General features: G+C 41.7%; 3 protein-coding genes across 9 annotated transcripts in view; 2 read left to right on the forward strand and 1 right to left on the reverse strand.

Annotated features, from left to right (window-relative positions):
- The first annotated feature begins 7,655 nt into the window (after positions 1-7,655).
- Positions 7,656-98,671, forward strand: fbxl16 (F-box and leucine-rich repeat protein 16). 6 transcript variants are annotated; one of them, XR_013801393.1, is made up of 8 exons: positions 7,656-8,073; positions 67,753-68,461; positions 70,935-71,177; positions 72,588-72,853; positions 73,947-74,031; positions 74,389-74,452; positions 79,461-80,045; positions 97,666-98,671. XR_013801393.1 is itself a non-coding variant. In XM_079643397.1 (7 exons), the coding sequence occupies exons 2-7, from the start codon at positions 67,760-67,762 to the stop codon at positions 79,607-79,609; spliced, it is 1,509 nt and encodes a 502-aa protein (XP_079499523.1). In that variant the 5' UTR covers positions 7,656-8,073; positions 67,753-67,759; the 3' UTR covers positions 79,610-83,799. The 6 variants fall into 6 exon arrangements, 5 of the variants coding, with proteins under 5 accessions (XP_079499523.1, XP_079499526.1, XP_079499524.1 ...); XM_079643397.1 differs by lacking the exon at positions 97,666-98,671 and having other exon boundaries at positions 79,461-83,799; XM_079643400.1 differs by lacking the exons at positions 7,656-8,073; positions 97,666-98,671 and adding an exon at positions 34,384-36,160 and having other exon boundaries at positions 79,461-83,799.
- On the forward strand, positions 39,236-44,678 carry LOC307015042 (uncharacterized protein). The gene is made up of 2 exons (XM_079643391.1): positions 39,236-42,032; positions 42,391-44,678. Exons 1-2 carry the CDS (start codon positions 41,636-41,638, stop codon positions 44,526-44,528), a joined length of 2,535 nt encoding a protein of 844 aa, XP_079499517.1. The 5' UTR covers positions 39,236-41,635; the 3' UTR covers positions 44,529-44,678.
- An 18,098-nt stretch (positions 98,672-116,769) lies between the features above and the next one.
- The window catches only part of LOC307017367 (uncharacterized protein), a 147,519-nt gene continuing 120,109 nt past the window's right edge, over positions 116,770-144,179 (reverse strand). For both annotated transcript variants that reach the window (XM_079646957.1, XM_079646958.1), the window contains 9 exons: positions 135,753-136,157; positions 133,320-133,448; positions 127,613-127,694; positions 126,933-127,070; positions 125,502-125,619; positions 125,253-125,348; positions 125,018-125,114; positions 121,003-121,054; positions 116,770-120,095 (listed from right to left, as the gene is read on the reverse strand). In XM_079646957.1, the coding sequence (XP_079503083.1) occupies positions 119,930-120,095; positions 121,003-121,054; positions 125,018-125,114; positions 125,253-125,348; positions 125,502-125,619; positions 126,933-127,070; positions 127,613-127,694; positions 133,320-133,448; positions 135,753-136,157 (1,283 nt within the window). In that variant the 3' untranslated portion in view covers positions 116,770-119,929. The remainder of the gene's footprint in view (positions 120,096-121,002; positions 121,055-125,017; positions 125,115-125,252; positions 125,349-125,501; positions 125,620-126,932; positions 127,071-127,612; positions 127,695-133,319; positions 133,449-135,752; positions 136,158-144,179) is intronic.

The following is a 144,179-nucleotide window of genomic DNA, read 5'->3' on the forward strand; positions in this document are numbered from 1 at the left end:
AAGCTGTCATCAAGGCAAAAGGGGCCACTCTGAAGAATATAAAATAAAAATCATATTCTGGATTTTGTAACACTTTTTTGCTAACTAGATAATTCCATATGTGTTCTTTCATAGTTTCGATGTCTTCAGTATTAATCTACAATGTATTAAACATTAAAATAAATAAAAATCTTCGAATTTGAAGGTGTGTCCAAACTTTTGACTGGTAGTGTGTATGTGTAGTATGTAGTGTTTCTGCTGTGACATGTCTCCATGCTTTCATGTTCAAAAAGCTCTTTATTGTTCTTATACTGCCTGTGCTGCAGCACCTCTTTTCACCCTCTGTCTGAGACCAGAGCCCAGTCTGCTCTGATTGGTTAGCTGGCTAGCTCTGTTGTGATTGGTCAACCACTCAGAGACAACCTGCCCCAGCCTATCAAGCACACTTTGTTGAAGTTATAGCCAATAGAAGACCAAGTGTATGAAGGTAGATATGGTGCAAAATGCGAGAGCGTGTAAAACCTGATGTGAGCACATGCAGAAAAGGAATCTGAGTTTGTGTGCATATATTTACACTTGTATAAAATATCCACGTAACTGTGAACCAAATTTGAAGTCACAGAAGAAAAAAAATAAGTTTTGTAGCTTGTAGAAAAAAATAAACTTAGTGATGAAATGTTCACTTGCAGAAAAATACATATTTTTAAAATATATTTTCCATTACAACTGCAACTTGGTTATTACAACCTCTCAAATCAGTCATTACAACTTGACGAATCTGCTCTGTGGCAGTATAAATCAACAAATCTGCGGTCTTGACTTTTGCTACACTTCTTGAGATAAATGTGTCGCAAAAGTAATTTTCACCTGTAGATGTGGGGGGAGGGAGTGGGTTTGGAGCGAAGAGGCGGAGCTATCAGAACGACGAGGCTCGACTGCGGGGCTAACGGTTTGTGTCGCTACCAGTCCGCTGACATGACGCGTCAATCAACGGTAAGCTTTGCCCATTACTTGCCCAGTATTACTTTGAGTATTCTTATTGTGATTGAGGATTAAATCCGCTTTGAAGACAACCATTTTATATCGTGCAGTTTAGCGGCAAAATAACGCCAGTGTAGCTCTTTTCACGACACAGGCACAGGTCGGTTCTTTAAAACGGGCGTTTATTTCTTTGGAGTTTTCCTCCTGTAGCCTCCCCTCTTCCGTTACGCCGTGAGAAGTACAACACCGAAATGACACGTATTCATAGCCAAACATATTAGCATATTGTGCTACACATATGAATGAAAATAAGAAAATGAAAAGATAAAACAAATATCTCGTTGGCCGCTTGTCGTGAAAGCAGATTAATTTAGTTCCTTTTCTGCATAAATTTGTCACAGACTTCTTGTGACATTAAAACTTTATAACAGACTTCAGCAGAGCTTAAAAAAAGACGTCAACCCACGTTGGGTTGTACAGTGTAACAGCAAAACACGCAGTACCAGCACATGAACAAACATTAGTTCCTAGGCACAAGAAACACATATGCTTATTGGTTTAACATGTAAAACAAACTGTAATAAATCATGCCATATTTAACGATTATAAAATAACATGAAATAAAGTATTTATTTATCTAATTCGGGGGTGCCCACACTTTTTTGGCTGGTGAGCTACTTTTGAAATGACCAGCTCACCGATGTCTGCCAACCAAAAATAAAATCCCAAATTGCAAGGGTTGCTGAATAACACGTTTTATTTATACATGGGATAACTAGGCTGCAATAAACGACTAATTTGATAATCGATTAATCTATCGATTAATGAAACGATTAATCGACTATTCGGACTATAATGCCTTGCACAATTTCTCAAACGCTCATATTTCGCCATCAACTTTTAGATTTAGCTTGAGGTGGTTTTAGGCATGTGGAAACTAACAATGAAGACAATAAAGATGAATACTTGATTAAAAAATACATATATTATTAAATTAATTAAACAAATTGTGAACAAAATTAACATTGCTTTTTATTAATTAAATAAATAATATTTCACATCCAAAGAAACAACAATGTTTTAACAAATCGTATTAAATAATGTGATGACAGAACTGTAAACAGAATAGCTGAAACTTTAAATAAAGAGTAACTCTGTTACCTCTAATCATTAACCCATGATTGTGTAATTGTGTTAACTCCGTGTCTTGCTGCTAGCATACATAATACCTGACGTGGAAACGTGAGGGATGGGGGGGCTACAGAGCTACTAGAAAGACAGTCGAACCCGATGCATTCCTCCGTTTGGATGTGGTGCACTTTTGCTAAATGTTTAGACAAATTGCAACGCCCTTACATGCTAAACACTATTGGCGACGAGCATTGTCCACCTCAAGACGGGTAACATTTAACCACACCTTGGAGCGCTTCTCTCCGCCATCCCCGCCGTGTGTTGCATGCATGTAGCAGCCGTGTGTGTGTAAACTGCCCCGCCCCCCTCGCACACAGACGGGGGAGAGAGATCTCGTCTCGATTGGAAAGATCGAAAATGCACCGACCATAGACGCATTTGTTTGTCTTTTTGCATGTTAGAAACGAGTTGGAGACACTAAGATTGCGAGATAATGTTTTTGTAGCAATAATACATGACCTTTCTCAACTCGCTACTCGGAGGGAAGTCGTTGTCATATGCCTTGTGAACACTCCGATAATGCCTCTCCACGTTACCTTTCTTTGGCAGAGCGACGCTTGCTTTACAAATAAGTCAAATAACCTTTGAATGTGACATTACAAACAAATATTCTTCCTCCCATTCTGGGTGGAAGTGGTATATTTTTAGCTTTTTGCTCGGTCCCGCACTCATTTTGTTGTTTGTGTCTTGTTTGCCTCTTAATTTGGGTTTTCCCAGCACTTGACTGATTTTGTATCGCTTTGCATTCTGGGTTAACAGACTGGAAAGCGATAGGTCGTTTTTTCTGTCAATCAAGTAAACTCCTGAATTAAGTGGCAGGGAGGCCAAGGGCATTTTAACCTATGATTTTAACGGAGCTGGATTTTTTTTTTTATGAATGACTCGCGATCTACCAGCATTGCCCCCGCGGTCGACGTGTTATTTACAATATCGGACAAGTAGATCTTTAAATTGACTTGTCCGATGGACAAGTGATGTTTTTCGCCCTTATTTATTTACAAATTATTGATAAATTCAGCTTACAAAAGGCAGAACTAATTTGTAAATTGTCCGTTTCCGCCATTGTTGTGGTTTTGCTTGTCGATTCCTAAGGAAATGCTTCTCGCCGCTTTCCCCTTTGGAGTCGACCGTCACGCCGGCGTGATCAGATCACATGACCTATTCAAGCCGGTGCCGCATAAAAACAACAGTCCGGACAACATTGCCGTGTGTTTCTGTCGAAAGTACTGGCTTGAAACTATATCCCAGTCTTTGTTTCATGCAAAAAGACCTAGTAAACACGGAGATACAATGATATAAAGTTAATAAATTTCAAAAGTATGAAAAATGGAAGCACATATTTGAATATCTTCGCCGTATTTGATCATTTTATGAAACGGATAATACTGGAAACTGTAGATCCTGTTCAACAGGATGTATATGTGTATTTCCGTCGAAAGTACTGGCTTGAAACTATATGCCAGTATTTGTTTCATGCAAAAAGACCCAGTAAACACGGAGATACGATGATATAAAGTTAATACAGATATATTTCAAAAGTATGAAAAATGGAAGCACATATTTTAATATTTTCGCCGTATTTTATCATTTTACGAAACGGAAAATACTGGAAACTGTAGATTCTGCTCAACAGGATGTATTTACCAGGGAGGGGGCGAGGTAATCAGGTAAACGGAGTGATACGAAGCGAGACGAAAAGAGACGAAGAGGGACGGCGGGAACAGAAGAGAGACGGCAGGAAATGGAGAGAGACGGCGGGAAATGGAGAGAGACGAAGATATACGAAGACAGGCGGCGGGAGACGAAGAGAGACGAAGAGAGACGAAGAGAGACGAAGAGAGACGGCGGGAGACTGCGATTTAAATAAATGGATAGACAAACATTGAGAATTTAGATATAGTTAGATAGATTTAGAGTTTTGAAGATTCAACTATGATGAAGAGAACTCTGAACGTGAGTCAAGCTATAAACTTGTTTTTTTACATGGAGGAGGAGGAGGAGCCTGTGATGTTGCCCTCTGTGTCGTAGTTGACAGAAACTGCTTTGAAGCGTGGCACAGATAAAGACAGAAAAAACTGATTTTTGTACATAATGTGTATATATATATATGTTTGTGTTATATTTATAATAACACTTTTGCCTTATCAGAATGAAATCCCATGTACATTATTTAAGCTTTTAAATGTTTTGTTGTGCCTACTGTGTTACTGTTGACAGAACTTGGATACAACTGTTATTTGTTCATAACATTTGTATATAGGTTCATGCTACCTCAATCAAACTTTCACATTATCATAGGTACGTAATGAAGGTTATTAAGCGTTTTAGCTCCTATATTGTTAATATTGACCGCCATTTCCTTTATGAATTAATTCAGCCTACCTCTCTGTGTCCTTGCGCTGTCCTCATATCCCCAGACCCCCAGACTCGGAGGAGCACAGGAATGTCTGTATTGTTTATGAAGCAGGGTATAGAAAGTACATTATTGAAATGAAAATACTATTTATTTACTTTTACAAACAGTGAGCAGCTGCAGCATGGTTATTGCAGGACATGTGTTGGACACACAGACTGTGTGGTTGGACTCTGTCTCACAGGCAGGTTGCAGTTTAACATCAGAGGAGACTGGGCCAATTGTACATTCTCAAACTGCAACACTTTGAACTAACTAAACAATTATTTTTATTAGGGCCGGGACTTTAACGCGTTAATTAAGATGAATTAATTACAAAAAAATTAACGCATTTTAATCGCACTTATTTTTGCACCGCGGGACGTTTCTCACTGGATGAGTTTCAGGGGTACCGATTATACTGGAGCACCAACTAACGTTCATGACTTCAGACAACAACAAACCACAGTGAACAATAGTCAAACATGAACGAAGAAGCTGATGAGACCGCTTTGGTTGGCCCCGTGGATGGGACATTTTGTTTTAAAAAACGGACGGATGGAAGCGTCGATAAGAGCACGGTTGTTTGCAAATTATGCAAAAAGGAATTCGCATATCACCGCAGCACATCAAGCCTCAAGTATCACCTCAATGCAAAACATATAGCAGCTAGCGTGGAAGCTAGCGTGGACGTTAGCCCGACTCGGAGTACAAGGACCCACACCCAATTCGCGTTGATCAAACAGTGGCCTATGCAACAGAGAGATTTTATTTTTCATCAGGATATTGGAAGAATAGGAGGGATTGAGGTCAATCACTGGCACTTTTTTATTTTATTTTAAATGGTACACTTTATGTTGAACTATTTATTATGTTGTTGGTGCAACTGGCACCTTATGTTGAACTGTTTATTGTTTTGGCCAAAGTTATTGAGAGAGTTGGACTGAAATTGATTAGATTTGTTAAATCAACTGTTGGTAAATCAACAAAGTCTGTTATGGCCTCTGAAGCAACAGAGAGATGTTTTCTAATAGTCAGGGTTTCCAATGTTCTGAATATACTTGAAAGTATTGTGTTTTACTTAAAAAACAAAGTGTTATAGTTTACAGAAGGTCTACCTACCTATAGCCTAGGCTATCTGAATCTCTGAAATGTACTATATTCCTAAATATGCTATTGCTACACTTTATGGCAAAAATTGCACTTTTCTGTTGGTTTTCGTTAAGTACCACCTTGAAAAAAATAAACAATGTTTTGTTGCTTAAGCTTATGTATTCAGTCATTATTCAATGGTATACTAAAATCCATGTGAAAAAAATTGCTTCTCACTGTTCTCAGGTCAAATATTTATATGTGATTAAAAATGCGATTCATTTCGATTAATTAATTACAAAACCTCTAATTAATTAGATTATTTTTTTTAATCGAGTCCCGGCCCTAATTTTTATATAATTGTATTATAACCATAACAAAATTAAACAGTATGAAGTGATTTGTAAATAGGAATACAGATTTTACTTGATGATTTCATAAATATATTTTTCTCCCAGTTTGTCATGAGACTTATTTGTATCCTCTCAACGAACAAGAATCGAGAACCGAAAAGAACCAGAATCGAAAAGCATAACCGGAGTCGTTCAAATCCAAACGATACCCATCCCTATGTCTGATGCAGTAAAATCTTACCGTAAAAACCGTGGGAAAATGTAAAATATGATGCCGATCGATTTTTCTGGACAAGTGAAAAATGTATTCGGACAAGTAAATTGCCAAACTCACTTGTCCATGGACAAGTACTCTCTAAAAACTTTTTCTTACACTGAGTCCTTGAACGCAGCGTCGTCTCTCGCTCCAGTCTCGTTGTCTTTCCCACCCGCGCTGAGCAGGCGAGTTCTCACTGTAGCTCTTTTCACGACACAGACACAGGTCGGTTCTTTAAAACGGGTGTTTATTTCTTGGGAGTTTTCATCCTGTAGCCTCCCCTCTTCCGTTACGCCGTGAGAACTACAACACTGAAATGACACGTATACGTAGCCAAACATATTAGCATATTGTGCTGCAGATATGATTGAAAATAAGAAAATGAAAACATAAAACAAATACCTCGTTGGCCGCTTGTCGTGAAAGGAGATTAATTTAGTTCCTTTTCTGCATAACTTTGTCACAGAAAAAAGACGTCAACCCACGTTTAGTTGTACAGTGTAACAGCAAAACACGCAGTACCAGCACATGAACAAACATTAGTTCCTAGGCACAAGAAACACATACGCATATCGGTTTAACATGTAAAACAAACTGTATTAAATCATGCCATATTTAACGATTATAAAATAACATGAAATAAAGTATTTATTTATCTAATTGAACTATGACAGTAATTGTGTTATTCCTTTTAATTAAGGCAACTTCGTTACGTCATTTACAGTCAGTTAGACTGATTGAAACCTACGTTTCGAGAGACTACCACGATAATTGAAGGTGAGTTAAACTATTGTATCCGTGTAATTGTAGATGTAAAGTAGAGATGTAACTGTTCATTGCCTTTATTTTTATATAAATATGATATGGTGTTAGTGCAAAAATGGTACTATAACTTAAGCTGAAGCTAACAGTAATAACTATAAGATCTATCTGAAATAAATAAGTGTACTGAAACAAATACCAATAACTGTATTGCATTGTTTTCTTATGCGCAATTACCTCATACTGTCTAGTTCTCTTTTTCGTCCTGCATTTATTGTGCCCCCCTCAGAAAATAACTGGTCCCCCAGTGGCCCCCCCAGTCAAATTGGTCTAGAACCGCCACTGTGCTTTGGCACTAACGGTTGATAACCGTTTAGGAAAATAAAAGCAATTGAACTGTACTGAAACAATGACAAGCATAATAAGGACTCGTTAAGTAATTATTCCACCACAGTAGGCCTACATATTACGAATAATAACCCCAACACACACAGTGTGTGTGTGAGAGAGAGAGAGAGAGAGAGAGAGAGAGAGAGAGAGAGAGAGAGAGAGAGAGAGAGAGAGAGAGAGAGAGAGAGAGAGAGAGAGAGAGAGAGAGAGAGAGAGACAGTGCTGCTCAGGTTACATAAGAACAGAAAGGCTGCTCGGTCCTATCTCTTTAAATGAGACAGAGCTGCTCCGCTCTGCGCGTGTGTGTGTGTGTGTGTGCGTGTGTGTGGAGGAGACATTACGAGGAAGAGAGGCCCACTGTTTTGTGGAGGAGGAACAGGCGATCGGAAACACAAACCAGAGGATATTTTGCTTCGATTTCAGCGTTTTTCTGCAGAGGATGCTGAGCGTCACTTCTCTCTGCGGCTGATTCGGAATCCGGACCCGGGGAAGCTTCGCGTGTCTGCGGGCTGGGTGGGCGCATCCCTCGCCTCCCGATAGGACACAACGGGCAGGGCTCTGATCATTATTTATTTCGCTCTCTCCGCGCCGCAACGTCGGGAAAAAGGTGACCGAGAGGCAGCGAGCACAGCCGGGCTGACCATGGATTAATGCCCGAGAGGATTTTCATCTTAGAGGTAAGGGATGCTGCGGAGGAGACGCAGGCCGGGGGAGGAGGCTGCGTCCCCGGGTGCAGAGAGTGTGTCTATGCTTGTGATGGACGGGGGCTGGGGGGGTTGGGTGACGGAGCAGCATCCACCCTGCAGAGCAGAGCGGAGCGGCGGTGAGGGTGGAGCAACTGGAGGCACTGGGTGTTCCGGTTCTTTGTGTGCATCATTCCGGGGCCTTTGAGTGCCGATCAGCCGCATAGAGCTGCGTATTATTAACAAACACCATGACGTCAGCGTCTCTCAGTGACGCAATCCGCTCCGTGCTCATTTGTGCAGATGTATTTATTGTTGAGTCTGTTTTTGGGTGCAGGTGTGTCAGGGCTGTGATGCGGCCCTGATGCTCTGTCAGCTGTTTTTAGTCTCTTTGCTCCATGACATGTGATCCATGACATTAGACTTAGCTTGATGCTCTTCACCGAACCACCTCACATATAGTTATATACCCCCCCCCCCCCCCCCCATAGCTTTAAGGATATCAAAATCATCTTAGTATTTTTGAGCTCCACTGAAAATGTAAACATGTAAATGTTGACTTTATTAAATGAATTATGTCAAAAGAGGTCACAACTGTATTAGGTTAGTTGAACATACTAATATACAACTTAATATTATTGCTTTCAGCTAACCTAATACAGTTATTATTTTTGTTAAAGTGAACGTTACTGTTTTTTCAGTGTACTTTGGGACTCCCTGTAGATTTCCTGAACATTTGAACAGTGTTTGGCTGCACAGCACAAGTTTGTGATGACTGACACTCCTGGTGGGGGTGGGGGCATGGTTGTGTGTGGGGTGCACTTACCCATGCATCTTGATAGTGTTTTTAGTAAATACCCACAAATTCAAAGCTTGTTTGTTTATAACGCTAACCTTCTGATAAATGTCTCCAAATCCAAACTGAGATTACCCTGATGACATCATATTTTATAGTGATTTATGTAAGTCTGAGTTTAGCAGACAAATTGAAACATTCAATGGAGGATTGAAAAATAGCTTTCTGAAAAGTGTTTAGAACATTGTGGTGAGCTTTTGATTTGTTGGTATTTCATAATAACTGGGAAATCACAAGGAGATGATAGACTAAAAATAGTACCAGTAGTAATAGTGTCTTTGTGTTTAGAGATAAATAAATATGTATGAATAATTTTTGGAGGGGATTTTGATGTGTTTAATAACAAAACTGGAAAAAAAACTTTTTGTCCATTGAAAATTAACCTTTTTTATACTTTACTATAATAGCTTTAAAGTTAAACTTGTTTTTTGTGATAATATTATGCACATTGGATTGTGGATTAAATTATATGAATACTAAATAACTAAATGTGGTTGTTTTATAATACAGACCATCAAAGTTTGGACATTTGGAAAAAGTTGACCGATTCTATTGTAACTGTAACAACATCAGCTGCAAACAAACATGTATGCATTCAAACCTGATCAATTTAAGAAGTCTGAACTGTGAAATAAACATGGCCGCTTCTGAAAGGTGTTCATTTGACAAGATGAACAACATAACATGAACTTTCCTCCTGATGGTTCAGGTTTGTTGTTCACATCGTAGCATTATAAGGGAAGAATGAACACATTTAATTTAATTTATTGAAACCGTGTTTCTGAGTAAAAAAACGAATTGGTCATCATTTTAAACATTTCATTTGTTTTTAGTGGGTTGAATGGTGGCTAGCAGCTAACGATGCTAACAGCACCAGCAGTGCATTGACCTGCAACAGTGCGCACAGAGCTGACAGAGCTAACCTGAGGGGAACAGATGGTGGGTGTGCTTCTCTGGCAATATCGTTACATTATCCAGAGTACAAGGATTTATTTCTTGTAATTGGGCTGAACGGGCCCTTGAGGCAAATGCATGGTGATTGTGTTATATAAATACAATGTCTGTGTTATATAACAAATGTAACAAAAATATACATATAACACACTGGTGGGTGAGCGTGGCTCGTGTCTGCTAGTGAAATTAGAATGGACCTACAGTAAATAAACATCCTCAATGACAGGATCCAAGCGTACGCTCAGTAAAGATCTGAGTTAGCACGCTGATAATGAGTTTGTTCATGTGAAGTATTGACATGCAAGAAAAAAATTGAAAAATGAACTTTAATTTGAGTGGGAGGAGTTTCATGATGTCTCAATAGTTACAATATCACCTACCTACCTACCTACCTACCAGCGCCATATAGAGAGAAGAGTTGCGACAACGGAGGTCCAAAATGCTTGATCGTCGCGTGGTTCAGGGAAAATAGCATTACAAAAATTAGAAAAATATACATAGTGTGAACAGCTATCTTACCTGTTATACATGTTAGGCTATCGTTGCCTTGGTTAAAGAGCCTGTTGTCTATTGCTTTGAATTCTTTAAAACAAATATTATCTTCTTAAACCTGTATGGTAGTCAGGAGCATCACATCCTAATGTTTATTGATATATTTAGAGTGAGGGGATGGGAACGAATCCTTCAAAATTCAGATTAGATACATTTTTACCATTTCTTTAATTCATGGTGGTTTCAGTAATCCCCTGGTAATTGAGGACACAAGTCATCTAAAGTACTAATGTAATCTTTATGACTTTCAGAAAAGACAGGAGACCCACAGGTGCCTATCAATGATTGTCAACTGACAGCACAATGAGTCGAAGGACTAGCAGCAGCAGCATGATGATGATTATGTTAAATGTGTTGTTTTAGGAACATCCATTGTAAATAAATGGAATTCAATAAACATTGAATAGCATATCATGTAGTTTGTCTGTGCCTTTTCCTCTGTGTTATCCTGGCATATCGTCTCCCCCATGGTTTGCTGTGCTGCCTGGGGATGCTCCAAGCGCTCAGAGAAAGGAGTACACATGTAAAGTTTCCCCACTGACACAGAGAGGAGAAAGAATGGCTGGCTAAAGTCAGCAGGAGCAATTTAACCATCACAAAAGACAACAACAGCAACAACATATGTGAGGTAATCATATTTTTCACAAAACGAAGACCACACCATTGGGAAGCTTAACGTCTGTTTAATAAAAATAAGGAACAGGAAGAGGCTTGCAAAACTCTGGGAGTTGAGACTCAGGTGCAGGGTGAGGGTCTCATTGCAGGTCTTCAGGCTCTGTTGAATCCCCCTGGGGTTCTTGTGCTGAGAGAAGGAGACAGGAGAAAGGGTTAAATACACCTAGCAACCTATAGGATGGGAAATTGCTGACCTATTTGAAACTTACCTTGTGTTTTCACTCTCACTTAAGTCCTTCTCCCTTTGCCATCAATCCAAAATCAGCTGAGCTGCAACATAATACAGGCAGGTAATAATCAACAGAATCACAAGGACATCATATGGCTCTGCTAAAAACACTCACCCATAAGATACGTTTTTGTTTACTGTTTGGAAGTCTCAAATATGCACTCTAAATCCATATCAATAGCGATGTACAGATGTAGCGATTCATTTCAGACAGTTTGAAACGCGAGGGCCGTGATTGGTACGTGATCTGCGCTCGCTCAAGGGAAAACCTCCAGCTTGACTTGAGACCGCCCCCGTGATAGATAAATGTAATTATAATGAAGCCAGCTGCAATGGATCATTGATCCACCAGGGGGTGCAGTGGGGTTCCACACTGGAGCTCATGTGAAATAAAGTCAGATACAGTACGCTGGATGTACAGCGGAACTTTGTTAAGATCCATATGTCACGGATATCATACTACTGTGCTAAATAAGAGACATGTAATCATTTACAAAACATCACCATGTTGTTATTTAACAAAATAATGTTGTTATTCGAAAAAAACGAACGGGAGGAAATGCAGCCCGGCTCTCGATTTTTAATCCTAATTTAATCATCATCTTCACCACGATCATTTATTTTTATGTTCGCCGAATTGACATGAAATCACTGACACATACTAATATACTGTATTTAACTTCATTAAAACGTTATTAACATGCCTAAACTCAGTAATTCACCAAAAATATGTATATTTTAATGGAGCTTCGTCGGTCAATCAGGATCCCAAAGCGTAGCGGAGGGATCCTCATCTGGATGAAGGGTGTTATTTTCCCCATAAGGAACAAGTCGCTGCAAATTATCCCGCTTATTACACGGCCACATTCTCAACAAAGTAACGACATGACTCCCAATATTAATTTAAATGCTTTTATGGATTTAGAACATGTTTTTATTGATTTAAAAAATAGTTGTATGTATTGATTTAAATTGACATGCATCCGCTAAGAAAAATAGTCCGTTGTTACCGTTTTTTAAACAGTCTGAATGAAACGGCAGCTCTCAGCTGTGTATTTACACAACTAATGGCCAATCAACCACAGCTCTCTCCCCCCCTCCCCCCTTGATCTTTCTTCTCCAGCAGCTAAATTAACTGTAGGTTACTCTGAGTGACAAGCTTACAGTTAGACACAACACTGTCATTGCAAGTGACCCTCAGTTAGTTGACTTTTATGTTCAACTGCTAAATTCATTACTGATCAAAAAAGGGCTTCTACTGTACCTAATTACCTTAACACTAGAACCGCCAGAGGTTTTTGTATAGGCCTACCTAAACCCGTCAAATCCCGCAATTAGAATGCCATTTTTAACAACATAGGGTGCTACATAACACACTTTCAGGAAAAGTCACGGACTGGGAGACTTTAATATTTTATTGAAAAAAAGTTACATTGCACACACACAACACACATCACACAAATTGACCCGATTGGCGGTTCTAGTGTTAAATAAACTCACTAATTAATTAAACCAGTTCAAGTCGCATTATTCTTATTCTTTAGTTCTTTATGAGCGCAGAAATAGTCTTAAAATCAGATCTGTTTTTTAAATGAAATCTAACGGCAGTCAGTTAGCTCTGATCACCGATGATAAATGCGCCGCACCTAATCGCTGGCCATTCAGCCAGAGACACTGTTCGAAATGGGGGGGAGCTAGGGGGAGCTTGGCTCCCCTGAAGAGGGAGGGAGCTCCCCTGAAGGCTGACTTTGAGATAAATAGGGGGAGCCCAAAACAATCTTGCATATTTGTGTCACACAGATTAGAAATGTTGAGTTTCTGTAAATAACAGTTCTTGAAATAAATAATAGTTATTGTTCATTACAGTTTCTGAATATTTGTTTTATATTTGTGAATATGTCTGGGTGTTGCCATCTGTACGTGGCGGCGCTGCATTCTTACTTATGTTGCTATGGTTATGGCGGTTATGGCGGTTATGGCGGTGATGCCGGCGCGGTATTTGAAATGTTCATATTGATATTTTTTTAACTCTGGCTTTGTAATAAAAAATATGGCAAAACGAAAACAGCCAAGCGTCACAGCTTTTGGATTCACAAGCAAAGAAGCGAAGGAGTCTAAAAAGGACAACGTGAACGGAAAACAACTTTTAGTTGGCCGGCTGTAAGCGGCGTTAGGGTCGAGCTTGACAGCTCCACACCGAGGGAGAGGCCTGCCGATGCGGAGCCTGAAGAGGCTTCAACAACGGCCACATCCGCCGGCACAGTGACACCGTCTGTATTAGTAGAAGAGTGTTTTTATAGCATCCGCGCTGCTGCGCCAGTCAACAGAGCGTGCGTGTGACATATTTAGTAGCAGGATGTGCTCTGAAAAATAGGGCTCCCCGAAAGCAAATGGGTAATTCGAACACTGACAGAGCTCCCTCTATACAAATCAAACTGTAGACGGTGTGAAAGCACCTATTGTTTTAAATAATAATAATAATTATTATTACCGTGGGACAGCACATTCTAAACTAAAATGTTCAATCAATAAAGTAACATCTTATCTTATCTTAATAATATCTTCATATTAATAATAATAATAAATCATACAGTATGTGTCCGAAAGGGAGCAGGAGGAAGCAAACACAAAAATATACAAAAAATATACTGCATATTAAAGCAAACGATTGTAAAGGTAAAAGTATGAGCATAACAAATAAAAAAGTGTAATGTAAACATTTACATTATAATTATGATTATTTAATATATAAAGACTATATATTATTGAATTACAAGATTAGATATACTTTAGTTGATCTAAAATATTGATGTGTTCAAATGCTCTTCAAAACACAACCGAAAGTCCATGAAACTTGTCCTTCTGTATTTGTGAATGAAGCGCCATCTCCTGGTTAAAACCTGAAATTGAAAATCTGGCAACGCCCTCTTGGAAAATAGTGGGAGGGCTTAACATTCCTCTATACTGGTTTTAGGCAGGTCGTAGGCAGGAAGCTGTAAGCTGGAGTCTGAAATGAAGTGCTACATCTGTATCACACAAATAGCTCTCTTCCTTATTATTGTTTAACGTGAACTATATTATACTAGCTTGAACTCTAACATGGATATCCTCATTTCACCATCTCCACCCACTACAATCACACGCCCCAATGTTATATTTAACTAATGTTTAACTCCCTCCCCCCCGGATAAAAGCACGTTAAGAAGCCCCTTTTCTCTAACTCCACAACGTTGGGTTGAAATAACATTAGGAGAACGGATTAATAGGCTGTTCGTGGTTAACGTGTGTTGCGAACTTTATCCGGAATCCTAGCCTGATCTGTTATCTGTAAACGTTCCCTAAATCTACTGATTTAGGGATAATCTTCACGGGATTGTTGGAGATTTGGAGGATGTTTAAAACCAACCTCGTCTCCGTGTGTCGTTTGATAAGCTGGGTAAATTCGTAAAAAGGAAGGGATTAAGAAACACCAGAATGCAAGTGAAACAATAATCTTGTTTTAATGATACAAGGTAACAATACAAATACCAAGGAATCACGAAGCACTCTGCAGAGTACTCCGGGCTCAGGTTCTACCACGTGTGAGACAGGTCTCAGGAACGGCCGGTCAAAAACAAGAGCGCGAACCAAAGGAAAACACAGGCTTTCATACTAAAACACAGGAGGAGGTGTGTGAATGCTTCCCCCAGAGGTCATCTTATTGGGAGAGACCAACACATGGCCTGTCGCACCCAATCAGTGCGACACAGCAGAAGAAACCCGGAAACAAAAAGTCTCTTTCAGTTTGACGAAGACCAGACACCTTTTGGTGTCTGGTACGAACTTGCTCTCAACAACAAGTTTCCTTATCTTATTTCACATCTTGCAGCCAGCACACACACATCCCCTTTATGGCCCTTTGTCCCTGTGTCCATCTTCCCGCCTCAGGCTGCCACACACAAGTTAAAAGTATGTTTTAAGATATAGTTGTTATAGTTGGCTAAATATACGTAATACATGTTAATTACTTTCATATCAATAATAACGAGGAACACATTACCTATGCTCTTAAGCAGTATTAGAGATGCTTTTCAAATAGTCAAACTTCACACAGGCCTAATATAGAGAACACACTCATTTGTCCTACCGCCTTTCCATTTGTTTGAGCTATTGTTCACATCTTTACTTCAAATAAAAGGTTTCACATTGCATATTTCCAGCTTCCTTTACACATACTGTTATTATTAATACAAAGTAATTAACCACACACATCTATTGAAAACAAGTAGATTTCCCTGATAATTGACATGCTGAAAATGCTCTCTCGTCCCTATCATAAAAGCTGCTTCCATTTCATAGAGTAATAAAACATGTTTAAGCTAATTTCTCCACAATATTTGTAGCCATTTAGTACCCACACATGAAAGAATAAGAACAGAGGTATAGTTGAACAGTAATCATGCAGCACATATATTTACTGCAATGAAAACACACACATTTGCCCCAAGCATGTGTAACGCACACTCTTCTTTTATGAGGGAAACATTCCAGAGTTTTGGAGCTATCCCCAAATTAGGATGTCCCCTGCTCCCATCCTTCTCTAAACACAAAGACTTCACCTCAATATATTGGGGAGGGAAAATTTACTGTCCCTTCAAATTTAACACACATGAATATATATAAGGTGACATTAAAATGAATATACCAGATTTAACTTTCCTGCCATAACACGTTACTTTAATACTTCAAATAATTCAAATAATCCTTCAGGATCCACTAACATCCTTTAATACACATGTTAATTTGACTCAGATGTGCTGATAATATCCGCAATATAAATCTTTGAACGTCTTCTTACATTTAAAAGTCCAACACGAGCGGTCTATTATGCTGCAACTCTACTGCGCTGCTAGCCGCAGATAGCCCCGCAAGTCAGCGTCAAGCTAACTTCCGGGGAACTATTGAGAGCTCAACGATCCGCCATTGCTGTCAAAAAAACTGGTCCATTGGAGTGAACGGAGATGTCGTAACTCTTCTATCTATATGGCGCTGTTACCTACCTACCTACCTACCTACCTACCTACCTACCTACCTACCTACCTACCTACAACTGATGCAACAGTAGCATCTACACAAACCTCTTTAGGAGTCGCCATTGTTGTTTTTAACATGTGGTCTGCTCACTGGTTGTTATGACACATATGCGTTACTTTGAAGTCTAAAAGGTGGAATACTGTAGGTCCTTTTGACATCACCAGAAACCACCTGCGCTAAATAATCAATATTGTGTCATGTTGATTTATTGTTAGTAGGTTAACAGGTTAGAAAGAGCGGGGCAGACAGTGAACCCAGCAGAAACGGTTGCTTCCATCTCCCATAATACTTTATTCTTGCTTTTCATGATGCATTTTTGCTTTGCTGACACTGGTAAGCCCTCTGAGGAAGACAGAGTCTGTCATGTCTGATCAGTTGTAGCATCAGACAGATTGATTTGACGGATGATGTTGGTCTGCTCCTTCTTTATTAGCCATGCTGTGCCTTCACTATCACAACGTGTCAGAGAGAAGCAATGACACTGCGGTTGCGGTCAAATGTTCAAAAAAATCTGATCCTATGTGCTCTTCTAACCACTATTCTTCAACCTAAGAGAAATGTGTCACGGGGTTAAGGAAAGAAGTTAAGGAGAATTCATCAGGACTCAGGAAAAGATGAATGTGATGCTAAAGATCTTCAGAGAATCTGACCTCTTTTACACTGGTCAACGTATTTATGATGGGCCAGCAGATGTTATTTCTGTGCGTATGCCGTGGGGAAACTACAATAAGGGCCACATACAGCAAAAACATACGAAGGGCTCGTAAGTTATGAGTTAGCAAAATCAATCAAATGCATCTGTGGCACTGCTATTCCCACGACTCTGAAACCAGGTCAGCTGCATTTAGATGATGCTATGGCACACGTCTGTACATCCTCCCTGTAATATGTATTCACAGCAAAACCAAATCCAATGTCACACATGTAAGCAATTTGTGTAATTGCAGCACCATTCCATGATCCATTGTCAGTAATAAATCATAAATGATTCCTAAAAAAGTCTTCACCTGTGAAACATTTTTGTAAATATATTTATTTGTATTTTATTATATATTGTAACAGGACTGGATAAAGAGGAAAGTGGTAGTGCAGCAATCACGACAGAGGCAGAGTTCAAATAAAAAAAAAAGGCTTTATTGCTATCAAACTCCAAAAATACCTTCCATTAAACAAAGGCTAACGTAGCCGGGCCGCTAACCGACTTACCAGCTTACAAAAACGTTTCCTTACACTGGGAGCCTCCTGCTCCCTCCATGTGCCACACACAACTGAGCAACTCTGTTTGCTTTGTCTCTCTTAAGGGAGTGATTAGCACCCGGTGTGAGGTCTCCACACCTGCTCCCAATACTGCTAATTGGAAGAGGGTGGAGCCACCGGTTGGGAATGTAGGTGCCTCCCACTACCCTGCCTCTCAGCCCCTTACACACACCCCCCTTCAGTTCTGGCCTAGGAGAGGCGACCTTGGTCCACAGGGCATCTCTACGGGACAGGGCATCTGCATTCCCATGCTTGGCCCCGGCTCTGTGGACGATTGTGACGAATCCTGCCTTGTTATCTCTGGTGTGTGTGTATGTTCCTTTAAGGTTTTCCCTTTGGTCTATCAGCTGGGATTGAGGACACCTGGCGGCCGGTACCAGAGGTTTAAAGGGCCTGAGTGAGACCCGCCATCTCCTCCCGCAGAGGACCTGACCTCGGAGCAGCTACGTTGCTTCGTCTTTTGTTTTTCCTTTGTGTTAGTTTTTTTGGTTTACGTTAAGCTTCTGTTGATAATGTTCTCGTCCTTCCCACGCTTTTTGTTATGGCCAAGAGCCAAGCCATGACAGATGGGGGATCGTCCACTTCTTTTATCTGTGATACAGCAACGGATAGGTAAGATTTGTGTTGGGAGTTAGTGCGCATGTATAAAGTGTTGGGAGCACATTTGCATTGCGGCCGGTTTCGTTGTTTCGGCTCGTTGTGGGAAGGACATTAGATTTCAGATTGTTGTTTGGGGACTGATTTGATTAATTTGTGAGGCTTTGATTTGTTTGGTATTATATTCCAGGAGAGTGGTTGCTAGTTGTTCTTAGCCGTGGTCAGCTGTTTGTTTAATTTTTTTCCTTTCTCTCTTGTGTGGGTTTGTTGGTGCGTTGCATGTGGAGCAGTGCGGAACGGTGCAGAGTTTTCCCTGGCAGGTTAAGCGGCGGTTCCCTTGGGATCGTTGAGTGGGGTGTGTAGTGTTGCGGAGAAAGTGGTTGAAGCTTCGGCTTGGGAGCATGGCCGTGGTCTCAGTAATGTTGCTAGCTTCCTAGTCGCTTTGCTGGACCAGCGGTCTCCAGTGCATAAATACCCACCACAAGTAACTGCATGAAGACTAGGGAGGAGATTAGTCAGTGGGATGGTGAGTTAGTGGGGAAACTCCAATCAAAAAATTAGTGTTCCACTTTGGACGCATAATAAACTGGTGGTGGTATCTGTCCGGTTTGTTTTTGTTTTTGTTTTTGTTCTCTTCTTTCGATTTAAAGGTCCAGTGTTGTGCTCCGGTGAGGGCTCGGTGTAAATTAAGATGGCTGACGTAGAGGCATTTATTGAAGCTCCGTTTCAGGAGTCTCTTGCCACTTTCTCAAGAGAGCAGCTGCTCTTAATTGCTGAGCATTTCTCTGTGTCTATTGTCGGTGATAGAAGGGTGAAAGACAACATAAAATATTCTATAGTGTCGACATTAAAGGAGACAGGAGTTTTTGCTACAAAGGAAGAGGGGGTTTTGTTAAAACCTCTTTTTCAGGCTAGTGCACTTTCTTTTGAGCAGCAGAAGGAAAGGTTGTTGTTGCAGCTGGAACATGACAGAGTGAAGTATAAGATGGGAATTGAGAAGGAAATCACAGTGGAGCGGATGCGACAAGAATCTGAGAAAGCCAAGATAGAGTTGGAGGGACATCGCCTGTCTGTTCTCAGAGATGGCGCGTTGTCCGGTGAGGGGCAGGGTGAACAGGTGCCCAGGTCTCATCGTTTTGATGTTAATAACCTGCGCTTGCTGCCTCACTTTAATGAAAGTGATCCTGACACGTTTTTTTAATTATTTGAACGTGTAGCTAGGGCTAGAGATTGGCCTGATGCGGACTGCGCTCTGATGCTTCAGTGTGTTCTCACAGGAAGAGCACGGTCTGCATATTCCTCTTTTATGTCTGGAAGATAGCTTTAGCTATAGTAAAATAAAATCGGCGGTGCTTAGAGCATATGAACTCGTGCCAGAGGCCTATCGACAGCGTTTTAGGTCCTTTGGGCAAAAACAAGATCAAACATATGTGGAGATGGCGAGGGATTTGTCTGTTCATTTTAAGCGTTGGTTAACTGCTCTTGACGTCACTACTTTTGACGATTTGTGTGAGCTCATGACTTTGGAACAGTTCAAAAATATTCTTCCTGACAATATTGCGACTTACATAACGGAACACAGGGTCACTTCTGTGGCTGAAGCTGCTGTGGCAGCTGATGAGTTTGTGTTGCTTCATAAGAGCAGGTTCGGAGGGCGCTCTGGGGCCCAGGCTGTTTTTGAGGGAAGTAGAAAGGCTGTTGATGTTGGTTCATTTGGGATGGAGCCAAGGAAATTGGGTTTGGTCAAATCTGAGGTGGATAATCATGATATTTGCCACTACTGTCTTGAAAAAGGCCATTGGAAGGCAGACTGTCCTGCTCTTAGAGCAACATCTGAGGGAGGAAGATATTTTGTTGGGCCTGTTGCGTTGGCTGCTCCTGTGAAAAGCTGCTGTGTTGCCGATGTGCTTACATCCCACTTATGTCGATCTGAGGTTTTGGCATCTTATGCTCCATTTATACAAGACGGTGTCATTGGTAGGTAGTAATGTCAGAGTTCCAATAAAAATCTTGCGAGACACAGGAGCTTTTGACTCCTATATTGTTGACTCTGTTTTGCCTCTATCTTATGAAAGTGACACTGGTGACACCGTTCTGAGTTGGAGAATGGGATTAAAAGTTCTTCCTATTCCTGTTCATAGGATGTATATTGACTGTGGTTTTGTTAAGGGTGAGGTGGCTGTTGGTGTACGTCCAGCTTTGCCAATCGAGGGGATACAGTTCATCCTGGGCAACGGTTTGGCAGGTAGCAGAGTCTTGACTGATGTTCCCCCTGTGCTTTTAGTGACTGGCGGTCCGATTGAGTCAATGTCTGAGGAGAGCTCTACAGTGTTGGCAGACGCCACGTCCTCTTGCGTGATCACTCGTGCTATGGACAAAAACATGTTTAGAAACCGGAAGACCAAGCATTTTCCCACTAGTCAAAGTGGTCGTGGTGGCGGCAGCGTTTATGGTGGTCGTGGCCGCGGCAGCAGGGGTCGAGGAAGGGGCAAGGAAATGTCCTGCTATCGGTGTGGAGACCAAGGACACATGGCTCGTGACTGTGGGCATGCCAACGACCGGAAGTGCTATTCCTGCGGTGGGCTTGGTCACATCCAGAGACGTTGCAGTAGGGTGAAATGTTACAGGTGTGGCGACATTGGCCACGTTGCGGTGCATTGCAGTAAAGCCAGTGAAACTAACTGCTGCAACTGAGGAAACATGGGCCGTGACGGTAATGTATTGTCTGTCATACTGTTTGATAAATCGTTCTCGCTCTTCCCATCCTTTTAAAATGTGCTTCTCAGGTAGCTTACCTGTGTTGCTAAAGATGTGGCTGGGTGTTGGAGGAGCGTTTGGCAGTGTGAGGGTTGTATGTTGCAATTGTTGGTTTTGTTGGAAGTGGGGTGCCTTATGTCTTGTATTTTTGTTGTTCATTACTGGTGTTTTTTTGTTTTGTCAGGGTTGGGGTTGGTGTGCCGGTGGTCCTGGGGACACCGACTTTAAGGGGGTGGGTGTGACGACCCCTGCCTTGTTATCTCTGGTGTGTGTGTATGTTCCTTTAAGGTTTTCCCTTTGGTCTATCAGCTGGGATTGAGGACACCTGGCGGCCGGTACCAGAGGGTTAAAGGGCCTGAGTGAGACCCGCAATCTCCTCCCGCAGAGGACCTGAACTCGGAGCAGCTACGTCGCTTCGTCTTTTGTTTTTCCTTTGTGTTAATGTTTTTGGTTTAGGTTAAGCTTCTGTTAATACATTTATTTTTCATATATGTTCTCGTCCTTCCCACGCTTTTTGTTATGGCCAAGAGCCAAGCCATGACACGGGCCGCTAACCGACTTACCAGCTTACAAAAACGTTTTCTTACACTGGGAGCCTCCTGCTCCCTCCATGTGCCACACACAACTGAGCAACTCTGTGTGCTTTGTCTCCCTTGAGGGAGTGATTAGCACCTGGTGTGAGGTCTCCACACCTGCTCCCAATACTACTGATTGGAAGAGGGTGGAGCCACCTGTTGGGAATGTAGGTGCCTCCCACTATCCTGCCTCTCAGCCCCTTACAAACCCCCCCCCCCCCTTCAGTTCTGGCCTAGGAAAGGCGACCTTGGTCCACAGGGCAATTCTACGGGACAGGGCATCTGCATTCCCATGCTTGGCCCCGGCTCTGTGGACGATAGAAAAGTTAAACTTTTCGTTTGCGTCTTTTTTATTTGCATCCATCCATCCAGATCAGTGGGGCATGATCAGTTACCAGAGTGAAGTGACGTCCCAAGAGGTAATACCGGAGGCGCTCAAGCGCCCATTTTATTGCTAGGCCTTCTTTCTCCACAGTAGCATACCCTTGTTCCCTTGTGTTCAGCTTCCGGCTGATGTACATGACGGGATGTTCCTCACCGTGAACCTCCTGGAATAGTACTGCTCCTATGCCCACCTCCGACGCATCCGTCTGCACAATCATCCCCTGGCTGAAGTCTGGGGTCATCAACACCGGCCGTGCACAGAGAGCCCTCTTCAGTCCCTCAGAGGCGTGTTCAGCCTCTCCTGTCCACTTGACCATTAGCGGCTGTGAGTCTCTGGTCAGGTCTGTAAGGGGAGAGGCTACTGTGGAGAAGTTTGGGATGAAACGGCAATAATAGGACGTCAGACCCAAGAATGTTTTCACCTGTTTCTTTGTTGATGGCCGTGGCCAGTCCTGGATCGCCTGAACCTTCCTTTCTTGTGGTCTAACGTTCCCAATTGTGAAGCCCAGGTATTCAGCTTCCTCCAGTCCAAGCTTGCATTTTTTTGGATTGGCTGTCAAGCCCACCCTGCGGAGAGATTCCAGCACTGCTGCAAGCCTTATGAGATGGCTATCCCATGAGTCACTGTGGATAACAACGTCATCTACATAGGCAGCTGCATACTCACGATGTGGCCTCAGGACCTTGTCCATCAGTCTCTGGAACGTGGCCGGTGCTCCATGAAGCCCGATTGGAAGCACAGTATACTGGTACAGCCCTGTGGGGGTGGCGAAGGCAATCTTCTCTCTTGAGGCTGCTTCAAGTGGGACCTGCCAATACCCTTTCGTCCAGTCCAGAGTGCTGATATACCTGGCTTCCCCAAGCCGATCAATCAGCTCATCTATCCTGGGCATAGTATACGCATCAAACTTGGAGATTTCATTCAATTTTCTGAAATCATTACAGAACCTGTTGGTTTTGTCTGGCTTAGGAACCAGAACCACAGGGCTGGTCCACTCACTGTGAGATTCTTCAATCACCCCCATAGCCAGCATTTTCTGCGCTTCTTGCTCAATGGCCGCCCGTCTTGCCTCCGGCACCCGGTAGGGCCGCATCTTTACCTTTTGGCCCGGCTCTGTGTGGATTTGATGTTCCACCATCGTTTTGCGTCCAGGTCGTAGTGAGAACAAATCCAAACTCTGCTGAACCAGTTCCTTGGTTTGCTGCAACTGAGCTTTGGATAGCCTTGGTCCGTATTCAAATTTGGCCACCTCATTGTCTACTCCTGGAACTGGTTTTAGCTCTATTTCCGTAATATTGCTGCGTGCATGCAACAGATTGGGGTCTTCCATCTGGGCGGTCCCGGACTGGCCCTTCAAATTTGGAAGCAATGAGAATTCACCCTCCTCATCCCCTGTGCTTAGGTCTCCAGGGAAAGCAACAAAAGGGTTATCATTTGCCTCATCTGCACTGGAAGATTGGTTGCCCCTCTGCTCCTCCGGCACAGCACACACAACTTTGGGGGACTGCCGAGGAGAAGTACCCTGGGTGGCAATTTGTCCTTTCCCTCGTTTTCCTTTGGCACGCTTGGGCTTTTTGGGACTCACCTCCTTCTGGTGCCGCAGGTGCTTGTATAGTGGGCAGTCTCGCCCCACCAAGACTGGGACTGGTAGGGAAGGAACCACCCCCACTTTCAGCTTACAGCTGCCTTTAACCGTGGTAAGGTGGATGAAGCATGTGGGGTATAATTTAGTTTCCCCATGGACACAGGAGACGGGCACAGTCTCTTCGGATGGCAAACGGTCGAGGAGGTGGGGTTGAATGAGGGACACCACACTTCCTGAGTCCACTAGCGCCTCTGCTTCTTTTCCATTTAATTTGACTGGTATCATTTGAGCCAGGGAGCTTTCCTGTACCCAGCAATAGTCAAGAAGATGGCAGGGTCTTGCACCAGATGAGTGGGTGGTCGGCATTAGCTCATCCTTCCCTGTGCAGTCCCAGGAAATGTGGCCAGTCCCCCTACACTGGTAGCAACGCGGTTGGCCCTCTGGCAGGTAGGACTGTCGTCGCCTTACCTCTTCTGGTTCCCGTGGCGGTTCTCGTGCCCGTCCCGTCCTTGATGCTTCCCCACTGACTTTCCGGCCCCACTCGGTGTCTGTTCTTGTGGACTTAAGCAGGTCCGCTGTGGCCACGTGGCTCTCCACTAGGCTAACCAACTCATCCAGACTGGCTGGATTATGTTGGCTTGCCATTTTCTTGATCTCATAGGGCAGAGATCTAAGGTATTTGTCCTTCATTATCCTCTCTAAAACACTCAACTTTTCAGGGTTGCATGTCAGCCAGGCTCTGGTTACCCGAGCTAGGTCAATCAATCAATCAATGTTTATTTATATAGCCCAATATCACAAATGTTACATTTGTCTCAGTGGACTTCACAGTTCACAGAATATCAGTATGACAATACGACACCCTCTGTCCTTAGACCCTCACATCGTACAAGGAAAAACTTCCAGAGAAAACCCACAGTTTAAAGGGAAAAATGGGAGAAACCTCAGGGAGAGCAACAGAGGAGGGATCCCTCTCCCAGGACGGACAGACGTGCAATAGATGCCGTGTGTAAATTGAAAAGATAATACATTTGCAACATAGGTAGTCCAAATGTTTGGAAATGCATGTGTGTCTAATAGGAAGATGAATCCATGAGGATATCCATCCAGGACTTATGATCCAGGACCACAGCCACGACTCAAGATCCAGGACTCGCGATCCATGACACAGGACCGCAGGATCATCCATGACTCCGGATCCCGGCGTATATAGACACCAAAAATAAAGAAATTTGGGTAAACTGGGTTAATCGGAACATGAGAGTACACAGGTATAGACAGAGAGAAGGAAGAAGTAAGATGTCCCCCGACAAACTAAGCCTATATCAGCAAAACTAGGGGCTGAATCTAATCAACCCTAACTATAAGCTTTATCAAAAAGGAAGGTCTTAAGCGCACTCTTAAAAACGGATAGGGTGTCTGCCATCCGAACACAAACTGGAAGCTGATTCCACAAATGTGGAGCTTGATAAGAAAAGGCTCTGGCTCCCATCGTACTTTTAGAGACTCTAGGAACAACCAACAACCCTGCATTCCTGGAACGCAATGCCCTAGTCCTTACGCCCGCATTCTCCACCAGTGTAACAGGACTGGGCAAATAAAGGGGAAAGTGGTAGTGCAGCAATCACGACAGAGGCATAGTTCAAATCCACAAAAAGGCTTTATTGCTATCAAACTCCAAAAATACCTTCCATTAAACAAAGGCTAACGTAGCCGGGCCGCTAACCGACTTACCAGCTTACAAAAACGTTTCCTTACACTGGGAGCCTCCTGCTCCCTCCATGTGCCACACACAACTGAGCAACTCTGTGTGCTTTGTCTCCCTTGAGGGAGTGATTAGCACCAGGTGTGAGGTCTCCACACCTGCTCCCAATACTGCTAATTGGAAGAGGGTGGAGCCACCTGTTGGGAATGTAGGTGCCTTCCACTACCCTTTCTCTCACCCCCTTACAATATATTGCATCGTTGGAGGAGCTCAGGTCATAAGATTTTCATTGCCATTTTTTACACTGTAGCTTATGTGCATATGACATTAAAACCTTTGAATCTTGATTTGAATCTTGAAAAATATATGTAGGTTAGGGCATTTCTAATATTGCTTTTCCTGTATTACTGTTCCGTGTCAGTTGTACTCTTGGACCACCTAACAATACTACTTAATAATGGTATTCTGATATTTCTGAGCTTTTACATTCAAAGTACTTAGAAGTCAAGATGATGGTAACATTTCTAAATCTGGACAGCTGCCTGGCTTGCTTTTGAACAAGTATAGGAAACCTGCGCAGACTGTTACATGATGCTATTATTCTTTGAGTCTCGGGCTAATGCTTTCTCTTGTTTCTGTCACGGAAAGTGGAGCAGGTGAGGACCCAATGCAGGAGACAGATAGTCTTAACAGAAAACACTTTTATTTAAGGTTCAATCCAGGCAAGAAAAGGCAGAACATTTCATATGGTTTGTGTACTGCACTAATGATAATATAATGCAATATGGAACCCTGCCATCCTTCCTGTCGTCATAACATAACCTACATAAGCGGTGTCTCTTTATTCTTTGGTTGATAGACCTGCTCTCCCATCCTCGTCTAGCATTTGAATATTTCCAACAGAACTTGACATTGATCCTCCTAAGGAGATAAAGAACTGAGCCTACACTGTATTTACCACCAATTGACAACCTTTCTTAAAATAACTTTGTCACCATTAATGTAATCTCTGCTGAGAGGGCCATCCACATTCACCTCTCCTTATCACACACTTACTACGAACATAAGCATGAATCTGTTCCCTAAAAAGAGCTAAGACACTCTTATACCATGACAACAGCCTGCCACACATGGCAAAGGTTCTTAAACATGCTGTCACACTAGAAGCAAAGCAAATCATGGTTCAGTTGGATACATTTAAACATCTAGACATTTAGGGCCAGATACTCGGTGTATTACTTTTGCCTTATTGATACTTATTATTGTATTTTGATTATTCATGTGGTTCGGCACTGACATTTCAGCCCGGGATTGTTAAGGGTTTATCATATTGTACCTTAACTGCATCTGGACAGATAAAGCTGTCCAAAAGTCCCGACCCCGGAGAAATGCTTTCTGTTGTACAATAGATGGTGCGATTCATTTTGACTCAAATACAAACATATAATTTTTGTAGATTTACCTGTGTTGTATCTGACAGCAAACATACACCAAAGTGACATCTTCGAATCTTCAGTTTCATAGACCGTAAACAACACAAAGCAACAATAAATGGGTTACCTTTGAGTACAATTTGAATAAGCAGCTCACTGATTTCTACATTCAAGTATATTGTCAACTGAGCCACGGCTCCAAATATCATCAAAAGCTTACTGTACTCAGTGTGTTCAGCAAGCTAGGACATTATTACAACCTATCTAACTAATTCATCCATGTCATTCATCTTTCTTCACCTCAGTTTAGCTCAAACTGTATCTTTTTAACAATATATATTGTGTATAAACATAATATATATGTTTTTCTCAACATAGTTCATAATAAGCTGGTAATGTGTTTTCCTGTGTGGCCTCGTGATAGAGCTTTCTTACTATTATTTCAAATAAATATTAATATTCCTTTTTTTATAGCACAAGAGTACCAGTTTGTTAAACAGGAGGGCTTGGACGACAGTTGCTCTGGAAATGAAGATGTATTCAATCCAACTAAAGGAAGAGTCATGACAATAGTTAGTTAATTTTGACAATTTCAGCTCTAAATGTGTCAATGTTGAAGATGCAGTAGCGTTCCCCAAAGAAGTCAGAAATGTTTAAAGAAATTAATTTATAAGTCTAACTATATGACTTATGCCACACCCATTCTGCTGCAAACAAGCACAGACTGTAGTTTTCCTAGCCACATTTCCAAATCCGATCCGAGCTAAATTATGCTATTAAAATATTTTGTTTGTCCAGACATAACTGTTTTAACCGAATAACTCCCACAAAGATAAACATGAAATATAACTTGGCTGACTTGGCTAGTAGTACATTCTTGAAGTGTCTAAAGCAGCGGTTTTCAAAGTGTGAGGCGTGCCTCCCCTGGGGGGCGCCAGAGAGCTTCAGGGGAGGCGCAGCGTGAGACACAAAATAACGAGAAAAAGACAAGTAAAGTGACACTTGCCCACTTGTGGCTGTCTGTGGAGACTGAGTTCCCCCACCTCGCCAAAAAGGCTGTAAAAGCTCATTCCCTTCGCCTCCACCTACCTGTGTGAGTGCAGGTTTTCCGCATTGACTTTGATCAAAAGCAAGTACCGGTCAAGGCTGCAGCCAGAGGATGATCTGCGTTTATTCCTGTGTGCATCAAAGACGCAGACTCATTGTTCGCACTAAAGTAGGGGTGAGTGTAATAAGGAGGCAAAGTGTACATTCAGTGTGTTACCGGGAGCATATAAGGATTTATCCACCATGTTGAAAATGTTAAAAAAAATATGTCTTGAGAACACGGCGTGCGGAAATATACGGGTCGTGCTGCAGCTAGATGTGCCCGTCCTCTGTAAGAAGGTGTCGGCGACTGACATGCAAGGAAGAACGGCTGTCCACAGGCTGTTCCAACTTTAACAACTGTATTAACTTCCAGGGTAGTGAATTGAACATGCAATTGTAATTGGGTGTCTGGTATATTTTCATGCACGGACACGCATGTTCCACAACAGACAAACTGAACAGCACTCAATTTTCCGATCGCTACCAGCGTCCTTGCGATCTTGTTATCGCATGCACGTTACTGATGCAATATGGTTGAGACCATTCGGGCTTATTCTAGAGGGGGGCAAGGAATAGTCCAAGTAGTGGGTGAGTTTTATACAATATGTTTAAAACATAAAAATAAAAAGGTTTAAAAAAGTTATTGTTTAATGTTTTAAGGAGGTGACGCTACTCAGCCAATCAAATCGGTGCAGTCAGCACGATAGATTCAAACACACAGAGACACGACAAGAGGAGAGAAACAGTAGGAGTAATTTCAAATGGCGGAAGGTAGACAGCGAAAACAGAGCATTTAATTACATTTTCTCTTACTGGACCTCTTTGAAATGCGATTGAATACCCCTGCATTATAGCAACAACAACAATAATTAAAACTGCGTTCGCACTTGTGCGCGCAGTGATGAGCGGGCCCTCGCGTCCGTGCGCCTGTCGGGGAGGGCGGCCGGTCGTCCCGGCGTCAAGCAAACGCGTGCGAGTCCTCGGAAATGAGCCGTTTGTCATTTCTCTAATTTCGCGTCCCAGACTCCCAGGTCCTCTGGCAGCAACCCGGAAACGGATGTCGGCGCGCAGTCTGGAAGGAAAACTAATTTCTCTGAAGGCTCGTCGAGGATCGATTATCGAGGAGGCTGTCTGGAGAAGCCGTGACCGAGGATACACTGATTTAGAGGAGAGAGGAGTGTCTCTGGAGGAGCTATAACCGGGGGTACACTGAAGTATTCTCCGGAGATGATTTCAGCCAACAGTGATGTTTAAAAGAGGCGTGATGCATGGCTGGATGTCAACGAAGCACAGCTCTGCAAACTGTTCCCGTTGTGATTATAAGTTATTCAAGATGATCAAATGTGCATCAGACTTTCTGCCCTTTACCGTTTGTTTGTTTACTCACTAATCACATCTCCCCTGGATGTTAGGTTATGCTTTCATTGTGAGGCGATGTTTACAGTGAGAACAGCTGCTGAGGTCAGTGCAGAAAGCAGAACAGTGTGTATAATATATATCGCTCAATATTATATGTAACAGGCCTACATTTCACACTTTATTTGTAGGCTTTAGGAGATATCTACCAATAAACAGTAGATATTTTTCATGAAACCATATAGTGCTTCACATAGTAAAATATACAAGGGCTGTAGCCTGATATTTAGTTATGCTTTAGGAGCTGTTTGTGTTTGTTGTACAATGTGTACGTGTGGTTGTGTGTGTGTGTGTGTGTGTGTGTGTGTGTGTGTGTGTGTGTGTGTGTGTGTGTGTGTGTGTGTGTGTGTGTGTGTGTGTGTGTGTGTGTGTGTGTGTGTGTGTGTGTGTGTGTGTGTGTGTGTGTGTGTGTGTGTGTGTGTGTGTGTGTGTGTGTGTGTGTGTGTGTGTGTGTGTGTGTGTGTGTGTGTGTGTGTGTGTGATGAGAGTTGATGGTGCAGGCAGACAGGCAGGTCTCAGTAGCTTAAGGTAGTCTGTGACATAAATGGTCAAAAATTTGTACATTCTCCATTAGCTTACGAGCTCCATGTTCAAGCGATCGACTATTCCTTCGCAATGTAGCATCACATTGGATATGCGCTTAAGTTGCCCTAGATTGGAATTATTCAGATCATTTCCCTATGACGAATTAGCACAAATGTGCTTAAAATGCATGAAAAACGCCCATTTTTCAAAATGGCAAGCTTTCTGGGGGGCGGGGCTAATGAAAAGCAATTTGAAATATGTGTGCAATCATAATAGCAATGTGTAAACAGCGTTTCGTGAATATGGAAAAACTATATGCAAACAGTTTGGAGCAATTTGCGACATGTAAATCGTCAAAAATGGTGTATTCGCTGTTAGCTTACGACCTCCACGAGTGATTTTTCAAAAATGTGCTCCGCAATTAAGTATCATATTGGATAGGGGCTGAACTTGTCCTGGATTGGAATTTTTCCGATCATTCCCCTAGGAGGAGTTGGCAAGAATGTGCTTAAAATGCATGAAAAACGCACATTTTTCAAAATGGCCGACTTTCTGGGGGGCGGGGCTAATGGAAGGCAATTTGAAATATGTGTGCAATCATAATAGTAATGTATATACAGCGTTTCGTGAATATCGGAAAAACTATATACGAGCAGTTTGGAGCAATTTGTGCCATGTAAATCGTCAAAAATTGTGTATTCGCTGTTAGCTTACGACCTCCACGAGTGATTTTTCAAAAATGTGCTCCACAATTAAGTATCATATTGGATAGGGGCTGAACTTGCCCTAGATTGGAATTATTCAGATCAATTCCCTATGACGAATTAGCACAAATGTGCTTAAAATGCATGAAAAACGCACATTTTTCAAAATGGCCAACTTTCTGGGAGGCGGGGCTAATGAAAAGCAATTTAAAATGTGTGTGCAATCATAATAGTAATGTATATACAGCGTTTCATGAATATCGGAAAAACTATATGCGAGCAGTTTGGAGCAATTTGCGGCATGTAAATCATCAAAGATGGTGTATTCGCTGTTAGCTTACGACCTCCACGAGTGATTTTTCCAAAATGTGCTCCACAATTAAGTATCATATTGGATAGGGGCTGAACTTGCCCTAGATTGGAATTATTCAGATCAATTCCCTATGACGAATTCGCAAGAATGTGCTTAAAATGCATGAAAAACGCACATTTTTCAAAATGGCCAACTTTCTGGGAGGCGGGGCTAATGAAAAGCAATTTGAAATATGTGTGCAATCATAATAGTAATGTATATACAGCGTTTCATGAATATCGGAAAAACTATATGCGAGCAGTTTGGAGCAATTTGCGGCATGTAAATCATCAAAGATGGTGTATTCGCTGTTAGCTTACGACCTCCACGAGTGATTTTTCCAAAATGTGCTCCACAATTAAGTATCATATTGGATAGGGGCTGAACTTGTCCTGGATTGGAATTTTTCCGATCATTCCCCTAGGAGGAGTTCGCAAGAATGTGCTTAAAATGCATGAAAAACGCACATTTTTCAAAATGGCCGACTTTCTGGGGGGCGGGGCTAATGGAAGGCAAATTGAAATATGTGTGCAATCATAATAGTAATGTAGATATAGCGTTTCGTGAATATTGGAACAAAGATATTTGAGTAATTTGGAGTAGTTTGGAGTCATTTGCGACATGTAAATCGTCAAAAATGTTGTATTCGCTGTTAGCTTACGACCTCCACGATTGAGCTATCAAAAATGTTCTTCTCAATTTGGCATCATATTGGATAGGGGCTGAACTTGTCCTGGACTGGAACTTTTCAGATCATTCCCCTAGGAGCAGTTTGCAAGAATGTGCTTAAAATTGCTGAAAAACGCACATATTTCAAAATGGCCGACTTTTTGGGGGGCGGGGCTAATGGAATCTCTTTACAAATATGTCCGCAATTCCATGAGGAATGTCTGTGCCAAAAATCGTGAAGTTCTAAGAAACTATATGTGACTACCACACAATAGGGGGTGCTAGTGAGCAGCTTTTTTGAAAAATTACGTATTTCTTTTATATTCTCGAAAAGGTCGTGGGCTCTGACGTGTGTCCCAAGTTTTGCGTCCGAAGCTCATTTTATGCTATCGCAATTTTAAAATAATGTATAGGCCACGCCCACATTCTGATTTTTTTGCGACACTTTAAATCTGAGTTCGTAGTCACCCTGAGAGTATGTCTAAAAAAATAATAATAATTAGTCTATCCGCTCAAGACAGTCTGAACCTATCTACCAAAACCTGTGTTGTTTGGATACATTGTTGATGAGTTAAGAGCATTTCTTTATAAGCCCCGTCTTTTTGCGAGTACGTTTTGATTAACGGCGGCAATATTTATCGTCCTAACATGCTCATTTTCTACGGTAATGTGTCTGACCGTCCACCGATGCTGGATATGAAGTTTGGTGTTGATAAACTGAAAATTGAAATTTAAGTGAATATTTAACTGTTTTGAACATTATGCTAATTTAGAAGAAAAATGTATGCGGAGCTTTGTGTTCCAAGAGGATTATTTGTAGAGCAGGTCCACCCGAATATGTGTGCAAAATTTCAGGTCATTCAGAGTTACGGTGCGACTTTGTAAATGTATTCCGAAATGGGATTTTGATAGGTGGCGCTATTGAGCACGTTGGAATATTTTAACCCATTGACTCCAGAATGTTGCAATTTGTCCCGGTCCTGGCGTCCGTGCAAAATTATACAACTTTGTCAGCATCCTAAAGGCCTCAAAAACAGGAAAGATGGTGACTAAAAATAATAATAATAATAATAATTCCACCAATAACAATAGGTTTCCTCGCACTTCGTGCTAGGATGCCGTCGGGTCCTAGCACATCCGTGCTCGGGCCCTAATAATAATACCACCAATAACAATAGGTTCCTCGCACTTCGTGCTAGGACGCCGTTGGGTCCGAGCGCTCCGTGCTCGGGCCCTAATAATTCCACCAATAACAATAGGTTTCCTCGCACTTCGTGCTAGGACGCCGTCGGGTCCTAGCACATCCGTGCTCGGGCCCTGATAATAATTCCACCAATAACAATAGGTTTCCTCGCACTTTGTGCTAGGACGCCGTTGGGTCCTAGCACATCGTGCTCGGGCCCTAATAATAATAATAATAATTCCACCAATAACAATAGGTTTCCTCGCACTTCGTGCTAGGACGCCGTTGGGTCCTAGCACATCGTGCTCGGGCCCTAATAATAATAATAATAATTCCACCAATAACAATAGGTTTCCTCGCACTTCATGCTAGGACGCCGTTGGGTCCTAGCACATCGTGCTCGGGCCCTAATAATAATAATAATAATAATAATAACAGCAATAATAATTGGGAGGGGGGGCGCGGCTGTTCTTATGTTCTCTGAGGGGAGGCTCACCAACCCACACTTTGAAAACCCCTCGTCTAAAGGTAGTGAGACGACAGTATAAACAGATTAGTGATCAATAGGGAAGGCAGCTTTCCATTCAGACACTGGGGTCGGATTTACAGTGTATTATGACAAATGGAGTAAAGAAACAAAGGGTACAATTAGGGGGTAAGCAGTTTCTAGATGATACATGATAATGATCAGAAGGTTTGCAATTCCAATACCATTAGGATGTAAAAAGGCTAGCAGTAATGATCAAGTCTGTGCCTGTTATATACAGTATATTCACAATCATGCATCATGTAATGCAATCACTTGATGTTACTGTAAAATATTGGCAGCTGAAGCCTTCCCTTGATTATTACACATTGCAAGACCCTGTCTCTGATGCATCCTGTGTGTTGTTTGCATGGGTAGTAGTTAACATTACACATCATATATATATACATATATATTCTCTGTGGTGTTTGGTAGGCTGTTACATAATACACATATGCTTGAATTATTTCTGAACCTGCAGTTGATTGTTGATTTAACACTGCATGTATTCCCCTGTGTGATTGACACTGACAGCCTCGTGCCTACACACGGTGTTTAGTTGCATCATTTTAGCTCCAGCCATTCTTCATCTCATGTCAATACTACCAGGTGCGGCGGTACAGTAGGCTAGGGAAGGCTAAGCCTTCCCAAATATTTGTGTCATTGCATCCTGGTAAAATAAAAATATAATGTATAATGTTGGTGTCATTGACATTAGCGCTGCTATGCAGCCATCTGTGCCGTGTACTACGAAGCCAGTTCAACATACCCTGGATATGTTTGAGTTATCTTAACTAAACCTAACAAACGAGATCTCGCTAAGCGGTCCTACGACGCTGGTTATCAACTCGGTAAATCAAGCCAGGGTTTCTATCTCCAGCTGAGAGCGCGTTCACGTGAAAGGGGCGGGGTTAGCTACATTTGACCAATCACAAACAGGGACAAGTGTACTGACAGCGCAGCGTCATACTTCATTAATGAAAAGTAAACTAATATTAGACAAATATGAACTTTAAACATCCATGACTTAAACATATAATGCAGCATAAAAGCCACATAGTTGAACCTGTAAGGAAAATACAGAACAACTGGTTAAAAAATAAATGAACTACAGAGTGTTTGAAAGCGTACAACAGTTTTATGATACTGCCCCATCTAAGACACGAGTGGATCTGACTTTAATTACATTTGAGTTGAGTGTTTCGTCAACTTAATGTGTTGCTTAAAATAATACTTCTGCATACAGTATTATGTGACAATGTAAGTGTTGCACGGCCAGATACGGCTCGAGAAGCTGACTCAGATAATATTGTGATATTATATGATCGATGATCGGATTGATGATGTGATTGTGTTTGATGGACAAGGAGATTCGGTTGTTGTCTTTAACCGAAACTGTGGCGTATTTATTCCTCTGCATGAAGTAAACACAATAATGCAGCAGCATTAATACACATGGACGTCTGCAACACACCAGTCTCAGTCTGCCATACAAACAACTGCGAGACTAGTACTTATAAAACATTCAGATATCAAATCTGTCACATTAGATCACAATACACTGTACAATTACAGTTACACTGGAAATGTATACACCACCGGCTAATTAGTATTTTTAGACATGTAAATAAAACAATAAAATAAACACATAGTACAAAACACAATAGACCAAAAACATGGGAGCAACAAACATACCTGCATGAAGTAAACACAATAATGCAGCAGCATTAATACACATGGACGTCTGCAACACACCAGTCTGTGGTGGGGAAAAGACGCCATTAAACATGCTGCAGGTGCTGTGTGTGAGTCCTCACAAGTGCTGCTAAACAGTACACTTAACTAAAAGCTTGCTAAAACACTCAAACTTCTGCAAAACAACTACACAGCAACACATTAGCACCATGGAATGATATTATAACCTTGTTTCACAGTTTAAGATGATATAAACACTGTAAACATCATTTAGAACAGAAATCTACAAAGAGCACATGACAAACTCTCCTCACCTCAGTCTGCCATACAAACAACTGAGTGAGAGAGGGTGCAACGCAGGTAGATGACGTCACTGCCGAAAGTGAAGACTTCAAAATAAAAGCATTAGCTCCCAAAACGGTCTTTTGTAGTAAACATACCAAAATAAAAGTGACAATAAATAATATTGGAACAATAAAATAAAACGTGAGGGATTATTGGTGGAATGCATTCCTGTATATTTATATACCTGCTACACAGTGGTTAATTTGAGCCGGATCCTGCCGGAACAGGATCCGGCACCTCTTCATTTTGGCCACCCTGTGTTCCGGCACCTATTTGGGCTGATCCGGTACCTCTCACAAAAAATAAAAATTAAAAATGGTTAAAATGAAATAAAATATGCAGATATTAATTTACAGAAAAAATCCCAAGAATTTCATGTCGTTTATTAAGATTAAGATTTGAAAGAGTCGGAGATCTGTGTTGACGCACTGAAAAGCTGGACCAACGGACAAACGTCTTTCACTTTTGAAATTCGCCACATGAGGAGCACGTCGCAGAGAGGAAGAAACGGTGATTCAATGCAAGCATGTCAAAAAGACAGTTACATTTACTGTCTTTCTTCAAAAAGAAGGAAGAGGTAATAGACACTTCAAAACGAGTCAGAAAAGCCTCCACAAGCAGCGACGAGGGCAGCTCCAGCGGTCATGTTGATGGTCAAAACCAGGAGGAGGTTAGCGCCGCAACAGCTAGCCAGCTAGCTAACCGACAGCTAGCCAAGCCCGGGCAGCGGGTCAGGTTCACCGCCAGCCGGAACAGGAGCCAGCTACCGTCAGCCAGGTGGACCACCAACAGCAAAGGGTGGGTACCCTGGCATCAACTAGCCCGGTACAACAGCCGGAGCAAGAGGCGAGCGGAACCGCGACATCAGCTGGCTTACAGCAGGAAGATTCAGTAGGAGAGGAGAGCGCATTGAGCGTAGAAGAGTGTGGGACGTCCAGCGACAGGTCAGTTTTTTCTAACTGTGGCCAAGAACTTGGAGGACCGTATGTTATCTCAAGGAGGCCGGATGCCAGATAAAACTGGATATAACAAGTTCATTGAGGAGTTGAAGGTGCTTTACGCACAATACTGGCCCGAGGACGCAGGTGCGCTGTATGGAGAGACTGAGGTTGAGTCACTGTGTCAGCGCTTCAATATTGCCAACCCGCGCGCAGTCATACGGGCCTACAGAACGTACAGAGACTCAGATGGTAAAGACACCCCCGATGAGCTGATGGAGTTACTTGTTGCTGTCAACAGCATTCCCATTGCAAGTGCTGAATGTGAGCGCGGATTTTCTCAAATGAACTTGATTTGCACTCCCAACCGTAGCTCTTCGCTCACATCTACCATGTCATCTTTACTCTTCCTAAATCTTGTTGGACCCCCCCTGGCTAAATTCAATCCAGTCCCGTACGTGAGGTCCTGGGTGGCCAAAGGACACAGAACTGCCACAGACACACGCAGTAAAAGCAGAAAAAAAGAGATAGAGGACAATCCGGACATGCTCGTGATGTGGGGTGTTTTAAACAACTAAATATGGTGAGCAAACATACTGTCTATTAATAGGCCGCCGTGCCAATCTTTGAATAGGCCTAATAAATATATTTTTTACACGTTAAACCTGTTGAGAAATTAATTGCTGGCTGTATACTGAAGTCCCACCTGTGGTGATGTGGGCCTATGTTGTGCGTACTAGCCTAACAAATTATAAATTATCGTCATAACATTTATACCATGGATACTATTTGAAATTGAGGCTTGTAAGTCCCACAGCGTTGCAAGTGGACATTTTCATGTTGTTTTCAGCACCTTTTCTGTATACGTTCCGGGACCTGTACGCGTCTCATCATCCCTGAGTTGTCATATGTACTTTGCGTTCCGGCACCTTATGATTTACAAATTAAGCACTGCTGCTACATGATATCAGTGTGATATGAATGATAAGTGCGACACGTCGGCGTCTTCCCTGTATACGGCAGTTTAAACTGTATTTCCTTTATCCTGTAATATGACTTGATAGATTTAAACTCCGCACACTGAGCTCTGATTGGTCAGCAGGCAGTGCTTTCACTGAGTTGATCTCTTTGCGTCAGGTGGAAAAAAGTTATTTAGCCTTCCCAAACCTGAGCCTCACGCGCAGCCTATGAATACTACACATATTCTAGTTTTACACATTTTACATTGTCATCTTACAAACATGCACCTTTGTGGTGTGTTATTGAAGGCTGATATATCTACAGCATCACTGTATGTATTGATGCAGATGAAGGCCAGACACCCACAGCAGCACAACACAGATCTCACTGTGTGAAGAAGATACAGAGAGGATCCCACAGCACAGTGAACCATCTCCACCTACTGCATAACGGGTCTTGTATCAAAACGATCCTATGGTCAGTCGCTGTTTGAAGGAGAATAGTTTTCACATGTTTTCTTCATTGGGTCATAGTGTTTTCATCGTCTTCACCATTTTGTTCTGTTCTATTCATAACAAGAGGCACACATTTTAATCATTATGCATTATGAACACTGAGGTGAAACTGCCTCAACGGTTGTCAGGACAAACGACTATTTGGCCCCAAACCATCATGTTAACTGTGTTAGCTAACAAAAGATGAGGGTCTTACAGTTCACAGCCAAAAGCTCCACTCAATTGACCCCATTATCAAAAAGTTACCAAAATTCATTTGTGAAATACTCTATTGTGGGTGGCACCTGATTGGTCCCTGGTTCTCTTCTCTCCCTTTAAAACTGGAATCCAACATGGCTAACTGAGCAAACATTTTCTCTTTTTCTGTCTAAACAAAAGGTATTTCTGAAAACAATGATGATAAAATGGTTAATTCCACTTCTGAATCTCTTTTTTATTTCCACGTTTTGACAGCTTTTCGCTTCAAGCTAAACTGGAAGTTGATAACTCTCAACTTTGTGCAAAGGAAGCCTGGAAACATCTTGTGTCGAAACGGTTCTTCTAGTTGGGGTTAATAGAGGCCTTTGTTCATTGAAACCTTGGAACAACATATCAAATAGTTTCTTCTTTGCCCTTTTATAAACTGGGTATAAAAAACTGCATCACAATATCTCCCGACGATAAACACAAGTTGATCCCAGCAGCTTTAACAACATGTATGCTCACAGAGAAAGTTAGAGATGTGAGAAAGTAGAGTCGCTGCTCAGCCGGCTGTGAGCGCAGAGACAGATACAGATGTTACTCTGTCCAGGGACGGATTTTTAATCCTGGCTCAGTGATTTCATAAAGATATGTTCATGATCTCATTTAGATATCTTTCTGTTTCTGTTGTCAAACAATAAAATTAGTAAGATTCCATTCCATTCCATTTCCTAAATACTACATTCAACACATTGACTGTATTAGTTCAACAGATTACACATGACTGTATTAGGTTAGTTGAAAGCAATAATATGAAGTTTGAATATAACTTAATAAAATATTAGGTTAAACTTAATGTTACTGCTTTCAACTAACCCTAATGGTTGTGTGGAATTTGTTGACATGATACATTTAATTAAAGTTTTTCAGTGCAGACTGTTACCAACACGACTAGCAACACTGCAATTTGTCTGTTGATATGAACAAAAGATTGTTATACCCGTAAATATACCTTTAAATCACGACTACTTTAGCATCCTGACTATTTTTATGGTAAATGATAAATGGACTGTACTTATATAGTGCTTTATCCAGTCTTTACAACCCCTCAAAGCGCTTTAACTACTACATGTCATCATTCACACAGAGCAGTACCACTTGCTTTAGTAAGCTAACACTCACTCACACTCCGTTGGCCATCGAGAGCACCTCAGGGTTCAGTATTTTGCCCAAGGACACATCGACATGTTGACTGTACGGGCTGGGATCGAACCTACAACCTTCTTGTTGAAAGACGACCGCACTCCCTCGCAGCCAAGTTATCGCCCAAAGCAACAACCGTAGGAATTCCAAAGAACTGGAAGCCCTGATCTTAGTGCTATGATTAATACTAAGTCAAACAGAAGTATTAATGAGTAGGCCAGAGCTGCCAACATACACGATTTTGGCGTAGCAGATACGATTTCCAGGCCCTAATTACGCCGCTACGCTTGACTTGAATATCCTACGCATTACCTAACAAATCGAAAAATGAATCGGTGAGCTGGCAGCCTCGTGCATGTGTTGACATCCAACCAGCACTAAAGCTCACATATAAGCCGTTTTATGATTCGTCCCTTGCGTTGGCAAAGAGCCAATAGGATCGGCTGTACTTCTTTTTTGTAATGCCCTCACTACTGTTACCAGGATGCTATGCTGTTTTGGCTCCCGCTGTTGATGAAGAATTCTATTCATGTAGACCAGTGCCGTGCGGTGAGGTTCGTAGCTGGCTTTCAGAGTCAGATAGGCCTATGTGAAAAATATGTGAAGTCAATAGAGTATATTAAAACATACCCGTACTTTTCGGACTATAAGCCGCGCCTTTTTTCCCATTTTTCGACGCTGCGGCTTATATAACGGTGCGGCTAATCTATGGATTTTTAAAGCTAACGGCCACCGCCTTTAACTCTATGGGCTCTATGGCCGGTCCGCGCACCCCCACCTTTAAGCGGCGGGTTCCAGCAGGAAAAGCTGGAGGTCGGAAAAGAGTGAGACAGGTAGCGCGCAAAAGTAAAAGTGGAACCGAGAGTGGTACGAGAGACAGAACGAGAGCAAGACAGACAGACATTACGAGAGCGAGACAGTTTGTCCCCGTACCACTGGTTGAAAACCGCTGCTCTAGATCACTGCCGGTACGTGCGCTGGGAGCGCACCGTTTAATTTTGAAAGTTGAAAAGTTTGTGTGTCTGAAACACTATGTGATACAGTACAGTTTACACAGCACAGTACATGTTCTGTAGCTACTATTGCACTAAATAGTAACACTTGAATACGTTATGCAAATATGCAACTTGTTTGTTGAAATGTTAATAAATGGGAGCTTCCTCAAACAGCCATCTCTTTCCCGACAATCCCCTCTGTGCACGAACCCTTACATATGGTAATTAAACATTAAAACACCTGCGGCTTATAGTCCAGTGCGGCTTATATATGTACACATCATTCAATTTAGCTGCTGCGGCTTATATTCAGGTGCGCCTTATAGTCCGGAAATTACGGTAATTCAATTGGCAGCTTGCACATTGACTACTGGTTGTTTTTCATATTCTATATAACTAGCTATCATTACATGCGAATTGAACGCTTCCATTTAAATCGTTTAGGTTATTTAAGTCTCTTGAGCTAGCTAGCATAGCAACTAGATAACTATAGCAACCAAAAAACACAACTTTAGCAGCAAAGTTTAATTTCTCAAACTCAGCTCACCAATACATTAAAAAAAAAGATTGTTGGGTTCAAAGTGATCACAACGACGTTGTATGATGTTAAATGGATGACAGACATTAAACAATCCCCTCGGAAACACTCGGATATCAATGTAATCTTGGCTAATAATTAAACGTACTGGTGGCTTTCCATTCTTCTGCATTTGCATTGTTGTATTTTGTGGCAGATTTATCGGGGTAAATCATTATGGTTACATACTGTTACATATATATATCGGGGTAAAACCATCAAGCATCTTTGTAACAGAGCAGGGAGGCATTATACAGGAGGGGATATTTCCTCACTAGCATCTTTGTTACAGAGCAGGGAGGCATTATACAGGAGGTGCTAATTTCTCACTAGCTCCGCTAGCCTTTCTCTTAAATTCAACGGCGCGTGCCGTCTAACATAGACAATCACACTGTGACTGGTCGATCGAGTTATCTTCTGTCCCGTCGTATGAAACAAGCATTTTAGCTCAAGCAATGATCTCAGTAAATCGGGACGTGAAGTGATTAATGGAGTCTAGTGTCCAGGCTTTCGCACGCCCTCCTCATTGAGACAGAGATAGCCTACTGTTTGCCTCCCCTCTGCTTTTTCACCGCAGGTTTATGTCAGATCAGCAAGACTACAACACATAGGCCTACCTAAAATACATTACCTACTCAATGGATAGAAAGGACATAATACGAGTGTCTACAAACATTTCACAGACAATGAGAGAAAAAGGCATGCGTTTAATCCAGTTTGTGAGGGATTGCTCAATCTGACGTGAGGCGCCGCTCTTTGCTGCCTTACCCCGCTTGTCTCCTCCCTGTTTGAACCATAGACTGGTTTGAACAGGTCACGAGCAAATTCAGCTATTTTGGTTATAAAATTATTTAAGATAATTGGAATCATACAAAAATTACATTTATAGCACAGATAAGTAGAAAATATTAATATCTGTTTTATTTCATTATATAATTTAACATATGTGTTGTGTTTTTATTATCTTAATTTCTAATGGACCAATGATAATTCGTGAATACACTATGCCCGCGAAATCGCGGAGCGAGCTGTCAGTTGAAGTCTATCAAAAATGGATGGTGAACGTACTTGTCCTCCGCCGAAAAAGCGGCGAATTTCTGAACAGCACTTCAAGCTAGAATATAACGCAGAATGGCCGACCATCACCCGGTCGAAGCTGGACGACTTCCACGCTTACTGTATGTTGTGTAAGGCAGATTTTAGCGTGAGGCATGGGGGCCGACACGACGTTGAAAAGCACACCAGGACTGCTAAACACACGTCATACAAGGCGGCAGTGGAAGCTACAAGGCCCATCGCGGGTTTCTTTACGGTTGACAGTGACACCAGTGTCATAAATGCCGAAGTGCTCGCTGTGGACTTTCTGGTGGAACACAACATCCCGATCGCGGTGGCCGACCACATCGGGCCACTGGTGAAAAAGATGTTTCCGGACTCGAAAATCGCTGGTAAGGCTCAAATGACAAATAGCCTCAATTCATCTCAAGCATTCATAGTCATAGATTTATATCTGTATACTGTCACAATACACTCTACAATCTGTACAGACTAGCCTATATAAAACAGTTACAGTACTGCCCTGGTTGATAATCTGATTTAAATCTTGCAAATTAATGATTGCTAATTTATACTGATACTGTATCATTCTGATAAACATTTTTCATTTTATGTAAAGGTGAAAAAAAAATAGCCTAGGCCAACTTACTCTACAGAGGATTAATATCATGATTGTAATTCTGCAATTCTGTGTAATCTAGAGTATAATCATGATAATACAATTCAATATTTTTGTGATTGCAATTGCAGGAAAGTATGGGTCTGGTCGCACAAAGAGCAGCGCCATTGTTGGAGCCCTTGCCAAGGAGGATGCGTCTGTGATCACGGAGGCAATGAGGACAGCTCCATACTCCCTAGCCACGGATGGGAGCACTGACTATGGAGACTGTAAGCTGTATCCTCTTGTTGTGAAGTACTTTGATCGAGGACTTGGGCGTGTTCTGACAGTACTGCTATCTTTGCCAGAGTGTCATGAGGCATCTACTGGGCAGAACATATTCAAACTCATTGACAATGAACTTGAGAAACGTAGCATATCCTGGGACAACTGCATGAGTTTTGGGGCAGATAATGCCATGGTGATGCAGGGACTCAAAGCTGGCACGGCAGGCTACATCAACAAAAAAAACAGTGCAGTATATGTGCTGGGATGCCCGTGCCATCTAATTCATCTAGCTGCAGAAAAAGCTGCTGCTCAGCTTCCAGTGTCCATTGAAGAGCTTCTGGTGGACATATACTTCTACCTAGACAAATCCAGCAAGAGGAAACAGGGACTGAAGAAATGTCAGGATCTGTGTGGAGTGGAAATGAGAAAGATTGTTAAACATGTAAGTACGAGGTGGCTCTCTTTAGATAAATGCATCGCCAGGTTGTTGCAGCAGTGGCCTGCATTGCTGCAATACTTTGAGTCAGAACAGTCTGGGCACAGCAGCAAGAACAAATCCACGCAGAGCAGCAGCAAGGACAAGACCACGCAGAGCAGCAGCAAGGACAAGACCACTCACAGTGTTAGCAAGGACAAGTCCACGCAGAGCAGCAGCAAGGACAAGTCCACCCACAGTGTTAGCAAGGACACATCAACCCACAGTAGCGGCAGCAAGGACAATTCTCAGTTTGATTTGGCAGGCTATCTCTTTCGCCAACAAAACCTAGCCAAATTCAGTCAGGGAAAGAAAACACCAGCAGCTGCAACCACACAGCCCAAGACTGCAACGGCAAAGCCCAACACATCTAGCGCTGCACCCACTCGGCCCAAGACATCTAGCACTGCACCCACTCAGCCCAAGACATCTAGCACTGCACCCACTCAGCCCAAGACATCTAGCACTGCACCCACTCAGCCCAAGACATCTAGCACTGCACCCACTCAGCCCAAGACATCTAGCACTGCACCCACTCAGCCCAAGACATCTACCACTACACCCACTCAGCCCAAGACATCTAGCACTGCACCCACTCAGCCCAAGACAGGGGCACAACAGAGAGTGCAGAGGGCATGTCAACATCTGCAGGACCCAACATTCCATCTTTACTGCTACTTTCTGAGTGCGGTCCTGCCGATATTTGATGAGGCCAACACTCTGCTGCAGCTAGACAAACCCTGCATACAAGTACTACACAGGACTTTGACCACACAGCTGAAGAATCTCTTGAACCGATTTGTGAAGCCTCAGGTGATCAATGCAGCTGCTAAGGTTCACCAGGTACCATTTAGGGAACCAAGCAACCAGAAGAGCAATGAGACCTTGTTCATTGGGCAAAACACCAGAGACTTCATAGCAGATCACCCTGAGCTTGAGGAGCTGCAGCTGGCCCAGGTCTTCAGCGCTGTGCGGGCATTCTACATGAAGGCTGTTGAGTACATGGTGAAGAAGTTTCCCTATGATGACCCAGTGTTACGGAATGCTTCTGTGGCTGACATGTCTGCACGGGACAGCGCAGACTTCAATTCTGTGAGGTACTTCACAGGCAGATTCCCCTGCTTGAAGATGAATGCTGAGGAGATGGACAAGCTTGAGGGTCAATTCATGACCTACCAAACCGATGCTCTGCCAGAAAGCATCACCAGCTGTGACAGACCAGACACACAGTGGCACCTGATGAGTCAGCTGAAGGATGGAAATGGCCATCTCAAGTACCCTTTACTCTGCAAGGTAATGCTGGCTATCTTCTGCATCTTCCATTCCAATGCAGACTGCGAACGCATCTTCAGTCTTGTCACAAAAAACAGAACGGAGTTCAGACCTAGTATGGGAATGGAGACCCTGAGTAACCTCATTACCCACAAACAATTCATGGTGGCAAAGGGGTCTGTCTGCTACAAGCAGGCGTACTCCAAGACAACTCTTGCCAAGGCCAAGTCAGCAACCTATGACCATCTAAAGTGAGAGGTTGATCAGATGGTCATGTCACAGCCAAAGGTTCCCTTGAGTTGAACTCTGTTCTAAAAAAGGCTGTGTACAGGTTTTTCATGTGTTATTGTTCAGTATTGTTTCATGATGAATTCTGTTCGGTTAATAAAAATATTTTTTTGTGTATGTTGGTGTTTAATTGTATGCAACAGTACAGGGAAAAGGAGAAATTATACACAAAAAATTTACTTTGCAGAAAAACATGTCCTAATATGACCTAGATTGCATCTCAGAGCATGTAAAGTCTCTGGCTTCTGATAAGATAAGATAAGATAACTTTTATTAATCCTGTAAGGGAATTGCACATGTTATAGCAGCAGGGTGATAGGAAAAGGAATAGGGAACTATATATACATACAATTTACAGTAAAATAGAAACAGTTGAATACAAAAGATAAATAGAAATAAGTAAAGTAAAAATGAAATAAGGGGGCATTCTGGGGGCTTCGGCGGACCTCGGACCCCCCGCCGGAAAAAAAATTGCCTTCCTCCGCTCGGCATGCTACTACTTTCTATAACACAATGTTGGCAGCTCTGGTAGGCAGGTGCTGTTGGTTGGTTACTGATGAAGCTTATTAGAAGGAATATCAGTGCCTCGTTGCCTTCTGTGCCTCCTCCCTCACCAGAGCTATTTTCCAAAACCTCACAGTACTCCAGTTGTTTTCACTAATCTGGGATAGCTTCTGTAAGCTTTTTGTTGACTTTCTCCTTAGTGAAATTCTCTCTGGTAGATAGTGATCGGGTGTATGTATATGTCTAGGGCTTTTATTTTGAAAGTTCAGAATGTAAAGAATGTTGCTTTAGTGCCATGCTGGGGGAAGACAGAGCCCTCCATCTTGGATCAGACTACGGAGCCTCAGTGCTTTTTTTATTACTTTCAGAAGTAAAGGCAGAACTCAGGTGCTATTGCCATTTTCCCTGGCAGTCGCAACGTCGAAGCATTCATTGAGTCTACAGCCGGTACATGTTTTAATCATCATTTCCTTCATATAGTAACAAAGCCAATACGTTGTCATACCATCCAGAAGACATTATCAGCTGTGATTAAGCCATCATTTTATGATAACACTGGTTTCTGACAAAATCAACATGATGGAGGAGGAAAATCCATTTTAGTCGGGACCAAGAGAAAAAGATACTTTAACAAATTGACAGACTTTAAGTGAACGTACTAAACACATTATCCAGCTTCTGGTGTTTTGTACAGGAATGAGCTCATTTGAGGGGGTTGGTCCCTGGCTCCACAGCTTTAGTTTCTTTGATAAAGACCCTGAACCCAAAAGTTTTTGAAAGTGACAAAGAGTACAGACAGCCAGAGAAGGAAGAAGTATTCAGATCTTGTACTTAAGTAAAGTACAAGTAGTAGAGTGTATGAATACTCTGTTACAAGTACAATACTGCATTCAAAATGTTCCTCAAGTACAAGTAGAAAAGTATTATTATCAAATATACTTAAAGTACCAAAAGTAGCGACAATAAAAGTGCAGATTGGTCCATTTCAGAATAATATATAATATGTTTTATAATGATTGATCATGAAAGTGTTCTCAAAGCTGGTAAAGGTGCAGCTAGTTTGAATGACTTTGTATACTGCAGGGTAGCTTTTGGATTTACTCCAGGTGGAACTAAAGTCTGATTTAACACTTGATTATATTTCACATCATTCATCCACATCTGTAAAGTAACTAAAGGTATTAAATACACGTCGTGGAGGAAAAGTACACCATGTACGTCAGATCTGTAGTGGGGTAGAAGTACAAAGTAGCAACAAATGGAAATACTCAAGTAAAGTACAAGTTCCTCAAAACTACGAAGTACAAATACTGAAGTACAGTACATGAGTTAATTAACTTAGTTACCACTGGAGACAGCTGATAGTAGTTGAATTACCTGTATAGAATACTAAATGGATTCCATTTAGAAAGCCATATAAAATGTCCGGCTCATTAATACACACACACACACACACACACACACACACACACACACACACACACACACACACACACACACACACACCAATGCTGGCGGTGCAGGCCTGCTGAGAATTCACAAAATGCAAAAAGGCACATACATTATAATCAAATAGCAGAAACATCATCAGAAAGCTCAATGATAACACGCTGAATAATTAGCATGATGAACATCTGAGTTGTACATTATGGTGCAGTTGTATGAATCCTGCTTTTATCGGGAATTTATTGACTTGTAATTTGCTCAATGATTTTGTAATGGAATCCTTGATCTGTAGAAAATCCATTTAATGTGGTTTGAAAACGTTATACATTATGTTGTGAGCACGCATGTTGTAAGATGCAATGTATGGTCTTTGTTGGTCTGGTGTCAAGCATTGAGTGGAGCGACATTAAGACCCCGTTTAGATTGAGACGGTTCGTGTTGTATCTGCTACTTTTCTCTTTTGTATAGCCCGTTCATTCACACGAGGCCGTAATGGAACCGCGGAGACGGACCCCTTAAACGATAACGGGTCCCAAGGTGGATTGATCTGTGGACGGAACGCTCTGGGGGGTCAAACGGCTCTGTGTGTAAGATCATGCCCTGATATAGATGAAGCCATAGCCCCGCTTCTCCCCACCTCTGCTGTCTGTAGCTACTGACCATGCTACAGATGTTAATGCAAAATCTACAGCTCCTTTACCACAACCATCAGCAACAAGTGGACATGGAGAACTACATGAACTACATGTTGCTAAATCCACCGCGGGGCATAAACAGAAGGGCAACCATGGCAACCATGCTCGGGAAGTATTCTTCGCTGCTTTTGGTGTATTTTGTGGCGGAAGTACAGCGCCACTTACAGGCCCGGCATATGTACTACAGCGTCTCCAGCGGGTCGGACACGTTTATTGAGCCGATTGCGTGAACGGAAGATTTTTTGATATTGACTAAGGTTCGTTTTCGTTTCCGTTCCCGTGTAAATGGGGCCTAAATGACCATGTATGTCAGAACCTCTTAACACACACTTTCATTAAGAGTCTATTGCTGTGTCTCTCTTTATTTGAACACGTTAGTCTTAAAGAATTTATTAAAAACAGTCTCTCAAAAAAATACTTTTTGTGTATATGGAAGAGTGTTACTGACAGAGGTTAAACGGTTTTTATCACCAAAAACAACAAAGATAAATAAAGCTAAAGATAAATGAGATTTGAGATGGGCCACAAACAAAAAGTCTTTCAAAGCAGATCCTAATCTTCATCATGGTTTGGGCTGCACAGTCGAGCTAAACAAAACAACATATAAATCCCAATATGGACTCCTGCAATATTCAAATTACACAAAGCACAGTATTTGTTTGGTAAAATTAGCTAACTATGTGTTCAAATACCATTTTGAATGTGCTGTGGAGCAGCAGAGATATCCCAGCCTACATACTTGACGAAACATATTTGTTGGATACAGATCCTCTTAATGATCACACGTGATCATATTCATATACAATAGTTTGCAATGATGATGACAATTATGATGCGAAAAGGATCAATCACTTCAAAGTTGTGAATGAAATTGCAATATCAGACAAAATAATAGCAGTTTTTCTCCCAGCTCTGAAATGGAGCAGAGAGCAGACCACCTGACACATAAAAGCCTCCCTTATATCTTAGTTATTATAGCAGCATATTTTTTATTTCATCAGATTCAATATTGAAAGGAAACATTCTAAGTGTGTATTTTTCAGTGTAGACTGTTACATATGTGCTGCTGATAGGGTTTTATTGTGAAGAGTCAGGTTTCCTGTTGGTGCTGATGGTGGATCAGATGCAGCAGAGCTTGCAGACACTTCAGCAACCCCCCCCCCCCCCCCTCACAGAGACACAGCAGCCACATGACATAACAGACGGAGGAATGGTAAATATAGATTTAGCTGTGAATCATTAGCTCAGAATGAATTTGCAGCATCGTATTTAACCTGCGTGTGACATCTGAGTCAGTCTTATCTTCATCTGTCCCCAGTGGGTTACTTTACTCTCAAACATGTAGCCGGTCTACTTTATATCATTGTTACATTATGTAATGGATGAACCTCAGTGATGCTACAGCGAGGGAGAGCAAGGCTCTATCTGCTTAGGGGCCGACAACAAATACTTGGAAGTGATCAAATGTGAAATGCTAACAGATGCCTTCACATCGAACAGGGCTTTTAATATCTTACATCTACATATATTGTACACACTGTCCATATGTGTAAAAGGATGTAGCGTGTGTTCTGAGTGCAGTTTGTGGTGTGAGCAGAGAGGGACAGAGAGAGGCTGTTTTGTGTGAAGCCCTGTAGTCAGCATGTTACATAAGAGTGAGTCTGTGACGGCTGCTGATACAGAGATCACAGCGAAAACTCCATGAGGCCACGCCATTCAGTTACACCATGATGTGTTTCACTCACATACAACAAAAGAGAAGCCCTCCATTCACACAGCAAGCTGAGGACAGACACTGCATGTGTTCTCACCGGCTGCAAACTGGGGGTTCAAACTGAAGTTTAGGGAAATATAAAAACATGACAAAGTCTGAACTGTACAGAACAGGATTAGGGCCAGGTGTGAATAGTTTTTTTTTTTTAGATCTGAAGTAGAGAAAGTTTAAAAAACGATCAAAAGTTTAAATTCAGAATAACTTTTGCTCAAGTCTCCAAAAATAATTCATATGGGGCCCTACTCCTTTTATGCAGAAAAGACTGAAACTGTGAAACTTAAATGCAGTGTGTTTATCTTTCATTTAAGAACTAATCACATTTTATGTATATAGCTCAGTATCACAAATGACACATGTTCTCAGGGGGCTTTAACGTGTGTGTGTGTGTGTGTGTGTGTGTGTGTGTGTGTGTGTGTGTGTGTGTGTGTGTGTGTGTGTGTGTGTGTGTGTGTGTGTGTGTGTGTGTGTGTGTGTGTGTGTGTGTGTGTGTGTGTGTGTGTGTGTGTGTGTGTGTGTGTGTGTGTGTGTGTGTGTGTGTGTGTGTGTGTGTGTGTGTGTGTGTGTGTGTGTGTGTGTGTGTGTGTGTGTGTGTGTGTGTGTGTGTGTGTGTGTGTGTGTGTGTGTGTGTGTGTGTGTGTGTGTGTGTGTGTGTGACAGACCCTTGCAGTACCAGAGACACAACTCCCTAAGAAACCTCACAAATAATGGGGAAAGATGTTGGAAACCTCAGGGAGAGCAACAGACATGCAATCATTGTCGTGTGTACAGATTCAAAGATAATAAAATAACAACACTGACAATCCAAAGGATAAAAATGATCATGTAAATGTATATTAAAATATGGATCCAGGTATAAAATCTTCCAGATGCTTCCAAAAAATAGTTATTAGCAAACTGTGTTGCAATAGTCGTCTAGGGCAGGGGTTCCCAAAGTGGGGGTCGGGGGGTCGCGAGATGATTTCAGAATCCTCTTGATGTGACCCCTGAGGTGTTTAAAAAATAAAAAAAAGATATTAAAATATATTTTTTAATTATTATTATTTTTATTATTATTAATAATAATAATAACGTGTGCATAAACATTTTGTATTATCTAGGCCTGTTTAATAGGTAAGCGGGACAAATAAAGGAATTTTGATTCTGACAGATTTACGACAGTATCATTTGCAGCTCAAAGGTCACTTTACAGCACCACAGTAAATATCAGAGACGTAAAACACACATCAACTATATTAGTATATTTCTTCTGAACAGCTCTTTAATACATTTTTCAAAATGAAACGTTGGTTAATACCCACTAGTGAGAAGGCAGACAGGCCAACGGAGAAGGCAGCGGAGGAGAGCGGAGAGCCGCCATCACAAAGGCCGTCGACTTCTTGCGCGGGAAGAGGAGGAGGAGGAGGAGGAGGAGGAGGAGGAGGAGGAGGAGGAGGAGGAGGAGGAGGAGGAGACGACGACAATCTTAAGGCGGTCCACAAGCAGTGGTGAAAGGAATTCCGGCTCTTCTTGGTGAGCCGGATCATTTGGCTCGGCTCACCAAGAAGAGCCGGCTCTTTTGGCTCCCAAACGGCTCTTCAGTTTACCACATATTATACCTTTTATAATTAAATCAAATGTAGCCCTGTTTTGACTAATGAATTATGTATAGGCCTAGCCTGTGTACACATGTATCACTTAAATTAATCAATACATCCTTTGTACTGAAGTATTCAAAAGTAAAAAATACATGTTTAATATAAATGATTTGCTGTGGCCAAATGTTTTCATTGCATTTACAGAGCCTTGTAATTCTCTGATTCCACCCCATGAATGCACTGACTTGCTTGTAGAACCACGCTACACAAAACAGATAGCAACACCTATAAAAACTCTTTTAAAAAAGGGGCTACTGTATCGACATTTTAAAACTCTATTTAAAGAAAAGTGAGCTGCAGCTGATCACACCCCCCTGCAGGAGAGTGGAGCGTGCTCTGAGATCAGCTGCTGGGCTCTCAGAAGAGGGGGAGAAAAAGAGATCTCCCTCCTCCGTGTTTTATTCTTATAGAAGTAAGAAGAGAAGTGGGGCAGAAACCCTCCTTTTTACGCAGCGGTCCAGACATAGACACCAAACAGTGACACATATTCAGTTGATATTTACTTTGGCATTAGGGCAGGGATATCTAGATACTTTCCAAGGTGGACATAATGACTTGTGCTACTTTTAAAGCAAGCAACGATGTTTTCAAATCTGTAATCAAAAAGCTCCTCAAAAACACTATCGAAGCAGTCCAAGAAGCCAGTCCTGCAGGCTCGAGGAGCTAGCATCACAACTAGCATCACAACTAGCATCTCTTCCGCTGCAGCAACAATTACGCGACGACAACAGAGACCGTGGAGACAGCGGAGACCGAGGAATCAACGGAGACTTCGACATTCCCCCGGGGACGCCTCGGCAGACAGACACGCATGAGGCAGTGACGAGAGGAAGTGAACCGAGATCCGAGGGAACAAATATCCGCTATGTTGTTAGCCACCCTGCTCGCATATCAACGGCTAAAGCTACAAGGAGCCTCCCTCCCCCCACCACCCCACCGCTCCAAGCAACACGGCAGGCCGCAAGCCGGTTGTTGTAACGGACAAAGACAAATATCTGCAAGCTGACGAGATTGTGCATTTAAGCAACAAAAATGGACTACATATTTTTCATCTGAACACTAACAGCCTGAGACACAAACTGGCTGAACTCAGGCAGCTATTCATGAACGGTAAGGCAAGCATATTATGCTTTTCTGAGACCAAATTGGACAATTCCATTACAGATTCAGAGATTGAAATTGAAGATTATCTTGTAGTGAGAAGGGACAGGAACGTGAATGGAGGTGGTGTCTGCATGTACATACATAAAGACACCGATTTCAAAAACCGTACTGACCTGCATCATGAAAATATTGAATCTGTGTGGGTTGAAATTCTTTTTGACAATGCTAAATCGTTAATAGTCGGGACAATCTATAGACCACCGGAACAGAGTGACTTTTATGATACATTAGATGGGTGTTTGGCTGAGGTGGAGGATGTAGAGACAATTATTATTGGAGACTGGAACACGGATATGCAACGTAAAGACACACCCGTTTTCAAGTCCTTCAGTAGGATTTGTGATATGCACGGCTTCAGCCAGCTAATCACCCAACCCACCCGGGTATGTGAAACAACACAGATTACCATTGATCTCATTCTGACCTCTGACAAGTCCAAGATCTCCAGTAAAGGGGTTATAGCATGCGGTTTAAGTGATCATTATAAAACGGACAAGTCAAATCAAGCAATCTGATTGGTTCTTAGCCGTGATATACTGAGCGTATAGAGCTCCTGCGGATGATGTCACATATGCTGGTCACGTGACGAGAAACGAAGGGGGCAGCCATTTTGGCAGTAATCGCGTCAGTAAATTCATTGGCAGGCACTGGCAGACTGTCGAGGATGGTGGATAACTGCTGTGCACCAGGTTGCACAAATAGGCGTGGGAAGAAGAAAGGTGTATCTTATTATCGCATTCCAAAAGACGCGGAGAGGAGGGAAAAGTGGATCGCAGCGATTAAAAGAGCCAGGAGCCGTCTGAACAAGATTGAAAGATGGGACCCCCCGGCCGTTTGCTTTCGCTTATGCAGTGATCACTTCATATCAGGTGGGTGAAGGAATACAGTACAATGCTACAAAAAGTTTTCAAAAAGCAAAAATACAAACTAGTTTCAGACGCACTGCAGTAGCTATCCAAGCTAATAAACAAACATGCTAACGTGACACTGCCGTAGCTAGACAAGCTAATAAACAAACAATGCTAACGTGACACTGCCTATCAAACTGGAATAATTTAATACTTACCCTTGCAGTGATGATGCCGAAGTTTTTGGATGTAAGACTCCACAGTTGAATGTTGTTTACGAAGCCGGACTGACACCATTTGTAAGCCTCCAAGCTTTTGTAAGCTCTGAGGGAGTCTCCTGAGTACACTGATGGAAAGCTTACAAGATAGCTGTGGATGTCCGCGTAGCGCAAGTCGGGTACATCGTCTTCAGAGCAGGAGGTTATGCTCTTGAAAAGCACACCGGGTGCATTATATGGGTCGCTTATATTTAATCTTTCTAATTTTGTACTATAAAGCCGAATTTCACTTGAATTAAAATGAGATGTATACTCGCACGGTAGGAAAACGCTGGCGCCGGTCGTCATGTTTACTGCCAAAATGGTGGCTGATAACCAAAAGTCACGTGACCGCAGGAGCTCTATACCACGGGTAGAATTGTAAGTTACTTTTCACAACAAGTCAGTATCCCTCCGCGTCTGAAAAAAACAGTATACCGTTGGGCTGAAAAGCAAACTGCTGGAACAAGAAAGCAGCGGAGAAGTAACGGGGCAGAAGCCCTCCTTTTTGACGCAGCGGTCCAGACATAGACATCAAAGGGTAAAACATATTCAGTGTGCAGTTCCTTTGGCATTAGGGCAAGGATATCTAGATACTTTTGAAGGTTTAACGTAATGAATTGTGCTACTTTTAAAGCAAGCAACGATGTTTTCAAATCTGTAATCAAAGAGGTCCGCAAAAACCCTATCGACCAATCAGATTGCTTGATTTGACTTGTCAGTTTTATAAATATATTTACATTTCTTCCGTTACGAAACAAACTTACAAAACATAAAATGGAAACATTTAAGATTAACTTCGACCTCCGGGGGGGTCTTACTATAGTATGGAGGAGTGGATTGAGCAGTGCCTATCTCCAGAAAAAAAAGCACCTAAACTACGACATGCAGAGCTACGTGAAGAGCAGGTAGACCAACTGGAAAAGTACCACCATTCAAGAGCTTTCTGATGCGGGTCTTGAAACAAAGCAGAGAAATTATGACCGTTAGTGGCCACAGGTGCAAAAGCTCTCTCCAGAGCTACTGGAAGCCCAATCTCGGGGACCGGAGAAAGTGGAGCAATATTCTCGCCACGCCAAGCAACAGCCTCGAACAACCTCAACCTATACAAGTGACCACGTAAGCCATGCGACTGATGCTGGACAGTTTTTCAGTGGATGCACAATAAACAGCAACATACACATTCATGTAAATAAACAGCCAAATAATGGATCAACGCTCTCTGTCTAATATGTTCGCTTGCTGTTAGTGTTGTTGCATAGCAACCACCTTGCACTTTGCACCTTGTTTTGTGCAGAAGGCAACGGAGGGACTATTTTATTTTGAACATCATTATTTACTAATAAAAACTATTTAAATTAGAGTGTGTATTTTTCTTTCATATTGCCACACTTGGTTACCGTTTTATAAAAGCAATTAGGGTTTCCCCGATTGTGTGTGGCTTTTTTGCCTGTGCAATTAAATATGCCACCTCATATGATGCCTTTTGAGCCTTGGTAGGGATTGTTGCTTGGTTAGTTATAACTTTCTTTTGGCCTTGCAATTCTCTCTGCTTTCGGCGGAAAAAATCTGCTGATTAGTAGCAAGAGAGGGGTGCTTCGTGTTTAAATGTCTGAGCATTTTTACGGGCTTTAAGCTCTCATGTGCAAGAACCTCAGTGCACTACACATTGGGGATGTTGTGCTTCATTGATAATGAGGCATGTGAATCCGTACTGGATGTATTCCTCTCGATACTTGCGACACTTGGATGAAGGCTGGTCTGACTGCTTATTAGTGATGTGTCGGTCGCGAACGAGCCGGCTCAAAGTGCCGGCTCTTTGAGCCGGCTCTTTTAAGTGAAAGACGGGAGCCGGTTCGCGCCCGCGAACGAGTCGGTTCTTCTTTTTTTTGCGGAGGGATCTAGATCGGCATGAAGGCACATTATGCAATGCGCAATGTGCACATTATCCCGCTTATTACATGGCCACATTCTCAACAAAGTAACGACATGACTCCCAGTATTAATTGAAATTCTTTTATGGATTTAGAAAATGATTTTATTGATTTAAAAAATAGTTGTATGTATTTATTTAAATTGACATGTATCCGCTAAAGAAAAATAGTCCGTTGTTACTGTTTGAACTAACGTAGCAACGGCAGGGACTGATTGATTGATTGATTGAAAAGTTTATTAACAGCTTGTATATTGGGTACAGTACAGTACAGCTCAAAACATACAATTGTTAAGGGGATGCAGAACAAAGAAAGACTTTCGTCTTGTTTACATCAGGGTCCCCCATTTCCAATTCATCATATCATTTAAGACATATAAGACATATTTGACATACAGATGGCTTATTTATAATTTACATACAGGTGGTTTTTTACATACAGATGGCTTATTTACAATTTTTATTTTAGATTTCCTTCTAATACATCCTAACCGGACATTTAAGACATACCAAGTCTACAGATATACAGTTAGTAACAGAGTCTAAAATGCGAGTATATACATAGATGGGGGGGAAGCTGTCCATTGTACGACAGGTTGAGATTTGTACCATTACCGGAGCCAGTTTTGCAATGCTCTCCCCCGAAGGTGCTCTTTAAGAGAGGTTTTGAAGGTAAGTATAGTTTTACTTTCCTTTACAGTAGTGGGAAGAGCGTTCCACCTTGATGTGGCATAATTGCGAAACGTGTATTCCCCCTTTTTTGTGCCAAATCTGGGTTTTACATGATTTGTGGATTTCCCTCTGGTGTTATGATCATGGTATTCCTTGACCTTTGGGAAGAATTTTGACATGTACATGGGTACCATAGAGGTGTATTGTATCTTGTAGACCAGGCCCATTGCAAGTAGCTGTACTCTGTCGTCTACTCTAAGCCATCCTAGGTTGTCAAAGTGGGCAGAGGTGAGGTGGGTTCTAGATGAAAGGTCAAGCAGTAGTCTGACCAGTTTATTTTGTGATGTTTGAAGTTTTATTTTTAGCGCCTTGGAGGTGCTATGTACCATGACGTGCAAGCATAGTCATAGTACCCTTGAATGAGTGCTCCTGCCAGAGTTTTCAGGGTGTTATTGTTGACCAGAGAGCAGATCCGGTATAGGAATCTAGTTCTTTGATTGACTTTTTTTATTACATTGGATGCCATTTTGTCACAGGAGAGGTTTGCCTCAAGAATAGATCCTAGGTATGTAATTTCCTTCTTACTTGTGACAATAATGTCACCCACTGCAACTGAGAAGTCGTCGGATTTGCTGAGATTATGTTTTGAACCGAAGAGAATGGACTCTGTTTTACCCAGGTGTAATGATAATTTATTATCGGCGAGCCAGGTGCAGATTCTGCCGAGCTCGGAGCTGAGGGTTTTTTCAACCTGCAATCTGCTCCTGTCAGAGACCAGCAGGGCTGAGTCGTCCGCGAACAGGAACAAGTTGCAGTCACATGCTGATGACATGTCATTTGCATAAATTAGGAACAGTAACGGACCTAATATGCTTCCTTGTGGAACACCACAGCTCACTGGGAGGGGGGGGGGACAGAGTACCGTTTACCTCCACCATCTGTTCTCTCCCCTCCAGGTAGGATTGCATCCAGCTCACCGATAGTTTATCAAAACCAATTGCTTTTAGCTTGTCAATCAGAATGGGGTGATTGACAGTGTTGAAAGCCTTTTGCTGGTCCAGCATCACCATGCCGCAGTATTTGCCCTCGTCCACCTCTTGTTTGATGTGGTCGTTCAAATAAAGAAGGCATGTGTCAGTGGAGTGGGATGTTCTAAAGCCAGATTGAAATTCATAGATTAGTTTCTTGTCCGCGAGGTACTTTTCGACCTGTTCATATACTATTTTTTCCATGACTTTCGAGATGGAGGTAAGTATAGAAACAGGGCGGTAGTTGCCTGGGTCCAATTTGCTGCCCTTTTTGTGCAGGGGGGTTACTCTTGCAATTTTGAAGTCTTTGGGTACTTTTCCCTGTTTTATGGAGAGGTTAATTATGTGAGCTATGACTGGTGAGATGGCGGTTGCTGTGTCTCTGAGGAATTTGGAGGGGATATTGTCGTGGCCAGTGGCCTTGTTAGGTTGGAGGGCGCTCAGTTTAATGAGTACCTCTGCTGATGTTACCCTTGCTAGACTGAAATCATCTTTGCGTACCCCTAGGTTTTTGTAGTAGGTCATGATGTGATCTACTCCAAAAAGCCCTGAGTGGGAGGGTAATTTATTTACAAGAGTTGTGGCTATGTTTGTGAAAAATATGTTCAAGTACTTGGCCACGTCCAGTTTGTCTGTGATGAGCCTGTTAACTGTCTTTATGTTTAAGTTCGAAAATCTCGTTTTGAGTTTTTTACTGCAGCCAAGCTGGTTATTGAGTAATTTCCAAAGTTCACAGGGTTTATTTTTGTTTTCCTCAGTTTTGACATTGATGAAATTCTTTTTGGCAGTTTTGATCATGGAGCTTACGTCATTTCTTAGTCTGTTTCTTTCAATTTTTTGTTCAGTCACGTGGGCCAGGAGTTCACTGCTCGTCCTTTTGGAAATCATTGACTGACTTTTATGAAACTCAGAGCATTTTTTGTCTCTGGTTTTCATGGCGGTCAGTATGCCGGAGTGCATCCACGGCCCAGCGCGATCTTTTACCCTGGATGTTCTTAGGGGGGCCAAATCATTGAGTATTGTAGAGAATTTATTTTTGAAACCAAGCCATGTTTCTTCAACTTGCGTACCCCTGAGCTCATCTGACCAGTCCAGGCTCTCCAGTTCTAGGTTAAAGGCCTCACGTCGGGCCGAACCACGCCCCTTAGCTGTGATATAATGAGCATATACCACGGCCTGTCGTGAGCTATTGCTTAATTCAGTGGTTCTCAAAGTGGGGTCCGCGACCCCCCGGGGGTCCGTGGCACTCTGCCAGGGGGTCCGTGAAAAGTTTTCAGATTCATTCATTTAAATGATCATGATATCATTTTTTTCCCATTATTATTTTTTTTACAAAAGGCTTCATAGCTCAACAAATAATATTTTATTTTTTTAATCTAAAATAGTTCATAGATTACATTCTAATCTAACAAATCTATAAATTAAAAAATAAAGCACGTCACCCGTTACCATGGAAACAACAATAACTGGTACGTCAGTCAGAGAGCGCCACTGCTAGCATCATAGAGATATAACACGGCTAGCATACTACGAAGATGGACCGATTTTTAAAACGACCGGTTACGGCTACAAATAAAGTAAATGCAAAACAAAAAACAAAAGTAAGGAAATACGATGAGGAGTATCTCCAATATGGATTTATTGAAGTGGAAGGGAAACCGAAATGTCTGATATGCCTGCGGTGTCTTGCCAATGAGGCGATGAAGCCTGCCAAATTGAAGAGGCACCTCGAGACCAAGCATCCAGATTATGTAAAAAAAGACCGGGCTTTTTTTGAGAAGAAGGGCGAGGACTACAGCCAGCAACATCAACGGATGGTTAATGTTACGTCTGTTTCTGCTAAAGAGCAGACGACGAATTTAGGACATGTCTGCTGATATAAAATCACAACTGCTGGAAAGACTGAGAGGGTCTAAATTCGCGGTTCAATTGGATGAGTCCACTGATGTGTCCGGCTCTGCGCGGCTCATCGCACTGGCGCGAGAGGAGAGGGAGAGCCGCAGAAGTGAGACTGACTGAGATTACTTTGAGCAACATGCATGGGAGTAAGTTACAATATAATACATTTGTGTATATTTCTCGCTATTCAGATGGTCTGCTGCCTGGTGCTGCTGTTGAGCAATGTGCAGTAGTGTCCTCTCTTCGCACCATGACATTATCAGTTATGAATTTGTTTTTCACTGCTTGAGAAAATGGACTTGTGGCTGAGAGCGTGTGAAAAATGTCAATTGTGTGAGAGTTGGCAGCCCTGTGAACTCGCTTGACATTATTATGTATGAAACTGCCAATCAGATTTATTTACTTATTAATCGAAGGTGCCGGAACGCTGTTCTGGATCGTTCCCGCCCACTTTAACCCCTGTGTGTGTGTGTGTGTGTGTGTGTGTGTGTGTGTGTGTGTGTGTGTGTGTGTGTGTGTGTGTGTGTGTGTGTGTGTGTGTGTGTGTGTGTGTGTGTGTGTGTGTGTGTGTGTGTGTGTGTGTGTGTGTGTGTGTGTGTGTGTGTGTGTGTGTGTGTGTGTGTGTGTGTGTGTGTGTGTGTGTGTGTGTGTGTGTGTGTGTGTGTGTGTGTGTGTGTGTGTGTGTGTGTGTGTGTGTGTGCGCAACAGAAATGTCAGATACTGTATGTTGCATTTATTGATTTAGTTTGATATGTGTGTCTTCACTTGCAGAGAAAAGCAATCAGCTTCATGGACTGCCTTGCATCACTCCAATAGTGTCCAGAGCTGGCTCCCATTACAAGTAGTGGTTTGGGATTGTAGCAATGCAATTGCGGTTGTTTTGCAATTTACTTGATATATGTTGCAATGCAGGCATGTGTTCAATTGTTTATAGCCTGCATTTATTTTGTTATTAGACTTTTATAAATCATTTAATTTTAACGAAGAGTGAAACACTTGGTGTGTGTGTGTGTGTGTGTGTGTGTGTGTGTGTGTGTGTGTGTGTGTGTGTGTGTGTGTGTGTGTGTGTGTGTGTGTGTGTGTGTGTGTGTGTGTGTGTGTGTGTGTGTGTGTGTGTGTGTGTGTGTGTGTGTGTGTGTGTGTGTGTGTGTGTGTGTGTGTGTGTGTGTTGAAATGCACTTCAAATTATCACTTTTCTCTTGATTTCCCTTTGATATTTTGTTTAGGTACAGTGTTACTTGCAGCTGATTGATTGATTGTTTTATGGGTATTCTGTGTTGAGATGGTGCAAATATTTTTAATACATATCTAATATATTTCTAATACATTGCTCTTGTGTTGTTCTTTCACATAACTAAAACTATAGAAGTGTAAAAAATAGGCTACGTCAAGATTATTCCAAGGGACATACATGTCAAGTCAAGTCAATTTTTATTTATATAGCCCAAAATCACAAATCAGAATGAGGGGGTCCTTGGTGTATTCTCTATCTTGTAAGGGGTCCTTGGCTGAAAAACAATTGAGAACCTCTGGCTTAATTATATGATATTCTGTACCCGCAAAAGGCCGGCTGTCACAAAACAGTCATATCTAGAGACCTCAAAAACTACTCTAGCGAGGCCTTTAACCTAGAACTGGAGAGCCTGGACTGGTCAGATGAGCTCAGGGGTACGCAAGTTGAAGAAACATGGCTTGGTTTCAAAAATAAATTCTCTGCAATACTCAATGATTTGGCCCCCCTAAGAACATCCAGGGTAAAAGATCGCGCTGAGCCGTGGATGCACTCCGGCATACTGACCGCCATGAAAACCAGAGACAAAAAATGCTCTGAGTTTCATAAAAGTCAGTCAATGATTTCCAAAAGCACGAGCAGTGAACTCCTGGCCCACGTGACTGAACAAAAAATTGAAAGAAACAGACTAAGAAATGACGTAAGCTCCATGATCAAAACTGCCAAAAAGAATTTCATCAATGTCAAAACTGAGGAAAACAAAAATAAACCCTGTGAACTTTGGAAATTACTCAATAACCAGCTTGGCTGCAGTAAAAAACTCAAAACGAGATTTTCGAACTTAAACATAAAGACAGATAACAGGCTCATCACAGACAAACTGGACGTGGCCAAGTACTTGAACATTTTTTTCACAAACATTGCCACAAGTCTTGTAAATAAATTACCCTCCCACTCAGGGCTTTTTGGAGTAGATCACATCATGACCTACTACAAAAACCTAGGGGTACGCAAAGATGATTTCAGTCTAGCAAGGGTAACATCAGCAGAGGTACTCATTAAACTGAGCGCCCTCCAACCTAACAAGGCCACTGGCCACGACAATATCCCCTCCAAATTCCTCAGAGACACAGCAACCGCCATCTCACCAGTCATAGCTCACATAATTAACCTCTCCATAAAACAGGGAAAAGTACCCAAAGACTTCAAAATTGCAAGAGTAACCCCCCTGCACAAAAAGGGCAGCAAATTGGACCCAGGCAACTACCGCCCTGTTTCTATACTTACCTCCATCGCGAAAGTCATGGAAAAAATAGTATATGAACACGTCGAAAAGTACCTTGCGGACAAGAAACTAATCTATGAATTTCAATCTGGCTTTAGAACATCCCACTCCACTGACACATGCCTTCTTTATTTGAACGACCACATCAAACAAGAGGTGGACGAGGGCAAATACTGCGGCATGGTGATGCTGGACCTGCAAAAGGCTTTCAACACTGTCAATCACCCCATTCTGATTGACAAGCTAAAAGCAATTGGTTTTGATAAACTATCGGTGAGCTGGATGCAATCCTACCTGGAGGGGAGAGAACAGATGGTGGAGGTAAACGGTACTCTGTCCCCCCCCCCTCCAAGTGAGCTGTGGTGTTCCACAAGGAAGCATATTAGGTCCGTTACTGTTCCTAATTTATGCAAATGACATGTCATCAGCATGTGACTGCAACTTGTTCCTGTTCGCGGACGACTCAGCCCTGCTGGTCTCTGACAGGAGCAGATTGCAGGTTGAAAAAACCCTCAGCTCCGAGCTCGGCAGAATCTGCACCTGGCTCGCCGATAATAAATTATCATTACACCTGGGTAAAACAGAGTCCATTCTCTTCGGTTCAAAACATAATCTCAGCAAATCCGACGACTTCTCAGTTGCAGTGGGTGACATTATTGTCACAAGTAAGAAGGAAATTACATACCTAGGATCTATTCTTGAGGCAAACCTCTCCTGTGACAAAATGGCATCCAATGTAATAAAAAAAGTCAATCAAAGAACTAGATTCCTATACCGGATCTCCTCTCTGGTAAACAAAAACACCCTGAAAACTCTGGCAGGAGCACTCATTCAAGGGTACTATGACTATGCTTGCACGTCATGGTACATAGCACCTCCAAGGCGCTAAAAATAAAACTTCAAACATCACAAAATAAACTGGTCAGACTACTGCTTGACCTTTCATCTAGAACCCACCTCACCTCTGCCCACTTTGACAACCTAGGATGGCTTAGAGTAGACGACAGAGTACAGCTACTTGCAATGGGCCTGGTCTACAAGATACAATACACCTCTATGGTACCCATGTACATGTCAAAATTCTTCCCAAAGGTCAAGGAATACCATGATCATAACACCAGAGGGAAATCCACAAATCATGTAAAACCCAGATTTGGCACAAAAAAGGGGGAATACACGTTTCGCAATTATGCCACATCAAGGTGGAACGCTCTTCCCACTACTGTAAAGGAAAGTAAAACTATACTTACCTTCAAAACCTCTCTTAAAGAGCATCTTCGGGGGAGAGCATTGCAAAACTGGCTCCGGTAATGGTACAAATCTCAACCTGTCGTACAATGGACAGCTTCCCCCCCCCATCTATACTCGCATTTTAGACTCTGTTACTAACTGTATATCTGTAGACTTGGTATGTCTTAAATGTCCGGTTAGGATGTATTAGAAGGAAATCTAAAATAAAAATTGTAAATAAGCCATCTGTATGTAAAAAAACACCTTTATGTAAATTGTAAATAAGCCATCTGTATGTCAAATATGTCTTATATGTCTTAAATGATATGATGAATTGGAAATGGGGGACCCTGATGTAAACAAGACGAAAGTCTTTCTCTGGTCTGCATCCCCTTAACAATTGTATGTTTTGAGCTGTACTGTACTGTACCCAATATACAAGCTGTTAATAAACTTTTCAATCAATCAATCAATCAGTCCCTGCCGTTGCTACGTTAGTTCAAACAGTAACAACGGACTATTTTTCTTTAGCGGATACATGTCAATTTAAATAAATACATACAACTATTTTTTAAATCAATAAAATCATTTTCTAAATCCATAAAAGCATTTCAATTAATACTGGGAGTCATGTCGTTACTTTGTTGAGAATGTGGCCATGTAATAAGCGGGATAATGTGCACATTGCGCATTGCATAATGTGCCTTCATGCCGATCTAGATCCCTCCGCAAAAAAAAGAAGAACCGACTCGTTCGCGGGCGCGAACCGGCTCCCGTCGTTCACTTAAAAGAGCCGGCACTTTGAGCCGGCTCGTTCGCGACCGACACATCACTAATAAGCAGTCAGACCAGCCTTCATCCAAGTGTCGCAAGTATCGAGAGGAATACATCCAGTACGGATTCACATGCCTCATTATCAATGAAGCACAACATCCCCAATGTGTAGTGCACTGAGGTTCTTGCACATGAGAGCTTAAAGCCCATAAAAATGCTCAGACATTTAAACACGAAGCACCCCTCTCTTGCTACTAATCAGCAGATTTTTTCCGCCGAAAGCAGAGAGAATTGCAAGGCCAAAAGAAAGTTATAACTAACCAAGCAACAATCCCTACCAAGGCTCAAAAGGCATCATATGAGGTGGCATATTTAATTGCACAGGCAAAAAAGCCACACACAATCGGGGAAACCCTAATTAAACCTGCTGCTATCTCTATGAGTAGGGAAATGCATGGGGATAAACAGGCACAGGAGCTGGAAGCAGTGCCGCTGTCTGACGGGACCATATCCCGGCGCATCACGGACATGGCCCAGGATCAGGGGCGGCGCCAGGGGGGAGCCAGGGGCTGAAGCACCCCCCAGGATTGCCAAAGCACCCTCTAAGCACCCCCAAGAAATATATGTTTTGGGTTTTTTTTCGAATTTTTAAAAAAAAAATATTAAATTAAATTACAAAGATTATTGATTACATCAATGCAAATGTGAAACAAACAAATGTTTGACCAAAAACATAAAGCCAACACAGGTGATAAGGCCAATGACCAGCACCCATTAGATTGTTGACCTACCCATAGGCTAAATTGCTTTGTGACACTTGAGTGACTTCCTGTTAGCTGGAGCGCCAAATTATTTGGTAACAGCAAAGTGACAAATGGATCTTTTTTTAGTCCTTAAACGTCCACGTGTGGACACTCAATCAAAACCACCTGAAAGCGAGAGGGATTCTGCACATAATAGGCCTTGTGAGTACAAGTAGCTTACTTCTGGCTCTCTGTGTTTCATTCAAGCTCTGTTCTGTGTGTGTATGGCACGAGCCATTTTGTGTGCGTGCGCGAGCACCGGTGGATCTCTAGCTCTACCGGAGATCGTTGTGGTTAGCATCTGATGCTAGCTAGCCAAGCTAACGGATATAAGGAGCTTTTTCAACAACAAAATGGAGGGAGAACTCTCTCCTGTCAGACTGAGAGTCTCAGATAACCTCAGCTCAGGTGAAGTAAAGGACTCTCAGTGTTTAGATAGTTAACTTTAGTCTAGTTATCTCAGTGGGTCTCAAACGTTTTGTTTTAAAAGGGGAGTGATTTGTAAAATATATATAAAGAAATAGTAAATCTGTTTACAGTTCTGTTTCAGATGTATGTTGAGAGATGTATCCATAGATCTCTTCATTTTGCTCTCAAAGTGCACCAGATTGATGCTTTTAACTTCAATATTTAAAAAAAAATCTTCGGGAGCATTTCAAAATGCAAGATGGGGGGGGCGGTGCTAGTGGATCGCCGGAGCTGTTAGATTAACATTAACATGCTTATATTGTAGTTCTAAGTGCACTGCCTTGTGGCCTGTAGCACCATCATTGATGGAGCATATGTGTGGGCAGGAAAGGAGTGAGCAGAGAGTAGAGTAGTTGTCGATTTTTGTTCTATTTTCTGTGAATATCTGCCTCACCCTCTACTTTCAGTTGCGCGCACTACTAAAGAGACGTGTTACCATGGAAACGAAACAATGGTGTAGCTGTATTAAAGTCCGAGTGGAAACAGTCCTGAGTAAATCTGATTTTGTCAGAAATCAGGAGAAATGCGGAAGAAATATGACCCCGGGAGGAAACCGGGAGAGGGCAATGAAATCGGGAGTCTCCCGCGAAAATCGGGAGGGTTAACAAGTATGAGTTGCAGTAGAAAATTCAACTGTAGCGCTGGTGCATTAATGGGAAACCCTTAAAGTTTGAGCACCCTCTATGAAACGTCAAGCTACCCCACAGCACCCTCTAGAGAAAATCTCTCGCGCCGCCACTGCCCAGGATATCAAGTGTCAGCTGATTGACAGAGTGAAGAAAGGGAAATATGCTTTACAGTTAGACGAATCCACAGATATGTCAAACTCTGCCCAACTGCTTGTTTTCGCCAGATACAGTTTTGATGGAAAACTTGATGAGGACATGCTGTTTTGCACCCCGCTGGAGCTAAAGTGCACAGGCGAGGACATTTTCACAAAACTTGACAACAAAATAAAAGAAGAGGGACTGTCTTGGGATGAGTGCATCGGTGTGTGTACAGATGGTGCTGGAGCAATGCTGGGGGAAAAGAGAGTACTAAAAGCAAGAGTCTTACAAGTGGCGCCCCACTGTATTATCCACAGAGAAGCTCGAGCGAGTAAAACGCTTGACCCAGAGCTTAAAAGTGTTCTTGAGACGGCGATAAAAATGGTCAACTACATAAAATCCCGTCCACTCAATACCAGGCTGTATCTCTGCAAAGAACTGGGATCGGAGCATCAGGGCCTGCTGTTCCACACAGAAGTCAGGTGGCTTTCAAGGGGAAATGTTCTCAGCCGCCTGTATGAACTGCGGGGCGAGGTGCGCTTATTTCTCACGGAGCATGGGTCCCAGCTCGCTGACCACCTGACCCTGAAGTGACTGGTTAACAAGGCTGGCATACCAGTCTTGCATATTTGACAGACTGAACGGACTTAACCTCTCATTGCAAGGTGAAAACACAAGCATCATGTCCTTGAATGATAAAATCTGCGCATTCAAGAGGAAAGTGGATTGCTGGACTGCGCGAGTTGAAATGGGCAGGATTGACATGTTTCCTGAGCTGGAGGAATTCATAGAGAAAAATGATCTTAGTGTTAACTCTTTGAAGAAGTCTATCACTACCCACCTGCAAGCCCTCCTGGAACACTTTAACAAGTATTTCCCAGAGGAAGCAGCTCCGGAAAAATATGGATAAGATCACCATTTACCTTAACGACCGCAAGTCATCTTGTCATCCGACATGGAGGACGCACTGACTGAACTGTCAAGTGACCGCACATTAAAGACAGCTTTTAATGCGAAGACGCTTGCTGAGTTCTGTATTTCAGTCGAGAGGTAATACCCACAGCTTTCCAAGGCCGCGATGGACGTTCTGACGCCGTTTGGCTCCACATACTGTACCTGTGCGAAAAGACTTTCTCGGCACTGACATACATAAAAAACAAATATAGATCTCGTCTAAACGTGGAGGATGATCTCCAAGTGGCAGTCTCCAAAATTAAGCCCAGGATGGATTTGCTGTGCTCCATGCATATTGCCCACCCGTCTCATTAGGTGAGATTAACGCTGAAACATAGCGTATTCCCCAAATGTAAATATGCACCGCAACAATGTTCATATGTTTATTAGTTATTATTACCTTTTATGTCTTTAAAGTTTGCACAGCAACAATGTTCATATGTTTATTACCTTTATGTATTTTTACAGTTTGCACCGCAACAATGTTCATATGTTTACTACAATTTATGTCTTTTAAAGTTTGCACCGCAACAATGTTCACTCCTAATTCACATGGAGATTACTTTGACTCACGAGTTCTGCTGTTATCTTATATTAAATTGCTCTGTTCTTGTGTGTTGTCGTTATGCGCGTGTTTGGATACGCCTATTAGTTCGTGCGTCCTGTGCACTCGTTTTTTTTTTCTTCCAGTCACCACGTGATAGTGGGGTGTCGCCAGTCTCTGGCACTGTTATTTTGGGGGTCGTGGGCTGAAAAGTTTGGGAACCCTTGGTCTAGGGAACGGAAGGTTTTGTCAGTATGCAACACAGGGCAGTACATGAAATACAGTTGTAGCCTAGTGCATTATTTGAATAAAGGAAAACCATGACAGAGCAGAACATAGCACACAGCTGTAGTGCATTCCTGAACTATTGCATTTGCAACAGGAGGATGGATAACAAAGAATATAAAGCAAGAGTTCTCTTGGCAGATAATATGGCAAGAATTAGCTTATATATAAGAACATCATTTCATTTGACCATAACCCTACAAGGTCAAATACAATTTAAAAAAAAATGAAGTTCTATTATCAGACAAGGCAGAAACATCTCTTCATTTTGCCTAGGGATACATATTTCTACTAGACTACAACTTAGGTAACATTAGAATCGTATGATTCTTTATATTGCACTAAAGTTAACAATAGAAAAAGGGTGGATCAAATAATCATACATACAAAGTTTTTATTTGAAGAACTCAATATCTAGACCCCTTTGAACTGTTATTACATTACATGTTACTTGTTAGACGCTTTTATCCAAAGCGACTTACATACTCAATACTGTGGACAATCCCCACAGGAGCAATTTGGAGTGAAGTGTCTCAGGGACACAACGACATGCTGACTGCAGTGGGGTTTGAATCCCAACACCAAGGCTCTATCCACTGCGCCACACGCCTCCGTGTGTTATGAATGGAAACAACAGCTTCACATTGAACACATGATCAGAATGAGTAACAGCTTTTTGCTAAACTGATAACATTACAAAATAATGTAAGCCAGCTGTTTTTAGATCAGTTGTGCACCACAGTTACAACCTAGTGTATTCTTCACACCTATAAGAACAGGGAGTAATGCTGGCTCCTCATTATTGGTTACATTATAGAAGGGCACATCTGATTGGATGAATCACAGAGCCTCTCTGCGATGTCATTGATAGGAAGCTACATGTTAGGTTGTATATTATTAGTGTTGTCATAGTGCCAAAGCACCCCCCCCCCTCCTCTTAATAAGTCCTGGTCCAGATGTTCTCAGTTTGTAACAGCTCTCTCCTCTACCCCCCAGGTTCCCGATGTTGAACATGTCCTCCCCCAGCGAGCTGAAGTCTCCCTGTGTGACTCGTAACGGCATGGTGAAGCTCCCCCCCAGCCAGCCCAACGGCCTGGGCAGCGCCAGCATCACCAAGGGGACCCCCGCCGCCAAGAACCGCCTGTGCCAGTCCTCCTCGGTACCTTCCATCCTGCCCCCCCCGCCCTCCTCCCTGCCCTACCAGCACCACCACCACCTGGACGGCCCCGGCCTGCTCCACCCAGCCTCCTCTCTGCTGGACATGGAGCCCGGGAAGCCTCTGGTGGGCCTGAAGCCGTCCCTCCGTCAGCTGCCCCCCCTCACCCTCCCCAAGCCCCTGTTGCTGGAGCGCCAGCTGGTGCTGGACGAGAAGCTGCTGAACCAGCTGCTCTGGTACTTCACCACGGCCGAGAAGTGCGTGCTGGCGCAGGTCTGCAAGACATGGCGCAAGGTGCTGTACCAGCCCAAGTTCTGGGAGGGGGTGACCCCCATCCTGCACGCCAAGGAGCTGTACACCCTGCTACCCAGCGGGGAGAAGGAGTTCGTCAGCCTGCAGGCCTTCGCTCTGCGGGGCTTCCAGTCTTTCTGCCTGGTGGGCGTCTCAGACCTGGACATTTGTGAGTTCATCGACAACTACCCGCTGTCCAAGAAGGGGGTCCGCTCCGTCAGCCTGAAGAGGTCCACCATCACCGACGCAGGGCTGGAGGTGAGTCCGGACGGGAAGAGGTTAATGGGATGTTATTCCCTCTTGCAGTCTCAGGAACATGCACTGGGGAAACTGAAACTTGAATTAAATGTATTATGTATATATATGTATATAAAGAGTATATATGTATGTATGTCAAGAGATTTCACGTAACTGTTAGGTCAGTTGAAAGCAATACTATGAAGTTTAAATACAAAATATTAAGTTCAAGTTAATAGTATTACTTTGAACTAACCTAACACAGTTATGTGAAATCTGTTGATATTATACATTTAATTAAAGTCAACATTTCAGTTGTTCTGCGAGGCCTCAGCATAGACTATATATAAATAGCAACAGTGGCAGCCCTGGTCAGGAAAACTTGAACAGAACCAAAATATTCTTCTTATTGGAGGAGAGAAATATATGTCCTGCTTTCTACTGCAACTGCAAACTTGAAAATGTTGTATCATTTCTATTTACTCTATGGGGTCTGATGTTTGAAAATGTGTTAAACAAATGTTTAAATAGACATTGAGCAGAACATATCTGTGAGAGTATCAACACCATAAATAGATAATAGGCCATCTGTTGGAATTAACAACAATAACCTTAAGTCAACTCACCTACCTCTCTCAGTGCTATGGTACAAAGGCACAGAGAGGTGAAATGACCACTAAGACTTGACTGCAGAAAAAGGCAGTTTTAAAGAAAATACTCTTACACTGTACAAACAGTAACATGAGAGAAATGACAGCCATGACAGGTACCAGCTTATTATTGCTCTGAAAGAACACATCTGTTTAGTGAATCCATACTGCAGTTGGTAACAGATTAGTGCTCTGGCAATTCTTCCATCATGTCTCTATGCTGCCCTATAGCTTCACTTGTTCACACAGAAATTCTTCACTCATGCTCCATACTTTATTACTTAATTTGTGTCCATTGTCTTTCACTTTGCCTTTTTCTCTTCACTTTCTAAACAAGCCTCTGTTTCTTCTTACAAACAAAACTGAAACGTTGATTTCATAGGAAGTGTATTATGTCAACAGATTTCGTTGGTTAGTAATTAGGTTAGTTTGGAAGCAATAATAATAAGTTGAACCTGATCATTTGTATTTCTACTTAATATTATTGCTTTCAACTAACCTAATATAGTTATGTGAAATCTGCTTACATAATACATTTAATTACATTCAACCTTTCAGTTTTTTCAGTATAGGCCTAAAATATTGTTTTGAGTGTCACCGAGCCAAGATATACATGTATTGCAAGAGAAGAAGAAATCACCTTATGATTTAAAAATTGTTAGTATTAACACAAACCGTGAGAGATTGTTTTAATAATGGATTCACAGCTGTTGAAAAATGTTCTTTATGAGCCAATAAGATATAATTCAATAGGTTATTCCAACACAATATGAACTGATCTCCAGGTCAGGTCTTCACTAGTGGGGGGGGTCAGAGGAAGACAGTCAGTCAGTCAGAGTTTTGGTTCAGCTTTGTTCTAATAGTCTCTGAATGAATGCTTTCATATTCGATTGCTGGAAACACAGAGGCTTGATAGTGTTTCTCAGATGGCCCTTCATACCTGCTAGGCTAGGCTGCTATTCTGGGATGAGTGGATGGTTGCCATGGTGAAAGCTGCATGATCTACAGTATATATATATGGACTTCCCTTTTGCAGGGTTCAGCGTGTGCACTACCGTTTTGTTGCATTTTAAACTGGAGAATTCCATTTGTGAAGAATTAAAGCAAAATAAAAATAGTATTCTAAAATAAATGTAGGCTTTAGTTTGATAGTATTGTAGAATAGATGTCCGTGCTCAGAGAGTATACTCAAAGTGTTTAAATACAAATTTTATTTAATCCAGCTTCTTTTTACAAAAACTATTTATTGCAAATAATGAAAATGTTATTCCAGCAGTTTCTGAGTCAGGCCAGACACAGGCCAGAGCCAATGATGTGTTATGTATCTGACTGAGGGTCATTTGATAATAAATGACAGAAAGATCTAAAAGATGATGACATTAGAGGAATACATCATTGTGTGTTCAGATGCAACATGTTCTGTTACCAAAACACACTGTACTAGAACAGCTCACATGTTACATTGAGAAGAATGCTCTGTATCAGTATAATGACTGAGTCCTGTCACACTCACAGCTCTGCTGCTCTGTTCTCACATCCATCACTGTCTCATTCATCTATTTAGTACATTGTTTGCAATTGATGTTAAACGACCATACATTTAACATTTCCTCTTTATATTTCAAAGTTAAAGCTTAACCGAATCTTTCTTTATGTGCTGACTCTGGATAATTGGACAGAGTGGTAGAAGCTAGATAACAGAGGTGACCCCTGACCGTACCATTGGAAGACAACTATTTCCCCCCTGACTAAAACCCAGACCTCTGCAGCTTCTCTGATTGGCCAGGTACCGTCTCTCTCCCGCCAGCAAGTCTCCGTCACTGAGTATTTGATCTTGTGTCCAGGTGATGTTGGAGCAGATGCAGGGCCTGATGCACCTGGAGCTGTCGGGCTGTAACGACTTCACGGAGGCCGGGCTGTGGTCCAGCCTGAACGCCCGCCTCACCTCGCTCAGCGTCAGCGACTGCATCAACGTGGCGGACGACGCCATCGCTGCCATCTCTCAGCTGCTGCCCAACCTGTCCGAGCTCAGCCTGCAGGCCTACCATGTGACCGACACCGCCATGGCCTACTTCACCGCCAAGCAGGTAGAGAGAGCTACTGATCACATCCACTCACTAAGACCTGTGTTCATCAAGGGATCTGTTTTAAAGATGAATAACTATACCTATCCAAACATCCACCCCTATCACAATTACAGTGATGGAAAGTAACTAAATACATTTACTCAAGTAATGTACTTAAGTAATTTAACTTCAACCGAGTATTTTCATTTTATACTACTTTATACTTCTACTCTACCTCATTTGGAAGCAAAAGCTGCACTGTTATTCCACTACATTTCATTTACAGATTTAGTTACTAGTTACTTTAGAAATTCCGAGTTTGACACGCACATTATTTAGGGAGAAACTGTTGGTAAAGATTAAACCATCCAACATTATATTTAAGCAACTAAAACCATGAGTGGGGAACAGAACATTAATTGGCAGCAATTTTGCTAAGACGTTTTTTGTTCAAAAATATTTCACAGTTCAACGTATAGATTTGCTGCTTTTGCTTTCAAATATTATTATTTTTAAATGTTTCTGCAATGAGAACCTTTACTCCCTGTACTTTACTTAAATACTTTTACTTAAGTACTATTCTCCATGCAGTACTTTTACTTAAATTTAGTTTTTTTCAGGTGTGGTATTAGTACTTTTAGTCAAGTAAAGAATCTGAATACTTTTTTCACCACTGAATAATGATCCTAGCTAACCCACTGGGAGAGGAACTGGTGATGTTGCAGTCACACTAACTCGTAGACATAGAGTGCTGCAGTGCTGACTGACCTGAGAGTTAGCATTGGCATGGCGGCCTCCACCAAAAACAGTTGGATTTTTGTCCAGTGTGGAACTACACAGAGGTGGAAGAAGTACTCAGATGTACGTCAAGAAGTAATACTACAGTGTAAAAATACTCAGTGACAAGTAAGAGTCCACTATTCAAAATGTTACTTAAGTAAAAGTAAAGGTATTAAAAGTATAATTTGATGCTAATAAAAGTATTAGCATCAAATGATACTTTAAGTATCAAAAGTAAAAGCACTTTTTCTGCTGAAGGCGCATTAGATCACCATACTTTTTAAATGATTGTATTATAATTATTAATTTATGTTGCACCTGGTAAATCTGGGTTTACTTGAATTACTTTATACAATTTATATATACGTATATTATATGGCAATACTCTAGTAGCCTACATATAAAAAATGAAGAGAGTAAAAAGAACAACATTTTCTACAGAATGAAGTTTAGTAAAGGTATAAAGTACAATAATGTGAAAAGTAAAATTATTTAACCTGAAGTGTATATATACTTGAGTAGTATATGTACTTAGTCACTTTACTCCACTGGATTTACACTTAGAGACGTGTGATGGGTCATAATGAAGCTGCTCCATATTGCCTTCAATGAGCTTTATTTGAACTAACCTAAACTAACCTCCGCCTGCAGGGCTACACCACCCACACCCTGCGGCTCCACTCCTGCTGGGAGATCACCAACCACGGGGTGGTGAACATGGTGCACAGCCTGCCCAACCTGACGGCCCTCAGCCTGTCCGGCTGCTCCAAGATCACAGACGACGGCGTAGAGCTGGTGGCTGAGAACCTGAGGAAGCTCCGCAGCCTGGACCTGTCCTGGTGCCCCCGCATCACCGACATGGCCCTGGAGTACATCGCCTGTGACCTGCACAAGCTGGAGGAGCTGGTGCTGGACAGGTTAGTGTGCTGCTGGGGCTCTCTGTGAGCAGACTGACAGGGACATTTCACAGGCTCAGGTTCGGGTTAGTTATTTGCACCCATAGGTAGATTTGGTTTACAGATAAAAGAAAAGGGATCCATTGTGACACACATTCTAAAACAACACAAACAACAGACAAATCTCTAAAAAATAACACCCTGCTCCATCACATTTAAAAACCACTAATACAAACATCAGCATTCCAAGGAAGTAAATCAATAAATAGGCATCTGTGTGACTCTGCTACAACTTGTTCATTTGTGCGATAGCTGCCAGAATACAGCTGTTTTTATACCGCTTTGTTCAACACTTTGGGACAACAAACCTCTGGCCGGAAAGGCGAAGCTTAAACTCTGCACTTGTAACTTTACATTCTAAAACTGTAACTCTAAATGCTATTAGTGTAGAATGGTGTGAGAAGCCACAAACTGTAAAAGTCTTGAATAGAAGACTTTTTTTTCTTTTTTTTATAATTACTAACAGGGGTAACAGGAGTCCCCCTTTAACTCTCTAATAAAAGGCATTGACTGTCAAGGCAATGCCTTACAGTAAGAAAGGTTTCTGGTGAAAATAGTATTTGATTAAAGTAAGCCATAATATATTCAGAGCATTCTGCACTTGCATCAAGTTTGGATATTTGACGGCTTTAGAGCCAGTGAATCTATATATTTGGAGCTGCATTAAGCAGGGTGAGCCTTAAAAGTTTAGTTTAGTTTGGTGCAGGGCTGTTGTCAGGACCAACTTTAGAACAAGACCAAAGCAAATCCTGTTCAAGAACACACCAGGCAAAAGTGTTTCACTCTGGCTCATCTGAGAGAAGACTAGATATGGAAGTTGCAAAACATTTAAAAGTGTAAGAAAATAACATGTTTCTCCTTAGTGAGTCGGTGTACAGGTGTACAGTAGATAATGAACATGGTCCTGAGTGGAGTACGTTGATATTTACATGCTGTATAGTTAGCAACAATTGCAAATTGGAGCACATGCAGTCTGTTAAAATAGTGTTTGTGTGTGTGTTATGTCTCTCATTTCATTAATCAATAATGACGTGTGTATTGTGTGTACTTTCAGGTGTGTGCGGATCACAGACACCGGGCTGGGCTACCTGTCCACCATGTCGTCATTAAGGAGCCTCTATCTGCGCTGGTGCTGTCAGGTAACACACATGATATCATAATGGTCACTATGACTCCACAAGATTCTGAAAAATTCTTTTACAACATGCACACATTTGTTGCAATAAATCTTCAAAGTATTAATGATTAACTAATATCAAAGTTATACGTTTGTTTTTGCTTCTTAAGTTGTCAAACAAACAGTTGGGGTTCTCATAGTGTGTGTGTGTGTGTGTGTGTGTGTGTGTGTGTGTGTGTGTGTGTGTGTGTGTGTGTGTGTGTGTGTGTGTGTGTGTGTGTGTGTGTGTGTGTGTGTGTGTGTGTGTGTGTGTGTGTGTGTGTGTGTGTGTGTGTGTGTGTGTGTGTGTGTGTGTGTGTGTGTGTGTGTGTGTGTGTAGGTTCAAGATTTCGGTCTGCAGCATTTGTTTGGGATGAGGAGTCTTCGCCTACTGTCTCTTGCAGGTATGATTTATGTTTACAGGCTGCACCCTATAGAGAGCTGCAGGAGTGAGTCCTCAAACCTGGATATGAGTTAGCATTTTAGCATCTTAAAGTCAACCTTTCTTTGGAACATTTTTCAGTTGTTATCCTGAAATAAGGTCTGTGGTTAACACACAACCCAGTCTCACAGCATTTCGTGTTATAGTCACGAAATTAATTTAATCTATTGATTCGTGTTCACCCACACGATTTTCCCCTTTTTTTCATGTCACACAGAACGATTTTAAAAGCAATGTATTTCTATTGGTAGTATGTTTCGTGCCTGCACCACGTCTTTTTGTCCTTTCGGGTCTTGGAAGACCAGAAGCTGTGTGGTTCATAAAAACATTTTCATACTCAATATCTTACCCTAAGCCTAACCCAGGGGTCTGCAACCTTTTTGACCAAAAGAGCAATTTTTCCCCCTTTTCCCAAACCTTTTTTTGTCTGGAGCCGCAAAACATATTTGATAGCTTGATAGCTTATAAAGTTGTATTTATTGTTATATCATAGACAAAAACTACAGTTTTTTTGCATTTATTATTTATTACATTATAGAAAACTGTTAACCTCTAATAACAAACAAAGAACTCTTATAAGAAGAATTAAAACAAATATACACAGGCCTACTTTAAAATAAATTAAACACAGCACTTGGGGAGTCCTCTGCACATTTGAAGAAAATAAATACAATTAAAATGGACCCACTTTGAAATAAAGAAAACATATAGCTGCACCCTAAAAAGAGTTAAAGGTAGGGTAGGTAATTCACTTCAGAAACACTTTTTGTTATATTCCATGGAATGTTCTTAACATCCCGATAGCAATGAATATCTTCAGTGCTTTGACAAAAAATCCATAAAAAAATGTCATCTGTGGAAGCCGTAGTACTGTAAAAAGCACGAGCAATCATTTTAGCCGGCCCCGCTAAAATAACTGGATGGCCTACCTGCCTGTCAGCCTTCCATCTGTGCACAAACTTATCTCGTGCCCTCATTGGTCGTGTGTGTTGGAGGAGGGGCTCTGTAAGGAAGTGGCAGATTTTTTCAGGTTGTGTATTTTCAAATTCTAGCACACTCGAGCTGGTTTCTCCAAAATGACCTACCCCACCTTTAACTGATTGAATTATGACTGAAGATCGTCATCTGTCTTCCTCTTGCGTTTTTTTCCTCGATACGTAAAGGCTGCAGCACCTTTGACAACTCAAATCATTTGCTGTGAAAGCAGATAACTCTAACCACGCATAATTAAATCCTGTGTTCCTCCGATACTTTTCTTTTCTTTGATTTATCCATAGTTCGCTCATTGAGCCGGGGGTCAGGTTATTCACCTGCAACAAAATGCACTGGCGCGGGACCGTAGCAGGAAGTGACGCATATTTTAGTTGACCTAGTTAAAACAGTTTTGTTTTTTATTTATCTGTCACAGTATCACCTCAAAATAAAAGATACCAAACATTTACAACCGTGCAACAAAATATAAATAGTCCTACAAATACTTTTATTTTATTTAATTCTTATTTTTGTCTAAACTCAAGGGAGCCAGAGCAGAGGGCTTAAAGGGCCGCATGCGGCTCGAGAGCCGTGGGTTGCTGACCCCTGGCCTAACCCTATCCCTTTTATTTTAAATTGTATAATGTCAGAGTTTTTTTGCTATCCGCGAGGGAAAGAAATGGGGCAAAGAGCCTCAGAATACTGAAATCTGTATTTTTTTGTAATTTTTTTCCTTCTAATTTGTTATTATTTGGTGCAGGCACGAAACATACTACCAATAGAAATACATTACATTGCTTCTAAAATCTTTCGGTACCACTTTACAATAAGACTACCCTTATAAAGGGTTTATAATTAGGTGATGCATTTGGTTGTAACAATTTATTAATAATTAAGAACCATTTATAAACCAGTTCTAACATAGTTTTCATACATCAACACAGGCTCACTATTTGGAAAGATGACTAAGCCTTATATTGGCTACCTAGCTTACTTCGTCTTCTTCATCAGCCAGCATCCTTGGTGTCTGTTGTTCACTGAGTTGATTCCCCCCCCCCCTTCCATCTTGATGTTTCTTGGCATCTCTAATGACCATTTATTTACGAGTTACTAACGTTTATAACTGCCAAAAGGGAGCCTTATTGTAAAGTGTGAAACACATTCCCATTTATTAATGAGTTACTACCATTTCTAATAAGATTTAGCAGTACAGATAAATGTGGGCTCACTATTTGGCAAGCAACCGGTCACAGTTGCCCTGTTTATCTCATGTCTTATAAAAGCTTGTTAGTGATTTATAAAGTGTTCATAACCTAATTAATTAATTAATTACAAACTATTCGTAAACCCTTTATAAGGGTAGTCTTATTGTAAAGTGTACCCATTGCTTTTAAAATTGTTCTGTGTTACACGAAAATAATTGTGAAATCATGTTGGTGAACACGAATCAATAGATTAATTTCGTGACTATAACACGAAATGCCGTGAGACTGTGTTGTAACACAAGCTGAAGAGATTGTTATGTTGTGTTCTAGACATAAAATTCATCAGTAAATACCCCACTGGTGAATTTCTGAAGTGTCTTAAAAACAGAAGTTGCTAACAAGAGGCTACATAAGGCTATGAGACTACTAAACGTCATCATGCTAACATTAGCCACCTTTAGCTTAGCAGGTTTGACGTGAGTTAGCCGGTCTAATAGCTAATAAATAAATACAGCACCCAGAAAAACACGCAACGAAAGCCTTTCTAAAGATTTGTTTCAACTCTTATGATCAGATTGTGATAGCATTTTGTAAATGACACCGGGCCTTTCTTATAGCACAACACTCAGGACTAAATATCAGGTCACATTAGCATTATGTAGCTTCAGTTGAGGGAAAAAACTTACCAATGGGTGGTGGTGGAAGAATTGTTCAGATCTTTGACTCAAATAAAAGAAGCAATACTACAATACTAATATATAGAAATACTACAAAAATCGTACTCAAATAAAAGTACAAAATGTTTAACTTAAACATTTACTGAATAGGACAAAAGATAAAAGTTATTTTTAAGGGTGGCGCTATGTTGCCCAATATTGTTGATTTTCACTGAAATAAATATACATTTACATACCTGACAACCTTTCCAAATCCAAAAGAGGTGGGTTTGCGAGTGGCTAATGTACACGCCCAAATTAGGTAATCAGAAGAGATGGAACCCCAGTAAATACATGTAGGCTATAAACCATGTATTTAACATATATTGCATCATTTTATGCATTTTTCAGAAAAAGTGGTAGTTTGGTAAACAGTGACATCAATGACATATTTGGTCTGTAAAATGTCCAAAAGTAAAAGAAAGTCTCCACATTTTATTATATTTTTAATGTGTTTCTGGTCCTCTTTCAGTTGAGACAGTGTAGATGAAGGATGTGTCAGGATGTAGAACTCTTGTGTGAACATTGGATAAAGCCAGGTTCGTATTGTTGTTTCATGTTGTTGACATATTAGAGTTAAAGGTTTGCACAGAGAGAAATATCTTTGTGTTGCGCCATAAATCAGAAAATACTGCATTAAAAAAGTCATTTCCTGCATGTTTTTGCAGTGTGATGTAAATAATTTACAGGCTTTCAGATTGCTGTAGTTCACTAAACAGAGACATTAACAACATATTTGGTGTTGAAAATGTCAGAAAAAGTGAAAGAATGGGAGATAAATATCCCCAAATCTCAAAATTGTATCATATTTTGTGTGTGTTTGTGGTACTCTTTCAGTTGAGACACTGTAGGTGAAGGATGCTTCAGGAAAAGACCAAACACTGGATGTCTTTTAGTCGCCAACATGTGTTTTGGAGACACTGATAACAACGGGGAAATCCTGCAGGACTCAAAGGAGTGATGACTGATTATTATCAGTTCCGGGGGACTGTGGCAGGCTGGCTTGACTGTGTTTTCCAAAGTGGAGGCTGGCTTGACCGCAGTCCCGGGGGTAACGCTGCCCTTCCTCTGCACGTTGTTTCTCTTTCAGAAACACAGAGGACTGTTTGTATGATGCGATCACAGACACGCTGTAAAAGGTGTCCGCCAAAAGTCGAGTCCAGTGTCTATGGAGTGTCATTTTTATTTTTTATAATTTGGTAGGCGGTAGAAACATGTCAAAAGCAGTAGACTACCGCCCAAATCGGTAGGGTTGGTAGGTATGCATTTATTGGCAAATATGTATTGGGCCACAGTACTTAAAGGGGAAGATGCATTCGGACATTTAGGCTGTGTGCCGGTAGAACACCAACAGTGAACCTCTTCAGGGGTCGGCATCACAGAACAATAGCAGCAAACCATTAGCCACGTCACTCTGGAATATAAAGTTGAAGAAGTTGTTTTTGCCATTTAATCTTACACAAGTTGTGTATGAGTTTACACAAGCAACATGAGCACAGCTCAAACATAGTCCGCCATTGTTGTGGAGTTTTCAAGCTTGTTGGCCTCTCGAGCTCTGGTCATTCGAACAGTAAACTGGTTCACTCACACACACACACACACACACACACACACACACACACACACACACACACACACACACACACACACACACACACGTTGTGATGGGAATTTTTCTCAATTTACGGACATTTATTTAGAGAAGGGGGTCAAACTCATTGTAGTGCAGGGGCCACATTCAGCCAAATTTGATCTCAAATAGGCCAGACCAGTAAAATCATAGCAAATGGCATGTGTGCAATTTCAACAATATAATGCCTCAGTTTATCATGAACACATGTGGATTACAACTCACAGATCACAGTGTATCTAAAAAGGCACACAACATTTAGTAAGGTATCTGGAACTGAACAATATAGCATTTTACTTTATGATCAAAACAACTTGCCAAGATCTATATGTTTAAAATGTTTACATACAAAATACATGAAAGTTGTGAAACAGCAGTTAATGTCTCCTGTGACCTCTCTCTCTCTCTCTCTCCCCTCCCCCCCCCCCCCACCCCCCCCCCCCCCAGGCTGCCCCCTGCTGACCACCACCGGGCTGTCGGGCCTGATCCAGCTGCAGGAGCTGGAGGAGCTGGAGCTCACCAACTGCCCCGGGGCCACGGCCGAGCTCTTCAAGTATTACTCCCAGCACCTGCCGCACTGCATGGTCATCGAGTAGGACCGCCGCCATCCTCCTACCTTCCTCCTCCTTACTCTTCATCACTCTTTCAGTGCAGGAGACCGTACCGCTCCTCATTTCCTGCCCCCCCTTCCTCGCCTGTCTTCCTCCTCCACCCCCCATTGAGTAGACTGGCCCCCAGGCGGACAGAGAGGCAGGAGCGATGGAACGTGTCGGAGCCGGAGGGCGGCGGAGCTTCATTTGAGAAGATGCTGTGGAGCAGAGACGTCTTGTCTGACAGCAGGTTGCTTTTTTCAGAATCAACTAAAGGTTCTTTGTTTACGGGAGAGAGCTTCTCTAAAGACTTTGATGATTTTTTTTTAAGCTGAATGGACATATCTAGAAGCAGCGGAGAGGAAAAGGGAAATACAGACTTTGGTGTTTGAGCTGGTGGAACTCATACACTGTAAACACACTCACACACATACTGTATATGGTAAGTAAAACTCAGACCATGACATTTCTATTTTCATCACTCTGTGTAATATATCTGCTGTTATTTTCTTTTCTGAGGAGGTCTTAAAGGTCCAGGTTTCTCTTGTTTAGAGAGAGATCCATACTACTGGAGAAACAGGAAACAGAGAACTAAAGAACAGGAAGTGAACGACAGGGATGGAACCCTCTCTTTTTCCCACTTCCTGTGTGTGAAGTGTGTTTCATGGACTCACAGGATCCCCTCTTTTTGGGATACCACCACCTTTTTCCATTTCTGTGTCTTATCAGAAAAAAAGGAGACAATTTGAAAAACAACAGTTTACATTTATTTGTGTTGGCGTTGAGTGGCTCATCGTTTCTCCCTGCATTTTTTTGTACGCATATTATTTGATTTACAGATCTGGAGGATGGGCTGTAAACTGTAAATGTTTTAAACAGAAAGGGAGTTCAGACAGTTCAATGGAAGGCAGACTGTCATTCTTCAGAGTCTGCTGACGGTACCAGGCTTTCCTATCCTAAATTAATCATATTGAAAACAAGGAGCTTGATATTTCTGGATTGAAACTAATAAATACCTTCCTTTTAGAATGGGTCTGGAAGTGGCCTTTCTCTTGGTGAGATCATCTAATCCAAATGAGAGGAGATCTGATTTTGTAATTAACCTCTATACTGATGATATTTATTGTTTGAGCGTATGTGTTTATGAGGCTGCTAATGCATTGTGTGCCACCCCCCCTTAGCAAAGGCCAGGTTACTCCAGCTACAAAGGGAGGCGTTCAGTATTCAATATCAAAGACGTGCTTACAGTGCCTGCTGCAGAACAGGAGCTGAAGGCCTTTTATAAGCAATGAATGCCACTAACTGTTCCTACTGACCCAGAGTCAGGGAAACTTAGGAATGGTGTTCTATGTTCATGTTTTGAATTTGTGTTTAACTCAATACTTTGAAATCAATGGAATCACATAACAGCCATACATTACAGTAATAACCCGACAAAAGTAAATACATGTCTCTTTATGAAGTAATAAATCCCTGCACTTTGTAACATTCTGCCTCATTTGGTAATCAACAGCTTCAATGGAAAAGGTAGTAAATGTTCCTGGAAAAAATCTAATTTAATTTATTTAAAAAATGTTCAAACTATTTGCTTTTTAGGTTGTTTATAGAAAATGGCAGCATATTTTTACAAAATGTGGTTGTTATAACATAATGTGCCTTTGTAAGTAAATATAAAAACAGGCAAAAACACAAAATAGGTTAAAAATAGTAGCTCCTATTGTTTAGGAGAATGCTTTTATTCATTTTAAACCTGTCCCCATGTTATTTGTCGAATGACCCGCTGATATATGTTTGATGTAATGATATGTGTTGAAAGATGTTGGAGTAGCATTTAAAATGTGCTTAGTCTCATTACTAATGGGGGAGTTGGCAGGAAACCAGCCTCTCCAACAGCAGCACAGATACATGTTGAACACAGTGTTTCCAAACCTGAGCTTAAATGTAGATAGAGGCTAATGCAGCATGTACCACCTGTAACCTAAATCAAAATTACCATTTTAAATATGGAGCCTCTTGTTGGGGAAACACAGTGAAGAAGGAAGTTACTTGAAAAGTTCAACTGTGTGTCTTAAGGATGTTTTTTGGGTCTTGTTTTTTTGCAGCTCTACCTGGTTGGTCAAGCAATTTTGACAGTGCAACCAAAAAGCTACAAACGAGACGAAAAGAGACATTACTTGTCAGATGATCGGACTGGCTGTAACAAAGTTAGTCTGACTAATCTGCAAGAAAAGTAGAAGGTCAATGCTTGAATTATGAACCAAAGTTAAAATGAATTCTTATTTTCCTCAGACCTTAGATTACACATCTATAAACTGAGCTAAGCTAGACAGAGCTTTGTATTCAACGTCGTACTGCTAAACCGGTACAAAAAGGCTTCTGAAAGTGTGTCTGACTCTGGGTAAGTGGGCAAAGTCAAGTCTCTAATAACCCGATATGGAAGAGGATTAGGGCCACACAAATTCAGACTTTATACACAGAATCCTGAATCAAGTCAGAATTCAGAGAAAAACAGAACTCAATAAATATTAGTGCAACATGTAAGACAGTTTTTTAGTTCTGTCCAAAATGAATCAAAATGATACATTTATTAGAATTGCGACTTAAAGGTCACCTATTATGCAAAATCCACTTTTTCATCTATTTTATATTTAAACATGTGCAGGGCTGCCCCTCGCCAACTTGTGGCCCCACACAAAGTTATGTGATGAGGCCCTCTGTGTCGGCGAAACTGTGGCGCATTTAATTGCGCCGCATCTGCGCTTCAGATGAGGCTCCCTCCGCGAGGTGAGGCCCCCTCCTCGAGGTGAGGCCCAACGCAGTCTGCGTGATCTAAGTGTAGGGAGGGGCGGGCTTGAACATGTATCCCCTCGGTGGAAAGAGACTCTGAAAGTTTCAGGAACAAAGATTCTCTTTTTGTCCTGATCCATTTATATAAAAACCTGTCTGAAAATGAGCTGATCAGATTTTGGCTACTTTATGATGTCATAACGATGTTTTGTCTTGAGTAACCATTAGCCAATCACCAACCAAGGTAACCCCCCCCACCCCCCACCTTATCACCTGAATCTCCTCCTCGAGCACCATTGTGTTCTTTGTAACCAAATCTCTCTGAGAGGGGCGTGGGGAGGGGCTCCTTATTTTCATCTAAAGTAACAGACAGAGAATCAGCACTTTGGAAACAGGGCTGAAACAGAGGGGACTATGGGTAATGCTGCAATGATCTGTTTTGTGTTTCAGCCAAACACTTCAGAGACATGTTTGTATATATCTGAGAACTATAATATATTGATGAAAAACAGTATAATAGGTGACCTTTAATTCTTAGAGAAAAGTCAGAACTCAGAAAAAATTATAATGTTTGGCCCTAATCATCTTCCGTAAACCATTGTATTTATTTAACATTGAATAAGTTATTTTAGATAAAAAGGACAAACAGATCATTTTAAAGCCAGTAGTCATGCTTCTTTCTCCCGTTCACCTACATTATAGTAAATGATTGAGTGCACAGTGAGCCTCTTGTGTCCTGAGATGTGCTGACGCCAACAGGAGGACGGATCAGTGTTACAGTGTTAGGTTGTGCCAAATGCATCTGCAACAGCGCATCAAATGTGTCTGCTGGCCCTGCTAACCGCTGACCGAGTGTTCTGAACGGACTGGCGGACCACGCATGTTTTAGTCGGTCTGCGTTGTGTTTCCAGAAGGCTCATTTTACAGGTTCTTCTGAATCTCTTCATTGTACATAAGTATATTTATTTATTTATCTATTTATTTAAATTAATTTGTGTCTTATTTACGTGATTTATTTATTGAAGAGACATTCTTCAAAATGGTTTTGTTTTATGGAACTTGCTTCATATTTGGGACTGAATTAGCTTCTGCATTGGTTTTTATTATTTGTATTATTATTTTCTGACATTTCAGACCCCTGAATGAAATAATCTACTTCTTACACATTTAACTTGTTTAGACACCAGTGACCATTACCATCATTAACACTGACTTAAAGTTTTTCAATTGTCAATATTGCGCAAGAATATATTTTCCTCTGTGCAAGTGTGTCTCGACTTTGTATTGCTGTTGGATCCATTGTAAGGAAAGGGGGGGGGCAAACACAATGGTGACAAGGTATATTTACTGTCATTGTCCTGAATGTGGAAATACAGAGTATGATATACATAAAAACATTTGCAGTCTGACCTCTGTCATTGGTAATGTTTACACTGTCTATTGAGATTAAACACATCTCTTAAGATAAGGATTCTATGGAAGTTCATTCCTGACAAGACTATTGAAAGTAAAACTAAAACGGATAAAAAAAACAAAAACCTTTGAGCATGATCCAGATAGTGATTTTGTAATTACCTAAATCCAACCAAGCATATTCCTAGTTATCATTATTAGCTGCTACACACAAATTGGTTGCTCGTCGAAATGGCAATGTAGAGCCGTTTTACTGCTTGTAATGTGAATTCTGCGTAACCCTAACTCTAACCCTAGAATTCTACCAAAGTTTTGGTTTTGGAGACTTAAAGGCCTTATAAGATAACAGATAATATATATAATGTTTGTTGTTTACCAGTGCACAAATCTTTAAAGATTATTTGAACCAATGAACACAGATACAGACAATGTTCAAAAAGTTCAGTTTAATTCAAGTTGGTTTAAGGCAGGGTCAAAACCAGGAAACCCAGGAATTAGGTAACCAAAGCCAATAAAGGGGGCAGGCTGAATGGGGCTCAGAACCAGATAATACAAACTGAACCCTCGAGCACTTGGCAAAACACACAAGACAATGTTGCAGGGGACAAATCAGAGTTAGGCGAGATATACAGGTATCTCAATAAATTAGAATATCGTGGAAAAGTTTATTCATTTCAGTATTTCTATTTAAAAAGTGAAACTCCTTTGTGATATAGATTCATTTCACCCAAAGGGAATTATTTCAAGTGTTTATTTGTTTTAATTTGGATGATTATGAAGATGGAGCTAATGAAAACCCCAAATTTAAACATTTAAATATTGAAAAATATTATCAATATCAATATTATGGACTCACAGTGTCACACTCTGATCAGCTAATTAACTCAAAACACCTGCAAATTCTGCTTAACCCTAACCCTAGAATTCTACCCAAGTTTTGGTTTTGGAGACTTAAAGGTCTCCAAAAACAAATAAGATAAACATATATATATCATTTGTGTTGTTTAGCAGTGCAAAAATCTTCTTCTTTTTAATATGAATATTACAGAGATGTCAATAATTGGCCCAGGCACAACTCTCTGTTCCTTCACTCTTAAACCGTGACTCAAATGTTGGTCACTGGTCCCTTTCACTATTTTTGTTTTAATGGGCTTCCAAAGGATTCAGATATAAGTTTACATATCATGAACTCTGACAGGCATTTCTCAGCTACCAACAACTAACAACAACCTTTCTAAGGTACCTTTTCTAAAGGTGAACTCACTTGTTGCTGTCTGCAGTCTTTGGTCTACATCTGTCACCATTTTGTTACAACCCTTTTACAGCACAACTTTAAGTAAGCAGTCAAATAAATGCTGACAGTTTACTGATAATGTTCAAATTGGAAACACTTGTGTTCTCTTTCAGTTTCAGTGTTTTTAGCCAACCTGTGCCTGTACGCAGCTTATTTTGAGACCATTTTTGCACTAATGACCAGTGGCTTCTTTGATAATACGTCCTAGTCCATTTGAAAAAAACTCAAATTAACATCACATCAACTTGTCTGCTGACAGGAAGTGATGACAGAGCCAGATGTAGTCAAAGCGCTTTGGATTTCAGGTATCGATGGAGAGCTGATGGAGTGAAGCTGTGCTGTCAAATGTGCATATGTTCAGTATTTTTAATGGAAAGATGAAATGTTGCAAAAAAAGGATGGATCCAGTCACAATATGTATTATTAGTTTTCCTGCAGCTCTTAACACTAGAACCGCCAGAGGTCGCTGTTTACCTAAAACCGCCAACCGGTCAAATTTACCCGCTATTGATTTTCAAGGTACAATGTTCTTTTATTTATCATGTAGAACAGTGAGTTTTACAGACAGTCTGGTTCAAACCATCTTCATGTGAACTGCCAACGACCACAAACTAGCACCATCAGTAGAAGATATGAAGTTTCTTAAGATCATGGAAGCAGAGTTTCATCAAGACAGCTCAAGATCGTCTTGCCTCACATTGAGACGCACGCTGGAAAAACGGCCACAGATGAAAGCCCACTTTCTAGAGTTCATGGCAAACTTGTTCGGCAAAAGAAACACAGAGACTGCTCCTCCCCTGAAACCAGGAGTGCTGGTATCTGCCGCTGTTTGGTGTGTATCATCCCAAAAAGCCAGATAAGATTTGTGTGGTCTTTGACTCCAGTGCACAATTTGAAGGAGTGTCACTCAACGAGGTTCTGCTCACAGGCCCTGACCTGAATAACGGCTTGGTTGGGTCTGCTAATGAGGTTCAGGAAGGAACAGGTGGCTATCACTGCTGACATAGAACACATGTTCCACTGCTTTGTTGTAAGAGAGGACCACAGAGACTTTCTGCGCTCTAGTACAGAAACAACGACCCCACCAGCGATATAGTGGAGTACAGGCAGGGCCGGACTGGGACAATAAATCAGGCCGGGAATTACACACCCAGCCAGGCCACTACCAGTTTTTTGTGCCAATTTGCTGGATTTATTTGTCAATATTTACAGCGTCGCTGCCCATAGTGATAGCCCTCTAAATCTACAACCCAGAAATAAACATATGGATATGGGTTACTATTTTAAAAAATGTGCAAATCTATTTAGGAACTTATTCATGGGAACATATTTTAAGCGGGGTCGGATCTCAAATCCTATAGGGGGGTCCGGGGGCATGCTCCCCCGGTAAGATTTTTTTTTAAATGTTGGACTTAAATGCATCAATCTGGTGCACTTTGAGGGGGAAATAAAGAGACTACACCCATATGAAACAGAACTGTATACATTTAAATAATCATAAAATCATAAGAACATGGCCATAACCAATAACATACCATATCCAATATGAAAAAACATTGAAACTTGTTTATTTATTTATTTTTGGTTTAATTTATAGTTGTGAGTGTGTCTGGGCTCCTGAATCAGCCTCTCCTGTCTCCCTCCTCTCCCCCCTGCTCCTCTTTGAGGCAGCAGCAAAGACTGGTTTTAGCTCTCAATAAGTTTTAGAAGTGTATCTTACCTTTTTTCCACTAGTTAACGTTTTCTTTATTATTATTCATGCATATTTTACTAATCACTCCCCCCTCAAATGGAAATATGTGTTTACATAAAGGGTGACCAAACAGTTTGAGACCCACGGAGATAACTCAGTCTGACAGCAGAGGACTCTCCTCCACCTTGGTGTTGAAAAAGCTCCATATATCCGTTAGCGCAGCTAGCTAGCACCAGATGCTAACAACAACAATACACGTAACCGGTGCGCACGCTTTCTTTCTCGTTTGCTCGCGCCACACATACACTAACATACACCCTCCCGAGCTTGAATGACACATAGAGACCAATCGAGGGCTTTAGTGTATGATCTGTATGAAAGTGGCCATGTCGGCAGGCCACATCATGTAGACAGACAGCCTACCAGACCCACATTTGCGCACTTAACAGGCCAGGCCATCGGGAAACCTCCCGGTCCTCCCGATAGCCAGTCCGGGCATGAGTACAGGATGCGGGTCCAGCTCTTCGGGAACTGTCCCTCTCCAGCTGTGGCCATTTATGGTCTACGGAGAGCAGCTAAAGAAGCAGAGACCAACTATGGCAGTGATGCAAGAAGCCTGGTTGACCGTGAGTTTTACGTCGATTTTAAGTCCTTCAACACCGAAGAAGAAGCCATCAGTGTACTCGGCCGAGCGCAGAAAATGCTTGCAGCCTCTAATCTCAGGTTGCACAAAGTCACATCAAACCGCCCAAGAGTCATCAAAGCATTCCAACCTGAGGATCGTTCCAAGGATGTTGGAAACCTAGACCTCTTTACCGATGAGCTCCCTACCCAAGGAAGAGTCGGTCTGTCCTGGAACATATGCACAGATGCCTTCACGTTTCAGATTGCAAACGACCAGAAGCCGTCCAGTCGCAGAGTGCTGTCTGCAGTTAACAGTCTGTACGACCCCCTTGTGTTCCCCGCGCCAGTAACAGTACGCGGTAAAATAATACTCCGAAAGCTCACAGTGCAAGCAGACGACTGGGATGCGCCACTCCCCAAAGATATGGAGCTCGACTGGACTACATGGAAGGAGTCTCTACAAGACTTACAAGAACTCCAGATACCGCGCCTTTATGCACCCTTTTCTACTGCAGGTGCTAAAACAAGAGAACTCTGTCTTCGGAGACGCTTCAGTGACAGCAATCGCAGCAGTGGCCTATATCAAGCTGACCAGTCATGAAGGTCAACCCGAGGTAGGCTTCATCTTTGGGAAGACAATGTTGGCTCCCCAGCCTGGACACACTATTCCAAGACTTGAACTGTGTGCGAGTTGATAGTTGCAGAGATGGATGTAGCATTCGAAAACATCACATATTACACAGACAGTAAAGTTGTGCTAGGCTACATCAACAACCAGTCGAGGATATTTTATGTCTTCGTGCACAACAGGGTCCCACGCATTCATCAGTCACCATGTCTTGGCCAGTGGAAATACGTGCGTACAGACCTCAATCCAGCAGACATCGGGTCCAGATCTGTGTCGCCAGCTCTCCTAAACAGTACAACGTGGCTCACAGGACCAGCCTTTCTCAAGGATGCATCCTCCTGAGTTGGAAGAGACTTGTGACCTCATCAACCCTGTTCTTGACTGTGAGGTTCGTCCGAAAGTGACAACAAGTCTGACATGTGTCACTAGAGATCTGGTACACCCTCAACGATTCAAACTCTTTTTAAAGTACATCACTTTTGTCACAGCAGTAGCACGCTTGATCCATGTAGGTCGCTCTTTCTCCCGTTCTGTTAACGACAAGTGTCATAGGTGGCACATCTGCCATCCAACAGAGGAAGAGCTGACAAAGGCCAAGGTGTGCATCGTGAAGAGCCTCCAGCACGAGAGTTATGCAGAGGAGCTCAAATGTTTGAGATCAGGATCTAACATTGCTTCAACTAGCAGCTTGTGGAAGTTGCATCCTCTAGTGGGGAACAACAGACTCCTAAGAGTAGGAGGCCGCATACGTCACTCAAGTCTGAGCTCAGACGAAGCTCACCCCATAATCATTCCCGGCCGACACCATCTGGCAACTCTGCTGGTCCATCACCATCACCAGGCAGTGAAGCACCAAGGAAGGCACTTCACCGAAGGAGCTGTCCGAGCTGCAGGGTTCTGGTTGGTAGGAGAAAAGTGCAGTGTCAGCAGTTTGCTCTTCAAATGTGTAACCTGCCGGAAGCTGAGGGGAAAGACAGAACATCAACAGATGTCGGATCTACCAGCCGAACGACTGCAAGTAGCACCCCCTTTCACCTATGTAGGTGTCGACGTCTTCGGGCCATGGGAAGTTGCCTCACGACGCACAAGAGGAGGTTATTTAAACTCAAAACGATGGGCAGTGATGTTCTCATGTAAGGGCAGTACATATTGAAGTCATTGAAACAATGAGTGCCGGCAACTTCATTAATGCCTTAAGGAGATTCTTCACTATCAGTGACACAGCAAAACAAATACGGTCTGACTGTATGGCATTAACTTCGTTGGCGCTTCTCGAGAGTTGCAAATGAAGACTACAGATCCCAGTGGCAACAACGTGGAGAAGTACCTGAGCATGCAGAACTGCACATGGGTGTTCAACCCGCCACATGCGTCCCACATGGGTGGGGCATGGGAACGGATGATTGGCATCGCTCGTTGCATTCTTGACTATCTGCTGCTTGAACAAAATAAGTCTTCTTTGACGCATGAAGTTCTGGTTACGCTCATGGCTGAGGTGACAGCAGTCATCAATGCTAGACCACTCATTCCAGTATCTTCAGGTCCAGAGTCAACTCTCATCCTCACCCCAGCAATGCTCCTGACCCTCAAAACAGGCTCTACATCAGCTTGTCCAGGTAACTTTGAAGAGGCAGACCTCTTTAAAGAGCAGTGGAAGCAAGTTCAGAGCCTGGCGGACACCTTTTGGAGTAGGTGGAGAAAAGAATATCTCAAGACTCTGCAGTTTCGTCACAAGTGGCAGTCTAAGAGGTCAAACCTTCAAGAGGGGGACATTGTTCTTCTGAAAGACAATCAAGCTCAGAGAAACGAATGGCCAATGGCCACCATCACAAAGACATTCCCAGGAAAGGATGGACTGGTCATTTCATTTCATTTCAAACCTTTATTTATCCAGGTGTATCCCATTGAGATCATTGATCTCTTTTTCAAGGGAGACCTGCTCAAGTAGGTTCCACATGAAACATAAAAACATAAACAGAACAACAAAAAGGACATCATACAGCATCATTACAGGGATTACAATTTACATAACTATCCACATGAGCAGGTACCAACAGTTTCCGATTGAGTAGCATCCAACCAAGTTTTAAAAACATTTAGTGGCACCAGATTGCTCAGTTTCCATTTCAATTGCAGACTATTCCAAGACAGTGGAGCTGCACATCTAAATCGGGCCCGGCGCCACGAGGGGGCATTGCCCCCTCACCTTGAGCATCATTCATCCATCAAAAAGTACAATAAATGTCACAATTATTAAATAACTTTAAATAATTATTTTCCCCAACACACGTTACTATGTTTAGATCAGATGTGTGGGTCAAGCAACGTGTAAAGAAGCCTCAACCCCAAGTGAGCTTGTAGTCTTAATGTTAGCATGTGTGCTTAGCTGTAAACACAGTCCGATGGGTGACCAAAACGTCCCCGTTTTTGGTGGCCGGTACCCGGTTGAAACTGCCGAAAATGTTCCCGTTTTTGAATGTGCGTTAAAAAACAGAGCAAGGTGAAATAAAATGTTACATGTCAGTAAAAACAGAGTAACAGTGTTGTGCCTTTTTGTAGCGTCAGCGTATTTCTTCTTCTACTACTTCTTCTTCTACCTCTACTACTTCTTCTTCTTCTTCTTCTTCTAATTCGATGTACCTGCCTGTGAGATATTGGACAGAAGAAACTCGGCTAATAGTGTCAACTAAATCCATAGTATTACAACAAAAGTACTTTAAACGAGGTAAATTACGAATGTATGTTCTCAATCGCCAAGTATGGAATTTAATATTATTGTCCCCAGGGGGAAATTCATTTGCACAGCTCTGTTGTGGTAATCTGTATTATATAAACCATATTGGTACAATGAGCGACATCTAGTGGCGGATTGTGGAACATTGATTTGATTTTTGTCATGGCAGTTTGACTCTAGAGACAAACCAGGGGACTTTATTTTTAATCTGTGTCTGTCCATTTTGTGTAGTGTTTTATCCATTATTACATTTGGTTTATATATTAGTCACTTTCTTATGAAATGCCAGGTTTTAGGCATGGTCTGAACATTCAATCCTGGAAATTAAAAATCAACCAGATACATTTTTCTAGATAGATAGTAAGTAAGTAACATCTGTATAGGAAGACGAGTTAAGGGATAGAGGAGAAAAGGCTATGGTATAATTACTGAGCCAATTTATAAATGGAGGCAATCAATGTTAGTCTGTTAACCAAAGTGCAGCCATATAATAATGTACTATCTGTTTTTAAAGATCAGAGGAAAAGAACAGAATGAGAAGGGTCGATCCAGAAAACAAATAAAGAAGCAAAGAGACTGTAGAGCAGTAATAAGGAAAAAAGCTTGGTGTGTCAATTCATTACATTGCCAGTATTTTTCGTTGTTGTGAGAGAAAAAAAATCGCCCCCTCAGATTTTTTAACAGCCCCCTCAGTCATTTCATCCTGGAGCCGGGCCTGATCTAAATGCTATCTTCCCTAAGACAGTCCTAGCAGTTGGCACATTTAATAAAACCACAGCATGCAATCTCAGGCAGTAGCCACTTACAATTCGCCGTGAGATCAGGGAGCAGATGTAGGATGGAAGTTTCCCTAACATGGCTTTGTATATGAAAATGTACCAGTGACTGAGCCTCCGTACAGTTAGTGAAGGCAAACCTGTCCTGGCATACAGGGTACAGTGATGGGTTAATGCTTTACAGTTTGTCTCAAATCTCAGTGCACTGTGATACGCAGCATCTAACTTGCTCAGGCAATGGGCAGGTGCATTCATATAAATCAAATCACCATAGTCCAGCACAGGTAAAAAGGTCACAGTGACTAGCCTTTTCCTGGCCTCAAGCGAGAAACAGGACTTGTTCCTGTAGAAGAAACCTAGCCTAACCCTCAGTGTTTTAAGCAGGTTATTGACATGACGTTTAAAAGTGAGACAATCATCAAGCCAGATACCAAGGTATTTGTAACGGTAACCACTTCAATTTGTATTTGTTGCGTAGTTACATTGTCTACAACAGGCGCTGGTGTCTTTTTAGCTTTTGAAAAGAGCATTACCTTGGTTTTATCAACATTTAAAAGAAGCTTTAGTTCAGAGAGCTGAGTCTGAATAATATTAAAAAACAGCTTGCAATTCAACAACAGGGAGGGACCTGCACAGTACATCGCGGTATCTTCCGCATAAAAATGTAAAGTAGCTTCATTAACATTTCCACCTAAACTGTTGATATATGGAGAATAAAAGTGGACCTAAAACAGAACCTTGAGGAACACCACTAGTAATGTTTAACCACTCAGAAGACAGCCCATCAAAATGAACACATTGGGACCTTTCAGAGAGGTAGTTCACAAACCACCCTACTGCATGGCTGGATATGCCAATACCGAGTAGCCTCTGCCTTAAGATGCAATGATCGACGGTATCAAATGCTTTGGACAGGTCAATAAATAGAGCTGCACAACTTATTATCTAATATAGCCTACTCGCCACATCATTCACCACTTTCATTGTGGCAGTGATGGTGCTATGTTGCTCTCTGAAGCCTGACTGATGTTTAGAAAGGATGTCATTTGTACATAAAAATACCATTACCTGTTCACTCACTAGGCGTTCAAGAACCTTAGCCAGAGCTGATAATTTAGAGATGGGCCTATAATTATTTAATAAAGTGACCTCCCCACCTTTTAGTAGAGGCAGGACATACGCTGACTTCCACAATTTTGGAATTGTGTTTGAGCTGAGGGAGAGGTTAAAAAGAGTAGTGAGAGGTGGAGCAATAAAATCTGCAGCTATCTTTAAAAAGAAAGGTTCTAGGTTGTCCGGGCCAGCTCGTTTCATAGGATCTAACTTGGTTAAAGCTTCACGAACAGCATCAACAGTAAAAGGAGTAAAACTAAAAAGGTTTTTCCAAAACACGTTTTTTCAGAGTCACAGACTGTGGTGTTCACAGCAGCAGAGTTAGTGAACAGAGAGCCACAGGACACAAGATGCTCATTAAAGCAATTTAACATAGTGGCCCTGTCCGATATAGTGCCAGATGCTGTGGTAAGGCACGGAGGTAGCTCATTACGGATATCACCGGTAGATATCAATTTTATGGCTTTCCAAAATGTTCCAGGATTATTCAGGTTATTTGTGGTAACTGACAGATAATACTTAGACTTAGCACTTTTTATTTGTGAAGTGAAGCTATTTCTTAGCTGCCTAAAGTGTAGCCATTCTACCTCTGAGCCTGATTTCCTAGCCCTTGCCCAGGCCTTGTTTCTCTCTTGTACTGTAGGAGACTAGATAATTCAGCAGAAAACCAAGGATTGTCTCGTCCCTTCACTCTAAATCAGGGGTGGGGAACCTGTGGCCGTATACGGCCCGCGAGACCATTTGGTACGGCCCTCGAGGTAATTTATAAACACACCAAAAAAGAAAAAAATTAAAGAAATCTAGACCGCAAAAAAATTAAACAAGCGAGTGCCTGTTTTTCCTGGCCAAGGTCAGGGTCCTTGAACACAACACGAGCCTAACGTGTCATCACGTGGTATATGTCTCGTCTGACAGGGGTGTATTTCTGACGAGAGCACCATAACGCCGTTCCGGCACTTCCAAAAATGTCAGCCCATAAGGAGCCGTACACATGCCGCAGTTTCTGCGTGGCTGTGTCTTTAGTTGAAAGCCAGTGGCGATCTGTTCTTCTGTCATACTGATCATACAGTCAATAACTTTGTTGTTATTAGCATCTGGTTAGCTAGCTATGCTAACGAATATAAGAAGCTTTTTCTCCGACCAGTGAGGTAAAGGCACATCTTTATATGATCATTATAGTTATTATAAAAAAATAAGAGAATAAGGTAAACAGGTATAAAATACTATATGACGGTAAAAAAAAACTTGTTATTAATAAACAAGAATACAGTTTGAAAGGGGAGTGATTTGTAAAATATCCATAAAGAAAAAGAAATCTGCTAGTTCTGTTTCATCTGGGTGTTGAGAGATGTATCCATAGATCTCCCAATTTTGCTCTCAAAGTGCACCAGATTGATGCTTTTAACTTCAACATTTAAAAAATAATCTTCCCGGGGGAGCATCCTCCCAGACTCCCCTAGAGGAGGTTAGGTCCCCCCCCCCCCCCCCCCCCCCCCCCACACACACACGCTTAAATCATGTCCACATGGATAGGAAACTAAATACATTTGCATCTTGTGTCCAAATCTTTCTGTTTTGGTGGTCATGCCACACCGTGCATGCACGAGTCATGGTAAGATATCTGGATTAAGAGTTTGCTTTTTCTTTGCACAGCATGAAAGACAGGCCAAATGAATGGGCTGTGATTTTAGTATTTTTAAGCAGAGGTCAATAATTTGTACGGCCCTCGGAGGATGTTGGAAAAATTTAAATGGCCCTTGAGAGGAAAAAGGTTCCCCACCCCTGCGTACATTTAGAGCAGGGGTGGGGAACCTTTTTCCTCTCAAGGGCCATTTAAATGTTTGTCTATCTATAACTTCCATAAAACCAAGATAAAAATAAGACCATGCAGTTTCTACATCAGTACACAGATCGATTTTACCCCAATCAAAATAAAACAGATCATGAACAAAACCCTGCTCCACAAAATGTTTTTTGTCTCTCTTACTGATAATGCGAGGTTTTCCCTTTAGGACTTTTGTTTCCCTAATTGTGACTACAACACAGTGATCACTCAGATCATTTGCAAATACTCCCACAGATGAGTATTTATGGGGAACATTAGTTAAAATGAGATCAATTAGGGAGGATTTATTTGGGGACTTAATGTTAGGGCGAGTAGGACTGTCTATAATCTGAGTAACATTCGGAGAGATACAAAGGTTTTTAAAATCCTCTGACACAGAAGTTAATCAGTCCCAATTAAAATCACCAAGCAGCACTATTTCCTTGTAGTCAAGTTGAGATAAAAGTTTTGAAAAGTAATGTAGCTGCTGAAGCTAGACCATCATCTCCGAGCAGCAGAGCCTTATTATATATCCATGAGCAGAGCCGACATGCAGGAAGAGTCGAGCACACAGCTCGTACTTCATTATAATATATTAAAAAAGAACACCATGCGTGTCATGATGGCACATAACAGCTCACGGCCGCAGATTACTCCGGGTCCCAGACCCCCCCATACCCCAAAAATATTTGTATTGCAGATCTACATGAATCACACAAACGACTTATTTTGGATTAAAAACGGCACATTTCGCCGAAAGGTGACAAGCTTGCATCACTGAACATAGAACGAGCACAACTGAAACATAACATCTGAGATGTAACAACATAATACACTTTTTGGGGATGTGAGGAGTGGGGGACACGGCTTAGAACGGGCGTGTCGGACTCGCCTGGCAGGACAGGAGAGTGTGTGCACCAGTCTGCTTGATATATGAATTCATGTCCGTGACACCCACAGCTGTTTTATAGAAGGAAATTCCTTCACTTCATGAAAGTGTTTTAACCACACACACCTCTACACACACATGACGGGTGTTATTTTCCCCATAAGGAACAAGTCGCTGCAAATTATCCCGCTTATTACACGGCCACATTCTCAACAAAGTAACGACATGACTCCCAATATTAATTGAAATGCTTTTATGGATTTAGAAAATGTTTTTATTGATTTAAAAAATAGTTGTATGTATTGATTTAAAAATTAGTTGTAGGCCTATGTATTGATTTAAATTGACATGCATCCGCTAAGAAAAATAGTCCGTTGTTACCGTTTTTTAAACAGTCTGAATGAAACGGCAGCTCTCAGCTGTGTATTTACACAACTAATGGCCTATCAACCACAGCTCTCTCCCCCCCTCCCCCCTTGATCTTTCTTCTCCAGCAGCTAAATTAACAGTAGGTTACTCTGAGTGACAAGCTTAACAGTTAGACACAACACTGTCATTGCAAGTGATCCTCAGTTAGTTGACTTTTATGTTCAACTGCTAAATTCATTACTGATAAAAAAGGGCTTCTACTATACCTAATTACCTTAACACTAGAATCGCCAGAGGTTTTTGTATAGGCCTACCTGAACCCGTCAAATCCCGCTATTAGAATGCAATTTTTAACAACATAGGGTGATACATAACACACTTTCAGGAAAAGTCACGGACTGGGAGACTTTAATATTTTTATTGAAAAAAAGTTACATTGCACACACACAACACATATCACACAAATTGACCCAATTGGCGGTTCTAGTGTTAAATAAACTCACTAATTAATTAAACCAGTTAAATACGCATTATTCTTATTCTTATCATTCTTTATGAGCGCAGAAATAGTCTTAAAATCAGATTTGTTTTTTAAATGAAATCTGACGGCAGGCAGTTAGCTCTGATCACCTATGATAAATACGCCGCACCTAATCGCTGGCCATTCAGCCACAGACACTGTTCGAAATGGGGGGGAGCTAGGAGGAGCTTGTCTCCCCCGAAGAGGGAGTGAGCTCCCCGAAGGCTGACTTTGAGATAAATAGGGGGAGCCCAAAACAATCGTGCATATTTGTGTCACACAGATTAGAAATGTTGAGTTTCTGTAAATAACAGTTCTTGAAATAAATAATAGTTATTGTTCATTACAGTTTCTGAATATTTGTTTTATATTTGTGAATATATCTGGGTGTTGCCATCTGTACGTGGCGGCGCTGCATTCTTACTTACATTGCTATGGTTATGGCGGTGATGCCGGCGCGGTATTTGAAATGTTCATATTGATATTTTTTTAACTCTGGCTTTGTAATAAAAAATATGGCAAAACGAAAACAGCCAAGTGTCACAGCTTTTGGATTCACAAGCAAAGAAGCGAAGGAGTCTAAAAATGACAACGTGAACGGAAAACAACTTTTAGTTGGCCGGCTGTAAGCGGCGTTAGGGTCGAGCTTGACAGCTCCACTATTAGTCTATTAGTAGAAGAGTGTTTTTATAGCAATTGATCGCATCCGCGCTGCTGCGCCAGTCAACAGAGCGCGCGTGTGACATATTTGGTAGCAGGATGTGCTCTGAAAAATAGGGCTCCCCGAAAGCAAATGGGTAATTCGAAAACTGACAGAGCTCCCTCTATACAAATCAAACTGTCGACGGTGTGAAAGCACCTATTGTTTTAAATAATGGTCGGAATGTGACCTGTGAGCCTTCTGAATTACCGTGGGACAGCACATTCTAAACTAAAATGTTCAATCAATAAAGTAACATCTTATCTTATCTTAATAATATCTTCATATTAATAAGAATAATAAATCATACAGTATGTGTCCGAAAGGGAGCAGGAGGAAGCAAACACAAAAATATACAAAAAATATACTGCATATTAAAGCAAACGATTGTAAAGGTTAAAGTATGAGCATAACAAATAAAGAAGTGTAATGTAAACATTTACATTATAATTATGATTATTTAATATATAAAGACTATATATTATTGAATTACAAGATTAGATATACTTTAGTTGATCTAAAATATTGATGTGTTCAAATGCTCTTCAAAACACAACTGAAAGTCCATGAAACTTGTCTTTCTGTATTTGTGAATGAAGCGCCATCTCCTGGTTAAAACCTGAAATTGAAAATCTAGCAACGCCCTCTTGGAAAATAGTGGGAGGGCTTAACATTCCTCTATACTGGTCTTTGGCAGGTCGTAGGCAGGAAGCTGTAAGCTGGAGTCTGAAATGAAGTGCTACATTTGTACGTCCCCGTCCCCGGGGCAACATCTCGCCAGGACAGCAGCACACGACAAGTGGAAGCAGGTCCCCGCCACAGCACAACTGGACAGGTGGAAAAGGAGGCCCCAGCCCGAGCAACAACGTGGTGCAGCTCCGTCTCTCCGCGACTTCCCGGTGGAAAAAAAACCTCCCCACAGCACAGGTGCACAGGTAAACCTCCTCTCCACGCTGACGGAAGAAAGGCAGCCCTGCCCCTCACTTTCCACGCTCCGTGAGGCGGATGAGAAAATGCGTTCCGCTCGCTCTGATCGACGAGTGTTGAGAGTTGTGTGTGGGACTGGTTCGTAAGATCGAGGTAGAGATCTCCAAGGACAAGACCAAAAGGACATTTTCTCGTCCTGTTACAGAAGTGGTCCTGCTTCTGTCTCCAAAGACTGATCTGGGGTTTAAAAAACCCAGGCGGGGAGTGTTCTGTCCTTGATGTGTGTTTTTGGTGTATATCTGTCGTGTATGTGTTTTCTTGGCTGTGTTTTGGCACCACCTTGTGGTGGTTGGTTGACACTGCTGCTTTCTAGTGGTTTATTAGATTCCTGTTGCTAGGAGACCAAACTTGTTTGTTTCCGAGTGTGCTCCACATGTAGCTTGGGTTGTTTCATGAACGGACGTCTGCTCTCCATGGGCTGTGCTTCGTATTTCCTGCTGGTTCACGCATCGTCTGTGAGTGTTATTGTCGGACAGGCTGTGGCTTCATGGGAATATTTTGTATGTAAAATGTTTATGTTTGTATGAATGCAGTGAGTATTCCTTGCGGCAAAGCTCCTAGCGGCTAGGCTGATTAGCTTCTCAGTTTATGTGCCGTAGCTCATTGTGTGAAAAGTATTCTGTTTATTTAGCTCGTCAGTCGGGCAGTCAATAATAAACTGTTATGTATTGTCTTTACAGTTTCACCAAGTAAAGAGACTTCAGTAAAACTGACAACTGTGCATAATTTATAAGCGCTGTTATTGTGTTGTTTTATGCTTTATGAACGTGGACAACAGTGAAAAAGATATTCTTCATTAAGGTTGTAATTGGAATATAATAGTAAAGTGAAAGGAAATCATCGCATTGGAAACTGTTGCTCACACTCACCTTTCCCTCCTGGCAACTCGTATTGATTAACATGACTGCGATGAGCATGAGTGTGTTAAAATAATTAGATATGTAATACATTATGCAATATAAGTAAAACATACAAAGCAATTTAAGAAAGGCGTGTTAGACCTACACATTTGCTGTATCACCATTCTTAAGTCTCAAATTGATTTTAAGTTCTAATGGCTGCTACAGTCTGTGAATCACCCAAACATATTACTATCAAATGACCACAGGCCCAACACTGCTGCACTCAAGGAATAACCAATCACCCAGCTGAGTAGTATGTTGCTCAATGACCCTATTAGTGTCCTATATAAGAGCAGATGCGTATCACAGTTTCAGAGCAGAAGGGCAGACATGGAGCTTGCTGTGTGGCTCACACGGCCAAAGAACAGAAGAAACATTCAGAGGAGGGGAGCACGACTGCGGTCACAAACGGACGGTAAGTGGATGCTGAAACTGGTTTAAATCATAGATTACAGAGCATGCTTACAGTACATTGAACATACTATCAAGAGTATAGGTGAAATTGTTTCTGTAATATTTCATTCTCTGTACCTGGATGAAGTTTGCTTTCAGGATAAAAATAATTAGATAAATTCTCTTACGGTTTAGTCAAAAAACATTCTCAATTTCTAGTTTGTGTTATTTCCAGCAACCTTGAAGGCTATCTTCTCCCATGTGCTTTCCTAACACAACAAATATGAATCGTTCTTTTAAAAAAGAAAACACAATATTGATGTATTTACACCTTTTACTATTTACACCTATTTGGTCTTCTACAGGAGAGGATCAAACTCTTCGCTAACCCCAACCATCATGTCCCTCTGGTCAAAATATACACTATATAGAGAAAGGCTCCCAATACACACCATGCCCAGGACCAGCTGAACAGGAAAGTAGCCTATACTCTGTCCAGCTTCAGGGTGTCTCTGAAAGCAATGGCACATTTCTAGACATTTGTGTGGGTTACCCTGGTTCGGTCTAAGACACCAGGAGTGGGGTGCACCAGCTGGGAGTAAAAAAGTAGGGCTTAACTCTAACGTCGGGCTTAGCTACGTCCAACCAACTTAGTGATTCGAATGTACACCGAGTGCACCAAGCCTGACTAGTCTCGGGCGTAGCTGCGCCTGGTCTTAAGACGCGCGTCCACGTGAATACACGCGAAACAGTAATTGTTGCCAAGCAACACACGTCTATATAATTTAACACTCGAACTCCTCCATTCAGAGCAAGCTAAGAATTGAATAATGAATATGGATAACGGAAAGAAGAGAAAAAACAATTTTACAGATAGAGAGATTAGAACATTAATTGAAATATATGCAGAGCATAAAAACTCGTTAACTGCCAAATGTAATAATACCATGACAAATAAACACAAACTCGCAGCCTTGAGGTCAATCACTGGTGCGATAAATGACTTGGGTGATGGAGGGATACGGACGGTGGAAGAGTGTAGGAAAAAGTGGAAGGACCTACTATCCAGAGCCAAAAAGCATGCATCGGTTCTCAAAAACCCTCCGACCGGCGGAGGCCCTGCTCCAAATACCTCTCCATACAGCGAAATCATTTTTGAGAAGGATTCCCCCACTTTCACCGGGTTGAATGGGATCGACAGCTCAGAGCCGTCAACCTCAACATTTGAAGAGGTTGACGCAGACATGTCAGCTGTCACTAGTGGTAAGTCATTATTAATAGAGTAACATCACCCTACATTATCTATATAAACATTACCCCCGTAAGACATCACGGCTAGCAAGATAACAATTAGCAATCGCGGCAGTTGATAGCAACTGACAATAACTGACAGTAACTGACAGAAACTTGCCATTTTACAGACTCAGAGGACCGCAGAGAAGAGGGAATTCCCACACCCACAGCGTCAGCGATGACTCAAGGAGAATCCCAAATGGCCACACCCCGAAAGAGAAAGAGGGATTTGTCAGAGCTACATCGGGAACTGACGGAGAAAGAAATCGTTTGTGTGGAGGTGGAGACCGTCAAATTGAGAGCGGAACATGAAAAAATTGAGCTGGAGAAGGAGAAATTGAGACTCCAAATAATTATTCGTAAGAATCAGCTACTAATCACTGAAGAAGAGAATGTGTTCACCATTCTGTAATCATGTTGTACTTGTTTTTGATCTCAATTTCATGTTAATAGTTCTCCAAAATGTTTTTATTTAATGTTCTTGTGTGTGTTCGTTGAATAAAATAGGCCTAATGAAAATATGTGGTCACAAAGGGAGCTTATTGAAATGCAATTGCAAAAAAACAGCGTTCATATTACAAATATATAGGTCTATTATAGGTTGTTTATTATATGATTGCGGGTAAGTCGTCCACCGATATCTTCACGGATGCCAGCAGGAGCCACAGGGTTCTCATCCACCTCCAGTGCCAATTCTCCTTGCATCGGAAGGGGGATTCTCTTTTTCACACAGATGTTGTGCAGCACCGCAGTGGCAGCAATGATCACGCAGACGCGCTCAGGGTGCATTCGCATTTCACTGTGGAGGCAGTGAAACCTACAAAAAAAAGCAAAAAACAATTTAGCCTATATCTAGGCTACATCAAAAGGCTGGCCTTTTATTATAAAAATGACTTACTAACCTACGTTTGAGCACTCCAATGAAGCGCTCTACAATGTTCCTCGTTTGTGTATGCTTCTCGTTATAGCGGCGCTCTTGTGCAGTTCTCTCTGCGATGAAAGGTGTCATTAGCCATCGCTTCAGAGGGTATCTACTGTCTCCGAGAAGAAGACTATTTACTCTCCCTGCCTCAAATTCCCGTTGAAGGACGCTCTCTCTCAGGATGCGAGCATCGTGGGTCGACCCAGGCCATCTTGCAACGAGGTCGACAATGCCCATGTCCGAGTTGCACACAATTTGAACATTTATAGAATGGTAACCCTTTCTATTAACATACAAATACTGTTCAGAGGGGGCCTGAATGCAAACATGAGTACCGTCGATGCATCCGATAATAACAGGTATACCTGATTTTAACAAAAAATCTTGCCTGGATTTCGCTGCTTCTTCTTGTGTGGGTAGGTGAATATAGTTCCTAAGGCGGTGTTGGAGGGCCAATGAAACGTGCCTTATAGCCCGACATGCAGTTGTGCGATGAACATTAATCATGTCTCCAACAGTATTTTGGAAGGCCCCGTTCGCGTAGAATCAGAGCGCAATCAGCACCTGCAAGGTTGGGAGAGCGCAGCGTTTCGGTCTGATCCGTGCTGGAGTTGAGGGGAGATCTCCTCGATTAAATCAAAAAGGGCTTGTCTGCCGAAACGAAACCTCTCTATCAGTTCACTGTCTGAATAGATGTCCAGTGGGTTTGTTCGATCACGGACGACTCTTTCTCTTCTTAATGCCTTTTCATTGTTAAACCTGTAAACAAGACGCCCTGCCATCGTTAATATTCTTCTTGCCTGTTTTGCGTTACTATGGATACTAGTCTGTCTTTCCGATTTACGCCTGGTCCATACTAGGCGTAAAAGTTACACCCGGGCGCAACGCATACAGGGCTTAAGTCTAAGTGGTGCACTAGTCATAACTTTAGTTTGGTCTTAACCTTCGGTTCTACGTCGGACGTAGAGTTACGACCAGCTTACGCCCAGCTGGTGCACTCCACTCCAGCGTGCTCAGGAACAGTCCAGTGTTTGTGAGGAGCTGTTAACCGCCAGCTGGCCATTTCATTTTTGGGGATGGAGGTTACCCGTGCCTGAGCAAACCTCTAACGCCATTACACCGCACCAGGAACCATTGAGGGGTAGAGTGGAGGCGCGCTTTAACCGAAACCAGAGCCCGATCGGTCATCGAGAGGGCTTTTGGGATTATGAAGGCACGGTGGAGAGGGATCTTCTTCAAGGCCCTGGAAGGCAATCACACCTTTTCCCCCAAGGTTGTAGGAGTGTGTGCAGTACTCCACAACATTTGCATCACTGCTGGGGACATCCTGGAGCCAACTGAGGAAGAGGATCCAGTGCCCCCTATGCAGAGGGATGAACGTGGTGGTCAACATCAGAAGGACAGACGGGCCACACAAGTGTCAGCCTCCCATCAGTGTCCTTCACCCCTATATGAACATTATATATGTAAGTATATTAATGGCTTCCATCATTCCCTTTTTTATATGCATTAATTCCCCATAAATACATGTTACTGATGCAAGTGTTTGTGTCTCTTGTGTTGCAGGTTGCCATGCTTATTTGTTGGGCTTGTATTGTTGATACTCCTGCTGCCATCTTCCTGTTTGAAGCCCTCAGCAACTACTAAAGCTCCATCTTTTTAATTTATGTCCACCATTTTTTTTTATTATCATGGATTGTTATGTTGTATTTTTCTCATGTTTATTTGTACGCACAACACCTATTGCACATCTGTCCATCCTGGGAGAGGGATCCCTGCTCTGTTGTTTTTCCTCATTGGCTGCAAGGGTCTAAGGACACATTAAAGCCCCCTGGGGTCAAATATTGGAATAGTAGATTTGTCACTTAGCATTCAGTGTTTCTCATGACACAATGCACTGTCACAACCTACTGAAAACTCCTTAACATTTATCCAAGATTTTGATAACAAATATTCAACATATTCCAGTCACTCAGTGCAAGGACATTAACCTGTTAAGCCCTGAACCTGTTTTTCAGGTCTCAGGCTCGAAAATGACATTCCCAGAACAAATGTGACCTGCTCCATTGAAATCAGTCGCATTGACCCGGAGACACATTTTGCGTTGTATACACTGTTGGAAAGAGGAGATTCTTAGCTTTCTAATGATATCAGGATTGTTGTTGTACTCAAAATATTAATTATATAATGACTGTCACCGAGTCATAATTTTGAGAAAAAGGCCTTTAAAGTTTCCTGTTCTCTGGAATCCATCGATCTGATTGATTATTAGCGGAGCAAATGAAGGGAATACACTACCTAGAGAGACTTCTAAGTGTAGACCTGGAAGTGACCAATGCACAGGTATGCAGAAGATGACCAGCGGCCCAGGGATTTCAGGGTTGAGGTAGGCAGAAGGAGAGCCGCAGTTGTGGCAGCGCCAATTCTTAAAGAGTGAGGGGAATAGCGACCTGGGGGTAGGCCACAGCTTAGAGAGAGATCACGCAGCTTGGACGAGAACCATGATCTCGTCAAGGGTTTGCAGCCATCGATAATGAACAGGGGTGCCGACCCATGTGTCCGAGGGCGATGACGCAGAAAGTTGAGCATGGAAGATAGAGGACAAAAAACAGTATTAGTTTTGGCAATGATTATTTGAGTTCCTTGACCAGATCTATCAGACTTTGAATGTTTCAAAAACAGTGTGTACATTTGATCTTCCAATGTTAAATCATTAAAGATGAGATCATACTGAGGATCAAAGGAGAGAGATCTTGTTGTATATTCACCACACCTGAGAAACCCAAAGAAAGCAATTAACAAGACTGCATCCAACATTATATCGATGTATCGTGAAAAACACCCTTGCCTTAACTTGGAAACCAACTTGTGCTCCAGAAAAATAGTAAGAGGCAGTCTTTTATCATTGCCTGGAGGACGTGTCTTCTTGAGGCCGTTGAGGAGCAGTCGAATGGAAGGGTTCCCGAGGATGCTTTCCGATGCTGGGTCTTTATATCTAATGTGGAACTGAATCCCTGCTAGCATTGCTTTTATGCGTTGCACTTGAAGATTGCGGGATTCGAATGAGAATACAATAAATGAACAAACGACAGATATATCTAATGGATAAGAACACAGAAGAAGGTTGATGCAGAAGGAAGAGAAGAAATACCAAGTTGAATCGTAGGCTTTAATTGTGCTTTTGGCTAGACCAAGTCTCATGTATTTGGAGGCAGAATACAGGAGATCCTCAAGGGGCTTGGATGTGCTTAGTCCAGAGTTATTTGGTGGATCGCAGGGCATGGCAAGGTGGTGGGCTTCGCTTGGGGACACATAGTTTTGAACTCCTGAAATGTAAAGCGAGACAGAGCATCAGCTATGCGATTAACATGCCCGGGAATATGAGTAGCTCGCAAGATGAAGTTATTAATTACACATGTCCAGGTTAAGCGCCGCATGAGACTGTTGATCATTGGTATTTTTGAGCGCCCCTTATTGATGATATCGACAGTAGCTGCGTTGTCGCAGAAAACAGCAATTTGTTTCCTGATCCATCTGGTGCCCCAAATCAAGCAAGCGACAACAATAGGATAGAGCTCGAAGAGGGCGGTAGATTTTGAAGTATTTTCCGCTGAATATACATGGCTGCTTTAGCAGAGAAGGACTTGTGGTACTCATTGAAAAGAGAGCCACCATAGGAGAGAGCAAGATCAGCAATGATGGCCAAATACGTATCTAACTCTTCTCTACGCTGAGGATAGATTTTGCATATAGTGTCTCTGAAGACACCAAAAGCCACGATGAATTCTGCCATAGAAAGATATTTAGATAGTCTGGGGTCGCTGTCTTTGAGTAGAACAAATCTTTTGACGGATTCAGATCCACATAACAGAATTTTTACCAGATTGATGTCATGGCCTGTCGATGAGAGCATAAAGTTATACACACATATACACATATATATATATATATATATATATGCAATGTTTTCTACCTATATATATATATATATATAGGTAGAAGACATTGCAACGTACAGCAGCAACAGCAGCAGGTAACTTGAAGATTGCATGGGCGACTTGTAGTAACAGGCAAGCAGCAGCGATGTAGAGTAGCTACAGCAAAGCAGCAGCAAGCAAAGCAAAGCAAAGCAAGGTTAAATAGAGCGGCATATTAAGGACACTCTGTTTGGTTGGTTGTAGAGTGGCAAGGGGCGTTATGTATGAATGCAGCATAAGTGCTCGAGTTGACTGCCTGAACTCGCTCGCAGGCATCACCCCATTTATCGTGTGATTTTAGAAATAAAAGTTTCATATTCTGAAAGCCAAGAATTTGTTTATTTAAAATCAAACAAAACACCCGAACCCCGAAAAACTATTTTTTTACGCAAATCCACGTTTAATTTGAAATGAGCCGTTGCGACTTCCGACTGATTTCGATAGAGCGGGTCAAATTTATGGAAAACTGCCTGGACATGGTGGAAGTGTTCTTTGAGATTTTTTGAAAAAATCTAAATATCGTCCAGATAAACAAACACATAACGATCCAACATGTCCCGGAGTACTTCGCTCACCAACGCCTGGAAAACAGCTAGGGCGTTGGTAAGTCCAAATGGCATGACTAGGTACTCATAATGTCCAGAAGCAGTGTTGAAGGCGGTCTTCCATTCGTCGCCCTCTCGGATTCATACCAAGTGATACGCGTTCCTCAAATCCAGTTTAGTGAATATTGTAGCTCCTTGTAGTAACTCGAAACACCAACAAGATGAGTGGCAGGGGATATGGACCGGTGTCGTTTGGTGTGTCACCGTTCCCAGCAGGTGACCATCCAAAGCATTAGCCGGCATTGGCCGAACCTGTTGGATGCCAGCTGCCTTGCGAACTCCTCGTCAATGATGCTGACATCTGATCCGGAGTCGATAAAGACAGCCAGGGCCTGAGATTTGCCTGTCAAGAAGAGCCGAGAATGGCACAGGGGTCTTAGATCGGGAATCGGTTCAGAGGTTTGGCCCACCAGTATGCTCCCCATAACTGGTGAGCCCTGCCTTTTACCGGGCAACAGGAAACAAAATGGCGAGCCCGACCACAGTAAAGGCATAATTTACCTCTTCGGCGTAATTCTCTTTCCTCTGAGGTAGGACTGGTACAGCCCACCTGCATGGGCTCGATCTCCCCGTACCGTGAGTCAGAGTAGGGATAGGAATTCTCCGCTGAAACCGGAAGTCGAAATCTCCCAGAAACCGGAAGTCGATGTTACCCGGAAACCAGAAGTCGTTGTTGAGAGCTGCGGTCCGCTGCTCTCGTCTGCTGCTCTCGTCTCCTGGATTTGCCTGTCAATCAGAGAGGTGAGCTTGATCCAAGGAATGAGGGAGATCAAAAGAAACCAGCTAATCTCTCACATAATCTGCTAATCCCCTCAGATATGCGTCACACTGTGCCGGGTCGTTCCAGCTGCTGAGGCGGCTCCTGGTGCGGAAGTCAATGGCGTAATCTACCACCGTACCGGGACCCTGGCTCAGGCTCAGCAGACCTCCGGCAGCGTCGGGACCATAGTCTGTATATATAAATGGACGTAGGGTCCGTGACGTCACCCATAGGAATCTGCGGAGTTGCTGAGAAGCCCTTGGTAGGCGGAGTCGGCCACTAACGGCTCGACAGTGACGTCAGAGTTCAACTCCCGCCTGCTCCAGCCTGCTCCAAATAAGGGCAAAGAGGCGGAGGCGGAGCCGAGGCGGGAGCCGGGACCTGCTGCCACCGAGCTGGAAGTTCCAGAGCTAGCTGAAGCTACCAAGCTAAGCTAACATGCTCCCCATCTGCACACTGCCGTGGTATTTTACGATTCTAAGGTAAACGGACAGGAAACTATTCAGCAAAACTATAAATAAGTAATCTAAATTATTGAGTTTTTAGCATAATACTTCAGAATCTTAAAATCCCTTAACGTTTGCATGCAATTGTGCTAAATTCAACACTGGAATCAAGCAAATATTAATATGTTTGCATGACATTTGTTATTTATATTTTGATATCACTTAACTATATGTTTAATACACTTAAAGTGGACCTATCATGCTAAATTTGAATAATATAGTGTAGGACCATACCTATATAAGGCATATTTATACTTTTTATTTTTCAAAATACCAAACAGATCATGCATTTTAGCCAATCCTCATTTCGCTCAATTTAACACTGTCTTCGCATGGGCTGATTCTGTGAGAACAGCACCATCTACAGGGCTGGAATATGTACTACAGCGTCTACAGCGCTTTCGAACGGCAATGTCCTCCTGATTGGTGGAGTTGGCCCAATAGCCATAGCGCCACTTTTGTGACGTCACAGAATTGTTCAAATCTGGATCAGTCTGTATCAGATCCGTGGCAGATTTGGGTATAGAGCTCCTGCGGTCACGTGACTTTTGGTTATCAGCCACCATTTTGGCAGTAAACATGACGACCGGCGCCAGCGTTTTCCTACCGTGCGAGTATACATCTCATTTTAATTCAAGTGAAATTCGGCTTTATAGTACAAAATTAGAAAGATTAAATATAAGCGACCCATATAATGCACCCGGTGTGCTTTTCAAGAGCATAACCTCCTGCTCTGAAGACGATGTACCCAACTTGCGCTACGCGGACATCCACAGCTATCTTGTAAGCTTTCCATCAGTGTACTCAGGAGACTCCCTCAGAGCTTACAAAAGCTTGGAGGCTTACAAATGGTGTCAGTCCGGCTTCGTAAACAACATTCAACTGTGGAGTCTTACATCCAAAAACTTCGGCATCATCACTGCAAGGGTAAGTATTAAATTATTCCAGTTTGATAGGCAGTGTCACGTTAGCATTGTTTGTTTATTAGCTTGTCTAGCTACGGCAGTGTCACGTTAGCATGTTTGTTTATTAGCTTGGATAGCTACTGCAGTGCGTCTGAAACTAGTTTGTATTTTTGCTTTTTGAAAACTTTTTGTAGCATTGTACTGTATTCCTTCACCCACCTGATATGAAGTGATCACTGCATAAGCGAAAGCAAACGGCCGGGGGGTCCCATCTTTCAGTCTTGTTCAGACGGCTCCTGGCTCTTTTAATCGCTGCGATCCACTTTTCCCTCCTCTCCGCGTCTTTTGGAATGCGATAATAAGATACACCTTTCTTCTTCCCACGCCTATTTGTGCAACCTGGTGCACAGCAGTTATCCACCATCCTCGACAGTCTGCCAGTGCCTGCCAATGAATTTACTGACACGATTACTGCCAAAATGGCTGCCCCCTTCGTTTCTCGTCACGTGACCAGCATATGTGACATCATCCGCAGGAGCTCTATAGAGGTTTCTGACACTTGGTGAGTTCCCTGGAACACCGGGGACACATATTCATGTATAAAAGACGTACAAAAGTGCATTTTGCATGATAGGTCACCTTTAAGTCAAGCTAAGGTACATGTGATGGTAGCTAGTTAGTGCTCTTACCTGTGAGGCCTCCTCCAAACAGCATAATAACCAGACTGTATCATTAAAACTAAGTACCAGTTCTCGATCCTTGACTTTAGACAAACAATTCAAAAGACAAAATGTATTTAAAGACCAATCTTTATTTGAATGTGCCTCTTAACCTGATATATTACTTATACAGTAATAGTATTGACAATCTAAAAAAACTGAGCTACTCAACAGTCAACTTTATATTTCTTAAAGCATTTATTATTTTCATTTTCCCCCTCTCATATTCAGTGTGGACGGATTGAGACAGCGTGGTGTCCAGAGAGCTGCAGAGACTTCAGGGAGAAACCTCCGTGTGATGGACGTCCTGTTTGTTGGTTTGGAGAGGACTGAGGGTCTTTCATCAGCGAGGAGGACCAGGCCTGATGGAGGAGCCAATGCTGGGCAAAGCTGATACCAACTGCATAGGCCTAGTCTGTCACGTTGTCTGACTAAATGTGTTTACTTTTACATTTAATAGGTTTACACCTTCTGTCCATATGCAACTTTAGAAGCTTGCTCTGTTGTTTCACTGAAAGAATAACTTTTACCACGTTTTTTCAGACAATATTGAGAGATAAATAGTAGCAGTTCTCACTATGTGTTAAATATCTTTGCCTTCAATACATTAAATTAGAAAGCTGAAAAAGTCATATTGCTTGTTAACATCTAAATGTAACTTTTCGCATTCAAAAAACCCTCAACTTAAAGAGCAACTTGCAGGTTTTTTTTTGTTACTACATTTATGCTTAACCTTGCCTGAAAATTACAATTAAAAATGTTAATGCAGAATTTGATATGTTTTACAAGACATAAGGGCAGGAATTCAGAGGAAAAGGAGCCGTTTTGAGCTCTGCTACTAAAAACTGCTTTTTTTTAACGTCATACGTCAAACGCGTCATATTACGTCACATGGGGGAGCAACTTTCTCTGAATCGTTCTCTGCCCAATCCGAGGTAGTAGTTTGTAGTTGGTTTGAGCGGTTGTGATTTAGTGAGCTGGTATTTTTTTGGTAATTTTACGTTGCATTTCACCATTTGTAATTATGGTGAGCTTGTGGAAAATTAGATCTTATTGCTTTCTTACAGTGCAGATGCTCTTGCCTCTGCTTACTTTTTATGCTGATTTTCCTATTCTTATTCTCTGAAAACTTCGAGCAGCGGCTCCTGGACATATTTCAACATTTTTACGACGACCTCAGTCTTACAGTAGCGTGGCCTAGCGACAGCTAAAGCCTGGTGGACTACTGCATGCTATTTAGCTTAAACTAGTTGGTAGCAAAATGCCTCCGTTCTCGACAGATGACTTCCACAAACTTCTACAGAAGATGGCTGTGTTGGAAATGAAAATGCAACGGTTGGAAGTTAACGTGGAAGTGAATAGACTATGTCATGGGAATGACACCACTTTACCAGTGTTGCAAAATAATGGAAAAGGGTATGCTAACTCACAGCTAGTTAGCAATTACAAGGATTACATGGAACAGGAGGGCTGTGTACCGGGTAATAAATCTACACGTGGTAGTCCTCCCTGGAACTCTCTGGGTGCAAAGCCTAAGAGTAAATCATTTCCATGGGATTTGGGAGGACGAATGACAGGCAGAGCCCAGCGCTCTGAAATCTGTGATGCGACTGGCTGGCCTGCATTGTTATCACCCAAGAAGAGCGCCTCTTCAACCCCTATTCATACTAGGAAACAGCCATGGACAGCTGCTAAAGGGAGAATTACAAACAATCCTCCTAAACCACCAAGTGTGCCAATCCAGAACAGATACGCTCCGCTGACCGAGAACCGGAGATCTCTTACTGATGACCTGGATAACCTGTCCTCTTCACACAGCAGGGTAAGGACCAATAGCTACTCCAAAAGTAAAAGGCTAGAGGGAAAGCTAACGACTGGGCCTGAAACTCTGATTGTGGGTGACTGAGATGATGTAAAAAATCTGTGTAGTAAGAACAACACCAAAGTACTCTGTTTTCCCAAGGATATGGTCTCTGACTTGGCTGAGAAGATCCTGCATATTGGGGCTGAACATCCGACTGTGAAGAATGTGGTACTGCACATTGGAACAAATGATGTTGTGAAACAACAGTCAGAAATGCTGAAAAAATACTTTAAATGTTTGTTGGAAACCGTCAGCTCTCTAAATGCAGAGGTGTTCATCAGTGGCCCTCTAGCGCCAGTCAGAAGAGGAGTGGAGAGATTCAGCAGACTGTTTGCACTGAACACCTGGCTTTCAACTGCCTGTACTGACCATTCCGTCAATTTTATTTACAATTTTAACTTTTTCTGGGATCGCAGACATCTTTATAAGGCAAATGGAGTTTGCCTGAACAAGTCAGGAGTGAAATTGTTTATCTCTAACATATTCAACTGCCTGCGTCATCAATCTGTTCCCTCTGCCAAGGACAAGCGGCAAGAGGAATCAAAACAGGAGAAAGACACAACACATCGCGCAGAAAACCTTGAAGAAGTATGACTGCACCTGCCTGAGGAATGTTCTGATTATGGGAGACCTATGACACAAATGGAGGAGTCTCCACTGCCCATCACCCCCCCCTGTCAACGCCTTTGAGGATACTCTTCATTCATCCCCCAGCTCTCTCTACTCTCCGCTCACCCTTTCACCCTCGCCCTCCCCCCTGGAGTTCAATGACCGCATGAAGGCGATACGCAGGGTTGGCAGCATGTCCTTTAGCCCCGCCCCTCAACGACGCCCACCAAAATCACCGAAGCAGAGACGAGCACCATCTCCCCCGGCTTCATCACCATGCCTACCACAATCATCCAAACCAAAACAATACAAGGAAGATGAAAGAAGATTTCCAAACCCCCCTTGCTACAGTGAAGACCTCACCCAGCCCTCCTATGATGAGAGGAGCAGGGTGGTGGGTCCTCCCTCCCCTTCAAAGCCTGATAGGGATGTGTGTGTACAAAACGCTGCAAACTGATATTTGCTGGGTCCAGGTTCAAGGGCGTATGGCACTCTCAACTTTTTCCAGGACATGCCAGGGCCCTGCCTGCCTGTAGCTTTGCCGATATCTGTGTCGATAGGTAATAGATTAAGAGCAGTGAATCATCCTGGATACAGGAAGCACTCAAACGTTTGTGTGAGTTTATCGAATTTAGCAGTGATTCCATGCCAGCCACAGCTTGTTAAAAAAAACCTGACTGATAGTGTGTTTAACGAACTTAAACTAGCTTTATTAAATTTCAAGTCTTTGGAAGGAAAAACATTTGTAATCAATGATTTTATCACTGAGCACAATCTTGATTTTATGTCTTTAACAGAAACTTGGATTGAACAAAATAACAGTGCAGCTGTTCTTATCGAATCAACCCCTCCCAACTTTAGTTTTGTGAGTCAGGAAAGAATGCATAAGAAAGGGGGTGGAGTTGCTAGTTTGTTCAATGATTCCCTTCAATGCAAGAAGACATCTTATGGGAACTTTGCTTCTTTTGAACATGTGGCCCTTCAGCTGAAATGCTCCTCTCGAGCTCTGTTCCTAAATATCTATACACCACCCAAATACTGTGCAAGCTTTTTTGAGGATTTTACCGAGTTGCTGTCTATAGTGTGTATTGACTTTGACCGTCTAGTCATTGTTGGTGATTTTAACATCCATGTTGACAACCCCCAGGACAGAGGGGCTAAATAACTGTTTTGTGTTCTTGATAGCTATGGACTGACTCAGCATGTGACGGAGCCCACGCACAATAACGGGGCACACTCTGGACTTAATTATCTCAAAGGGTCTGAATATCTCTAAGGTTGTGGTGACTGATGTTGCACTTTCTGATCATTCCTGTGTTTTCTTTGAGAGCTCTATTTCTGTTCACAAAAATGTTCAAAAAGAGGTAACCACAAAGCGATATTTAACTGAAAATACTAGGGAAATGTTTACTCAGAACTTTTCTTCCACACTCGCCCCCGCTAACATCTCAGTAAATGAGCTAGTAGATCATTTTAATTCAAATATTCAAAATGTTATAGATGCCATTGCTCCAACTAAGGTAAAGGAAGTGTCTGGCAAGAAAATATCTCCATGGACAAAGGCCATGACCGTGAGAGCAGAAAAAAGAGAGTGTCGAAAAGCTGAACGCAGGTGGCGAAAAACAAATCTCCAGGTTCACTTTGAAATCTATAAAGAGAGACTTGGCCTTTATAATTTGGAATTGAAAAACACACGACAGTCTTTCTTCTCTGACATCATTAACAAAAACAAAAACAACGCACGTGCCTTGTTTGATACCGTCGACAGACTAACTAACCCCCCAGTGTCAGTAGCCTTTAAATTTCTATCCACCAGGGCGTGCAATGATTTTGCCTCCTTCTTCACTGACAACATTCAGCAAATCAGACAAGCAGTCAGTGCCTCTGTATCAGGTAAAAAAAAATGTTGTCCCTATTTCCACCTAATATAAATTCAGACATCATGACACAGTTCCATCAGATTAATGATAAAAACCTAGAGGACATTATTCAACTTCTGAAATCCTCCTCCTGCTGCCATGATATTATTCCAACAGGATTTTTCAAAGATGTTTTTCCTTGCATGGCCTCAGATCTACTTCATATAGTAAACAAATCTCTTCACTCAGGTATTTTTCCACAGGCCCTGAAAACTGCAGTCATTAAACAGCTCTTAAAAAAGAATAATCTAGACGCTTCAGTAATGAACAATTACAGGCCCATATCAAACCTGTCATTTATAGGTAAAATCATTGAAAAAGTTGTTTTTCAACAGTTGAGTAACTTCTTGCATTTAAATAACTGTTTTGATGTGTTCCAGTCAGGCTTTCGTCCAAACCACAGCACTGAGACTGCTCTTGTAAAGGTCTTCAATGACATCCACTTAAACACAGACAGTGGCAGAACTTCAGTGTTAGTATTATTAGATATCAGTGCTGCGTTTGACACTGTTGACCACAACATATTACTAGACCAACTGGAAAACTGGGTGGGACTTTCAAACAGTTAGAACTGTTTCCGAAAGTCCCACCCAGTTTTCCAGTTTTCCAGAATCAAAGTTGTTTCTGTCCTTTAAGTAGGATTGAAACCAATATAGAACTACATTGGTTTGAATCCTACTTAAAGGACAGAAACAACTTTGTTTCTATAGGTAAATACAAATCTGAGTTGACAAATATGACATGTGGGGTTCCTCAAGGCTCCATATTGGGGCCTCTTCTCTTTAACATCTACATGCTACCACTGGCTCAGATAATGAAGAACAACAAAATAAGTTACTATAGCTATGCAGATGACACACAAGTTTACGTAACAATTTACGAGTTACGGCTGATACTTGCGCATTAGTTTCTGTTATGGATCAGTATCAACAGTCCTGCCAGTAACGTTACTATATTATCAATACTACTTTAGTTATAGCCTGATATATGATTGCTAACTTTACAATATGTTGTGATGTGACTGACGTTAGCTAACATTAACTGTGGCTAACGCCGGTCACTCACCAAGACAGCTGCTCTGTTCTCCACTGGTTCCCCACACAACAAAGCTCCATTTCTCTCCGATGACCGTTATTTCTTCTAATCCTTGGCTGCTCCTGGTCTCTTGGACGCCTAGCAGACTCATAATTATAATCATATGCATTCGAATATATATTTTCAACCCCTTCTGTGTCAAAACTAGCATTGTGATCCATGTTTATTCATATGTTAGACCGGCCGCTCTCCCCCATGTTACGTCACACGCGGGAGGTCACGTGCGGAGGCTTTTTTATGCGGAAGTGAAAATGTCTTACTAAAACGACGCCAGATGTCACTGTGTATATTTCTGTATATTTGTTTTGAAAATCTAGTGTATTCATCATTTTCCTACACATGTATTCACTGGTGTCTCTAACCTGCAAATTGCTCTTTAACTGATGTGTAGGTGATCTAGTATTTAGTATTGTTTAATGGAATGTATATCAGTGTATTCAAGTCAATACTTTATTTAAACCAATATCTTTCTTGATTCTTTGTACAGTATGAAAAATAGAGTCTTTGTACCTGTGCTGAAGTTCACTGCTGTGAGGAGTCCAGTTCTGTCTCTCACTCTCTGGTCCAGCCTGTCTGCATCACCTGGACACTTTAAACAAACAGATATATATGTAAAGTACCATGTGTACAAACAATAACTGATTATCTTCTGTTGAACATGTTGGATTGTGTATTGTTTGAGTCAGGGTCCTTTTTATTTTACTGTAACTTTGGAAGTTGTGTTACCAATGCTTACCGTTTATTATGGGATTAGTGTTGTATCATAAAGATAAAACAACACTTTCTCAGAATAAAGCAAAACTATGAGTTTAAAAGAAGAAAAAAACTGAGTCAAGCAAAATATAATAAATTTCAAAAATAAAACTAAGTTGCAAACAAATCATTTGTGTAATCATGTAAACTATAAGTCTTTTTTCTTTGTTTTAACATAGGTTTTTGTTTGCAGTTCTTGTTTCTTCTTTCTCAATGATCAGACTTTTGCTCTCTCTGCAGCTCTTCTCGTTTACGCTCCGTCATTTTTTGTTTTTGATTTTGATACAAACATCCCAGGTGGGCGGGACTTTCAGGGGTGCGTCCCCATTGGCTACTCAGTCTTTGGATGACAGCCCACAACACCACAGATCATACAGTGCAACTCATGCAGCAAACTCCGAAGTCCACTCGGCCACGTTAGTGTGTCTCCTGGGGAGTTTTCATGAACATATCGGACTTCTCTTATGGATTGCTGTGCGTTATACTTGTGTTGAGTAGTTTATACTTTATTCCAACATTAAATATTTTAATACCTGAACACACTGCTGCTGTTAAATAATTTCCCAATTTGGGATTAATAAAGTGTCTGTCTATTTATTTATTTTATAGATTAAAAATACACATCTATGTATTTTCAAGCTAAAGGTGATACACCATATAAACTGTATACTATTATTTTTTCAAAGACATTTTACATTTCAAAAGCATATATTGCTATGTTTAGGACAAACAATTAAAGACTGCTTTAATTTAACAAATTCTACAATATAAAAGTGGCAGATTTGCTTTATTAAACAGAGCAGACCTAGGCTGCATACTAACACAATTAGGAACATGCTCACATCTTACTATGTTGGTCTGAAGAGCTGAAGCATTCATACACAATGCATACTAACTGTGTTGTCTCATTATATATCCTGTGAGAAAATGATATACATTTAGCACTACAAACTCAACATACTATTCCTAGCCTGAGGAAGAGAGTCTCCAACACTGCATGATAAAACAGTAACATGAACTTCTGCTCGACTCCGCAAGCCCGGAGTCTACGCAGAAAATACAATCGCTGTTGAAGTCTAGAGCACAGATCCTTAACATGGACCCTCCAGCTGAGTGTACTATCTATATGAACACCAAGGTACTTATAGAATTAATGATGAAGTGACGAAAGCTGGATTAGCAGCCACAGATTCTGGTATCACTCTGTTTGGTAGCTTGTTAATTGAAAATGTAATATTCAGTCAGCTGATTTACCTAAATCTAAGGCCCTGTTTATAAAAATATCCCTTAATAAGTAAGTCATAAGACACAATCTAATTTAATCCTTCCGTGTATTTTGGTGTGGGTATTACAAATACAATGTGTAATATCTATCCATAGAGGGCAGCATTTCACCTCCACTACGGGGTCTATAGCCAGATGACAAAAAGGCACCAAACTTCCAGCAGCACTTATAAAACACAGTATAAATGGGAACTTTACGATGAAAAACTAAATGACACACAGTGGCTTTGGGGCCCCCTGTGATCTGAGGCCCCAGAAGTGTTGCTTTTGAGATGGTGCAAATGTATTACAAATAATTCACACTTGACTGAGAAGGTGACAAGTATTTATTTGTAAATCAACAGTGTTAACATGTGCATCATTTATACTATATAAAAAAACAAAGACAATATTCATACAAAATCTGTTAGTACATGCTGAGTATAAAATACAAGGGTGGAGGGCTGACAGGTTCAGGATACGGAGCAGAAAGTCTGACATGCTGTATGTGATCAGCATTAATGGCAATTGTGTCGGTGGTGGGTTGGTTGTCAGTGCCGATGATAACTGGCATTTTGGATAACATTAAGTTGAGCCATAACTCTGGAAAAAGGAAGATGTAGCGACAGAAATAGGTGCTAACTAAGCATGGAGCCTACTCTCACTCAACATTATGTGAAGTTAAAGGAAGTAGTCTACATTTTCATTTATATATTCAGTTATCCATTAAAATACAGCTGAGCATGGTTTACATTTCAGTAGTAACACCTGTCAAGGAGTAGCTTCTGGACCTTTTTAACAGAGGACATTTTGACAGTAGAAAAAGTACAAGTGTAAAGAAAAAAGGAATAACAACTCTGAACATCTAGAACATTATAGGACATATGCCTTTATAACAAGCATTTTCCTCCCTCGGAGGAGCTCAATGGTTTTCACAAGTCAGTTTCAATAGCTAGCTTGCTGCACTAGCATACAACTAGAACCTGAAGCCACTCTGCACATTTAAGACTCTGCTGCCAACATTTACGACTCAAAAACGTTCCGATGACCCAAGGTTCTATTTGCTTTATTTCATTGATTGCTAACCATTAGCTTCTGGGCCAACGCCACACGGCTGCACTCACAACCCCACTCTCTTTTGCTCTACTGGATCTACTTTCTACCTGGAAATGAGATTAGATACATTGAGTGTGAAACATTTCTACAATCAAACTATACAATTAAGTCATTTGGTCAAATAAAATGTTGTTTTTATGGCTTGGCAGCAAATGTCCTAGTGTATGGAACTGCTTTGCAGTCAGAAAGATGGCTGTTATGATGTTTTTATTTTTTAACAAGCATGAGGGCAAAACCAAGGCACAGATGGTCAAACTTGATGATGACAATGATGATGATGATGATGATGATGATGATGATGATGATGATGATGATGATGATGATGATGATGATGGTTGATTCTACAATCCACCTCCAGCTGCACCATGCCCACCAGTATTAAAGCTGTCATTAATGTTCTAACAGAAAAGCTCCCTTTGCTCTGAAGAAAATGATCTTTTAATATATGCAAAAACAGTAAAAGGGACATTACTAAATGAATATCATGCAAATTGTCACTCAAGCTCTCTGTATTAATGATGGCAGGCAGGAAACAAGAGGTGATTACATACAATATAATTCAACCATCACAGAGTATCCTGGAGCTGACTGAACATAAGAGGTGGAAGCTATCAGGGCTGGAGTATTCATTCATTCATCTGTTATTTAAAGAGAACTACCCAGTGCCCTGCTGTTGTGTAATGTTGTGATCAGCTACACCTAAACACTGAGCAAGAAGAAGCTTTGACCCTTTCAATGAAACATACCTATAGCTCCACTTGGTTTGAGCAGGTAAACAATACAACTACACACCTTTTGATGATAAGGCACATTTAAGTCGTTTGTCAAAATGTGTAAACAATGGCGGGAAATATGATCAATTAAGAGCCTGTGTCTTTTTCTGAGCTCCAGTTTAATTTTCAAATGTTCCCAATTAGGGGAGAGCATATGCTGCTGCATCATCTTTTAACTTTTCAGATCACGGGAGATAGTGGAGGATAAGCTTGTTTTTTATCATGATCATTATTGTGATGTTGTATAGTGTCCCTCAGAAGGCCAGAGGTCACACCTCTGTCAGGGTAGTTACTTTGATTTATTTTGTACTACTCTTTTATTTACTGTCATTCTTTGTGCTGCTGTCAAGGTGTGAGTACGTTTATAGGATGTGCATAATGAACACCTTTTGTACACAAATCCTGTGAGGTGTATAACTGGTTAAGCATATTGCATGCATGACTTGGTTTATAAAGAAACTCAAGAGAAATTCAGAGAATCTTAAGAGAGTCAACAGCTTTTCACAAAATGCTAATTATATCAATTCATCCCCTGAATTCCTAGTCAATATTGTTGAAATTAAATGGAAATACTGACACTTTTTCCTATTAATGCCCATATTTAATGGCAAAAAACATTTTCTCTACTGTCCTGCAGTTATGTGACAGGAGACAGTCCACTTTAACTGACAAATAATAAATGGAGAACACCAATAATACAAACTGTAGGTAATAATTCACACATAAGCTATCCTATCCTAAACCTCATCTGCCCAGTGACGTGTGGAAATAAGACTTGACCATAAATATCTCACCTAGAACAATTCAATATTATACTGATGATATAACTTGTATTATTTATGTCTTTTGTATGTTTTCCGTGTTCACACGAGCATCTCACACTGAATTCTTCTGTTCATTGTCTCCACTGGGTGGAGCACTGAGCAAGAGAGTGAGGTAAATACTTCCACTAGCATTAAGCAGTACTCAACCAATGACCTAGTGACTAGTTTCATTCTATCCATGTCAAGAAGTAGACGTCAGTTAATAGAAGTCTATGAAAAAACGTGATGATGAAGATATTAAGCATGTTCCTTTCTTTAGGCACTTAAATGTGGCCTGAAAGCTTGATAAAGAAATCTTAAACATTTAAACGGCATCTTCCATTTTTTCATTAGGGTCAAACTTCTAAACAATAATGACAAACTGCATTGCCAAACATTTGTGGACACCTGGACATTTCATGGGTATGGGACTGTCCACATACTTTTGGCCATATAATATACAATTGATATAGCTAACACCGAGGTGCTTACACACCTCAATGTTAATCTTAGTCTGTTTCCTGTCATCATGCTGCTCTCCCTGCCCTGTATGTGTGACCATGCTCGCTCACTTTGCTTCTCATATATCCAAATCTGATGCATTTATTATGTATTGTAATAAAATTCAAATATAATTTTTCATTCAAAACAATTCACTAGCCTGTCCCATATAGTAAAAGAGGAAAACAAATTCTCCATCTAATTTTTTATGTGGGCAAAAAAGGAAATATAAAAACATATCTTTCTTTTTCACATCTCTCGTTGTGATTGGATGAGCGTGATCGTTCCTCTGAGGATCAGAGGTGGCTCTCTGATTGGCCCCTGTCATTGGTCCCGTTCTCCAGGGGCCACGGGGCCAGGCCCAGCTCACTGAAGCTCACGTTGCTCTCGTTGAGCCGCCGGACGCGGTACGTCTCGTAGTGGATGTTGTGCGTCACGTCTTTCAGGTCCTGCAGGTGAGACCTTTGTAAAGAACAACAGAAACAGAAAGGAAGATTCAAAGCTTGGTCATCATTATGCTACTCTGTCTTATTCTATTATTATTATAAAGCTGGCATCGGTCACATTTGTGTGGCACTTTGGTTGATGGGTCGAAATTCATATTAGGCGCTTTCACACTGCAGTACTTTTCCCACAAAGGTTAATCAGAACTTAGTTCATGAGAACTCTTTAGTTCTCATGAACTAAGTAAAGATCGTGTTCACACCAGAATAAGTCCCTGAGGGAGGATTAGGCAAATGAAGCCGCTGACGTCACTTCTTCTGCTTTGGGTTTACTGGCAGGCCCCAAACAACTTCACGGCGTATACTGCCGCCCAAAATCCCCGGCCGGAAGTCCCCGGAGTTAGGGACTGGCTTCAGTAGAAGCTGCTGGGACTCCCAGCAGCTTCTACTGAAGCCTTCCGAGTAAACGGCCAGAACGCCGACACCTCCTCATCTCCACCGCTCCCATGTTTTATTTGGTGTTGACATAAGTTAGTCTCTCTTCGTTTCTGCGCTGGGCTAATGCTAATGCTAATAATGCTAATAAAATGGCGGCTTCACAAATGTTTTTGGGAGTTTGACGGGGCGTGGTTTGCATTCCGCCCAGCCAATCAGACACAGGAACCTTTTTCTCCCACGAAAGTCCCTGCTCTCTAGCAGGGACTGAAAAGGGGGCAAAAAAGGTTCTGATGAACTAATTTTAGTTCCGGCTCTTTTTAGTGTGAATGCGACATTTCGGAACTATATCAGAACTAAAGTGGGAAAAGTACTGCGGTGTGAACGCGCCTATTGACCACAGCAGTGGTTTGTTTAACATTCAGTGACTCTTGCGGTTCTCACAAATGACATGTTTTTATGATAAGGTGTAGTAACACAGTCAATCTCACCTGATGAGCAGATCTCTCAGGTTGGCAAACTCACAGTGTTCCACATTTTCAACTGTGGAACAGAAATACAATTATTTTAAATTTGACTTCCAATGCAGCCAGTGAACTCATTTCCAGAAAAAGAGGACCTTTTGTTGGAAGAATCAGATACAGTGGAGACTTATGTGTCTGTATGTTTTATTAAATATCCCATGCCCATACTTGCCAACCTTGAGGCCTCAGAAATCAGCATCACCTTTTCAAAACCACCGCGCGGGGGGTGCTAGTTGATCGCTGGTGCTGTTAGAACTGTTAGCCTCGCAGCGGGGAAACTGACTTCTGAACATCTACACATGCTTATTGTAGTGCTAAGTGCAATGCCTTGCTGGCTGTAGCACCATCCTTGATGGAGCATATGTGTTTGCTGGACCTGTATTTTACAGGAAAGGAGCGAGCAGAGGGTAGAGTTCCTCACCATGCTGAACACCCTCTCAGTTGCGTGCGTTACTAAAGAGACGTGCTACCATGGAAACCAAACAATGGTGTAGATGTATTAAAGTGCGAGTGGAAACAGTCGTGAGTAAATCTGATTTTGTCCGAAATCTGGAGAAATGCGGGAGAAATATGACCCCAGGAGGAAACCGGGAGAGGGCAATGAAATCGGGAGTCTCCCGCGAAAATCGGGAGGGTTGGCAAGTATGGTGTGCACCACATGTGGCCTGGGAGTGTATATATCATTTCAGGAAACATCATCATCACATATTGTTGTAGTAGTAAGAGGCAGCTGCTATAGTCCTTTAAAGCCTTTGCTGCACATCCATACAGTAGCAACTATAAGAAGTGAATGTAAATATCAGATTTGATGTATGTATGTGTGTCGATTAAGAGGAAAAGATGCCTGGTTTTATTGTTGCTATTGCTGTTAGGAAACGTACAAACTAACCCTGGTCCGCCCAGTAGTAGTAGTCAAATCGCTACTACTGCTGATTTTAAAGCTAGGTCTGGGTTGGGTTTCATCCATTTGAATGTGCGCAGTCTGTTTGGTAAACTAGATTTTGTCCGCATTTGGGCGAGCTCGACTGACGCTGACGTCATTGTTTTATCAGAAACATGTCTAAATAAATCTATTTTGGCCTCTGACATTGCCTTAAATGGTTATAATGTGTATCGTTCTGACCGGCCTAATAAAGGTGGTGGCGTTGCCATTTATGTTATTAATAAGTTCAGTGTATCCACATTAGTTTCCAAATCTATCAGTAAGCAATTCTAATTTTTTGCCTTAAATATAGAAGTGGCAAAGGGGCAACAGGTCATGGTGGTGGGCTGTTACAGACCCCCCTCAGCTGTCAAGGACTCCTTGTCTTCGCTAGCAAATCTTTTATCGCAGCTAGACTACAAGGAAATAGTGCTACTTGGAGATTTTAACTGGGACTGGTTAACTGCAGTATCAGAGGATTTTAAAAACCTTTGTATCTCTTTGAATGTTACTCAGATTGTTGACAGTCCTACTCGCCCTAAAATTAAGTCCCCTAATAAATACTCTCTAATTGATCTCATTCTAACTAATGTTCCCTATAAATACTCATCTGTGGGAGTATTTGCGAATGATGTGAGTGACCACTGTGCTGTAGCCACAATTAGGGACACTAAGGTCCAAAAGGTTAAACCTCGTATTATTATTAAGAGAGACATAAAACATTTTGCGGAGCAGGGTTTTGTTCATGATCTGTTTGGCTTTGATTGGGGAAAAATCGATCTGTGTGCTGATGTAGAAACTGCATGGTCTTATTTTTATCTTGGTTTTATGGAGATCATTGATAGACATGCACCCCTGCGTAAATTTAGAGTAAAGGGACGAGACAATCCTTGGTTTTCTGCTGAACTGTCTAGTCTCCTTCATGAGAGAAACAAGGCCTGGGCAAAGGCTAGGAAATCAGGCTCAGAGGTAGAATAGCTGCGTTTTAGGCAGCTAAGAAATAGCTTCACTTCAAATGTCAAAAGTGCTAAGTCGAAGTACTATTTGTCAGTTACCACAGAAAACCTAAATAATCCTAGGAAATTTTGGAAAGCCATACAATCGATATCCACCGGTGAGATCCGTAATGAGCTACCTCCGTGCCTTACCACAGCATCTGGCACTATATCGGACAGGGCCACTATGCTAAATTGCTTTAATAAGCATTTTGTGTCCTGTGGCTCTCTGTTTGATTCTGTTTCTAACTCTGCTGCTGTGAACACCCCAATCCGTGACTCTGAACAATGTGGTCTGGAAAACCCTTTCAGTTTTACTCCTTTTACTGTTGATGTTGTTCATGAAGCATTAACCAAGTTAGATCCTAAGAAACCGGCTGGCCCGGACAACGTAGAACCTTTCTTTTTAAAGATAGCTGCAGATTTTATTGCTCTTCCTCTCACTACTCTTTTTAACCTCTCCCTCAACACAAATGCAATTCCTAAAGTATGGAAGTCTGCTTATGTCTTGCCTTTACTAAAAGGAGTGGAGGCAACTATTTTAAATAACTATAGGCCAATCTCTAAATTGTCAGTTCTGGCGAAGGTGCTCGAACGCCTCGTGAGTGAACAAGTAAAGGAGTTTTTATGTAAAAATAATATCCTGTCTAAACATCAGTCAGGCTTCAGAAAGTAACATAGCACCATCACTGCGACAATGAAAGTGGTGAATGACATTACGAGTATTTTAGATAATAAGCAGAGGTGCTGCAGCTCTATTTATAGGCCTTTCCAAAGCGTTTGACACCATTGATCATCGCATCTTAAAGCAGAGGCTACTCAGTATTGGCATATCCAGCCATGCAGTAGGGTGGTTTGTGGACTACCTCTCTGAAAGTTCCCAATGTGTTCACTTTGATGGGCTGTCTCCTGAGTGGTTAAACATTGCTAATGGTGTTCCTCAAGGTTCTGTTTTAGGTCCACTTGTATTCTCCATATATATCAACAGTTTAGGTGAAAATGTGAATGAAGCTACTTTACATTTTTATGCGGACGATACCGTGATGTACTGTGCAGGTCCCTCCATTAAGGAGGCTGGTGTTAAATTACAGGCTGTTTTTAACATTATTCAGACCCAGCTCGCTGAAATTAAGCTTCTTTTAAATGTTGATCAAACCAAGGTGATGCTATTTTCAAAAGCTAAAAAGACACCAGAGCTTGTTTTAGATATTGTTACTATGCAAGGACAAGTACTTGAAGTGGTTACCTGTTATAAATACCTTGGTATCTAACTTGATGATTGTCTTACTTTTAAACTTCATGTCAATAACCTGCTTAAAAAGCTGAGGGTTAGGCTAGGTTTCTTTTTCAGAAACAAGTCCTGTTTCTCGCTTGAGGCCAGGAAAAGGCTAGTCACTGTGACCTTTTTACCTGTGCTGGACTATGGTGATTTGTTGTATATGAATGCACCTGCCTATTGGCTGAACAAGTTAGATGCCGCCTATCACAGCGCACTGAGATTTGTCACAAATTGTAAAGCACTTACGCATCACTGTACACTGTATGCCAAGGCAGGTTTGCCATCACTTACTGTAAAGAGGCTCAGTCATTGGTACATGTTATTTAATAAAGCTTTGTTGGGTAAACTCCCGTATTATATCTGCTCTCTGATAACACAGAGAGTTGCAAGCAGCTATTGTCTGAGATCGCATGATGTAGTATTGTTAGATGTGCCAAGAGCAAGGACTGTCTTAGGTAAGACAGCTTTTATGTGCGCAGCTCCACTTGCTTGGAACAATCTTCAGCAAGAATTGAAACTGAGCAATCTCATTCCTCTGCATGTTTTTAAAGTTAGGCTAAATGAAATGCTTGTTGATACTATGGGAACTTGTAAATGTCTATAACTATGTAAATGTATCCTGTAAATATAATGTATGATGTCATTTATTGTTTTATGTTTCATGTGGAACCTATATGCTGCAGGTCTCCCTTGAAAAAGAGATCTATGATCTCAATGGGACCAATCTCGTTAAATAAAGGTTTGAAATGAAATGAAAAAGGAAATGATGTTAGAGTGATGCTTTACCTTCAATGATTCCCCACTTTGTTTTACGTCCCAGCACCTTGTGTCCATTCACCTGGTGCTCCTTATCCGTTCCCACCACAGCGAAGGGAATGCTTTCCTGAACACACAATATGAAATAACAATGTTCAATGATCATGTCTCAGACAGGCCCATCTATCATTTTAACATCTGAGCTATCAGAACAGCACAAACAGTTATAGACATAGTGAGTAGTGTACAGGAGTGTAGACGTTACCCTGATCCTGTCATTAAGGATGCTGTCCTCCGGATCCTCATCATACTCTTTCTGGGGGTAGACACAAATCCCATTGGCTGCTAGGTCTTGCCTTATCTGTCAATGAGTCAGAGGTTATTAAAGATTTACCGAAGCAAGAAACAAGGTTTAGTTCTTATAACGCTTTAAAACATCATCTGGAGGACACGTAAGGAACTAAAGAAAATAGCATTTAGTTGAGTGTGTGTGTGTGTTTGTGTTGTCCCTTACCCTCTCTTTGAACTCCTGTCTTTCCTCAATGGTGAGTGTGTCGGCTTTGGCGATGACAGGTACGATGCTCACTATCTTTCCCAACCTCTTCATGAACTCAACATCGATTTGGCGTAACCTGGAAACAAACAGACCTCTGGTCAGCTTGGATGTACTTTTTCAAAGTGTAAACATTTTAAAACTGATAACACTCCTATCAGCAACAGATAAATGCTAAAATCTACGAAGGTAGCTTGCAGTAGATAAATAAATAAATAAATAATGTATTCTCTGTTTATAGCAAGTCATGGTTACAATCAAGTGATGAAAATGGGGAAAATTTGACCTGCCATATTAGCTTTTTTAAACATACATTCCCAGAAAGCCACTAACATGACTGTAGATCAATGGCAGCTATGTGCACAGGCTGAGGTTGCACTATAGCTCACCTGCAACAGGTAATACTGGAGGAGAAGAGAACATGAAGCAAGCTGAAGGAATGAAGGACCTGAACACAGCGATTGCACACGGTAGTGTCCTCTGCAGTAATGAAACACTGAGACAATACCGTATCAGAGCCAGGTTATTGGTTTGATCACAGCGTCATAATAATAGTCTTTCAATAAAGTTTGCTGCTTTTAATTTGCCAACTCAAGTTTCCTTTGGACTTAATATCTAAGTCTGTACTGAAACATGACTGCAGAGCATCAGACAGGCTGCCTCGAGCAGCTTCTGTAACCTCTCCCTTCAATCTTTTGGGAAAAACATTTCCTGAATGTGACTGCTGTTGTGCATGTGTCACTGCCGCCCTGTGTCGGAGGGGCATTGAAAATGAACAGTTTCTCAAGGTGAAATGTAATTAAAGGATGAAGCGGCTTCCTTATGCTCATTTCCTTGCGCCTAGCATTACAGTGGTGTTATCAACAGGTTCAATTCCAAAGGTCATAGTGCTGATCAAACCGATAAATGGTAAATGGACTGTACTTATATAGCGCTTTATCCAGTCTTTAAGACCCCTCAAAGCGCTTTACATACTACATGTCATTCACCCATTCACACCCATTCATACAGAGCAGTGTACCTTACTCTATAGGACCTAACATTCATACACATTCACACACCGTTGGCCATGCCATCGGGAGCAACTCAGGGTTAAGTATCTTGCCCAAGGATACATCGAGATGTTGACTGCATGGGCTGGGATCGAACCCACAACCTTCTGGTTGAAAGACGACCGCACTCCCTCACAGCCACAGTCGCCCGATACTGTATGGTTTGGGAATAAAATATGTTGAGCAGGTCTCCCTTGAAAAAGAGATCAATGATCTCAAGGGATTCACCTGGATAAATAAAGTTTTGAAATGAAATGAAATGTTACTGACACAATAAAGTGCAAAATGCTCTGGAGGAAATAAACCTAAATAAATCAGAGAGCCAGGTCTGAGGGCTGACCTGTGTCCGGTGGGGGGGAGGAAGTAGATGCAGCAGTGGACTCTGCTGTCTGGTATCCTCCTCTTCCTGTTGATATGCAGCTCTTCTCTCAGGTATTTCTCATACTGCTCGTTGACATGCTTCACTATGGGCTCCCAGCTGGAGAGAGGAGCAGAGGAGACAGTGTTACCAAGGCAACGTTTATACTTTGCCCCAGAGATACCTGCAATCAGATGCTCTGATATCATTATCTTTGTTGTAAATGTAACCTTAAGACAGAGCCCCCACTAAATATTCTATACTGCAAATTCCCTACTTGATATTGTGTGTTTAAGGTATCTGAAAATGCTATCAAAGCCATTCTTGTTGGTTGCAGCTGTGGGTCGAGACATGTGGGTTAGGGTTAGGGTTGCTCATGTGCAAATATACTCAAAACTTATAATATTACATAAACGATACTTCTGAGAGGGAACACATTCATTTTTCACTTTAACATTTTCATCACTGTGGTTACTGGTGAGTATGACTATAAAAAAATCAATAACGTCTGTCTTTCAAAGACTACATTTCCCTTTGACTTAGTTGCAAGTTGCAACTGCATGCAGTCATTTGCACACTTTTTAACTCAGATCTGGGAAGCACCATCTCCTACTCTGCTTCCAGGCATCGGTCTTTTCTCTCCCCATCCTTCTACCACTCACCAGTTCTCGTTGTTGATCTGGTCACCAAATCCTGGAGTATCGATCACTGTGAGCTTCATCCTCACCCCCTTCTCCTCAATCACTACACAGAGAGGGACAGAGGGAGAGGGGTTACATGTGCAGGAGTTAAACATTAAAAGTGAAATTAATCACATCACATTGTTGAACAGTAGAGGATGTTGTGCCATGAGGGTAGTGGAATCCAAATTATCTTCAGGTTCAGTTTGGTACCACAGTGTCATGGTTTCTAATCGTTCTGAGATCCCTGTGTATTTGTGATTCGAAAGTTACGTTGTAGAGTTGGCTTTAGGGTTACGGTTGATAATGTTTAAAGTTAGTTCATGACTAAAGAGATGGCATAAGGGAGGTTCAAGGCTGATTCAGTGGCGTGATGAAATAAAACCCTGAAAAATGACACCTAGCTTTTTCAAGTTTCAAAAGGATGCGTAAAGAAGTGCCTCCTTAACCGTACAACAAACCGTAGTTTGTTGCTGTCTTTGTTGGGGTATAGAGTGGGGCAGTGATACCGTATTTTTTAGACCAACCACAAAGTTTGCATCGCAAAGGTCCTAAATGCAATCACCAGAAGTAAAAAGCTAAAGTTAGGCTATAAACAGACTACATCACTGTTGAATAGCCGCGCATCACCACCACTAAGCTAACGGCGGCTAATGTTCAACGTGATGATATGTAGTAGTCTCATTTGGTCACTTGTTAGCAACCGCTGTTTTTATGACGCATAAAACCTACAGCTTCCTACACCACTCATGTCCGACAAATTAGATTATTTTATGGAAATACTAAACGGCACAACAGTTTGAAAACATATATCAGGGGTAGACATTAAGGACAAGTAGATTTTCATTATCACTGGCCCCACCATTGTAACCACTGGCCCGGAGCATTCGTCCAAAAAGATCGACTCTAATAATGAAGAAAATGGACACATTTGTTGCAATAGTAATTTATGTACAAACTATACATTACTACTTTTCCTACAACATTTGAATCATCAGTTCTTCCTCATTTTCCTCAATTGTTCATATTTGGTTTATTAAAATTATTATATTGTGGTCATTGTTAAAAGAAAAAAAGGAGGGTGACATTTCGGCTATGAGTATTATTATTGTTATAATATGCTTTCTGCCTTCCTGTCATTATCAGGAGTTAGAAATGTAATGGCTACGTAATAGATTAGAACCTTCATTATCCTAAACTGCTGGGACATTTCCCTATAGCGAATATACCTTTATATTTTCTACTCTTCACTTACTTGTCAGCATAGGTCGGCATTGATGTACAGAGCCGACAGAAGACCTTGTTTATGTCATCATGTTGAAGCCAACTCCATCCATCAAGCCAGTGTGGCTGAAACTTTCTCTACCTTTTCTTCTCATTCTCCCTGTCACTCTCCTTTAACTCCTCCGGTGACTTTCTTTTATTTGAAGATTGTTTTTTGCCAGGCGCTTGGCCGGTTACCGCTGGTTTTAAAAACATTTTGGCGAATGGTTAGCTGGCGCGAAAGTCTGTATTGAAGCGCTCCTTCAATTGCTTGTCAAAATACCAATACCACAGGACAATGTGATTTTAAGCCAAGTGGAAAGTACGTTATGCTGGCCCGGGGTGTCAAATAGTGCTTCCGGGCCAGCGGGCCATTTATAATGTCTAGCCCTGATATATTGAAATAAAGATATATAATTAAAAAAGCTGCTGATGTGTAAAGTTGTGAGCATTTAGAGTGAGTATACGGATTAGGATGTGGCTATGGGTATGGTAAATCCTTGAAAGCACAGGAAGTAAAACGTGTAATGATGGGATCAAAGTGATACCTTTTGCTGAGTCAGTGTAATGTGTGTGTGTGTGTGTGTGTGTGTGTGCGTGTGTGTGTGTGTGTGTGTGTGTGTGTGTGTGTGTGTGTGTGTGTGTGTGTGTGTGTGTGTGTGTGTGTGTGTGTGTGTGTGTGTGTGTGTGTGTGTGTGTGTGTGTGTGTGTGTGTGTGTGTGTGTGTGTGTGTGTGTGTGTGTGGCGACGTGTGGATGTTTGAGTGAAGACTATCATTTGGGTCCATTTCCATTGTTGACTAAGCACTCAGGAATCTCCTCTGAGAGGAAGCATGAGAGCACCCCTCTGGAACCTGCTCATTAACATTTTCAATAACCTGCAAAGTAACACTTTGTGGAGCAGACAACTGGTTTTACTGGTTCACACCACCTGAACCACAGACACATGTCCTGAAGAACATACATGTCTGTATACATGTTATGGAATATTAATCATACATTTTATGATGGAATGACATCCATTCATCTGGGTTATTGATTTTTCAAGACGTATGAAAGCGAAAATAAATGTTGCTACTTCCTGTGTACTTGGACAACGGGGTCTCACATTGTATTTCACACTGTTACAAGGGACAGTAAAGAGCTAGGACTGATAGAAAAAACATGTGCGCGCGTAAACACACACACACACACACACACACACACACACACACACACACACACACTCCTTTTACTAGGTTTCTAATGGGCTTCACAGTTGCTGGAGGGTCACAACTGCTTTTCCCTTCCCAGATTCCCCTCTCTTTACAGGCGGTGCGGTCAGCATGGCCCACCATGTGTACAGTAACTCCAGATCTGACACTCCGGGGAAGTCTCCACGTCCGTCATGAGGATGTTTAAAGAGATGCAAGCAGGTATTTGGAGGTGACGACGAGTCTGTAAACGCCTCTCAGTTTGTCCCTGAGGCAGTGGTAGTAAATGTAAAGACTCTGAAGCTGCTTTTGCTAACAAATGAATGAAAATAACAGTATACCATACAAAGTATAGCAGAATGACCTTTAATAAAGAGCTAACTGTTGGCTCTGTTTCACTTGGGACACAGCTGAAGAGAAACACAGACCTAAGGTCCAGTTTCAGTCTGACGGTGTGGAGGCGAGCTTCACTTCTGTATCTGCTCCTCACATCCTGTTGTCTCATCAACATGCTGCCTGCATTTTTATAACCCCTTCCACCTTTTCTTTAGCTTCATCATCACAACAGTTTCCACTTCTGCACAGAAAATATCACAACCTCACACTAACGGCACTTAACTACTTTTTCTTTAATCGTTACGATCACGATGACTCCCACCCTCTGCACACAGTTTAAGAGTTTAAGCTTCATCCTTCGGGCCGGAGGTTTGTCGTCCCAAAGTGTAGAACACAGCGGTATAAAAACAGCTTTAATCCAGCAGCTATTACTCAAATGAACAAGTTATAGCAGTGTCACACTATGGAAGCAATGCCTATTTATATATCAACTTTGTGGATTGCTCATGTTTGTAGGATGTGATGGAGCAGGGGGTACTCTTTTAAGAGATGTGTCTGTTGTCTTAAAAATGTGTGTTATAATGGATCCCTTGTCTTTTATCTGCAAAGCAAACCTACCTACGGGCACAAATAAATAACCTGAATCCGAATCTCATACTCCGGGTCTGAAAAGTGAAGCCAATGCAACAGGTAAGAGTTTATGGTCTCAATCTCTAGTTTTGATTCTTCTTCAACAGAACATGATGTGTGTTTCTGTGAACTATATTCCTATTAAGAGTCAAACCGACCACAAAGCAGTGGTAAGGGTCTTGCTTACCTTGTGATTGTTTTTGGCTTACTTACTCCATATTTTTTTACAGATTGTGTTTTCAGTTTATAAAAGTGATATTTCTAACCTATTTTTAGCTTGTTTAAAGGTGTTTTTAGCTCCACCATCTCCGGTCATTTCGGGTACCAAATAAAGATGTCGACCGACAGAATATGCCAAACCAAAGTGCCCCAATCAATGGGTGACATCAGGGTGGCTACTTCAAGTTCTGACATACACTGTCACGTCAATTGTCTTCTGTGTTTGAAGTCATGTTTAATCCCAGAAATAAATAAATGCATTTTTATTGCTGTCGTACAAAAACACTATGAGCATATTGTCAAAAGGTTTCATTTTATGGCAACTAACCCATGCATCCTAATTTCACATCCTCTTTTGTTTTAAAAATCTTAAACCCCTTCCTGTTTCTACACTCGTAAGTGCCCCGCCTGAGGACAGCCATGTTACCTACAATACTTATTGGTTACTGTAGCCTGTGGCCTTTGACATCAGCAGTTAGCCACAGCCGGTTAAACTCAACAATAGCGTCCAACAAGTTAGCATCGAGCAAACTACATGGTAAACAACTAAGGGACCATTCTCCTCCATCCCACACACAGGTTACTAAAGATCTCTTCCTAGATGTTAAGTGTGCACTTCTCTGTAGGGCCAGTTATTATCAACTTCTATTTAGGGTTTTATAAATATGAATAGTTTATTATTATTTATTATCATGAATTATTTTTATAACCAGACTTGCTCATACTAGAACCCCAACATTTTGGTGGTCCCTTTTAATACTGTCAAAACTTCTGAAAAAGTGAAGTGAAACATTTCCATGAAAACTGCATGTTTTATGACCCCTTTATGTACTCTTGTTTAAAATAGCTTATCAGATTTACATTAGGTATCCAGACTAGGAATCCGCAATTTGCCTCTGAATTTTGTGACCATATTTTTGGCTTTTTCCTGCAATGCTGTAAATGTTCACATTTATACCTAGACAGAGTTTTCCTGAACAGTTTTTCCTGCTTTCTGTTCAAGAGTGTGCAGAGTGTAAATATGACAGGCCTGTATTTAAACTGAGAGAACATGTGAGAGTTCAGGAGAAGATGTTTATGGACCATGTCATGGTCTGCTGCTTCACATTCTTTAAGTCACGGATGATAAGAGCATTCTTATAACAACGAGAGACAGATAATATGTTTCTTTGGCCAAATGTCTTTTTACATTAGTACTTCAAATCACAGAATAATGACAGAATTTAGTTGACGTGTCCAACGACGATCAACATGTTGGCTATAACGACACTTACGCAACTAGCCGAGATTCCTCCAGTGAAAGGAGCACTATAGAAATAAAAGTTATTCTTGTGTTTGATATATACATGTAAAACTGTAATGGTGTGGAAAAGAAATCCACATACATTTTTATTGGGTTAACTGCGCAGTCTGTAAAGATTTAGTACCGCAAATGATATCGCTGCTAGCTAGCTAACTTTCCCTTCCCAGATTCTCCTCTCTTTACAGGCTGTGAGGTCAGCATGGCCTCTGACTGAGTTTTGGGAAGTGTTGAGGAGCCCAACATGTGGTGATGACACAGTCGCTGAGTGCAATTTTCGACAGCATCTCTTCCATCTTTTTGGAATGCACTTAATGTTAACATCTGTATGCTAACGTGCTAACTATGATAACGCTAACATGTGGTTGATTGAAAGGTAACAGACAGCCCAAGCTGGATTTTCTGGTCATGAGACAAGAAGCTAAAGAACAACTAATGTAAAAGTATGATGTCATACACACGGAGGTGTGTGGTGCAGTGGAACAGTGCGTTGGTGTTCGGATCAGGGGAGCACAGGTTCAAACCCCACTGCAGCCAGCATGTCGTTGTGTCCCTGAGACACTTCCCCTGAAATTACTCCGGTGGGGATTGCCCACAGTATTGAGTATGTAAGTCGCTTTGGATAAAAGCATCTAACAAGTGACATGTCAGTGCTGTCTGCTATTTATCTTCAGTCATGACCTCCTCACACTGAACACATGTAATCAGTTGTAGCAGAAAGAGAAAGAAGAGAGTAGACAAACTCTTACCGTGGCTGACTGAGTGCAATTTGACCGTTTTGGAGATCTTCTCTTCGTAGTTGCTCGTGCATGACTTCCGGCTGACTTTGGACTTGAACAGAGTGTTGACCAGCGTGGACTTCCCCAACCCACTCTGACCTGCAGACACATAGAACCAGAGCTTTAAACATCCTCTCAGTATCTGTAACGCTGAGTTGTATACTCCATGTCTCCTTATCTGAGAAGAGGCTGAAGACCCTGACAACTTGGATTAGTGGTTCAGACGTACAACCACTCCCCCAAACCCCAACCACATATTAAATACTAAACACTAGGTTTCCTGTCATGGTTAGCAACAACTCTCTATACATAGTACGTCAGAATTAGAATTAGAAATGCGTTATTATTTTTGCTTTATCTTTATAAAATTAGTAAGAGTGCTCAAAGAAAAGATAAACTTAAATATAAACATAATAGTAATGGAATACGGACTTAATGGAATAATTCACTCATTTGGACATCAATTACTCACCACTCTTTTGATTAAATAAGAACCAAAGTTGTAAAACATTTTTAAAGCTGCTTTAATAAATATTTGGAGGTGAGAAATAGTCAGAGTTCCCACTCCACATGAATGCTTGTGTTTTTCTCAGAGTGCTGTGTGTCTGAATTGGTAACTGTATAACCATAGTAGGTTTATAAGATGATACAAAGATGGCAAACTAGTCTACTGCTGTTCTGCACGATCACACAGAAACTAAAATGCAAATGGATTTGTTCCCAGTGCAACAGGCGTGTGTCGCATTCTGTCTCTTTTCATATCTACATATTCTGAATTCAATAGATATTGGTTATTAGAATCACTTAAAGAGACCTCCTCTAGTTCAGGTTTGATCTAGATTGAATTATCAAGAGGAAACTTCTTGTTTCAGTCCAACGGCAGGGGAAGTGTTTATGATCTCTTCGTGTGGCAGGAAGGAACGACAGCCCCAACTCTCCAAACCACTTCCCTTCAAGAATCATACTTCCTCTTCCAGTACCAAAAGCAAACTATATATTTCAAAGAGGAAGAGACCCAGCAGCCACATATCATTACACAGAGCATATTTAGTATATAGGACATTGCTTCTGAGTTTATTTGTATTTAAGTGAAAAGGGAAAGCACAAAGAAGTAAAAGGAAATCCTACAACCTGTCAGTGACCTGGTGGCATCATGTGAGCCTCGCCGTTGGTCAACTATAAGCTTGCCACAATGCAGGGTGGGTTTGAATCGGGTAGAAGTTGGCTAACACCCACACATACACTTTCCTTTATGTGTTAGACACTGTTTCTACATATGAAAGAAAACATATTGTTGTGCATTTGGTGTCTTTTAGAAACCTGCCAATGACAGGCAGGCAACCCTGGCTGATCTTTACATGCATTTTTAAATGTTGAAACATTTATCAATTTAAAAGTCAAATTACCTATTGACTCTATTCTACTTTTCTACTTTACTTACTCCCTTGATACCTTGCCTCAGGGTTGCCTGTCTGATACTTGAGGTTGGTACTAAACATTTCTCTGAAATAAATACTTTAGTCCCCTCAGAGCTTATGAAAAACTGCCAATAACGGCCCAATGGGGAGTAGCAAAGCTTAGAGCTCTTAAAGGTACGTTAAGCAGTCAAACGCTTAAGAAAGGATTAAGAAAGCCTGTCATTGAAGCCACCCTGGTCTGGTGGATTGATAAAACCTGGTCATGTAAGACCTCCTTAGAGTGAAACTCTTCTGATCTTAAACTGCATTGCGCCACAGCATGGGAGCGCATGCAGACCAACAGAGATAGTACCTCTTGACTTTTTCTTTGTTAATAAAAGACCAATTTTGGGACAGTTTTAGCATTTATCAGAGAGATAGAAAGGGGAGACAGAGGGGATAATGTCCGTAAAGATCCACAGGTCGTATTCAAACCTGGGTCCCTACCAGGTGAGCTATTGGAAACTCTGAGACACCTCGCCATACAGAACACTTTGATAATTAAATTTGTGTAGCTCTTCTGTGTGATTTGTGTCACATTATATCGACTGTACATATGGTACCGTAGTTACAAACCGGTATTGATAACAATGGCTAACCTGAGGTGACTGCTAACGCAGTAAACAAGGAGACAACTTTGCTGCGGTCATCCCTCTTCTTCTGGCTTGTGCTACTGGAGTGAGGTAAACACACCCAGTTCTGACCTCTGAATTTAAATTTAAATGGCATGCAGAATTTGCCGCAAAAGGACTTATTGAGCAAGGATCGAGGCAAAGTGTCAATCTACATGCATCACGGAAGGCAGACAAAAAAACTGGCAAATCCTCAACATCAGACACAGGCATTCTGTAGACACTGCACACACTCGTAATATTAGTTCTTTGTGCAATACATGAGCACAAAGATGATGTCACTTAACGAAGCAGGAGTTGTGTTTCAGACTCACCGACCACCATGATGTTGAACTCCAGGCCGGCCTTCATGGTCTTGCGCCTCATCTGGTCCAGCACCGCCTCGATGCCCACGTATCCGAACAGGTCAGTGCCTCGGATGAAGCTCACCTGCATGCCGTGCCCTGACTGGCACAGCTCCACCTTCACCTCGGCCTCCACCTCCAGCTCCATCCCCATCTCCTTCTTCAAGTCTTCTTCCTCCATTCCCTTCTCCTCCATCTCTGTACCGACCACCACTCCGTTCTGTCCTGTTTCAGGTATGGAATTCTGGGAGTCCATGGGGGCTGGTTGTCCTGGTTGGCACTTGCTGTCGTCTTGCAGTCCCATGATGCCCCTCTCCCTCTCCTCTCCGTCCTCCATTGGGCTGAGTGAGTCCGTCTCCAGCTCTCCAGTAGTTTCTGTTCAAACAGAAAGAAAGACTTCAGACATCAGAATCTCCTTATGAGTCCCAGAGAGGGTAAATGTACATTGTTACATCAAAAGTAAAGAGACAAAATATTAATTAAGAGGCATGGATAAAATATCATAGATAGAAATTACACAAATAAAAATGGAAAAAAGTACCCCTCTTGGTGGACAACAATAAATACAGTACCAGGGGTTTTTATTTTTTGTAAAATAAAAATAATTGTAGCATGTAGAGATAGTGTGATAGCAGCCAGGTTACAGTAATGAAAGTAAAAAGTATATTGCAGTTATTGATAGTGATAATACAAATTATAAATCGGTAGAATATATATATTGCACATAGGTGATATTGCACGACAGGGTGTTATACTGTATGTGTGGAGGTCTACTAAAGTGTGACTGCTGCAGGAAGTAGCTGCGTATCTCTCCATCATTGATGTGGCTATCTGAGGGTTCAAGTGGGCATTTTTGGGTATATATAAGCTGTCCTCCCTGCAGGCAACATGTCCCCCCAAGACATGTCTCCTCTGAGCAGCTACTTCAGTGACATGCTGCTTCCCCCCCCCGGCTGTCTCAGGGAGAGATACCACAGGTCCTTCCTTCCTGCAGCGGTCAGACTCTAAAACCACTACGGCCCCTGGTAGACCCCCCCACAATAAACACTGTTGAGATCGTGTGCAATACACACTCTTTATTATTCTCCTGCTACTTCAGTACTATGCAATAATCATTTTATGTGCAATACAAACATACATTATTTACAATTTCAACCCCTTATAGGTTCACTTAAAAATGCTGCTACTTATTTTGATTATACTGAATATTACTAAAATGTGCTTGTCTCTATAATTTACAGAAGAAGATGAGAGTTTCTGAAATTAAAGTTAGAATTGTGAGAAAAAGTCAGAATTCTGACTTTTATCTTGAAACTCTATGAAAAAATAACTCTGACTTTAACCTCAGACTTTCTTTCAGAACAAAAGAAAATGCACTTCAGATACAAACATAAATTGACATTTGGTCCTATTCCTCTTACGTAATATTTCATACATTACACTTACTCTTATAATTTGTTTTACTTTTGTCTGTACTGTTACTAACGCTGTAACTATATTGGACTTCTAAAGGACTTCTGGAAAAGCTGTCTGCTACTATAAGATGGAGAGTGGGGGGTGAAAGGTTAACAAGGTGGATGCATTGGGCTAAGTTCAGTTTTACTGAACATGCAACATGTAGCTGCTGTTGAACACAGAACATGAAGAGAAATACTGTAAGAAGAACCATTTCTGCAAAACAGCTCCGTAGACTTTGCTGTGACAGGTGTGAGCAAAAACAAAGAGGAGGCTGAGAGCTAGGTGAGGCTACGTCAGGATCAGGCTGTGTGGAGCAACACTGACTGGAGTGCTGTGATGATGTATTTATGCGTCAAATAATAGTTCCGGCACATAACTCGCCCTTTAAAACCCACGGATGAAACAACAAGATATAACATGTTTGTGAGCTTTAGAGATGTTGGTATTTTTGAACTTGGGACAGAGGCAGGCTAGCTGTTTATGCTAAACTAGGCTAATCTCCAGCTCATTGACATGACACTATTACCCTTACTATTACCTCATCTCACTCTCGTAAGGAACGAGTAAAAGCTACATTTATCCTGTTCAACGGGTACATGTTACAAAGGTTTACCTTATTAACACACACACACACGCACACACATACACACACACACACTCACACACACACACACACACACACACACACACACACACACACACACACACACACACACACACACACACACACACACACACACACACACACACACACACACACACACACACACACACTCACACACACACACACACACACACACACACTGTTGGTTAGTGTCAGTCCACATAATTTAATCAGCTATAAATATCCACCTGTTCGAGCATTGGAACAGAACTAATCCCCCTGAGTCAGGACAGAGAGGAGTTTTTTTTTTTTAAATCAGTCAGTTTCACACTTTACTAAAGCAGGAAGTGTTTCACTATTAACCAACAGAGCACAGATGGACATTTACTTGCTGTACCTTTTAACACATTGGTTTTTGCCAGGCTTGAAGGCTCTTTGTTGTCTATAGAAGAGGATTAGGGCCACTTTGATTTATTTTTAGATCTTACCTGAAGACTATATTCTGAATTAATTCTCAGAACTCAACCTTATTAGAAAAAAGTCTGAATTGTTTTTTCCTCAGAACTCGGAGATTAAAGTCAAAATTCTGACCCTTGAGGCCTTTTTCTCAGAAGTAAATCAAACAAAAACTTTTGATCAGCTTTTTAAAATATTTCTATGTGCCCTAATCTCCTTCCCTAACTATCGGATTGCCCCTTTAGATTTAATAATGTGTCTTTTGTTAGTTCCCACAGCTTTATGAAGGTGCAATACTAAATCAGTGGAGAGCCCATATACACTGACCTGTAAAACACACTTAGAGATGAGTAAGGAGAAACACTTACATTTTGAGAGAGCCAGTCACTATAGTTTATACAAATACTTCGATGCATTCCAACGCAGGTATGTGTCATGAATTATACTTTACTGCAGTTCATACTGTAAATACTCAGAAGGCACACTGAGAAACAACATATTGCAGAGTAGTCGTAGTAGTATTTTAAACTTTAAATTCTATATAAATAGATGTAATGCCATGAAAAGTGTCATACCATGAAAGAGGTGATACTAAATGTTGGCGATATCTTTAGCCAACTTGATATTTGATCAGCATGTGTCTCAATATGTAACAGTAAAGACATGGGAACCATAGCACGGACAATAACATGGACAGACTAATGAATAGGACTAGGTAACCCGGTGACTAGAGACACATGAGAAAAGCAAACAGAGCACCCACAGGAGAAGGAGACAGTATGAAGCGTTTGCTCAGGACGCCAGCATGACCATTGAGAGGCTCAAGAAGAAAATAGAAGGAGACTGATTTCTCTTTCTAATCCAGGGCAGTTTTAGACACAATTCACAGTAGTAACTTACTGCAGGATTTATAACAAATCTTGGAATGTCATGGACCATATGAGAGAAACTCATTCTCTGACAGGTAGATTGATTTCAATTAAATCATCTGGTTTTTATTATTAAGAGGAACTAAAATGAAGGCAAGTTGAGTATTATTAAAACATCCATAAGTCAAGAAATGTTTACTCTTGAGTTTCTGTGGTTCAAAAGAAACTAAAAGGTTCTTGTGAGGGTTTTTAAATTAAAATGTAAAATAGGCCAAAACTCTTGAACATGTCACTTTGCTTTCTAAATAAAACAGGTTAAAATACAACAATGCTAAAAGAAATATCATACAGATATATCATTTGCAAACAATAATAATTTGCGAACAATAATCAAAATGTATTTTTCTATTTATTAAAATGTATTTAAGGGATATTCAAGGATAACATACAGGTCCTGAAATATTGAAGTAAACAAGTGCTCTTTAATAGGGGAATATGACATGCAACAAAGGATGACAGCTGGAACCAACTCAGACATGGCTCCTATTGTGGTTACACCCCGGCTTATCATATAACAAATGTCCTTCATAGTACAACTTGACATATGTCATGTTTAGGATTGTTGTTGTTATATATTGTACATAGACTTATATTAGGTATAAACAGTGACCTGGTTCAAATAGTGACTAAAAGAGTGTAGATGACACATTTGTACTGTTTACAGAGAGGCAACTGATCATTCAAGATAACAATAAAGTCTCCACAAAAGGTAAGTGTAGATGCTGCAAAAGCAAGTTATGATACTACTGTGTTTCTTCAATAAAAGAAGAGCAAAGAATGACCCTGAAGATAGTGTTGTAGTAAGTATTTTTGCCTTGTGCTTTACCTTTTCTAAATGGTTTCCAATAGCGGTTAATCAGAAACAAGTTTCTGGCACGTTAGGTTTAATTTCCAAAGCTGCTCAACTAACGTTTCTCATAAATAGCTCTTGTGCATTTAGTTTTCTTGCATGTTTTTCCTGCGATTTGTGCACGATCCAGTTTCCAAAACGGTGTCAACAACATCGGTGGTGAATTCAGAGGCTTTACAAAGAACTACACTGAAAATCAGCAATCTCAAAATATGAAATGCTTTAACCTGTAGTCCTCAATAGGCGCTTTCACACCGGATTACTTTTTCCAGTATAGTTCCGATATAGTTCCGGAAATGTGCGTTCACATCAAAACAATCCAGAATTATAATTTAGTTCATGAGAACCTTTCCACCCCCTTTTCAGTCCCTGCTAGAGAGCAGGGACTTTCATGGGAGAAAAAGGTTCCCATTTCTGATTGGCTGGGCAGATTGCAAACCACGCTCCGTAAAACTCCCAAAAACTTTTGTGAAGCCGCCATTTTATTTGCTCGTATTAACATTATTAGCATTAGCCCAGCGCACCAACAGAGAGAGACTAACTTATGGCTACACAAAATAAAACGTGGGAGCGGTGGAGTAATGAGGAGATGTCAGCGTTCTGGCGATTTATTGTTTCCCAAACAGCATCCTCTAAACCAGCGGTTTTCAAAGTGTGAGGCGCGCCTCCCCTGGGGGGCGCCAGAGAGCTTCAGGGGAGGCGCAGCGTGAGACACAAAAGAACGAGAAAAAGACGAGTAAAGTGACACTTGCCCACTTGTGGCTGTCTGTGGAGACCGAGTTCCCTCACCTAGCCAAAAAGGCTGTAAAAGTGCTCATTCCCTTCACCTCCACCTACCTGTGTGAGTGCAGGTTTTCCGCATTGACTTTGATCAAAAGAAAGTACCGGTCAAGGCTGCAGCCAGAGGATGATCTGCGTTTATTCCTGTGTGCATCAAAGACGCAGACTCATTGTTCCCACTAAAGTAGGGGTGAGTGTAATAAGGAGGCAAAGTTGACATTCAGTGTGTTGCCGGGAGCATATAAGGATTCATCCACCATGTTGAAAATGTTAAAAAAAATATGTCTTGAGAACACGTCGTGCGGAAATATACGGGTCGTGCTGCAGCTAGATGTGCCTGTCCTCTGTAAGAAGGTGTCGGCGACTGACATGCAAGGAAGAACGGCTGTCCAAAGGCTGTTCCAACTTTAACAACTGTATTAACTTTCAGGGTAGTGAATTGAACATGCAATTGTAATTGGGTGTGGTATATTTTCATGCACGGACACGCATGTTCCACAACACACAAACTGAACAACACTCAATTTTCCGATCGCTACCAGTGTCCTTGCGATCTTGTTATAATAACAAGTGCACGTTACTTATGGTTGAGACCATTCGGGCTTATTCTAGAGGGGTGCAAGGAATAGTCCAAGTAGTGGGGGAGTTTTATACAATATGTTTAAAACATAAAAATTAAAAAATTAAAAAAAGTTATTGTTTAATGTTTTAAGGAGGTGACGCTACTCAGCCAATCAAATCGGTGCAGTCAGCACGATAGATTCAAACACACACACACAGAGACGAGACAAGAGGAGAGAAACAGTCGGAGTAATTTCAAATGGCGGAAGGTAGACAGCGAAAACAGAGCATTTAATTACATTTTCTCTTACTGGACCTCTTTGAAATGCAATTGAATACCCCTGCATTATAGCAACAACAACAATAATAATAATAATAATAATAATAACAGCAATAATAATTGGGAGGGGGGGCGCGGCTGTTCTTATGTTCTCTGAGGGGAGGCTCACCTACCCACACTTTGAAAACCCCTGCTCGAAACAAAGTTATGACAAAGATCAGGTGATGACAAAGAAACAGCTCACCTACAGCAACGGCTGCGTTCTTTAGAGGTGTTAATGCTCTCGTGAATATCTAAATCTGAAGCTGGGGCAGGACAGATGGGGGGGGGGGGGAAGGCATCGTCTATCACATGAAACACTTGGGCTGAGAGGGTGATTCTCCTGAAAACCATTGACAAAGCGTTTGCATTTACCAAATGGTGTTAACAGACAGTGGTGACATTGTCTTTTATCACACCACACTGGTGTGGGATCAGCAGGGTGATCGGGAGTAAATGTTGGGTTTACCAAATATTTAAATTGACTGCTATATCCATGTGGTATCCCCATCAGGAAAGGCAGCAGACTCAAAAAGAGAAAGTGTTCCTCTGGATTTAAAGCCATGAGGTGCGTAGTAGATAAGCTGAATGGGGCTTTGGGGGACTCTCCACTACTCTAACCCTAACCCTTCTACACTCAAGGCCCCCAACCCTTAGACATGTTCAGCTTGAAATGCCCTCCTGTACCCTGACAAGGCAACCTTGTAGAGATGTGAAGAATTGTACAAATGGAGATATTGCATGCACCTTCAGACAGTCTCCCCTCAAAGGCATTCCGTTTTTGGAATCAGCTGTATACAAGAACGTTTTTCAGAGAAAAGTTCAAACCCAACCTTATATCGCCTCTTTTAATCATGAACCTGTCAGATGTGATCAATTGTCGATGTGATTGCGCCCTCATAACGCAGGTTTAATATGTTAGACAACATGAAAAGCACTGTCTGAAGCACACTAATGGCGCTTTTCCCCTGCAGGGCCTCGCTCGCCTTAGTACGGTATGGCTAGGCCTCGTTAGGCCTTATTAGGCCAGGCTCACTTTATGCTGCGTTTCCATTACAGTTTAGGAACTGGGGTAGCATCTATAGTAACGCAGTGTAGGCGGAGCCGTGACGTCATCTTCAATGCGAAACACAAAACCAACATCAGCCGTTAGCTGTTAGCCCTCAGAGCTCACAGCTCCTCATATTTTACTAACCGGTATCAGTATGTTGTTACTTCGGCATCATTTTGAAACGTGTATTACAATTAAATCAAGGTAAAATATGTTCATTTTGTTGTAGTTGCCAGCGATTCTCTCACTAGTTTAGCATACTCAGCCCGGTTGTTGGCCCGGAAAGAACCTCGATTTTGGAGAGCCAGAAAAATTGTGAAAGAGTACCCGCTAGCGGGAACTAAACCTAGTGGAAACGCAACCAAAAACGGGCCGGGCATGGCACGGTACGCTTAAACCGCGCTGTAGTGGAAATGTGCCATAAGGCAGTCAGAGGGTGTTTCTCAATGTCGAGTACGCTTGCTTGGTAGCACATGTCTTCCGAGTCACTTGCTTCAGAAGCGAGGCAAGAATACTTCCTGGCATTTGGAAAACAAAGAGTGGAACAGGCGAGCAAGTGTGCATCATATGAGAGGCCCCGCCTTACATTTTCCGCCACATATTTGGGGAAATTGGTCCGTGCGCAAAGCATTGTGGGGATTTTAAGACCGCAGAGTCTACACATGTGCAGCCTCGAAATGTCTCGCTACTTGGGGAAATTGGTCCGTGCGCAAAGCATTGTGGGGATTTTAAGACCGCAGAGTCTACACATGTGCAGCCTCGAAATGTCTCGCTACGAAGTAGAATTCCAAGTATGCTGGACATTGGAACAGTCCTTTGGCGGCACTCGGTGACGTAGTATGCTAGAAATAGTGGCTCTGGAGCAGCTTTACTCGAGATTGAGAAACACCCACACTCTGTACCTTAACATGTCCAAGCCAAGCCCGACTCACAATGACAGACCATGATGGCTGAGGTGTGAACCCAAACTAGTCTACTGAACTCCCCCAGGGCTTTTACTGTAAGTCCTACTCAACTGACCTGACACTGAATGTACCACTCATACTGAGCCATGATTAACAACAGAATGTGTGGAGTTTAAAAGGAATAGAGCATTTAACAAAACACACAAATAAATTAGAGTTTGGAACTTGGACAAAGTCAGAAGTAGACGGATTGAATACTGGGCTGGCCGGACCTCACACAGCAGGTCTTTCAGCAGAACCTGCAAGCATTAGCATAGATATACACATGTTTGGAAAGGTAAAATAAACTAAGTAGTAGGGAGTTTCTGTCCTTACATATTACACATTGTCACATTGTTAATTTACAAACTCTCACATAGATTCAGATGACAAAATAGTCGATGTACGGTTGTATTTTTCTCGAGTACAGAATTGCTTTGCTTGT

Source organism: Notothenia rossii, assembly GCF_949606895.1.
Source record: "Notothenia rossii genome assembly, chromosome: 8".
Taxonomy (NCBI): domain Eukaryota; kingdom Metazoa; phylum Chordata; class Actinopteri; order Perciformes; family Nototheniidae; genus Notothenia; species Notothenia rossii.

What these genes read in the sequence shown, in the direction of transcription:
- LOC307015042 (XM_079643391.1), top strand. Translation starts at nt 41,636, where the DNA reads ATGGATGGTGAACGTACTTGTCCTCCGCCGAAAAAGCGGCGAATTTCT. An exon ending in TCCGGACTCGAAAATCGCTG is followed by an intron (nt 42,033 to 42,390) that starts GTAAGGCTCAAA and finishes TTGCAATTGCAG; the next exon opens with GAAAGTATGGGTCTGGTCGC.
- fbxl16 (XM_079643397.1), top strand. Translation starts at nt 67,760, where the DNA reads ATGTTGAACATGTCCTCCCCCAGCGAGCTGAAGTCTCCCTGTGTGACT. An exon ending in TCACCGACGCAGGGCTGGAG is followed by an intron (nt 68,462 to 70,934) that starts GTGAGTCCGGAC and finishes TCTTGTGTCCAG; the next exon opens with GTGATGTTGGAGCAGATGCA. An exon ending in CCTACTTCACCGCCAAGCAG is followed by an intron (nt 71,178 to 72,587) that starts GTAGAGAGAGCT and finishes CTCCGCCTGCAG; the next exon opens with GGCTACACCACCCACACCCT.